The 108,948-nt window shown below is 41.7% G+C and overlaps 6 protein-coding genes across 10 annotated transcripts; 3 read left to right on the top strand and 3 right to left on the bottom strand.

Annotated features, from left to right (window-relative positions):
• Positions 1 to 1,408: 1,408 nt before the first annotated feature.
• nt5dc2 (5'-nucleotidase domain containing 2) lies at positions 1,409 to 15,454 on the bottom strand. The gene is made up of 14 exons (XM_061771177.1): positions 14,983 to 15,454; positions 10,955 to 11,139; positions 10,798 to 10,872; positions 10,655 to 10,710; positions 10,044 to 10,137; positions 8,423 to 8,551; positions 6,687 to 6,747; positions 6,522 to 6,624; positions 6,273 to 6,374; positions 5,226 to 5,307; positions 4,997 to 5,083; positions 3,821 to 3,961; positions 3,682 to 3,746; positions 1,409 to 2,931 (listed from the first exon to the last, which is right to left on the bottom strand). The coding sequence occupies exons 1-14, from the start codon at positions 15,407 to 15,409 to the stop codon at positions 2,670 to 2,672; spliced, it is 1,869 nt and encodes a 622-aa protein (XP_061627161.1). The 5' UTR covers positions 15,410 to 15,454; the 3' UTR covers positions 1,409 to 2,669.
• A 1,702-nt stretch (positions 15,455 to 17,156) lies between these two features.
• zgc:162200 (uncharacterized protein LOC558638 homolog) lies at positions 17,157 to 37,543 on the bottom strand. Of its 4 annotated transcripts, none has more exons than XM_061771191.1 (10): positions 37,324 to 37,536; positions 35,138 to 35,464; positions 33,327 to 33,539; positions 33,092 to 33,244; positions 29,696 to 30,193; positions 26,578 to 27,447; positions 25,743 to 25,922; positions 24,288 to 24,439; positions 22,406 to 22,766; positions 17,157 to 20,337 (listed from the first exon to the last, which is right to left on the bottom strand). In XM_061771191.1, exons 2-10 carry the CDS (start codon positions 35,387 to 35,389, stop codon positions 20,332 to 20,334), a joined length of 2,685 nt encoding a protein of 894 aa, XP_061627175.1. In that variant the 5' UTR covers positions 35,390 to 35,464; positions 37,324 to 37,536; the 3' UTR covers positions 17,157 to 20,331. The 4 variants fall into 4 exon arrangements, with proteins under 4 accessions (XP_061627175.1, XP_061627192.1, XP_061627184.1 ...); XM_061771208.1 differs by lacking the exon at positions 37,324 to 37,536 and adding an exon at positions 37,194 to 37,323; XM_061771200.1 differs by lacking the exon at positions 37,324 to 37,536 and adding an exon at positions 36,714 to 37,055.
• Positions 37,544 to 38,034: 491 nt separating this feature from the next.
• Positions 38,035 to 42,220, top strand: apex2 (APEX nuclease (apurinic/apyrimidinic endonuclease) 2). Its single transcript, XM_061771226.1, has 6 exons — positions 38,035 to 38,398; positions 38,492 to 38,575; positions 38,747 to 38,927; positions 39,031 to 39,174; positions 39,261 to 39,330; positions 40,729 to 42,220. Exons 1-6 carry the CDS (start codon positions 38,284 to 38,286, stop codon positions 41,719 to 41,721), a joined length of 1,587 nt encoding a protein of 528 aa, XP_061627210.1. The 5' UTR covers positions 38,035 to 38,283; the 3' UTR covers positions 41,722 to 42,220.
• Positions 42,221 to 46,074: 3,854 nt separating this feature from the next.
• On the top strand, positions 46,075 to 61,370 carry LOC133477033 (sodium-coupled neutral amino acid transporter 3-like). Its single transcript, XM_061771277.1, has 16 exons — positions 46,075 to 46,220; positions 50,107 to 50,198; positions 51,622 to 51,706; positions 51,797 to 51,912; positions 52,832 to 52,905; positions 53,684 to 53,776; positions 53,851 to 53,932; positions 54,014 to 54,096; positions 54,267 to 54,325; positions 54,409 to 54,546; positions 54,723 to 54,802; positions 55,695 to 55,795; positions 55,952 to 56,076; positions 58,350 to 58,494; positions 58,564 to 58,667; positions 58,748 to 61,370. Exons 2-16 carry the CDS (start codon positions 50,158 to 50,160, stop codon positions 58,850 to 58,852), a joined length of 1,431 nt encoding a protein of 476 aa, XP_061627261.1. The 5' UTR covers positions 46,075 to 46,220; positions 50,107 to 50,157; the 3' UTR covers positions 58,853 to 61,370.
• Positions 61,371 to 61,465: 95 nt separating this feature from the next.
• Positions 61,466 to 72,021, top strand: LOC133477026 (actin nucleation-promoting factor WAS-like). Of its 2 annotated transcripts, none has more exons than XM_061771254.1 (10): positions 61,466 to 61,708; positions 62,940 to 63,080; positions 65,283 to 65,372; positions 65,462 to 65,558; positions 66,635 to 66,670; positions 66,766 to 66,946; positions 69,676 to 69,854; positions 70,570 to 71,102; positions 71,661 to 71,772; positions 71,854 to 72,021. In XM_061771254.1, the coding sequence occupies exons 1-10, from the start codon at positions 61,607 to 61,609 to the stop codon at positions 71,910 to 71,912; spliced, it is 1,530 nt and encodes a 509-aa protein (XP_061627238.1). In that variant the 5' UTR covers positions 61,466 to 61,606; the 3' UTR covers positions 71,913 to 72,021. The 2 variants fall into 2 exon arrangements, with proteins under 2 accessions (XP_061627238.1, XP_061627248.1); XM_061771264.1 differs by having other exon boundaries at positions 61,543 to 61,701.
• Positions 72,022 to 72,089: 68 nt separating this feature from the next.
• LOC133477022 (semaphorin-3F-like) lies at positions 72,090 to 100,653 on the bottom strand. The gene is made up of 18 exons (XM_061771240.1): positions 100,278 to 100,653; positions 96,030 to 96,166; positions 85,953 to 86,113; positions 82,284 to 82,346; positions 82,086 to 82,205; positions 81,791 to 81,884; positions 81,576 to 81,695; positions 81,308 to 81,453; positions 80,499 to 80,613; positions 80,345 to 80,414; positions 79,569 to 79,713; positions 79,263 to 79,485; positions 78,298 to 78,386; positions 78,166 to 78,207; positions 77,927 to 78,084; positions 77,788 to 77,855; positions 76,382 to 76,509; positions 72,090 to 75,170 (listed from the first exon to the last, which is right to left on the bottom strand). Exons 1-18 carry the CDS (start codon positions 100,295 to 100,297, stop codon positions 74,799 to 74,801), a joined length of 2,271 nt encoding a protein of 756 aa, XP_061627224.1. The 5' UTR covers positions 100,298 to 100,653; the 3' UTR covers positions 72,090 to 74,798.
• Positions 100,654 to 108,948: the final 8,295 nt, after the last annotated feature.

A 108,948-nucleotide genomic window follows, 5' to 3' on the forward strand; every position in this document is an offset into this window, starting at 1 on the left:
TTCTTAATTTTTAACAGAGTATAAAGAAAATATGCCTGTGAACTAAGAAAAAAGTTTTTTTTTTTTTTTTTTTACTCTACTGTCAATTTTTTTAAACGCTCTTGTTACTTTTTATGTAATGAGTCTTGTTTTAATTAATTTTGACCAGAACTAAAACAAATATTCTTGGTAAGAGTTTGAATTTTTGCAGTGTAACTCAAATGTTTGCACGCAAGTCAAAGCAACAACATCGGCTGAACAGTGGCTCATGTCTTGAAAAACCCGTAATTCTGGTCACTCGTATCTCAAGGCACCGCTGTATTCTTAGAAAAATGTTAGCGGTAGTAGTATGTGGGTCCACTGAAGGTTTAACAGTATAGTACTCGATGTGCGCCGAAACGGGCCCACTGTTTAACTGTTTATTGATACTGACCCTGTATTGATAGTTGAATTAATAACACACAACAACAAGCACCGTTAGAGTTACAACTGCCGCTGCAAAGCACACATGACACAGGTCAGCATAAAACTGGGACATGTACCACATCCACATCATCACCAATAAACAGATTTTGCAGACCGGAAAATACGCAGCAACGATGGCAATGATGTAAGCGCTCGTTGGCAGAAACAGGTCACACAACTAATTAGTTACTTCATGCGCAGAGATGTGTTCATTATTAATATGGGCCCAAGCCAATTGTGAAAAATTTGCCTCTGAAACTACAGCAGGATTCCTGCACTGTGCACCAATTTCTCCAACCCAAAAACAAAAGCGACATTAAGTAGAGCAGCATGCAGAGTACGCTACCTTTGCTGCTGCTGTCTTCTGCCAGGCGGATGGTGAAGTGAATGAGTTTGTTGTGCACAGTAGAGCGGCGATGGATGCTGCGCTGCTTAGCAACCACGCGACCAATGAGATAAATACAAGAAAAGTGCCCCGGCGTAAACGTCAACCCCACACGCACAACTCCCAAGGAAAGCAAAGCTCACCATGGTCTGTCTAGTACAACTCATGCAGGTATAGTATAAGGTATACAACTTTTTTGTTTTATATTGTAAACTTTATTTTAGTGTGGTTTTATACATTTAATAGTGAATTGAAGTAGTTGGTCCAGTCTGTCTGTTCAAGAATAATAACGAAAGGTTGAGGGAGGTGTGAAGCACTGTTGACTGTTTTGAAAATTTTGAAATTGGACCATGACTCTTCAAAGACCAATGGGAGCGTGTTGCTGTGGGAACTTGTGCAAACATGGTGGGAACACAGACAGTTCTCAGGACTGTTTCGATCTTCCCTCTTGAACAGTTACCACTGTCCTATAAAAAAAATAAAAATAAATAAATACTCATGACATGTACATTAGTTTCAAGACCACCAGTTTCCTTCAGTTACAGTAACACACTTGTAAATCGAAAATCCATGAACGAATGACATGTAGGTTTTTTTTATTATGATTATTTTGCTTTCAAATGTCAAAATGGGCCAAATTTGACACATTTTACAGTACAATCCTGTTATTTTATTGAACCATACATTCATGAGATGCATTGCCACAGAGTACATTTGTATATTCGCATATAAGGTAAGGCTTGTACATTGTAAGTAAACATCTGAACAACCACCATTTGAGACTATTGAGGCAAGGTTAATCCCACAAGCAATGGTGCTCTTTGGTGTGGTCTACAAGAATCCAGTATTTTGCTTTTATTGTATTTTTTGTCTGGAGTTGCTACCTAATCTCTATTGTATTTTCTGACCTAAGCCATGCCAACGTTACATTACAACACACAACTAGTGTCTACTGTAGTAGACATTTGAACTTTGCCACGGGCAAGCCAAACTGGGTTACTTGACCGCATACACATACTGACATGATTATTCACACATATTTTTATTCAATAAAAGAGAAATATGACCTTCCACGCTGAACACTGTTACCACGGTTACCACTGTCCTACAGAAAGCAGAAGGCTCATCAAATTAAGCTCCACGGACTATACTTGCACTCTTATGACTTTTTATCTCAAAAAAAAAAATAACTATTTAAAGAAAAATATCTTAATTGTGAAAGAAACATTTTTTTTTGTAATCCAACTTTGTACTCATAAGATTCCAATTTTATTCTTGTACAGTGGTGCATTGAGAGTTTCTTTCCGTGACCGCACACTTAACTTAAAACACTGACATGAATGGAGATGCAGTGAAATAATCTCTCTCTCTCTCTCTCTGAATCTCACTCATATCTCAAGACAAAAAAAAGGCCCCGTGACCGCTCGTATCTTGAAAACGTCGAAAGTGAAACCACTCATATCTCAAGGCGCCACTGTATTCTTTCTTTAAAGTGTGGCCCGAATACTCCTTTGTAATTTCCCATGTGGTTTCCTCCAGTTAAAAAAAAAAAAAAAAAAAAAAAAAATTTGAAAGCGGTAAACATCTACTTGAAAAAGTGAATTTCACATGCACTATTTACGTATACACGATTTCATTGACACAACTAAATATAAAAAGCTAATTGTGCGTTTTTTGTTTTTCAATGAGTTTTAGCAGCCCAAGCAGCATACTATCCTCAGGCAGTTTTTAATCTACTTCTTCGGCCAAACTTGTCACTCAGTACAGTTTTGTGCCGCCTAACCGTACCCAAACATATCAGCGTCGTGAAAGGCAATAAAGTTTCCAAAAATCTATCCGCTCATCGTATTTGGGCCATCTCCTCCAGAAACGGTGTTTTCATGCATCCGGTGCAGAGCTGGTCCATCCACAGCGGTGCCTCGTGCTGCAAAGGGGTGCGGCGTGGGTAGAAAGTGTGCGAGAGGTCGTAGTTCAAAAGACAACTGAGGGAGGCCATGTAGAGGTCGGAGAAGCGAGACAGCCGTCTGGAGAAGTACGTGGGGTTGTGGCACGTTCTGAAGATGCTGCCGAACTGGGGGTTGAACAGGTTCTTTGTCATCACCCTGGGAAACAACATTTAGGATGAAAGTCAAACAATTACGCAGAATGTTTGAGATTGCTCCTTGCCAATCAATTAAAAAAAAGTAATGCTCAAACATGGCAATGTTATCGTTAGTGTGTAACACAGCGGTACCTCGAATCACGAGTGACCCGACTTGTGAGTTTTTCGAGATACGAGGCGTCGGTCGGTCGATTTATTTATTTTTTTTGCCTTGTGTTATGAGCAATGATTTGAGTTACGGCCGCAAGATGGCGGTAGCAAATTTCAGAACAAGCAGCAGTTTCGCAGAATTAAACAAATTTTAAAAAGAGGCTTCAAATGTTTTAAAATTTTTTTTACGAAAAGTGTTTTTTGGGGCTCTTAAACAACTCAATAGCATTTCCATTCATTTCAAAAGGGGAGACATGATTTGAGGTACAAGGAATTTGAGTTAAAAGCATGTTCACTGATTGAATCAAACTCATAAGTCAAGGCATGACTGCATAAGACAATACAGTACAAATGCCATCCTCACATTCAAAAGTCTTTCCGTGAAGCTGTTGAACTGTCGCTTCAAAACCGATTCATTTCAACCGGAGTGTTACAAGTGAAGGGTCAAGCGTATTGTAATTCTTTATCCTTTGTGTATTTTTGAAGAATGGCAGAGTAGCAAGGTAAACACAAAGTGACAGCTAGACTGGTTAGACCAGCCTAGTGAATAAGAAGATCCTTCAAGCTGCCACTTCAAGGGCGTTTGAGTGACATCATTCACCTGAGTTCTTCTCGCTCCTTCTGCCACTCGTCAAGCACCTGTTTCGAGTTCGGGTCACGGTGCATCTAGAGAATCAAGAAATAGTCAAAAGGTAGCTGAGCACATCTTTACAAGCCCTCTGCTTTTAGATAGACTTTACCTGTAATCGTTCCATCAGGCCGGTGAGGGCCTGGAGCCACGTGAGGCTGAGAGCGTAGCGGTCTGTGCTTACAACTTTGGTTTCATGCTCCAGTTCTGGTACAATGGCGCCTGTACGCCAGCCGTGTCGTAGCATCAGGTCCTGCCGCAAAGAGAAATTATTGTCTGATAGTAGAATGAGTATCTGCTCTATGGCACTAAAAGTTTGCACAAGAAAAGGAAAAAAAAAAAAAAAACCTGAAAAGGAAACAACATACTGTAGCAAACAAAATTCCAACCACACCTACCACATTGTCCAGCAAGCATTGCCCTCTAGTGTTGAATTTTTGCTTTTTCTCATTAATTATAGCTTTCCACTATGCTACAAAGAGAAAAATCTTGGGGCGCATCTTTTAATCCATTACTTAATCGATACAACCTCTTGCTTCTTCATCTTACCAATACCTTTTGGACATTTCTGTGCCATTTGGAGAAGGCCCTTTTCTCTTCTTGGTGCACAATGTAAGGTCCCTAAAGGCAGGGTTTGATGACTTTGGTATAGGAAAAAAACTAAATACTGACCTCAACTCTATCAAAAACCATAGGAGGAACTATCCACAAAACAAAGAGACAAATCACACTTTGTGTATTTAAAATAAACATAGTTTGGCCCTAGAAAAGGCTGCTTAAGCTTATTGCTAAACGCCATTAACGATAATATAAATGCTAAGGATTAGCATCTACTGTATGTGGTGGTATTATAACCCTTTAAGCAATGGATATTTGAACACAAACGTGAAGAAACACTTATAGACAGACAATGTAACAATACTCAGGCATGTATCCTTAATCCTCTAAAAACAAAAAAAACAAAAACAAACTAATATTGCAGCTTACTGAGTCACTTACAGTGGTTGTGAAACTCTTCTTGATTTCTGTCTGCATGACTATATTATATTGCCCCCGGAGGCCAAGTCACACACACCGGACGGCGCCGCAACAAATGAATCATGGAACAAATTAAACTCATACTGTATCCCAAGGCACCACTGTATACATATTTCAACAATCTTGTTTAATAGTGTGCCTTGGCTCCATAAAGGTTTGGAAAAACTGCGCTGAATAAACATGCACTTATTGATGTTGGTTAGCGAACACGGTAACACTCAGCATGGAGCCACTTTATCCTGACACTCACAGCCAAGTCGCTATAAAGATGGTCTCCAAAGTAAAGAACCTTCGATCCTCGCCAGCCCGTCAACCTGAGAAAGTCAAACAAATTTCCCTGCAAGACAAGACAAACACGCCAGTGAGTCTGTGATTGATATGGAAACAACACTTCTGCTCTCCACCTCACCTGATGTCGACCACGCAATGTTTACACACACACACACACACACACACACACACACAGTCAAAGCACTGACCTGTTTGTAGATGTGCCCTTTGTCTAAACTGCTGATCTTTTCCCAGCGAAGGTCCCCATTTCCATCCAGGCGTCTGAAGGGTCTGCAATGCACAGTTTGAAAATTAACACTGCACTTCAATACATTAAAATTGAAAATGTACTTAATGATTCACATAAAATCCATTGCACATCATTTAAATAATGTACCTAAACAAAGGTTTAAAAAATACTTCTTAAAGAATAAATGCTATTTTTTTTTATTTGAAAGTTAAATACAGCTGATTGGTAGTGATTTGTTTCCCCCACATACCGCTAGAGGGAGCCACACTAAGAATCATGAGCGACATTACTGAGCGGCTGTCTTCAAGCACACTACAGCAGCAGTCGCCAACCTTTTTAGCACCACAAACTGCTTTCACGTAAAGCAATTTTTGATTGGCACCTGTAGCGATAAACCCATATTTTAAATAAGATTCCTGATATTGGCGGAATGGTGACCGACTGGTTAGAGCGTCTGCCTCACAGTTCTGAGGACCGGGGTTCAATCCCCGGCCCCGCCTGTGTGGAGTTTGCATGTACTCCCCGTGCCTACGTGGGTTTTCTCCGGGTACTCCGGTTTCCTCCCACATTCCCAAAACATGCATTGTAGGTTAATTGAAGTCTCAAAATTGCCCGTAGGTGTGACTGTGAGTGCGAATGGTTTTTTGTTTATGTGTGCCCTGCGATTGGCTGGCAACCAGTTCAGGGTGTACCCCGCCTCCTGCCCAATCATAGCTGGGTTAGGCTCCAACACTCCCGCGACCCTTGTGAGGGTAAGGGGCTCAGAAAATGGATGGATGGATGGACTCCTGATATTGTCTCTTAAACATAGCCCTCTTTTCCTTGGAAGTTGTATCGTATCGCCATATCACTTGACCAAGCGGTTTAACGTGTACAGCGACACACGTGGGTGTACCCGTTGACTTCTTTCAGACTGTGATAATAAATAAAGGATGTTTCGTTCACTCGCTCCGTGTGGCTTGGTGGTTGGAGACCGCTGCACTACACAGGACACGTTGGTACATACTTGACGCAGTCGGTGAAGAAGTGGGGTTTGTCCGCCTGCACGATGATGACGTCAAAGAAGTCTCTCCACTCTTTTCCCACCATGTGCGTCATGCCTTTGTCCCTACACATGGAAGAGAAACCGTCCCTTAACTCATTCACAACCAGCCTTCCCACTTAACATGGATATTTGACTTCTAAAGCTGTCAATGGCAGTGAATGTGTTAATTAATATTTGTGAGGCCAAAACCTGAGATACTAAAACACTTACACAAAGCTGAAGGGACTGTTGGTGATGAGGAAAAGTTTCTTTCCATGACTGGCGAGTCGGTGCAAAACAGCATCTGTCTCCTCTCCTCTCAGAATGAACTTGTCTAGGCACAAAGAACAGAACTCACAGACAAATGCTTGCGTTGTCCAGACTTGAAAATCTTACCAAGATCTTGCATGATCCACTTGTACATGAAGCCTTTGAGGTGAACCATGCCAATTGCTTCCTGAAAGTGACAACGGGAAAATGTTCTTTAGGTCAGTCACTGCTGGTAAAGCTTTGAAAAAGCTGCATAGACTTAGTTGTGTTTCCCTCCAAGGCGGAAACCCTTGTCAGTCAAGCCCAAGAGTTGTTATTCTTTGCCCAACCAAGTTCTTTCACTCAGCTGATTCCTGTGCTTCCAGCTGAGGAATGTGAAAGCACTGATTTTCTATACCGCGCAGTAGGAGCCAGAGCTCTGCAAACATGAGGTGCGGGAGGCTCAGACCTTGACCCATACCGTGACTATCTGCTTAAGCTAGGACACCCACCGTTGAGGAGGTGCAATGGTGACTCAAAAGACTCGTTTCTCAAATCATATTTCCCCACAGAAATGAATGGAAATGCCATTAATCTGTTACATTAATCTGATATCTGACAAACACAAAAACATTAACCAATCTAGAAAAATAGCACTATGATATTGAAATTCTTAACAACATAATACATAACAGTAATGACGTAAACAAATTGAATGTTAAGAAAATAAAGAGTCTTTGCCACAGTTTTTGCTTCAGTTCAATGGACATTGTGCTGCTCCTTCTGATGTGTCCACCTTGACCACCTGGGGGCAGTTCAATAAAATAGAGGCATACAGGAGTTTCACAATTGACTCAGTGAGGTGGCGTAATATTGGTAATTTTTTAAAGACTATATGCCTGTGAGTATCGTCTACCATTTGTGCTCAAATATCAGTTACTTAAACGGTTATAACACTGCGACACCGATGCTATATGTTGGCCCCTCTGCGGCGTTTTGCATTATTTGTTAGCATTTAACTTAGCAGACTTTACTAAGGCAAAGCTATGTGGTTGTTATAAATACACAAGGTGCAATTCTCTTTTACTTACGTTTGACAGTAAACCTGAACTGACAGTGGCAATAAACAACTTGAAGCCTCTTTTTTTGAAGAATTGTTTACCATCTAACAAACTGCTACTTGCTGTAAAAGTGAGTCGAGTTTACTGCCACCACACAGCAATCATACGTCAAATTTTTGCTCGCAAGTCAAAGCAAAAAAATACAAACTGGACACCGACTACTTTACATTGTAGCTTTTTTATTTCTTCAGTGTTGCCCTATACAAAAGTTAAAATAAAATCGACAAAAAATATGAGGGGTCTACAGTATTCACTTTTGTTAGATACTGTATCATTGAGATCCAATAACTAAAATGACTATGGGTCTAATGACCACTCATCCCGTGTTTCAAACAAACAGAAGCTGCTCAACGATGATTATTGGGTAGCAACAAGAACAAACCTTTGAAACTGCAAGTGATAGTGCACTGACAAAATAATCTATACTGCCTTTCACCCTCTCCCCCCGACCATCTTTGTTCAGATACACTTTCTGGTCCAAAGTTTTACTAAACATCTACAATTGATTCAGCTAAAAGCAAATGCACGTTTTGCTTTATATTTGGTAAAAAATGGCAACGCGATTGAATAGAAATTGTGCCACTGCGAATGGGATGTGGTGCTTTCCTTTCCATCAACTCAGTTTGTTTAAAAAAAAAAAAAAAAAAAAAAAAAAAAATCATATCTGCACATGTAAGCTCATAAAAATGCATCAAGACATAATTCATTTCATAACTTACACAGGTTTACGGTCTATACTTGAATACTAACTGTCGTACTTACTGAGACATCTTTGGAGAGGTGTACTGGATCATAATCAATGTCATTGGTGATGAAAAAATCATTTGCCACAGCCAAGAGAGTCATCTCAGGGATGGAGAAGATGTCCATGAACTGTTTCACCTTAGGGCCCTGTTACAAAGCACAACATTTAGTAAAAGCTTTCAATATTCCCATCAAGATTTAATTGAGACTTATTTTTCATTCTACTGCAAACCGGGGAGGCTGGGCTGAGGACGATGTGAGTGAGGTGGTTTTAAAAAGGATTAGAACATGAAGAGGCTCCTCGAAAGGATTCACATTCCAAACATCCATCAGCGTGAGCTTCCCCCTAATGAGCGAATGGGACAAATAAAGCTTTGTAACGTCCAACAGACTGGACGCAAGGGAGAGAATAAGATGATCGAAAACAACTATTATGTGGACACATCCCTGCTGCTTTATGACGACACCGGTGCAAACGAGATTACAAAATACACCATGATCGCTTATGTAAGCAAATGACATGGACAGTTGGATATTTAATAATATATTTTTTTTTCATCATCACGACATCAGAGTTTGGGATATTGACATTGAAAGGAATGAGAGTTCCATTAATCTGTTCCACAGTAATGGCCTAGTTAAATAGAATATATAGATTGGGATATATATGGAGCCGGTCAAAATTCCTCAGTCAGCCGCAGTAATAGTAGTCACTCTTTGCAGATGATAACGAATATATCGCTCACATCGGGCTGAAACCACCTATCTCTGAATTTGGTCAATTTCATATTTTCTCACAAATCAGCATTATTGCTCAGTCCCAATGTGGGTACAGAATGTAATTTTTCTCCAATTATTGACCATTCTTAAGTGTTGAAAATGTCCTGCTCTCTTTAACGATGCAATGTTAATGGCTCAATAAACATGCCATTTTTCCCATTCATGCCATGCCAGTTTCCTGAAAAGTGATGCTGTTGGAGATACGGGTATTCGCCAGCGAGAACAGAGATATACTGTCTGTCTGCGGGTGTTGTTGCACCGTTTGTGTTCAAATTCTGTATCTGTTGCTCAAATGTCCCATATTTTCCTAAACCAAGTTGTTCTAGTATTTGGGTTGTAATATTGGCTCTATGGTGCCCCAGAAATGTAAAATATAAATGAAAATAGTCCACACTTCCCTTAGTTCCAGACGTTTTTCTTCCAAGGCCTGAAATCATGTCATTGGAATTTCTCGAGCTTATCTACATCACGAGCGAAGATCTCCGTCTACCTCTCCACTCCCAAGCCAGCGCTGTCAGCATAACAAACACGTGTTCTCTCTACACGGGTCTTCTACACGGAGGCACTCAATCAAAGGAAAGGGGGTGGTCTTAGCCAAATATGGTCAAAGCAGACACAAAACTGGGTCAAACAGAAGTAACTGTCAGAGGGGCCCTTTTCTGGACACTTGTATGACAAAATCATGGATGTTTACTATGTACAAAATGGCTGCTTGTTGTCCAATGAGTTGAGTTTACTGTCACCACACAGTACTTGTGTCTCAAATTTTTGCTCACAAGTCAGCGCAAAAATCAACTGAACGACATCTCATATCTTGAAAAACAGGTCACTCATCTCTCAAGGAATGTTCTATTCTAACCTTTCCATAGAATCCACTATCCTGCTGCAGTGGGATATGGTAAGTTCCTCCGTAGAGCTTGAGGACTTCCTCGTCAGGCACTGGCTTGAGACCCCTGTCATTAAATAGGAAAAATGAAAACACAGGGTGTGACATCTTAGGCTCTGCAGTTTTTGTAAGTATATCATTACTTTGCCCATGGCTCGTCAAATGACATTGGAGCAGTGTTGTAAAATTGTCCGATGGCCGTTTCCTTTTTTTGTGGCTCATCAATTGACTAAAGTGTCACCTGACAAGACGTTTTTTTCAGTCCGTGAATGCAGTTCAGAGTCAGTTTGAGAGGCTTTATGGCTGTCACACTGCTCCAACACATTGCACAATTTATGCTATCAATGGCAAGTTTCTCGAAACAGGATCGGTTCTTGACAAACCATGCAGTAGAAGGTCTGTTATACAGTACCACCACTGATGGAGGTGTGAAGGCCATAAAGCCACTCAAACTGGCGTTAAGCTGCAGTCGAGACAGAAAAACTTCTTGTCAGGTGACAATTTTGTCAATTGATGAGCCACAAAAAAAGGAATCGTATAATAACTTTTGGAATACTCTGCAAATATTGGCAATAATTTTTCACCTGTATACTGTTCCTGATTGAATGTAATGGAAGGCATCTATCTTCATCAGGAGACCCTACAGGGGAGAAGTAATTTAACCTAAAGATGCTGCTGCTTTAAGGAAATACAAGAGCTTTTCTTTCAGCAATGTAAGATGATTTACCTTTTGGATATCATAGTGCAGCCCCCGAGCTGCAAAGTTGGGAATGTAATCATAGCTGAGGATTCCCTCGGGGTACTGTGGAGCAGGAGCGCAAAACAAAAATGTGTGTGTTTGTGAGATTATGTTGCCAAAATCTCATCTCCACACTGGCACAAACCTTGAAGTGCTCAATGAGAAAGTCCCTCGCTGTGTTGTAAATCATTGTGTTGAGCGCATTAGAATACAAAGCCAGCGTGTAGTCGTAGTCAAAGCCGTAGATGTCCACTTCGGCCAAGCTGACCTCGTTGTTGGCGTAGATGGCCGACGAGTTGAGGGACTTGCACGCGCCGGGTGGAATTAGCTCTGACGGTGCAAAGTTGGTATTTCAGAAACCTGGCCTACTGAGAGCTGGCCCTTAGCCTGTAACATTTGGTCCAGACAGACATGCTTGCAAGGGAGGTGGAAAATTTCCAGTAAAATTCCCACAGGAATATAAAATGAGGAAGTTTATAAATATTCCAAGCTAGAAACTTTCCATTGGAATTATGGGAACTAACTGGGAACTGAGGGTAATTTGACAGAAAGGTATCGTATTCAAGCATAAATATAAACATTTAGTTTTGTCATAAGCAGACATCCATGCAAAAGTAGATTTCTCTCCTTGCCCACATGCGAGGGCATTACAGTACCTTATTTGCTCCGTTTTTGTTTGTTTGTTTTCACATCAATTGAGTGGCAGCGTGTATGCAGCTTGTTCCTAATGCAAATTGTAGGCTGGCAACACAAAGAAAAATATTTAACTTTAGTGCTTGCGTGACAAGGTACCACCCACCGGATTTCCTTGAAATATGGTTGTTTTCATCAGGATTATGCTTAAATATATTTTGAACGACTATATTTAAGTTCCCTTTAAGAGCTCGCCTTCAATTTTGAAAATGCCTGGTTCATTGCGGTTTATTCCCATTAATTCCAACTGAAAATTTCCAAAAGTGTGAAAGCTATGGAATATTTTTAGAGTCAAATATTCGATCGATTATCCTATTGATTATTGAAGTATTCGGATAAAAAAAATTTATGTGCATTGTTATATCAATTACATGTACATGTGAGGGGCAGGTATTATTTTTGTCCACTTGGGTTAGCCAACCTCACGTTCTACTGTAGTATCTGTGACTTTTGGGTGTGTACAGCTTCAAAAGGCTCGGCCTGGCGGGTGACGTGGGCATCAGCAAACAAGAGTGTAGAGTGCTTGTAAACTGGCTAACCCGTTAGCCAGTTTGGCTGTTGAATTACTCGGTGTGAGTTGTGGCCATTGGCAGCTCGTGAATTAATGTGCTTCTTATGTTTTTTGTTTTCTTACCGTTTGTTCAATTAAGCGATTGAAGTTTCACCGGCAACTGTCTATTTCTGAACAATTGCAGAGGCATTACAATTCATTGTGATGGTAGGCTATTATAAATGAGCTTTTTTTTTTTTTTTTTTTTTTTTTAAATTGAATTATTAGTCACTGAAGACTTGAACTAACACAAGGAGAAAAGCGGCAGCGCATTGAAAACAAGCAGTTTTAACGACACAAAAATGTTGAAACCTCTGAAGGAAATAGGAAGCCAAAATCAGTCTGCGGAGGATCCAAGATGACTTCAATTTGGAGAGCCTGGCAGAATCTCAGGAAGTTGCATAATGTGTACTTCTCAACTGATTTCATCTATGCAATGTCCAGCTAAACAGGATACCAACAGCGTGTTCTAGATATTGTTGTATTTATCACAGAGAGGGGACGCAAAATCCTTCAGATAGACAGTCAGCGTGGGTTTCAATCGCGCTGTTGTATTTGCACAGTAACACAGGAACACAGATTAAATGAAGAGTTTACACACTGCCCATGAGAGATATGATAGTGTGGCTGGGGGGTGCACTGGGGGGAGGCAGCTGGACATGCACCCACCAGCTTTGGCTTCAGTTCCCTGGAGCTACACTACAGTCAAAATGTCAAAGTTTCACTGAGTATTTACATTATCATTGGTACTATAATATCTGTTGATTTATTTAGGTATTTTTCCCCTAATATTGGTTAATTTAAATGTATTTGTTTCTTCATTATGCATTGATTTGATTAAACAATCAGTTCATTGATGTTACTATAAATATTTTTAAAAAAACATTTTACATGTACATTTTAGATTTTTTATTTATTTTATGAAAAAAATTGTTGATTACCAATATTTTTCAAATGTCCTACGAGTACTACTACTACTGCTGCTCGTGACATTATTAAATTCTATCGGTTAACATTTAGTGCTTTACTAGTACTAGTAGTGGGCAAATGTCAACTAGTGCCGTTTTGCCTCATTAGTAACATGCAGAAGTTGTTCTACAGGTGTGCAAAAATGCATACCTGTTACAGAAATAGCCTACTACTTGCATGTACTCACGCATTAGTAGTGGGTGGAAAACCATTAGTGCATTTATCCAATATCCTTTATATTGTGCTTATTTGGAAAATAAATTCTAATCAGACACAGTCATTCTACCAGTACGGACAATGAGAGTACTTACTAGTAACACTATTCAGCACAATAGTTGAAAAACTGTCTTACTAATAACATTTCTCCCCCGTACTGTATAAATTTTGTGCGCACTTGCAACACAACTTTGGCATACTAGTAGGAGAACTACTGTACGTTACCAGTGAGTCAAAACCGTGCACTAGTTGACATCTGCGACTAGTACTACTAGTGAAGAACTACATGTTAACTAATACAAATTTATGCCATGAGTGTTTCCAGTAAGATGCCGTTGTCAACTAGGGCACAGTTTTGCCTCACGAGTAACGTGTGGTTTTCCTATTAGAATGCCAAAGTTGCTCTACTAGTATGCAGAAATATCCCACTAGTTACTAGTGCATGTAGTATCGCACTAATAAAAAGCTGCTTGAGCATTTACTCAATATCCTTGACATACAGCTTAGTGGAGAATGTTACTAGTAAGACAATCATTCTACTATTGTGCTGAACTGTCTTACCAGTAGGGAGAAAGAGTGTACTAGTACTAAGCTAGATTTCAAGGATATTGAATAAATGCTCAAACACCTTTCCATCCACTAGTATGCCCTTTGTCCGTACCAGAGGTGGATAGTAACGCACTACATTTACTCACTTCCATTTACTCAAGTAATATTTTCCATAAACTGTACTTGTCAGAGTACTTTAAATGCGCCGTACTTTTTACTTGAGTATTTATGTGACGAAGGATCGATACTTTTACTCAGTTACAATGATAGGCATGCCGTTCGGTACTTGTATTTATTCATTCTCGCTTGTGCGCGTCTATTTTTAGACTCCATCTTCGACTTCCGCATAGGCTGCCCAATGCGCCAATCAAACGGGATCACTGATGTCACTTGACTCCAACTCACCAATCATACGACACAAGGCAGTCACATGACCGCACATATAGCCTTCGCGAGTCAATTAAAATGAAGTTACTCTTTACTTGAGTAGTTTTTTCATTGAGTACTTTCTTACTCTTACTCAAGTCAATATTTGGATGACTACTTTTTATTTTTACTTGAGTCATATCATTCTAAAATAACAGTACTCTTACTACAATACTTGGCTACTCTACCCACCTCTGGTCCGTCCTGGTAAAACACTTCCGTGCACGAGTGTTTTACTAGTAAAGTTTGTTGCACTTGTATGAGATTTCTGCACAACTTTGGCATACTTGTAAGGCAACTACTGTGTATCTTACTAGCGAGGTTAACCTGTGCACAAGTTATCATCCCCGCGCTAGCGGAATTTTATTTCATGAGTGGTATTACTAACATAATGTTGTCAACTAGCGGTCACCAGCAACATTTTCCTACTTGTTTGCCAAAGTTTTCCAGCTCGTGTGCACAAATTTCACAGTGTAGTGGTAAAATGTTGCTACTAAAACAAGAGTAAGAGTTCAATTAGTGCACTGAATGTTCTTACTAGTGAGGATGATTATCTGGTTATCAAGAACATTTAGTAGGGGGGGGGGGGGGGGACGAGTTCTGAGAAGTAAACTAAACAAACGGTTCTGGCTTTAGGTTTCAGGTTTTAGACACTGAATCCAAACCCCATGCGAGAGCTTTGAGTGGCAAGAGCACAGTAACAGGCGAAGGTTATTTCGAGAGATGATCCACGATTAGAATTATGTCAACTAGTTTGGCATTCTACTGACCGTGGACGAGTCGTCTCAGGTCGGAGTAACGAGCCCACAAGTAGGATTTCTGGTCCACGGGAGCAGTGGCGGTGGTGGACGCCCGTCTCCTCGCGCCAGTCACACCGGGCGCGCCCGCCGGCTCCTCGGCTCGCTGTCCGGCCGCCACGGCGGCGGCGGCGGCGTGGGTGGGGGTGGTGTCCCTGAGGGGCGGCTCGCTGCGCGGCTGCACGTCGCCAACGCTCGCCCCCCCGGAGGAGCCGGAGCAACCACTTCGTTCTTTTGTCCCGTCGTGGCCGCGTAAGGTGACGCAGCACGCGCCGTTGACTTTCGGGGATCGTTTTCGGCTTCCTCCGCTCCAGAGCGTGCGGGTCAGCGACGTGGCCGCGAGCTTCAACGACATTGGTGCGGGCGTAAACAATCGCTTAAGCCGATTGCGCGAGAACATCAACAAGCAACGCACACGTACTGATCCTTGCTTTCAGTACAAGCACGCCCCTTAAATGCAAAACGGGGCGGGGCGTCTGTTCTACCAGCCAATGAGGGATATTTACCCAGAAGCGGGAGTAACCACCTACAAATACTTCGTTACTAGACTGAAGTAGATTTTTCTGTAGTATTTTTCAGAACAGTATCTGTACTCTACTGAGTATTTATTTTCTTACAACTTGTACTCCTTACATTTGACAACAGATACCTGTGCTTTCTACTCCTTTGTCAAAATAGCCGTGTTACTTTTTAAATCTCGTCAGAGGTTGAAAAAATATATGAGTGGTTCTCAAACTTTTTAAAATAAAAACAACCTAAAAAAATTACTTCACTAAGTACCAACATATTTCAACATTAAAATATAGTAACGTAGTAAGCCCAAGGGTTCTTAAAAACAGGAGTTATTGTTGTGAACAATAACACTATGCTCAAGTATAGGAAAATGAAAAAAAAAGCTACTTAAATTATTTAATTAAAAATGTATTGCATATAAAGGTTCAATAGAAAATGTTCTTCGATAAAGTTAAAATGTAAAATGTACTGTACCTGAGAACAGTAAAAATGTACCGTATATGAAAAGTAAAAACGACTGTACTGGATTTAAAAAAATAAATAAATAAAAGCTAAACAGGCTGTATGCATAGTTATAAGCTTCATTCTACGTTTGTAATATGTTTGATTCAATTTCATGTTTTCAATGTTGCAAATTTTATTTAATTCAGTGATATGTTTGTGTAAAAACTAAAGGGGGAGTACCAGTGTCCCACTTGTGGTACTCATACTTCCCTTACTACCCTTTGAGAATCACTACGATATAATTTACTAAATATGCTCAAGTACAGTACAAATACCTTAAAGATATCCATTATTTTAACAGACTACACATAAAGTAATGAGAGGACAGGAGCCCGAAATAAAGCAAAGCAAGCCGAAGCTGCAGCAGCAGGGAGTTGAGGGGGGTGATTTATTTGAAAAGATTTACAATCCATTTAAAATAACAGATTTAACCTATATGTATGTAATTCTTCTTCTCCGTGTTGAAGGAGTTTCCGCTCCCTTGAGCGACTCACTATTGCCACAAAATCAACCATGGCTGACAGCGTCTCTAAAATCTTCGCTCATGGAGAACCTGTGGAAGCGCTACGAAACGCTGTCGGCCATTTAGCAGAAGCATTTTTACAATGTTCAAAATGTAATTCAGGGGCCAGTAGGAGTGTGGGTGAGGGCCGCATATGGCCCGCTGGGCACCAGTTGCCTATCCCTGAGCGTGACAAATGGATAGTAAACATGAATTCCAAGGAGGATACAGACACAATTTCGGTTGTAGATGTGTTTGTTAGTTGTACTCTTGTGCTACTTGGCAACAGTTTGTGACGCTAGCGAACAATTCTTGACCTTCGCTTCTGGGGTCAATCCTACAGTTTTCTTACAGCAGTGGCAGTTTCTGGTATGTGCAACATTTACAGCGACACAGGGCTGCATTTGTATTATATGAAATGGTTTTCTATTGGAATCATGACTTGTATATCATTGGCGATTGTATGGAGAATTTGTGCTCCCTCGTGGAGATGCAAGAGGAGATGGAGGGTGTGGTGGTCGGTAATTTTTGGGGAATGACGGGAAAGTTTGTTATTTATCCTCAACGAGAGGAAAAGGTCAAAATCACCAGGTGCACAATTTCAAAAGGAAAGATGAGGAGAAACAAGCAAATGATATATGTTTATGTATGAAGAAGACTTTCTTCTCAATGACTACAGAATGTTATTTTATGCCACATTTATACAAATAATCCACTTTTTCTACAGTGTTGGTTTCGTTTATTCTGGTTTGCAGAATGAAAGGAACTGGCATACCTATAAATCGTATGCGGGAGTGTGTGCATGACATGTACTTGAGCAATTTATACAGAAAGCAGACCACATAAATACAGTTTTAAAATATGTACACAAACGAAATTAAATTTCACCATTTGAATGAAATAGATGAAGTAATTCATTTCTAACCTTCTAAAGTATGAACATTCTCATCAAATATTTTCACCTTTTAACGACGGACAGCACAGTTTGATACAATTGAGTCCCTCCTTGAAGCAAATATCTTTACATTGGACCTAAAATGCTTCCAATGTCTTTGTTCTTAATTTTGTGCAATCAACCACGATCATAACAGATTAAAAATATATAAATAGAGATAATTAATTTAATCACTCATTGCCTTGACAGCAACAATGCGCCCAAAGCTAAGTGGTGAAAAGTGAAAATATTCAATCCCACTATATTCAGTGACAACGCTCACTGTTTCCAACATCATGGGGATTGGGGTGATGACAAGAGGTGTTGAATAATTACATTGAAGGACGCTAGTCTAAATCTGCAAGTGCAACAATAACAAAGACTGTTGGGTTCATGTGCTTATGTCAGGCAAGGTCATTTACCACCTGCGTAGATGAGTGCTGATGTGACAACAAATGTGGCGAACTTGAACTTGCTTGCTGTTTTGCCACTATATGGACAATCATATCAGCCTAAAAGCTTCCAGAATCTTAATTTGATTATTTTCCCAAGTTATTCAGCCCTAGTGCAATGATGGCAGCGGTGCAGTAGTTTAACAAAAACAAAAAATCCCACTGGTGAAAGTTTTGATATGTACCAATCTTGCCATTCACATAGCAGTTGTTGTATGTTCTTGTGGAGCATGTGGTATTAATTTCACACTGGGTTTAAAAGGAAGAAAGGACACAAAAGATTAATAAACTCCAGTGACACGCTGAAAGAAAACAAAGGAACAAACAGTAGTCTAAAACAGCAGACAAGATCAAAACAAAAGGCACAGAAACACGTTTTCAAACAAATCAAAAGGAGGTGGCCTCTCTGACCATTGCCAGGCCTTACATTTAAGTCCTTGCACTCAATTTTAGTTCTAAAAGCCATTTAAAAAAACCTTCCCATGTGAATAAATGTGATGTCTCATCATCATTTAATGTATGCCTACCTATTGAGTTTTACTGCATTATATCATCCTTTCTATGCGGTACAAGGCTTGTGCTCTTTGAGCTTGAGCCAATAAAGTAACATTTATGTTTTTGTTTTCTTCCATGTATTTACCATTTTAAAAGTAATACAAGCTGTACTACTGCGCTGCACTAAACTTTGGACAAAACTTGCCAGCTTGAGAACTGTCAGCAGCTTGTTCAGCATAATGATGAGAAAATAACGGATGTCGTAATATGGCAAGTGGATTCTATAATTAAAAGCTAAGTTCGACTATCAGGAATCAACAATGTCTTTCTGACTAGTTGTAACGACAAACTGAATACCTAGAATTTTGATTCAAGATTTTCATAAAGTAATTGCGTGGTCGAAATGACAGATAGAAAGATACAGTATCTGTAGTTCAGTTTTGCCTAGTCAAAACTGAAATACAGACATCTGCGACATAATATTGACAAATTATGTCACATTTGACATTCATGTGTTTGGGATTTGTCATTCCAGAGATCTACAATTCAGTTGCAGAGATCTGCTAGCGACATACAGAGATCTGCAACTGAATATCGACTATTTAAAAGTTGATTGGAGATGTCTGAAAAGGGACATGTAAATATGTTGAATTGACATGAATTCAATATTTCTTCAACTAGAATCATGACTAGTCAGAATCAAATTGTAAATATCTGAAACTGGAGTTACAGAAACCTACAATTCTGTTGCAGGTATATGTTATTTTCATATCAAAAAACTTCCTTTTGACTAGGCAAAAATGAATTACAGATACAGTATCTGATATCTGCAACACATATCCTGTCGAGCTGTTAAATGTCAAGAGGGCTTGGCATAGTCATAGCGGATGGAAACGAAGGTGCTAATCCAAGATTGTGACATCACATCTACTTTGAATGCACACAAAAGACATCTTGGCTGCTCAGAGGCGGGAGAAAAGGCAGATGTGAGACTATACAGTCAAATTAGGAGTAGAGAAAAGAGCACATTTGCTCCAATGAGCTGTACGAAGACAGTCAAGAAAGAGGAAGCTTGCACTTGAGACAAGAGAGGAGATACTTCATGACTGCGAGAAACAAGCTTTTACCAGAAACAGTGCATTTTAGATTCCTCCTGAAAAGCAGACTGTCTGTGTAAGATGCACATCTAACATTTTCCTTATCATGTATAACAAATACTGTTGTTGTTGTTTTTACCTGAGGTGGCTAACTTATGGCTCTCTATATTCAAGAATGAGTGTTTGCTGACAACTAGTTAAAAGATGTGTAGGTCAGGCCACAGCTGCGTGACCAAGCACATTTTTAAAATGTGACTGTAACGCTTGTACAGTGAAGGAGCCCCAAGACAAATAACAAGCTAGCAACTTGTAGGAAAACAATAGTGTCAGTAAGGCTGCATTGCTCTGTAAAACACATTAACTGTGGGCAGGGGGGGGGTCACAAGGATGAGCTAAAGGCAAGATTGCAGAGACACAAGTCTCATCAAGAGATTTTGTCTTGCATGGAAGGACAGTAAACACAGTAGATTAATGGAATAAATACTGCCAATGGTAACTCACAACACACAGCCTTAATAAACAAGACCAGATGGAAGTTGGAACCACGTAGGACAAGACACAGTCAATGACTTCACATAATAATAACAATAAGCAGCACATGTTTCTCTTCATCCTTCTCCAGGCTGCATGCAAGCGAGTCGGATGAGAGCTGTATTTTACTTTTTAAAAATCCATCTTTTCGGGTAGACGGTGGAAGAGTGGGGAATGCAGTAGCACATCTGGGATGAACAGGATGTCTCGAGTCAGGTGGGGATGAGGGAACCAGGGAGTCAACATGAAGACGGGTCCTTGTGGAGAAGAGAGGGTTTGGAGTAATGGAGTGTTTCAGCGCTATAGAGACAGGATGAAACACACATAAAAAAAATAAATAAATAAAAACATGGTTAGCAATTAGCCCTTTGTCATAAAATACTCATTTGATTAACTCACATATAGTAATCTAATGAGTAGACCTGTAACCATAGTTGCTAGTTAACCAAAGATAAGGTACAATTCGTATCTCGAATTCTGACCCACGGTTCGATACGCAGTTCGGAGGAGGCTTACTTAAGAAAGGCTTTCTTTTTTTTAATTAACTTAAAGGTCCCATATTTTTGCAATTTAGACCTCCATAGAGAGTCTCTAACGTGGACTTAGTATAAATGTGTCAATTTCATTTTTAAAAAACACCTTGGTTTTGTCATACGAGTGTCCACAAAAGGCCCCTCTCACAACGACTTCTGTTTGACCCAGTTTTGTATCCACTATGTCCATATTTGGCCTTTCTTCTGATTGGTTGCCTCCTTGTAGAAGACCCACTTGTGAGAGCACACGTGTTTGTTATGTTGACAGCGCTGGCTCGGGAGGGAAAGGGAAGGCGGAGATCTTCGCTAGTGACGTAGATAAGCTTGAAAAATTTGAATGACCTGATTTCAGGCCACTCGGCAGAAAACTGTTTGGAAATCAGGAATGCATGGACAATTTTAATCCATATTTCACGTTTACTGAGGCACCAAAGAGATAATATTACATCCAAAATACTAAAAAAAAGTTGGTTTGGCAAAAATATGGCACCTTTAAAATAAGAATAATATTGATCATATTACATTTGGTAGCACAAATTCAATACTACATTAGTAGAGCCCTACTAATGAAGAAGAATACACTGCAATCCAAATTATCATGGAAATTATATTTTCTTTGATTGCTGAGAGCTGAAAATGGTCATGATGGTGGGGGCAGTTCACATCCAAACAGCAACCCGTGAATAGATTTTTTTTTTTTTTTGTATTTGTGCAAATAAATACATAAGTAAATATGACCTCCTAATGTTGTGAATTACATAAATCACCATTTTCAGCTCTTTACAACCTATAAAATGTCTTAAAACTGCATTGAGTGAAATAATTTAGAATAGTGCATTTTAAGTTTTTTATTGTTAAAAAATACTGTTATCATTGGGAGATTTTATTAAAAACATTTGAATTATACTAACCATACCTATCTATTATATAACTTATACTAACAGACTGACATACTATACTAACAGTATACAGTGACTTTTTAAATTATGCTGTCATACACATCGACTATTTAGTAAAATCAGAGAAAAACATAATTTACGCAACCATTTGGAACGCAGTGTGCTTTTCAGTAAGTACAGAGAGATCATTTGATTATTTTAATTTCTAATTCAGATAACTGCTCTAGTACAATTTTACTTGCTGGCTACTTTACGTCATCGCCTGCGAGCTGATCTCGACTGCGAGCTGCGTGCCCTGCCGGAGGGGGGCGCCGCCTCTGCTTTGCTACCAGAGCGCTTACTGGCATTCACATGCAACTCTGACGAACGCCTGGAATCTCTACAGATGCCAGAAATCTTGCTTCTGCCTGCTGGATCGCCAGCATGGAGAGATGTGGCTGTCCGGGTCTCCGGATATTTGGCATTCAAATGAGCCAAAAGCACGTCTGACTGAGAAGCAGCTGATGGATGTGCAGATTTAGACCTTTGAGGCAACGGTTGCTTTTTTCGCACAGAATTATCTAGGTTGGGCTTTTCTTTAGGCAATGCTTCGAGCGTGTTAGGATAAACATGCAAAGCTTTAGGTGGGGTTAGATTCTCCACAGCAAACAATGATGACTTTGGCCTGGAAGAGGATGCGGGTACGACACGAGTTGTGATGAATGTGTCCTGGCGCGCGGGGACAGAAGCTCTCCGGCCTGATGCGGCCTTTCTTGTGTTTGTTTGAACCAGCGATTCACTGCTCATAGAGCTGACGGAGCTCTTACGCCTGCGAGAGTAACCGGCACTTAGCTCCGAATGAGAAACATCACTGACACTCTGACTTCGAACGAATGTGGCGTCGCGAGGGAGGAGACCCTTGCTTGTCTGGATGCAAGGAGTGAGCAGGGTTCTTACGGGGCTTGTGTGGAGGCTTCGTGTGAGAGCTTGCAAGTGGTGCGTGGCCATGGCAGGAACGCTCCTCCTGAGAACGGGACTAGCGCGCGGGCTGCTCCTCACGGGCAGACGCGCCGGACTGTCTCTGGGACTCCGTGTTGCTCGTCCTGACTTGGTGGCCAGCTCCTTGGCTCTGGAACGGCGAGGGCTGCTGTTCAAGCTGTGAGGAGACAGCGGGGCCTCCAGATCCTCCAAGTGCTGAGTGAGAGCCAGTTTCTGCTGGATGGCCATGCGCAGCAAGGAATTGAGTGTCTTCTTCTCATCCTCGGCAGCTGCCAGCTGCCTCTGCATTTCATCCAGCTGGGTGACGTACTGGTCGCACCTGAGAGACGCACACACGATGAAAAGATGCAACATGCACAAGCAGCACAAAGCCTTTTTAGATTAGCCATTTATCTAGCAGTTATTATTCAGTCATTAATTTAAAAAACTGGTTGAATGTTAAAAGGTTAACACAGTAGAACCTACAGTAAGTGATTGTCATCAAGCCGTGTATCATTCATTCAAAAATCATAACATTAAAGTGACTGACTATTTTCTCATCTGTTTTTTTAATCTAACACAACAAAGAAAAAAGTTAGATTTTTCACATTTCCCTTTTTGGCTCAGATCACAAATGCAAAATGGAAAATTAGGCCACTGGAATGAATTCAATTTTAATATTTAATTGGTCAGATTTACGTGATCCAGAAGTTTGGTAACAAGAATTACTGGAGATATGTTAGCTGCCACAGTCATGGACAATTATGAGTTGTCTTTTTTTCAACTGAGAGCTACTTCTTTGCTACTGATTGACGTGAAGGGCTACCAATTTGAAACGCCCTTCTAAAATAACAAATCTGCTCAACAATGATTTAACAAAGTAGGAAACTGATAACTATCAATATGCAACACATTTCTATAAATCTCTGCAAGTGGTTACATTTTTAAATGAATCACTTTACCGCATTTCTAAGAAATCAGAATATCCAATCACTGGCGAGCTATTATTAGAACAGGCTACTACTTATGTGGCCGTGGCACCATGTTGGTGACCCCTGGGTTAAAGGAACAAAACATGATCAGCAGTATTTTTCAAGTATATATTTTTAAGGAAACCTTTTCTGTGAACCTGTATTTTATTTAAAAAAATGTAACCCACTACATTACCTTTTTTTGTTTGTTTTGTTTTTTAGGGTGAACCAACCCCAAAAATACTTATTGACGGTTTGCCCGCAAAAAGCGGGGGTCCACTGTACTGTGGTCTCAGTTAAATGGTAAAATAGCAATAACGCTACCCATTCACAAGAGGGCGCCACAAATCTTTTTAGCAAGCATAAGGCTCGTGCTAAAATGTTGTACTCCATCTGTTTCCAGAGACCTTGACCACCGTTTGTGCTCCACTCCCTCTTAGGTATAATCAAATAGACATTGACATAGACTCATGTAAATTGGGTCCAAGAATGATTGAGGAGATTTACACTTCCCATCTCCACCAATTTATGACAACAACATGCCATTGGATTGCCAGAAGAGATTAGTGATCATATTTTGAAGTATTCTGCTTTTATTGTGGTAACATTCTAACACAGTTCCTCTCTCATAGGAGGTCTCTGCCCCGCAAAAGTGGCCTGGCTCGGAGGGACAACTCTGCACACGGCAGAGCATGTGGTTTGTAATCTTCACATGAACCAGTGGATTGTCCACACACAGGCATAACAAGCATTGTAAGCTTATTACACAAGTGGTGCAAAACGCTGTAACACAACCACAGGACCGTAACTAAGCAAGAAAAACACTAGCGAGGCAGTAACGGCAGATGTAATATTGTTATTAAAGCCTTAATTCAATAAGAGATTCTTACCGACTAGCAAACATGACCCGGAGTGAAGAGAAGGTGGCAGCATCTTCTTTCAATGCTTTTAGTTCATTGCGTAGTTTCATCATGGTTTCTGACACCATGCTCTTCTCTGTCTCATACTTGGTTTTTAAATTGGACAAAGCCAACTCAGCAGTCTATTAGGGGGGAAAAAATGCACAATCATATGTTACCATTGTAATTCCAAAGAACATAGAACAGAAAATAAAAAGTGGCACATATATTAATTGTCGGCACGCTGGGAGACTGGTTAGCACATCTGCCTCACGGTTCTGGGGACTGGGGTTCAAATCCCGGCCCCACCTGTGTGGAGTTTGCATGTTCTCCCCGTGCCTGGGTGTGTTTTTTTCCGGGCACTCTGGTTTCCTCCCACATCCCAAAAACATGCGTGGTAGGTTGATAGAAGACTCTAAATTGCCCATTGGTGTGAATGTGAGTGCGAATGGTTGTTTGTTTCTATGTGCCCTGCGATTGGCTGGGATAGGCTCAAGCAGCCGGCGACCCTAGTGAGGAGAAGCGGTAAAGAAAATGGATGGATGGATATATTAATTGTTTGTTTGGTTATACTGTGCAACGGTAGGACAGGTTGGAACAAATGGAATAAGTTGCCAACAGAAGTGACGTCAGCCCCAAGTGTGTATGTTTTTAGGTCTAGGTTAAAAACTTTTTTCCCTTGCTTTTTAGAGCATTTCCACTTTTAAATGATATTTCTTGCACTGTACGCTATTTTAATTGTATTTATTTATTTATTTTTGTCTTTGTTTTAAATGTTTATAAGCTGTTTTTTCCCCTTTGTTTTTAAATGCTTTTAATCTTGTAAAGCGCATTGAGTTACCTTGTGTATGAAATGTGCTATACAAATAAATTTGCTTTGCTTTGCTTTAGGCTAACTGCCCCTTCAAGATACTCTCTGACATTTTCAGTGGCATTAAGACCGGCATTTTACCTTTCTTCAATGAAGGCTGAAACAACGGCTAGTTGCAAAGTAAATAGTTTTACTTCTGTTTCATCATTTTCATCATACTATGTATGTAGTCGAAGTTTTCAAGCTTAACATGTCCACTCCATCATAGTGAAATATCAACTGATGGAAAAACTCTTCAGAAATTCAGCATATTAACACAGCTCGCTAACTGAATCGTGGTGTGAAACTCCACCATGTGCACATAAACATTAGCCAAAATTGTCCACCCTGTCACCAACCTCACACATTTTAATGTTTGCATGTACATTATCTGCTTGCAGTTATTTTCTAAATAAATAAGTAAATAAACAAATAAAGCACGAGAGCTTGACTAATATGCATTTATAAATTCTACTTAATACCATATATATGACATTCAATGGAAAAAAAAAAATCTGATTTTGGGGGGTGAAATGGCAAAGTCTCAAAGTCACTTTAAAGTAATATTGACTCTGGCTTTGTTTGCTGTGATTTACCTGTTTGTTGGCCTTAAGAACAGTTCTGAGAGTAGCAATCTGTTCGCTCTTGGTGCTAAGAAGGGACTTAAGTTTTAGTACTTCCTCCAGCAGGCTTTCAGCATCCCTCTCCATCTCCACACTGCTACTTAGCCCCGAGTAAGGCATAGCACCGCGCTGACGACAGAGATCCACTGCCACCTGAGGTAATAAGTGCAGAGTGTTCCGAGAGCATTAAAATGAATCTCAGACAACGAACAAATCCCAAACAAAACAAGTGCTGTATGGTTTAACTGTGAAAAACAACAGGTTACTTGTATTTCAAACATTGTTTTGCGGTAATGTTCAATAGCCAGTTGAAGCCGCATCAACGATTAAACCAGGTAAATCCCTTCCATTCAAACTCACGCAGAGCCACGTGTCAACAAGGAATTGGATTTGTGCAGACATGAGCTATTCAGCTCCATTTAACAGTCTGAGCTGAGCATTAGCAGTAGGGCACTTGTGAAGGCGTAACCACTTTCACTCAGAACAAAAGCCCTCCTTTCATTGAGAATGCATGTCAACGCAGAGGGGAGTTTTAAAGGAGAGTTTTATCTTAAAAAAATAAATAAATAAATCATGGCGGTGTACCGGCAATGAGTGTGCCCAGGTGTGTGACAAAAGATTGCTCGTAAGTCACACCTTCTGGCTCTGATTGGTTGATTTTCCTCGAGCGTGGCAGTTACTTGTATATCAAATTAGAGGCACAAGCTGGGGGCAGAGAAGGCTGATGAAAAATTGCAAACACCCCTTTAAGTATCAGCAAAGCAACAGAAGGACTATTTGAAATACTGTGTCTTATGGGCCATCTTACCCTGAGGTGTTTGATCTGGCATCTGATGACTGCTACCAAGTTGCGGACATTGGAGGGGTCCCTGAAATCTAGGTTAGAAGATCCGGGGCAACTCGGAGAGTCTACAGAGGCTCCTGAACTGTCCACCTCCCCCATAAACTGTAAAGCCGCAGCTTTGGAAATGAACGTGTCATTGGCTCGTGGCTTCTTCTGAGAGTTCGGCGGGGTGGAGATATGAAGCGGCCTTCTCGCACCAGTTCCACCGTGTGCCCTGGCGCTTTCACGGTAATAGTCCAGGGTGACACGTTTAGGTGTCAAGTTGTTGCACACACAGATGTGGTGATAGAGGTTGGACAGCTCCTCAGAAAAGGCCACCAGCTCTTCCTGAGCCACACTCAGATGGCCTTCGGAATCGCTGGCCACTTTGCGTGTGGCTCCGATCTCAACCTCCAGTTCACTGATCCGCTCCTGGTCCTGCCTGCTGGACTTGATGCATTGGCGAATCTTGTCAGCCAGTTCCTGGGCCTCCGATCGCCAACGGTCCTTCTCATGCTTGTATCGTTGCTCCAGGCTGTTGTAGCGAGTGCCCGCCTGAGACAGTTCATCCCGTAGCTTCAGAAGCTCTTCATTGGCTGAGCGCATACGTGCCTCCAGCACTTCTTTGCTCTTTATGTCCACCTCGTAGTCGAAGGCAACGTCAGTAGCGTCCACATTTTTGGCCCCCTCCTTGTCTGCCTCATGGTTGTGCTGTTGGGTGCTCTGCACAGCCTCTAGCTGTTGGGTGAGAGATCCAACTTTGTCCTCGTGCTGACTCAGTGCTTGCTTGGACATCACCAGCTGCATCTGCAATTCCTCCACCTTGCTGATGAGACTCGACTTTTCTCTTTCTGCCTGTGTACAGCAAACAAAAAAGGGTAAGCATAAATATCAACAATTTGCTGTATGACCAGTTCAGGACTCATTATTTACTGGTGTACTAATTCCTGTAATTCAAACTGAAATTTATGCCGGAATGAGACTAAAGATGTCCAAATTTGTCATATAAAATGATATAGTGGAAGTATAGAAAATGACTAATTATATAAACAGTACGTATATGTGTTTTGATGACAAATGCACTGAACTTGCACTCCAGCAATTCATTCAAAGCATCAGTTCTAAGCAGAAACCACTACTGGCCGTTAGTCATTTTCAACAGGACAAAAGACGAGGCTTCTGTGTCACACAAATTAACCTCAACCACCTTTTACACTTGCATGCATTTTTAATGTGAAACAGTGGCTGACCCCATTCAGCTCCGCACTCTAAACATCTGCTAGTTTGCCGCTTGTTCACCCAACCCCCAATTGAAGTGCTTCATTAATGATAGATTTCCTTCAAGCTGAGAGGGATGGTAACTCCGGACATTCAAAATATTCTTGAGCATCTGATATTTACTCAGTACAATGGAATTAGGTGGTGTATTATATTATTTCTGGCCACCATAGGAATTACTGCATGTGGTGCCAAATGCCATTTCCAAATAGCGTCTCACTCGCTCACCCTTTTTCACTAACGCACAGCGGATGTGGTCGAAATCAGGAAGTACAATATTGTTGCCACTTTAAAGGCAACATTTAGCAAGACAAGAGATGCCTATTAAATAACTAAAAATAAACTGCACTTTCAGTTCATATTCTGCTTACCTAGGCATTTCGTGTTGGAGGAAACACGCTGTCCTGATAGCATTTACAGTACATGTGGGTAAAAGATTACACTAAGCACTGAGCAGCCACAATATTATGATTATATGCACAATATAATGCTAGCCAGTAAAAGAGTGTCAATCAAGTAAACATTATCTTTTAAAGGTAGAATATTTGATACATCTCTTTTAGTGGACATCATTATACTTTGATCAATGTGTATTACTATTATTATTCCAATTAGTATTTAATCATTTGACCTTTATTTATCCAGGTAAAGCAAATGAGAACAAATTCTCATTTGCAATGCTGACCTAGCAGTACACAGGAGAGTAAAATAATAGAGTAAAATATAGCTAAATAAAGCAGAATAAAAGCAAACACAAATACATCCATCCATCCATTTTCTGTACCATTTTATCCTCACAAGAACCAAGTGTAAAATGTGATATAGTTAAGTATTTACTTAATACATTTCAATACACCATAGTATATTGAATAAAGGGTTCATAACAGGATGAAAATCGGTGCAGTGATTACATATAGTAGCTGTCATTAACTTTTTAAATGATTTTATTGGGATGAATAATGTGAGTTTTATTATTTGTTGCAGTGTTCCAGTCATTAGAAGCATAAAATTGAAAAGGCCAACCAAAAGTAGTGTGGACTTAGGCAACGAAAAGGTTAATAAAACTGCCGGAACGGAGCGTGCAGGTGGTGGTATCCATGGTGAGCAGTAAACGAAGCTGGGGTGGGGTCTTGTCAATGAACATTTTATACATAAACATGGACCAGAGAATTTGTCTGTGTGAGTGGGCCAGTTAACCAGGGAGTACAGTTCACAGTGGTATATGGTGTCTAGCTTGAGAGTTGTTGAAGCTGATCTGTATGGTACATCTCAATAATCTAGGATTGGGAAGACAGCAATTTAGCAGAACATGTTAGTGAAGATTTGTTTCGGTAGAGAGCCTACGCTGCTTTTAACTTTCGAGACAGTTGATGTGTGTTTCAAATGTAAATAACCAGATTCCTATTTGTAGCAAGTGACAAATTGAACAGCAGAAGTGGCAGAATATTGCTGGAGTGCTCGATTTATGGAAGGTTTATGTTGAAGATCCTTCATTTAGTTTTGCTCGTTCAGTGATAACTGTAGTCAGAAAATAGCCTTTTGAATGTCAGTAAAACTCTGAAGCGTAGACAAGGCAGTGTGGAGGGAGGAGGTTGAAGTATAAGTAATTGTGTCGACTCGTCGGCATGCAAATGGGCAAGAGAGTTACCGATAGCATGGGTTACATTGTTGATGTGAACATTGAGAAGTGGGGAATATAAATAATATATGGACATTTAATTAATTACCGCACTGTACAACCACAGCATTAAGCAAATCGGCATCCTGAGCATGAAATGCATCTCAAGGTCATAATAATATGGTTTGGCCATGTCTGTTTCCTTACCTGTAGGAGTTGCTGCTTAAGTTTCTGGCTGTCTGAAAAGTGGAGCTCACTCAAGAGGTCCGACACAAGCCCAGAGGCTGGAGCACGCAGGAATATGTCACTGTTCCGTGGAGTGGAGTAACGTTGCATGACACCATTACTCTTGGAGCCTCCCATGTGAGCAGGGTGAGCCGAATCAGAGGCGTTGCTAACACCACTGTCCTGGTTATTTCCCTGAACGTCACCCTCTCCGGTCCGGCCCTCCTCCTGGCTGTCATCGAGCTGGTCCAAGTGGAGCTCCAGGTTGCCCACAGAGTCAAAGGGGTTCAGGGTCAATGCAGAAAGTTCCCGACGAAGACAGTTTTTTTGCTCCCTCTCCTCTTTCAAGGACTCCAAGACCTCATCCAACTGTCGCTCTGCAATCTCACGCAGCCTGGCGGCCTCCTCCATCTGAGCCCTCAGCTCCTCCTGCTCCTCGTTCTTTTGGTTCAGCTCAAGCTTTAATGATTCAAACTCCACCTGAAACCAAAATAGTGTTTTAACATGTTACAAGAGTATTAAGGTCCCAACATGAAGAACACCATATGGGATTCTGGAACTGTTAATGCTGCACTCTGGGCAATAAGGGACTTTCATGTCTTTTCTGTTCAAACTGTTCGTTACCTTAAAAGAGGACAGACACAGTATTGATGTTGTGCTTTCCTAAAAAGATGAAGAAAATGCATGAATGGATTTTTGAGAATCTTTATTGGAGGATTTACAGTGTTTTTAGGTCTCATTTTAAATCTTATTTAAGTTGTGACTTTTTACACTAAAGATAAGCAGTTTAGCCGGCACGGTGAACGACTGGTTAGCACATCTGCCTCACAGTTCTGGGGAGTGGGGTTCAAATCCCGGCCCCGCCTGTGTGGAGTTTGCATGTTCTCCCCGTGCCTGGGTGGGTTTTCTCCGAGCACTCCGGTTTCCTCCCATATCCCAAAAACATGCATGGTAGGGTAATTGAAGACTCTAAATTGCCCGTAGGTGTGAATGTGGGTGAGAATGGTTGTTTGTTTCAATGTGCGCTGCGATTGGCTGGCGACCGGTTCAGGGTGTATCCCGCCTCCCGCCCGAAGATAGGGATAGGCTCCAGCAGCCCGCGACCCTAGTGAGGATAAGCGGTAAAGAAAATGGATGGATGGATGGATGGATAAGCAGTTTAATGTTTTTGCATTTTGTTACTTTGCTCCACTGAAAATAAACTGAACTGTGACATTTAAACTAAGGTATGTACCAAACTTTGGTTTCTGACATAGTTTTACACCCTTACCAGTTCAGGTAGGTTTTCTTCTTGCGTCATGCTGGACATAATGATAGTATTGTGGTTGTCATAGTGCTCAATAGTGCTAATACTGAAGCTAATTATTTACCCCTTTTGTTCTAACCTGGAAGTAACTTGCAGCGAATAACTGGTCCGGCCGGTGTCCCTAACACACAATGAGCCTTTAGCTGGTTGTGTCGTTTTGTCAACAAACCATGTGCTGTACAGATAGAGAAACATGATATGAGCAAAATATTTTTGCTTTACAATTATGTGGGGCAGCACAACATCACAGTATGAAAGCAACCAATACACAGTATAATGGTGTACATTTAAATTGATATATCTACATGTGTATTAGGGGTGGAACAGTTCACAAAATGCATGGTTTGGTTCGTATCTCGGTTTTGTGATGAGGGTTTTCAGTTCAGGTCAGTACGTTGACTCTTAAGAAAATTAATTGTCTTATATATTTTGTATTATTATTTTGTTTTTATGGCTGCATGGTGGACGACTGGTTAGTGCATCTGCCTCACAGTTCTGAGGACCGGGGTACAATCCCCGGCCCCGCCTGTGTGGAGTTTACATGTTCTCCCCGTCCCTGCGTGGGTTTTCTCCGGGCACTCCGGTTTCCTCCCACATCCCAAAAACACGCGTGGTAGGTTAATTGACAACTCAAAATTGCCCATAGGTGTGGATGTGAGTGCGAAAGGTTGTTTGTTCATATGTGCTCTGCGATTGGCTGGCAACCAGTTCAGGATGTACCCCGCCTCCTGCCCGATGTTAGCTGGGATAGGCTCCAGCATGCCTGCGACCCAAGTGAGGAGAAGCGGCTCAGAAAATGGATGGGATGGATGGATTTTCTTTTTATTAATCAGAAATATATCTTTGTTCGTCTAACTATGACCGCAGCATGTAGTGCAGGCAGAACAATTAAATGCTCTTCCATTGGATGGCAAACGGTAAAATGAAGCTATGTATCCACCCGTTGCTAGTCTTACAACAGAATAAGTTGGCTTCCTGCAAATATATCAGCTTTGTGTTCAACTAAACAAGCCCAGATTTCACAGAGGCTACTTTCACACTGCAGGGCATGATGCCCAATTTTTTTTGTCAAATACGATCTTTTTATGTAGTCGTTCACATTACAAAAACAAAAGCGGCTTCTACTGTGGACGGAACACGTCAGTGACGTTACAAGCATGCGTACAAAACTGAACGTCACATTACGCATGCACACAACTGCGAGGCGGCGTGTTTAAGGATGTAAATTTGGCCCCTTGGCAGAGGTCTCATCATCACGCATTTGTGGTGATTTCAAGGATTTCGTGCAACCGAAGCCAACCTTTTCTTAAATTTATCAGTTCTAAAGCATCTTTATTTCACCATGGTTTGTTTTCTGCTGCTTTGTCCACCGTTGCTGTTTTGTGCCATTTCTGTTTTGTCGAACAACTGTGACATTACCGAACAGTCACTACTTCTCTCAGTGCTTCAGGAAGCTACATTAACATTAGTCTTTTTCGCAGAGGATCAAGAATATATGTCTTCGAGTATTGTGATATTTTATGTTAAGATGTGTTGCTCCACCATTTGTATTCAAATATGCGTTGCTTAAAGGGTTGTAAAACTGCAACACTGACGTGTTATAGTCCTACAGTGTTTCGGATTGTGTGTAAGCATTAAGCTAGCGGGGGCATTCCTAAGGCAAAGTTGTTTAGTTGTTTTAAATACACAATCTGTAAAACATGTATCTTTTTTATGTTTAGAGTGACAGTAAACTTCAATTGTGTCATCAAACATTTTGAAGCCTCTTTTTTGAAATATTGTTCAATATTTGCCAATGCGCTACTTATTGTAAAGTGAGATGAGTTATCTGCCACCATACAGCGCTCTCATCTCAATTTTGCGCTTGCAAGAAAATTGTCTGAACGACAGCTCATATCTCAAAAAAGTTGTAAGTTGGGTCACTTGTATCTCAAGGCACCACCGGACTGTACAATACATTAATAATTGCGTGAGGGAAAAGATTTACACTAAGACAACAAAGTTATATGTACTGTATTTATACAGTACACTGCATGGTGTAAATGGTATATTTACTGTAGGTGATAACTGACCTGGTTTTCCTTGAGCCCAGACACTTGTTTTTGAAGAGATATGTTCTCTTCTTCCAGCTCACCATTGTCCTGCAACTGGCGCAGCTCACGCACTTTAAATTCCTTCATTTCATCTCTCAAGTGCCCTTTCTCTGCCTCCAGACACTCACAGTCCTGTGTAACACAGGCCATACTCAAATCAGTTCCAAGTAGGACTAAGTAATACAAGAGTATTATTCTTATTTGTAAACAGTACCTTCTTTAGCTGAGTTGAGACAACCCCAAGTCTGTCAATCTCTGCGTTAGAATTGCCCAGAGCAAGTCGTGCTTGCTTTAGTTCTCCCTGGACTTCTTCCAAGCGGGTTGCCATGGCAGCCTCCTTAGATGCCGTCTCCTGTAGCAGACATTCCTCTCGGCATTCTCCATCAGCGACTGCACGCTTCTGGCTACTCACAGAATCTGCAAACGCCTTTGAATAAACAATAATGCTATGTTTAAGGGATATTGCAAAGCTAACATTCAACAAGGCAAGTCAAACATGCTTCATCAGGCTGAAGTTGATGGAAGAATTTAAGGAAGCCAAATTTAAAACAAAATCTATACAATCTAAGACCTCTCATTCACTATATATGACAGTCCAAAGTGGGACATACGGGCTCAATATTATATCACAATTGCTTTGTCTTTTACATACACACACATACAATGTGCATATACATACAGTGTGTGTGTGTGTGTGTGTGTGTGTGAGACATATCGATATATTTATAATTCAAACACAGAGCACAAAAAACTAAGAAATAAAAAATTCCCACTAAAAACAAAGAAAGTGGTAAAACATCAAATTTTGGTAAACATTTCGCTCACAAACTGGATGCTGGATCCTGTGGCGGCCAATCATCAGCACCAGCAGGCCTCTCTTATTAATGTTCTCAGCATCATATAACCCCAGTTCCAATGAAGTTGGGACGTTGTGTTAAACATAAATAAAAACAGAATACAATGATTTGCAAATCATGTACAACCTAAATTTGATTGACTACACTACAAAGACAAGATATTTAATGTTCAAACTGATAAACCTTATTGTTTTTCGCAAATAATCATTAACTTAGAATTTTATGGCTGCAACATGTCCCAAAAAAGCTGGGACAGGTGGCGGATGGTCCAGTCGGGGTCATGAACCAAAGGTCCCCCACGGTGGGAGGCAATGATCTTAACCATTGGGCCATGGCTGCCTCTTTTGGAATGTGTTACAGGCATAAAATTTTAAGTTAATGATTATTTTCTAAAAAAGTATCAGTTTGAACATTAAATATCTTTCTTGTGTATTCAATTAAATATAGGTTGAACATGATTTGCAAATCATTGTATTCTGTTTTTATTTATGTTTAACACAACGTTCCAACTTCATTGGAATTGGGGTTATATTTGAAGAGCGAAAATTAATGTTGCTAAGTCGATATGCATCTGTAACAGCGCCTCTTAGCAATGGAGAATTCAACACGTGATTGTGCTGGCTATATTTAAAAACCTAGCAAATCATGAGGCAGGTCCTCGGCCAATTGAGCAACAGCAAATTTCTGTCATCACAAAATGTACATTTTGGACCATAACATACATTGTGACATGTAAATTGATAATAACTGTGGCTGCTAGGGATGTCCCGATCACATTCTTTTTAGGGCATCCAAGTCCGAGTCAATTGATTTTCAGTACCTGCCGAAACCGAGTCACGATACCTCAGCAAAAAGACCACAACTAAACTGTCTCAATTGTCTTAATTTTTGTTTTTAATTTGAAAGAAGATATCCCACGGCTGGCAAAATATGAGTTAAAGACCACCTGCATGTTGCTCAGGATAAGGCTTATAATATATATTTTTTTTCTACAGTGCTTTTTGTTTGCTTTTCCCAGGGTAGAACAGCAGTATATCAAATATCCATCCATCCATTTTCTGAGCCGCTTCTCCTCACTAGGGTCGCGGGTATAACAAATAATGGTGTCTAAAAACAAATCAATTCTCTTTGTAGTGGAAATATAACAAGAGGCCTCAGGCGCTCCTACCTCTTTGAGGTGCTGCAACTCCGCTTTGAGGGCTTCATGCTCCTCTTCTAACTGCTGATTTTTGACCTTGAGAGCCGAACTCTCCTCTAGCACTACTAGGCCGTAGCGGGCGGCCTGCAGCTTCTCCTCTGTGGCCTCCTGGAGCTCCAGAGTCAGACGGACCACCTCTGCTCTCAGGTCTCCGCCCTCCATCCCGGCATCCCCGTCAGGTGCCAGCGCTGCACCTCCCGTGTCCGTATTTGACTCAAGCATGCTTGCCTCGCTTCCGACTTGTCTTCCAGTGTGCTCCTCTGCCCTCCTTTAGAGTCTCGGTCTCATTACTCCACCCTAATAATAAATAAATAAATAAATAAATAAAAATCAGAAGACAAATGTCTGAGTAAACAACTTAGAGCCAATGAACACAAAAGAAAACTGGGTGTCCCCAAAGTCTGGACACAAAGAAAATATTAACTATATTTTCTTACCACCGCATATCAAATATGTAAATGTCACGTCGAGGACTGATTTCAGCAGACCTAATTAAAAATTTTCTGCCAACGCCCCTGCTTTCATTACCAACGTGGCAAGTGGCACCCATCTTTCTAAAGTTTTCTACAAAAACAACAACATGGAATGAGCACTAAAAACGCCTCTGGTGTTCCATTTGCACTGTTTAAGTCAAATGTTTAGGGCAAGTGACTTCGTTTGGAACGTCACGATAATTTTGACACATCGACTTGGAGATTCCCTTGGAATTTCAGCTCGTTCGTGCTTATTGGTGGATATTTTTACTGAAACTTGTCAGCCAATCAGTGATGGGCACAGCAGATGAAATGCAAAAAAATATACTGTATGGTGAGAAATAATGAAGTTATACAGTTTTACTCTAATATGAAGGTGTTTTTTGACCAAATGTTCTGTAGGGAATATCACACAAAAACCTTCCCCAAAAAGGCAAAAAAAAATTTTCACCCTCAGACAAAAAAATTAATTCCTCCAAAACGGAACCAATCATCTTATTATCCAAATTCTTGGTGTGTTGTACTCAGGTTGAAGTGGCCATCCCAACCAGACTTAGCATTTTGACAGACTGTCATTATTGGGAAATCTTGTCACATTGTTATTATAAGAGCCCCGATTACAGTTTACCTTTATTTACGTCGTCTTCTTTTTTTTACAATGTGTTGTCATCTGAGGAGGATCAGAAAAGTCAATTTTGCCTATTTTGCCTAAGTAAGGGATAGAAGTACAGATATCTGTTTTCAAATGTATAAAATCACAAGTAAAAAGTCATTTCGTGGTCACTTTAATGACTTGACGATACCGCATCATTTGCACCGTGGCTGTGCTATCAGTAGCTATTACCACACTACTACCTTAGATTGTGTTTATGTCCTAAATGTTTATTTTGTTACAGTGGCTTGTTCGCTATAGGACTAGGACTTTAACACAGCCAGTAGTAACTCCAGCAAGAGGTTGACCGCCATAGTTTGTAGCACAGTAATAAGCGGTTTTCAGGCCATCACAAAATAATAAGACGTACACGAACGTTTGTGTGCTGCTAGGGTGGGGCAGACGGTCAGCATTTACTCACATCCTGTTTCACCGAACATGGAAAGGCCAGCTGCCGGTTGTCCGGTGCTCGATACCGTCTCGTGTATCCGGTAGCATCTGTTTCCCCCCTCGGCCACTACTCAGCTTATCAAATGGCTGCTACCGTGAGTACAGTACGCAGCGGACCAGACTACTTAGAGCAGTGGACCTTTTTTAGACACACTAAGCCCCGCTGACGGTCCGAATGTCTTCGGACGGGAATAGAAGGTGAAAAGACCGACACTGAACGCACGCGGGTCGGACAGCTAGCAAGTGGAAGTTAGCTTTAGCCATTACGCGACAAAATGAATTCACGCATTCTTCCAAAATACGCTGGTGACATCCATTTCTAAATGTAGAAAAAAACAAATAATAATAATAACGACTCTGGTGGGGGGGGGCGCCCCTACGTCACTCTCATCCCCCTACGACAAGCTAATTAGTTAAGCAGACAACATCAGCCAAACGGGATGTTACAAACCTTCTCGGGGTTTTTTTTTTAATCAAAAGATGTGAGCCGGTCGAAGCCGTGACTGAGCGCTCGCTCTCGGAGAGCTGTCAACGGGAGCGTAGTCTACTCGGAGGCCCGGAGCTACTGTGGGTCCGCTTACCTCCCGCAGTCTTTTTTTCGCCGGGTTGTGGTGGAATCGCCCCGCGAGGTCGAGCAGACAGCCGAGTACTGTTGTGCTCGCTGTGCTCAATGTGCTGTGCACTCGCTGTCCTCCTGTTGTGTCAAATGCGCGCCGAAACGTCAAAGCGCAACTGTGCCCTCTATCGTTCCATCGGGGAAATGCACCTTCCTAGTGATAGGCAAAAAAAAAAAAAGCATGTGTATTGGATTTATTTCTACGGAGTCCGTATTATTTCCTATCTAAGAATCTTAAAACTGATTGATGGCAATATATAGCATCCATGTTTTGAAATATGTGTATTCAGTAAAAGGTCTGATTTAATGCTAAAATTTTCTTGTGTATACTCGATTTCAATATGTTAGTTATTATTTATCTTGCTGGATTGAAAACACGTGTTTTCTTGAAGTTCAGAATGAGTGAAGTGAACTGGTTATTTATTTGCATTTTTATATCCCCATGTTTTGCACTCATTTTGGTTGTGAGATGTATATATTTCGGAATTATTTATAGAATACTAGTCTTACATGTTGAGGTTTTTGTGGGCTTCAGGATTTTCAGATTTCAATTGGGTCCTGACTGCAGGTTCACCATTCAAGTTAGGACCGCCACTGTCTCCAAACAGAAAGAAATGACGTCGCTTTGCCACATCTAATATGGCGGCGATATTTTACGTAGGATTCTGCCCGAGGCGGAGTCTAGATATTTTTTATCGCTATGGTGAGAATGTTAAATATGGTAAAACTTAAAACTATTAATGTATTGAACTTATTTCTTTAACAATATGTAATTATTGGTTCTAAATACCGACAAGAAATACACTTCCGATTGCGGGCCTCTCGACTTCCTCTATACATCCGGGTGTGCGCGAAATGTTTCCACTCGTTTCGCTGCTACTTTCACAAGTTCCGAGTGCGGTGCATATTTTTTTATATTTACACAATGAGGATAGTCACCTGGAATATAAATGGTATACGGACTTTCAGATGTGGAATAAAAAAGACACTCGATTCACTGGACGCGGATATTATATGTGTGCAGGAGACCAAAGTGACAAGTAAGTGGTTTAATGAATGCAGAACACGCGGGCTTGTTAAAATAGGTCATCTCACTTTGTTTTTATTTCAACTCTAACTCGAATCGCCCATAGGAGACCTGCTCGATGAGATGACTGCCATCGTTGACGGCTACAACTCCTATTTCAGTTTCAGTCGAGGACGCAGCGGCTACTCAGGTTTTATTTATTTATTTATTTATTTATTTATTTATTTAAATCCTCACTTTGTCACCGTCTTGTATTGAGTTCTCGGTCAGCAATTTTTGTATGCAAAATAAACAAAATAAGACCCCTGAACTTGACTTATTAGGTGGTCAACCCCACCTTGTAATTGCTATGTATGTATAGGTGTGGCCACTTATTGTAAGGACAGTGCCACACCGTTTGCTGCTGAGGAGGGTCTCACTGGTCTGTTGACCAATCGTGAGGGAGCCATTGGTTGCTATGGTAACCAGTCCGCGTTTACCGATGAGGAGCTGCAGCTTTTGGATAACGAGGGGCGAGCCGTCATCACGCAACACAGAGTCCAGTAAGAAAAGCTCCTCGATTGCACAAACTGGGAATTTATATGTATGTATGTATGTTTCTATTTACTGTCGTCGTTATTTATTTTTATTTTTTTGTCCTTATAGGTGTTCGGACAAAGTACAAACTGTTAATGTCATGAATGTTTACTGTCCACGAGCTGACCCGGAAAAGCCAGAGCGCAAACAGTTCAAACTGCAGTTTTACAAGCTGCTTCAAGGTCGAGCTGAGGCTATGCTGAAGAAGGGGAGGTGAGAGGGCATCTTACATCCATCGGATTAAACTGGCACCAACTCCACATTTTCACATTTCTCATTTCCAGTCCTTTCTTTTCCAGCTCTGTAATTGTTTTAGGGGATGTCAATACCTCTCATCGACCAATCGACCACTGTGACCCAAATGAAATTGTAAGTACGTGGTTTAAATGAAACTGAGCCTTTATTGAGCCAGGGCACACATTTTTCATTAGAAAAATGTCACGCTCATCACTAAACAAAAATGTATAGATGATCTCATCTCAATTTACTCACAGATTTACGTATTGTGAAATCTGGGCCCGTTTTACTGCGCACAAAGCTATTATTCTGTTCTATGAAGGGCAACCATTGAATTCAGAGTTCACTTGTACCTTCTGCTGTATCTGAAGCACATTTAATTCCTCTGCCTGTTACTATAATTAGCTGGCATTGATTAAGGATCAAATATACATTATTTCTACGACATAAATATTTTTGGGGATTAGCTAAATTCCCGCAGTACACCTGATGATTTCTCACAGCACATTGATGGGCAAATGGTTTGGGAATTATTGGTTTAGATATTGACCTTAGTTTCACCATATGTTGTTTATCTGGAAAACTTGAGCATAATATTTCCAAAAATACAAGATTTTCATTTCAGACATTTACAGATTTTATTTTTTCAATAGTAATTATAAATACAGTGTTCCCCATCCTTTGTTATTTGCTGAAAAAAATCATTTGTTATTTGCCCTGCCTTATAGTAGTCCGTGTCCGCCATCTTGTGGCATTTTCAAACCCAAGTGTTTTTTCTTTAGCCCGTTTATGGCGTTTTTCATTGTTCGTTAGCATTAAAGGTGCCATATTTTACCAAACCAAATTTTTCTAGTATTTGTGAAGTAATACTGGCTCAAGGGTGCCTCTGTAAACGTAATATATGAATTAAAATTGTCCACGCATTCCTGAGTTCCAGACGTTTAGCTGCCGAGAGGCCTGAAATCAGGTCATTTGAAGTTCTTGAGCTTAGCTACGTCACTAGCGAAGATCACCTTCCCTTTCCGCTCCTGAGCCAGCGCCGTCCACATAACAAACACGTGTGCTTTCAAAAGTGGGTGTTCTACACGGAGGAAACCAATTAGAGGAAAGGGGGCGGTCTTAGCCAAATATAAATAAAGTGGATAAAAAATTGGGTCAAACAGAAGTAGCTGTCAGAGGGGTCTTTTCTGGACACGTATGACAAAACCAAGGCGTTTTTTTCATTAATTTAGTTATTTAAATCTTTTTTTTTAAATGAAATTGGCACTTATACTAAGTCGATGTTAGAGAGTCACTCTATGGAGATCTAAATAGCCAAAATGTGGGACCTTTAAGCTAAGTAGACTTTGCTAAGACAAAGCTATGTTATTTTCACAACGTAATTGAAAACTTTACAACAACATTAAATAGCTTGGTGTCTTTTTTGAAGACTATTTGCCAAACTGCTCCTTGTTGTGAAGTGAGTTGAGTTCACCGCCACCATACAGTGCTTGTATCTCAAATTTATATTGTATTCCTCTCATTCCACAGGATGACTTTGAGGACAACCCTGGTAGAAAATGGCTGAACGGCTTTTTAAGGGACGAAAAAGCGTCGGCGTCAGCAGATTTCAGCCACAGTGGAAAGTTTGTTGACACATTTCGCTATTTCCACCCGACTCGCGCCTGCGCCTTCACATGTTGGTCCACTCTCACGGGGGCTCGCCGTACCAACTACGGCACACGCATCGACTACATCTTCGCTGACAATCAACTAGCGGAGGAGCAGTTTGTGGCGGCCGACATCATGCCAGAAGTGGAGGGGTCGGATCACTGTCCCGTGTGGGGGGTGCTCCGGTGCTCTCTGCTGCCCAGTTCCAAGCCCCCCCCTCTCGCTACGTGCTACCTGCCAGAGTTTGCTGGCAAGCAGCAGAAACTCTCACGCTTTCTGGTTAAGGTGGACCAAAAGTCATGTCGGACTGAGGAGGCACTACCTGGATCTCAAGAAGAAGGAGAAAGGAGAGAGAATATAAATGTATCAGGTACAAAGCGAACCATGAGTACAGAGTCTGTTCACCAGACAGGCAAAAAGGCCAAGACAATTAAGACTTCTTCAAAGCCACAGGGGAACCTTCTTGCCTTTTTTAAACCTAAAAATGAAAAATCACTTGGCTTCTCACCGAATTCCCTCAAAGGGTCCCCGGTAAAGGGTGAGCCTATTGAGCTTACACCGGCTGTTGCATCACAGCTTTGCAGCACAACGCAAGAACGACAGTGGGAGGCACCGGCTGAACATTTGAGTACCCACCCATCCAACCCACGTGGGGACAAAGGAGCATCTTTACACTTTTGGAAGTCAGTCCTTCACGGGCCGCCCCCGCCGCCCACCTGCAAGCTCCACGGAGAGCCTTGTGTGCTGCGTACTGTCAAGAAGGAGGGACCAAACGTGGGCCGGCAGTTCTTTGTGTGCGCCCGCCCTCAAGGGCATGCTGCCAACCCAGAGGCTCGGTGTAACTTCTTTGCATGGGTTGACAGAGGCAAGTGACCCCCCAAAAAAGACAACACTCTCCAAATGTTTCACTGCTGCTCTACTGTGAAATTGTTTTTATTTGGTTGAATAAAATTGTGTTTTATAACAAGTTAGGTTTCATTGTTCATCAGCAGAGGTGGAAAAAAGTACTCACGCTCTGTACTTGAGTACAAGTAGTCTTGTGTAAATAAATAAAAAAGTGTAGTTGTGAAAGAATTTATCATGTTTAAAGCATATTCACATGTAGAAATTCGCCCACGCAGATTTGTGGATGAGACAAAGATGCTGTCTGGTTCACACTTCCTCAACCCGTCTGGTTCACACTTCCTCAAGCTATGTTGACTATTAAAAAACTGTTTTCCGGTGCACCTGCACATCTCGGTAAAGTTCCACTGTGTTGCATGCTGCTTTGCTTGAAATAAATAGAGGACGAGGGCAGCAGTTCGTTGTCAGTCTTGGTGAGCACACTCAGCCAGTGAGTTGCTCTGCTGTCCCTCGCGAGCAGAAAAGACAATCTTGGTTGGTGTGATTTCATTTCGATACAGTCCTCAGGCTTGTCTCAGTTGTTTTGAAGAAACTTCTCTGACAGTAGTGTCGATACTGTTTCAGTAAAGATTTTCTCAATTTGTGATTTGAAAAGTGGGCGTGATTAAGTTGTGATGTTAATTCATCCCGCAATTTAATTGCTTTTATTGAAATGCTGTGCGAGTTTAGTATTTCTGACATGCTTTCATAAAATAATTGCAATTTATTTTATTTAAAAGTGTTAAATGTTCTGTGGTAATACACTATTAAAAATATTATGCATTGAAAGATATGTTTTCAGTTTGAGAAAATGTTAAGTCTTAATTTATTGAATACAGCGGTTGTGTGCTCATAGTTACAAACTTAGGGAGTAAGAGTCAAAAGTAATAAAAAACATACGTACAAATTTAAAAAAAAAACAACTAATCAAGAGCAGTAACAATTATTTGTACTTAGTTACATCCTACTACTGTTCATCAGAAATCGTGGTGATTATGTTGCTTGTCTTTGGGTGCTAATGCATGCTGTGACACTTCACACTTAAAGCACAGTACGTTTGGTTCAAGTTTAGTAATGACAACTGCCACCTTGAATGATAAAATGACTACAAATAATCCACAAAGTCAAAAATGCCAAAAAGAACATTACAAAAAAAAAGTGACTTGCACAATGAATCATATGAGTAATGTGCTCCTTCCACAATAGAAATTAAACAGAACACCTTGAAATGGTGTGTGAGGGCAGAGGGAAATGTCAGTCAAAAATAAGCATTGTTATCTTTGTAAAGGCATAATTTTACACACAGCTCAATAATGGCCCTCATTAAACTGTGCTTGTGTGCCCAATGAAGTGGCTGGAGAGTTAATGAAAAAGATCCTAAGTATAAGGGACAACTGGATCTTTGATATAATAATGTATTGGGCCAGGAAAGCCTGTTTAAATGGAAGGCTGTTTCCACAAATAATTAAAAAAACCAACAGAAATACACATTTATTTTAATTAATTAAAATAGCTTTCGGTATGTTTTTATTTATTTTTTACTGGCAGAAACGCACTTCCATATAATGTTCATGTTGCCTACAACAGTACTCAGTTTCCTCTAGATGGCACTGTAGTGAGCTGCAGACACAATTTGCCCCAGCACCTTTATTTAGTAAGAAAGGCTCTACCAGCTGCAGCAAGTAATGCATGTCGGAGGAGAGCAGCCAGCAGTGTATCTGCAGTTTGTCACAGTTTTCAGGTTCAATGTCTATGTTTTGCATTGCTTGTATGTAGACTGAAAGGAAAAGTGGATCTAAGCATGCACTAAATTTGATTAAAATCCACAAAACTCCGATTTTCCCCCTTTGAGGTAATCCTCCTGGAATATAATGCACTTTCCCAGCCTTCTCTGCCACACCTTCTTGTACTCCTGGAAGTATTCTTCTGGGATCGTCCGCAACTCCATCGTGACGGCCATCTTAATGTTGTCTAACTGTTTTACAATTTGAGTAGATTGTAATCACTCTATAGGTAGTCAATGACACAGCCGCCAGTGCACTTCCAATCACTTTATTGAACAAAGGCGTAATAATCAAATTTATTCACGAGCTGCCGATGGCCACAACTCACGGCGAGTAACTCGGCACGCAGCCAACTCTACACTCTCATTCGCTGACACCCACGTCACTAGACAAGGCACGCCAGACCTTTTAAAGCCACACACGTTCAAAGTCCCAAATATTGGATTGTAGGACATGAGGCTGGCAAACCCAAATGGACAAAAATACTGCCTGCACCTCGCATGCATATTTTGTATTGGTATTACGCAAAATCAATTTCTATGAGACTTCTCAAATGATTGATGGGGTGATGGCTATAATAATCAATTGTCAAACTATTAGATATTCCCAGCCCTAACGGGAAGTGTTTATACTGTAAGTGTATGGGAGAGGTTAATAAGTGTGTGGCATGGGCCATAAAGCTTTAAAATATACATAGATGATAAAATAAATATATGCTTGCTACATTGCATATTCTCATCTATAATGGGGGGTTCTGGACCACAACCTTTGCTGTAAAGAGGGACAACCGTATATCTTTTGTGACACCAGTCCTGGAATTTGTCTGACATACCTCATTCGTTCTATTTGATTGGAGGCCAAATCCAGTAATAGTTTTCCAGCTTTTTAACTATGCTGTCGCAATATTAGGAAAACAAAAGACAATTGTATGCTCTCATGAACCATAATACGGCATATGTGAGGTTTTGTCTGATATAGAAAAACACTGGTCATCTTACCCTCCATGGGTTTATTAAGTTAATTACATGTACAGGAATAGTTGATGTCGTGTTAAAAAAGGCCAATCTGCCATCAGTGTCTTCTCTCTCAGAATGTTTCCAATTTTATTGACTATGCAAGGGAAAATATTAAATATAGGTTTCATGGTCATAGGTGTTTTAACGGACTTGTTGTGGGTGCACAAGTTCCAGTGAAGGATTAGTGGCATGCTGAGATAAAGAAAGTGGGCGTTTCCTGGGCGTGCAGAAAAAACTCACACATGTCACTATCGTTAAACTATCAGTCAACGGAAATCTCACCGCCGATGAAAGTCATTCTTGCTGAGTCAAATTCTCATGTCCAGACGGCATTGAATACTACAGTGTATCCAAACCTTTCTTGAGTTGAGGCACCTATTTTACATTTGAAAAATCTCATGTCACACCACCAAACAGAAATGTTATATACAGGTATACTGAAATAATGAAGATCTTGTTTCAATGTACTCACAAATGTATTCACTAAGAGAGTGGGTGCCGTGACTTATTCTGTTGTATGAATGGCAACAGGTGGATACACCTTTCAGTAACAAGAACAACTTCCACTGACTTACACTGACGTTTATATGTATTGGAATATACAGCGTTACCGTGAAGGGATTCCATTTATATCATGATATGACTTTTAGGCCACATCACCCAGCCCTCCGTCTCCATTTGAACAGTTAGTCTATGACAAAAATATGAAAAATAACTTTTTTACATCCGATCCTGCATTTATGTACAGTCAACAAGCACATTAGTGCAAAGTTGAAATATTTTTGTTAAAAAAAATACACACAGTATTACATATAATTACATATTTATATATGTACAGGTATGTACAAGCGCTCACATTGATGTGGTGGATATTACTTTATTGAACCACATCTTCAGCAATTATCTTCAAGCCTGTATAATGTTTACCATATTTAGAAACCAATCTTTCAATTCACTTTACAGGGTCTTTAAGTGTTTTGCCTGTCAACATACATTGCAAGCACAGATAGACAAACAAAGATGCATTATTCATAATAAATAAATAGACATTTTTGGGCCAATGCAGTGAGATTGGATAAGTGCCCCCCCCCACACACCTGCTGACCCTTCACAGCACACTGATGCCAAACAGTGGTTTGGAATCATTGGTAGATAAAGTATTTAAATTCTGCCAATCCTCCTTTCGTGTCTGGTCAGGGACTTAAATGACTCGCGCAATGTTTCCACTCGTAAGCACAATCACATGCTCGCGGCCTTAAGAAAAGCACTTATCGACCTTATCGACTTAACCAATATAGCATCGCTGTGACTTCCAATCTCCGTGCGTATCCACTCATGCTGCAACAAAGCAGACCTCAGGTAACACCCGCTTTGCTCCTCCTCTCTGCTTGCATAAGCAGCAATGGCATGGGAATGTGTCTCCACTTTCACTTGTATGTACTGCTTGTCTCTACCTGTGGTTGAGCAAGGGGTTAACTCTCCTTCCTCCCTCACGCCCTCACAGCCCTTAATCTCTCTCCCTCTCTCCTCCCACCACTACCAAGGAGCCGTGGAGGGAGTAAAGCATTGTAATTACACACAGCAATAGCGTGAGAACAGAGTGAAGGAGCATACTGATTCTTTTCAGTCCAATTCCAGGATATTTGCAGTATTTGTGGAGAGAAGGCCAGCCGTGTTCTTTCGCTCCTGGGTAAGTGGCTTCCTATGTGAGAAGTGTGTGTTGTACCTTTTGAAGAAGAGAGTGGAGGTAGTAACTGTCAATAGTGAGCCGCTCTTGCATCAGACAGCACCATGCGGTAAGCGGTGCTGAAAAGAGAAGTTATTCCAAGATTATTCCACTATTTCAATTACTCTTATCCAGATCATTTCGTGTATCTTCCATTTGAAGATTACAAAACGTAAATGTATGCTTGTTGAACTGATCTATTAAGACTTGTTTTTGTAGTTTTTTAAAACACTTTTTATACTGTTTACAGTGCTTAACCCTCCTATCTTTAGGGTCAGTTTGACCCCATTCAAAGTTTAACATCTCTAAATATATGATTAACGTTTTTTTGTTTAATTACCATTATTATGTTTTCAATGTCCTTGGCATGTTGTATGCATTGGTGTTCTTTGGGATAAATTTTTGCTGTAAAGTAAAAAATCAATCAGAAATATCAACAATTTACACACATTTGTTTTCTTTTCTTTTTTTAGGGGGTGATATTGAGGTCACTATTACATACAATTTAATATTATTCAAAAAGCTTTAGGGCCCTAACATAATCAAAACTGTAGTACTGCGAGAACTACTAATAGTTCACAGTGAACGTTGTCCAGATCATCCAAATTCCAAATCATTTCTTTTGCTTTCTCTCTCTGCTGAAAATGACTTCTCAGGAATGTTTTTTATTTTATTGTATTTTTTGTTTGTTTGTTTAAAACAAATGAAGTGCTAACCGTGAAAGTGACATAGAGGAGAATGCGTCTGAATATAAGGCACGCTCCTCTGATGAAAATGATACCCTTAATGTCGACCCCCCCCTCCCGATAGTCTCTTGGCCAACAGCAATCACACTACTTTCCAAAAATGCAAAGTTATTGCACTCTGTCACCCCACTTGAACAGCAGGGTAGACTTATAATGTCATCAAAATGCTTCCAGATATGTGGTCAGCATTGTCCAATACATGAAATCAGCTTTTGAGTTCTTCATAACACCGTCAATTGTAAAAGATTTACTGGCAATGACAAATTTAGAGGGGAGGGGCGAGTGTGGGAACAGTTAGAAAGACTCGGATGTGACCCACTGGCTCATTTTGGCAGGAGTGTACAAATCAAGGGGTGAAGTAACAAGCCGCTAACACTGTAACGGCAATATTTCGTGCGACCATGTCTCCTCGCACATTCCATGTTTTTTCCCTTTGTTGTACACTTTGATGACAGACAAACCACGCCGGGTAAATATCTTACGCATCCACAGCAATCCCTGATACGATGCGAGAATGTACTTTTTCATAAGGTTATACGAGAGTCCCTCATTTATCGTAGGGGTTTACGTTCTTCAAGCACATGCGATCGACCAAAAGCTACAAAGTAGCGACCGCATATTGGTTCCAAATCCATTGCCAAAGGTGAATGGCTTGACAAAACATTTTTACTGTACCAAAAAGTTCCAGACTCCAAAGACTTGTTTTTTGTACTCCTCAGGCTTAATGCCGCGGCCATGCCGCTCTCTCTCTCTGCTCTACGTACAACGGACAATAGATAACCATCGTTACATGGCCACTCATTCAATATGGCCACCTCGTAGGTACGGGAGGATCTTGTATTATTGTATATCTGTGATTCGGAAATACAGTCCCATTGTCTGCCTGCATTGCGCCAGTAAACAACAGCGGCCAATTCTGGAACTAATAGTCTTTAACAACTGCAGTTTAAGTGACAAATGGAAACTATTTTTGGACGCATTGTTCAGTCCCGGCGGTCAGTTTTATCCGATATCCATTATATCAGGGTCCAGTTTATCGGGGTTCCACTGTATATTTCGTAGTTTTATACAGAATAACAATACAAATAATGCATGTGAGGAGCAGGTATTATTTTTGTCCACTTGGAGTTGCCATAATCACCTTCTCCACTGTAGTATCTGTGATTTTGAATGTGTGTGGCTTTAAAAGACGGGGCCTGGCCTGTTGAGTGACGTTGGAGTCAGCAAATGAGAGTGGAGAGTTGGATAGGATAGTGCTACTCCACTGTGGCACAGTAAAACTGTTCCGGCATAAGAGGGATACAGATCCTTCCTCCTGTTTGACCTAACAGCCGAACAAGACTGAAAAAAGAAAAAGAAAAAAGATAGCGCTAGCTATTAAGTTGCTAACCATTAGCTAGTCTAGGTGTTGAGTTACTCAGTGTCTGTTGTACTATAGGGAGCTTGTGAATGACTGTGCTTACTACGCGTTTTTCTTTCTTACCATTCCGTTGCCAGTTCCAAAATCCGCGTTTAATATGAAACCGCAAAAAGTGAACCGCAATACGGTGAGGCGTGACTGTATGTTCCTTTCTGATGTTCTGATGATGTACAGGTTATATTATATTTTGAAAATTGTCTCTAAAGAAAACAATCTATCTTATTACCCAAAGCCTGGATACATTCCAGCAAATGCATATCAGCATATCATCTGTTCTTTTTCATTCAGATGCTCAGCACAGTTCAGTGTATCACTTTTAAAACAAAATACAGTAACTCGGCTGATTTATTATTATTTTTTTTAATGATAAAGCAGCATTCACACAAGAAGCCTTTCAGTGCTTTGGCCCACTTTGAAGCTCATTCTATGTCAGCAGTCCTCTTGTATGACAAGTGTGGGAGTGAGGGGGAAAAGACTGTGGAATGTCAGACAGTGTTGAATGAATGTGTCCTTTGGGGTCACATGTGAGAGTCCCGAGGCCGTCTCGATGACAGGCAGAAAGGGGAAGTATCTCATGACCCGGTGGCACGAGCGCAGACCAAAACTCTTCCTACAAGTCCTCGCACCACCTTTGTCATTTGAGTCAGCAGCACAGTCGGCTCGTTGACAGCGTGCATGTCTCGAGACTGCTCAACTCAAGTCACATCGTTTTTGTTATTTCTCGTGCGCATTTGTTGCCATTTCTTCAAGTAAGTGTAACTCTGCTAATCAGTGTTGCTTTGCTCTGTACAATATATAAAAGTCTACACACCCCTGTTCAAATGCCAGGTTTTTGTGATATAAAAGAAGGAAGACCTAGATAAATCATTTAAAAACTACCCCCCCCCCCCCCCCCCATTATTGTGACCTGTAACCTGTAAAACGCAATTAAATTGAGGGGGAAAAAAATTAAAAGTAAAAATAAACAAACATAAATAATGACGTTGCAAGTTACAAGTTATACACCCTCTTATATGTGTCTGTATTCAGAATTAACCAATCCCATTCAAATGAATTTGAAATGAGAGTCAGCGCACACCTGCCAACACTTAAAGTACCTCTGAAAACCTCCAAATAAATTTCAGATGTTCTAGTAGGCATTTCTTGACATTTGGTTTTGCTTTCTAGCCTGCTCTGGGGCTGTTTTTCTTCAGCTGGATCTGGGGCCTAACACAAGGTTATAAGGAAATACAGTATGAACAGTTCGAAATAACAGTCAGGGTTAGCAATGACATTTCAGGCTTCTGCTTAATCTGCTCGAAAGCAAAAAAAAAAAAAAAAAAAATCCAGTAAAAACCTACTAAAAGTGCTAAACATGCTTCAGGGTAGACATAGCTGAGCAGCCATCGTACTGCGAATAAAAAAAGGTTGGTGTGAACCCTCAACATAACAACAGCCTATGGAACCATTACTGCCATATAAGGGTATTCACAGCCCTAAGCACTTAGCGATACAGTACAGTATTTTCTAAACATTATATGCTTGAAAATGCTTTTGAATGTTCAAATATGTCTACTAAGGGGTTAAAAAAAAAAAAAAGGCAGCATTTTAACCCTAACCCGCCATGCATAGATAATGCCTGTATCTATATGGGATTACAGGAAGTGTTCTAAATTAAATGTGTCTGCTTTTTTCCACTTAACAGCTTGAAGAGGATTTCATCAGTACAGCAAATCCACCGTCTCACTGAATCAAAATGGAGCTTCAGAAGATGAACGGACACAGTCGAGAAGACGGGTGAGACTTACAAGTGATTAAACCTAAGACTTTTTTAAGACACGGTAAAACAATTGGAGAGGTTATTTTGTTTTCTATCCTATCAGGAAATAGCCCCGGACACATGAAACCATTTAAAACAACTCATACGCAACTCTAATACAACAACGAAACGAAAGCAAACTCTTGCTCCAAAAGATAATGATTTTATCAATTCTTCTACAACAAATTCTCTCTATTCTCCACTCCTACTTCTCTTGTTAGAAAATGAAATTCCTCCCCCCAAAAATGAAATGATTTTACTGGTACATCACAGGATAAGATAAAAGCACAATACTTCCTTCCTACTATGGGAAAGAAAAAGATTTGTGGACACGGCCTCAGCCAAACAATCAAGCCTTGGGCGTTTGTGGTCACATGCCGCATGCATTCTTGACAGTTTGGACAAGACTACACCTAAAAGACGGTATTCATCATAATGTCACTCCGGTTTGTTAACTGGAAAATCTTAAGACATTTTATATACACGGGATACGCGGGTTGTTGTTTTTTTCTGCCGTTCAGCGGAAGAGCATGTAATGGTGGTCAGCAAATTTAGCCAATAAAATTAACCAATTCGGCTAGCCGAGCAGCATAAAACAGCAATATTAGCTGGCCAAATAACAATCTCAACTAGACAATCAGGCTAACGGTAGTCAGGTGAGCTAGCCACCCAAGTTGGCTTCCAAACAGAACATTTGAAGCGCATTTTTTTTTTGTCAATTCTCTTTTGATTACAATTTTATACGGTTCACATGTTGATTAACACAACATTTCACCATTCTCACCTATTTATCCCTAAATTACAATTGAAACGTATACCTAAGACTCTTATTAATACAACAGAGATCCTTCCATCTTATTATAATTATACTAAAGCATTTGGCCAGAAATGCCCAAGGCTTAGTAATAATAGTGATTATAAGATAATATATGAACACAATGTAAGAATAATGAAGTAATACTGAGTAACAGCAGAAGTGTGCAAAATTATGGCATCAAAGTTGTACATTATATTTTTTGTTTGTTTGTTAAACTCCATTAAACAATATAGGACCACAACATTTTATTCTCACCACATTTCCTTCCAAATGCCTCACATCATTTGCATAAATCCTGGTGGCTAAATAATTTAATGTAGGAGAGAAGTTATCCGAACATTTTTTTATGGAGGCAACCGGATGTCATTGGTGTGTATTCATCAGATTACTATGACCTGGATGACTGAGAATCAACTAAAGATGTAGAAGGGTAGTTGCTCACAAAGAAAAAGAACAACCCACATCAAACATAACCTCATTGATAAAGGTCATAAAAGCTTTTCCATGGGTCCGCTTACAAGCTGCAGTTTTGTTTAATAGCTCCTATCTTTTCATGAGCGACATGTCCTTTATTTGCATTGTAGCTTTGATGGGCTGGATGCCATGACTGAACATGAGGAATTTCTCCCTCATAAAGCTGGTGCCAAAAAAGAAACCCACTTCACAGATGTGAGTTCTTTTTACTTTCTCACTTGAATACTTTTCACCTTGCATGTCGCTCACTGACTCATCTTTCTTTCTGGTGTCCACTTGCTGCAGTTCGAAGGGAAGACTTCATTCGGGATGTCCGTTTTTAACCTCAGTAACGCCATAATGGGAAGCGGAATTCTGGGATTGGCCTACGCCATGTCCAACACTGGAATCCTTCTTTTTATGTGAGTATGGACAGCAAACAAGCAGTTTGGTCTTTTCTCTTGAGTTTTGTTTGTTACTCTGCACTTTGGTGACGCTTGCGAAGACCATCAACCACTGTCCCCTTTGCTCATCTACTCAGATCTTTAGGGAGTTACTCTATATTAAGGTGTAAATGTGGTTCCCAGTTAACATTAGAAATGAGACGGAGCTTTGAGTTCTAATGAGGTTAGCAGAAAAGATGCACGATGCGTGGGTGTGTTCACACATGCGTAACAAAAGTAGATCTAAATATTTCCATTGATGGTGTAGGTGGACAATATACAAGTTTTGCACCATGTAGCCTGATCGGTCTGGCTGTACCTTCCAACAATTTTGTTGAACAATGAGCTATAATAGACACACACAAACAGACATTCACATTCACATACATACACACTGCTTCCTTAAACCAGGTTTAAGAAGTTAAATATAGCCTGTAGTGATCAGCTCCAAGACACGCCTCCCTGGATCAGTCGTGTGCTATCTCATGGTGAGGAGGGAGGGAGGGAGAGTAATCAGCAAGGATGTATCGTACGCTTGTTGTTGAATAGCAGTGCGCTCTTATTTTACAGTATGTCAACACATTTTCCCACGTGTTTGGTATATTTCGTTTTTGCATGGTGGTGGTAGAATTCATTCTTTTGGGGCTGTTTTTCTTCAGCTGGAGCCTTAGTCGAGGTAGAGGGAATTATGAACATTTCCAAATAGCGGTCAATGTTAATACAAAACAGTCAGGATTCTCCTAAAAAGCGCTTCCTGCCCGATGATAGCTGGGATAGGCTCCAGCACTCCCGTGACCCTTGTGAGGATGAAGCGGTACAGAAAATGGATGGATGGATATCTTCAACATATAAAGAGATATAGGTCACAAATAAAAGTATTTGCTTTTCTGTGTTTCAGAATCCTGCTGGTTTTCATTGCTATTCTGTCTGCATATTCAATCCACCTACTGCTGAGAAGTGCGGGAGTTGTTGGTAAGAGGAGTTACGCTCAGCACATTATTGTACAACAGAGGGGTCCCTGTGGGCCATTTGCGGCCCGCAGTTTTTTAGCACCCCACGGCACACAGTATACTAAAATGAACAACTGACACGGACCATGTCGTTTGCCTGCATTTTACTACTTACTTCCTATACTGGGCGGCAAGGCAGCAGAAGAGAAGAAATTCCTTCTTATCGCTCATTTCCTTGTTTTCCAGCAATAACTGATGAGTAAAATAGGAATGTTTTCATTCATAACGCCCTGAAAAATAATGATAATTCTGTTACAGCAGCAACAATTGTGAATTGTAATTGTTTCTTCCACTTTTTGCCCTGTGTCAAGGTCAGCTTAAGAGAAGACACGTTGCTCTTGTTGTGGTTCTGACTGTCGGGACTGCTCAGTACAGGGGGAATTTATTCTTGTGGGGTACGGTTGCTAAATAGTGGTAGCTAAAGTCACAACAAGCAGCAGATGGTGACTCAGTGTACAGTGCCTCGCTTAAAACTGTTTCGTTTAAAAATTAAACAAAGAGAATTAGTCATGTGCAGTATTTAACCAAAGCACATAACGTACTAAAGTCCGTTAGCTTAATCCTCACGCACAATGCAAAACGCCATAGATGGGCTCACGAAACTAGCATCGGTCTTGCAGTAGTTATCCTTTTTGGTGTAACTACACAGATGTCAAACTCAAGGCCCGCCACATCCTTTTATGTGGCCTGCTTTACAGTCTACTTTCGTGGCTGCATTGTTAAGGTTTGAGTCTTTTCAGGCATCCGAGCGTATGAGCAGCTTGGGAACAGAGCATTCGGTCCACCGGGAAAAATTCTGGCGGGAAGCATCATCACAGTACACAACATTGGAGGTAGAATTCTGTGATTTGTAGTCTTTCAGTTTGAAAAATGAAGGATTGCTCTGAGCATATTTGCTTTTTCTCAGCAATGTCCAGCTATCTCTTCATTGTGAAGTCTGAGCTGCCGCTGGTTATTCAGGCTTTTCTTGGCAAACATGAAAACACGGGGTGAGTGTCAAACATCTTGATTTGAATTCACTGACAGCTTCATAGATTAGTGCACTGATTTTTATTTGTACATGGTCTCAGAGAATGGTTCTTGACTGGAAACTACTTGATCATCATTGTTAGCGCTGCCATCATCCTTCCTCTTGCACTCATGAAACAACTTGGTATGATTTCACATCCTGTCATTGCATCCCCCCCCCCCCCCCCCCCCATTCACTTTCTCACTTGTACATTTGTGGTCAGAACTTGCTCTTGGACATAATGTAGATTTTGTTTGTGATCATCAACATCATCAATGTTGATATTCATTTCTATTTGTGTTTTTCCACTTCAGGTTATCTGGGATATACAAGTGGCTTCTCTCTTTCTTGCATGGTGTTTTTCCTCATTTCGGTGAGTCTGTTGAAAATAAATGACATTTTACACTTCAGTCCAATATCTGACCCAATGAGTGTGCACTCCCCATTCCCCCCCAGGTGATCTATAAGAAATTCAACATCGATTGTCCACTGGAGGACAGTCATCACAACATAAGCCTCATTGCTGACAACTACACAATCACAGAAGATGATGAAGACTTTTGTGATGCCAAGCTCTTCACTATCAACTCACAAGTAAGACCAAAAGGGTTTTCTCATCCATTTGTCTCTCTTCTTCAGTTGTCACTGCAAGTTTTTATTTTCCAGTCAGATTAGCAGACTCTAAGCAAACACAAATCAAAGTAGATGCTGTTATAGAAAAACAGAGTTGGGCTAACCAGTCACTAACCGTTGGCATAATTGGCTTTTAGACGGCATACACCATCCCAATTCTGGCCTTTGCATTTGTCTGCCACCCTGAGGTGCTGCCCATCTACACAGAGCTACGAGAGTAAGTAATGCTTTATATAGTGGAACCTTGGTTTTCGTATGCCCCACTATTCGTATGATTTGGTCATTGTCAATGTTTTTTTTCTGACGTTTTGTCCCAGTTTTCATTCATCCACTCAGTTTTCGGATAAAGTTACGTGCCTACACGAAGCATCCAAGTGTGCGCGTGTAACATTGTGAAGTATTGTTGAGTGAGTGTCACTCTTGCGACCGCTAACTAATCTACCATTTGGCCAAAGGAACTCCCACATATGGAAAATGTTAATTGATATGAAGTAAAGAAAAATAAAACCAGTAACACTGACAAACAAGACGTATTGAGCGACGTCAATCATCAACTATATTACCATAACACATCACATGAGTTAATGTTGGCGTCAACTGCTCTAGTACGAGCTAAGCTAGTTTGTCTCAGCAACTGTCGGAAAGTGGTGAAGACATTTCGTACAGTTGAACCAAAGTTATGACCGCATTTGCCCATCTCAGAGCCGTTTTCTTACCGCTGCAGCTGCGGCAAGTGGGTGAACAGATCTCTTTTTCTACTTTTTATGCTCCAGGTGAAGGCACAGACGTTAAAGAGATGGACATGGTTTTGTTGTTAGCGTTGTTTTTAGCATTATCCTTTCTAGCCGACCAATGCCTGGAAGGCCTTCTTCTTCTTGATTTGTTTTGCCAGTCGGCAAGAGCTTTAAAAGCACACTACCGACACCTACATGACTTCAGCCAAAGACTGTTTTTCAAGTTCACGTAAACACTGGAACAAAATATACACTATTTGAACTGTAAACTTTTGTGCATCATTAATTAGTCGCACCTGTACTTTATGCATCCACCCACAGAGAAAGGCCAAAATAATAATAAAATGCAACTGATTGTTGTCTTGTTTCCACTAGTCCCACCAAGAAGCGTATGCAGAATGTTGCCAACATTTCCATCTTGGCCATGTTCATCATGTACCTGCTAACAGCTCTTTTTGGATACCTCACCTTCTATGGTAAGACTCAAAGATCACCTTGTTCGGTCGGATGCTGTTCAAATGAATGAGCTGCTTGTTGTTCACCTTAAAGCTACTTATACATTTGGCAGTGTGATGAATGAGGGGCATGACTGAGCAGGACGTCAAAGGTTGTTTGCTTTTTTTTCTCTCTAGGTGCCGTGGAGTCTGAACTGTTGCACACCTACAGCCGAGTGGACCCCCTGGACGCGCTGATCCTTTGTGTGCGCCTGGCCGTGCTCGTGGCTGTCACTCTGACTGTGCCCGTGGTTCTCTTCCCAGTAAGAGATGGGTCATCCAATCAAATATCATTAGAAGATAGCATTTTAGTTTGTGAAATTGAAGTGTTCGTCAGAACAATTTCTTCAACTCTAGCGTTTTGGACCATAGACAACACACACAAAACCACACACACAAAAAAGTGTCCCGTCATCTTAAGGAAAAAGTCTGAGCGTGGACTATTGTCCATCCAAATTACAGTTAAACGAAGAGCTGAACTGAGTACAGAGAATACTGAAATTGAGCCATGAGGATGTGGCACACCCAATCCTTCAGTAGGGATTCATGATGATGATCCTGACGCCAACCAGGGGCTTTGAAATACGTATTACGTAGCTCTTTTTCAACCAGTAATCTCTATTTTAATATTGACCACACCACTCTTGATTTGTTTGTCTTACAACCCCCAGTCAGCTTTTTGTTCTAGTGCCCCTCAACACCTTACATTTTTGTGCTGCACACTGTCTCATTGAATTAGTCTTCTAGTTGAGGGAATACCCGTGGAATCAATGTGAGTGGCAACACCTTGTCACGATTCAGGAGCATACAGTAGCAGAGGTGTCTGCTATTAACGTCACTCTCTAAGAATGTTCTTGAAGCAAATCTCCCTCCAGCTAAGGGCCAAATTCTCCCATTCACATGTAAATCCTTTTTGAAACACCTGGGCTTATGCACTTATCATCCCGTCCAGACTTCTGACGAGGCGCAAATCACTGACATTGCAGATGTCCTGGCAACATGTACTTTACTTGAGACTTGTGAAGGTCATTTAAATCCGTTAAAAATATAAAGCAAACATTACATTTGAAAATGTCTTACATCGCAGATGTGTAGCCGGCCACTCGAGCCTCTCCTGCTTCACAGCATGTTTTTTTTTCTTCTTCTAATTCTGTAGGAACTAAATCCAATAAAAGTAAGGGAATAAGAACACTGTGATTATGCCTAAATGCATGTTTGGAGGGCCATCAATTAAAAAAAAACAACAACAACTTTACTATTGTTTATTGAAATGAATTAGGTTGAGCCGGCACGGTGGCCGATTGGTTAGCACACAGTTCTGGGGACCGGCCGCGCCTGTGTGGAGTTTGTATGTTCTCCACGTGCCTGTGTGGGTTTTCTCCGGGCACTCTGGTTTCCTCCCACATCCCAAAAACATGCGTGGTAGGTTGATTGAAGACTCTAAATTGCCCGTAAGTGTGATTGTGAGTGCGAATGGTTCTTTGTTTCTATGTGCCCTGCGATTGGCTGGGTGTACCCCGCCTCCCACCCGAAGATAGCTGGGATAGGCTCCAGCAGCCCGCGACCCTAGTGAGAATAAGCGGTGAAGAAAATGGATGGATGAATTAGGCTGACACTTAAAAAAGCCCCACCACTGGTAAGCCTTGGAGGTGAATGATGTGGCTGGAGAGCTGGTCAACGTTCCAGTGAGCACGGAATAATACGTAAGCGGAAAGCCAATCATACCACCATAAATTTGCCTCGATGAATTTCCGAGCTTATTTGTTCTACTTTCTTTGTATGTATGGATTACTTGGGTAGTTCCCAACATCTGGTGAAATCTTCATGTCAATAGCACCTTTGGAAATATATTTAATGAGAAAAATGGTGACATGTTAAATACTTATTTGAATATGTGTCAATATGTTGTGACTATGTTTGAATGTATTTACAGTTTGCGTGTGCTCTCTGCCTCAATAGCAATGTGGGTTTTTTTTTTACATATCTTCTCCTTGTTAAAGCATTTTGGGAAACACATTCAGTGGCAAACCTAAAGCAGTGTTTCTCTCAAACCAACATATGGGACTGGTGCACCAATGAAACAAACAGACTAAACCAATTACTCAATTTGGGCCAATTAAAAGTTCTGATGTCTGATCTCTGGATGCGTGCAAAATTGGACTCTTTTGTCATAGAGTTGTACAGGGGAGGCAAGGCAACAAGCACATACGTACCTTGAGTCAAAAGTTTCCAACGTGGATAAATCACTGCTTTTAGAACGTACAGTATAAAAAGGGGCTCCATATCTTTGGGAATGTTCAGCACAATTGACATGATTGCCTATCATTGGGTTCCTTTTTTGTCATACACAGAACAATGTGAAAATGATTCTGCTCATGTCTGTTTCTGTCGCCTGTGGGTGACTGAAACTCGTGTGTGTTTTTGCTGTAAATTATCTCTGGACAAGACACCAAGGAAGAACGGTAAAAAAAAAACGCAGCTGAATTGTGCAACCCATCTCATGACATACATTCTCTTTCCTTCCTTTCCGCTGCAGATCCGCCGGGCCATACTACAGATCTTGTGCCCTGACAAGCCTTTCCACTGGGCCAGACACATTGCCATCGCGTTGTTTCTCCTCATTTTGGTCAACGTGCTCGTCATCTTCGTGCCCTCCATCCGTGACATTTTTGGCCTCATCGGTACGTGTTTGCACGCCGTTTTCGCATCTGCTCGGCCTCATTGAATTGCCTCTCCTAATTCCTCTACAGGAGCCACATCAGCCCCCAGCCTCATCTTTATCCTGCCCGGAATCTTCTACATACGAATCATTCCCAGAGAGCAAGAACCTTTTCTTTCCAGACCCAAAATTCAGGTAGCACTCATCTCCACTCTAGGCAATTGCTGTTATGCTCATTTCATGCAGCACGGTTCTCTCCTCTACAACTCCTGCAGGCTGCATGCTTTGCTGCATTGGGATTCATCTTCATGGTCGTGAGTTTGTCATTTATCTGCATCGACTGGGTGAACGGAGAGAAACGAAGCGGCGGTGGACACTAGTTGCTCGCTGAGGCCCCAGCAAAAACAGAATGTGAACTGAAGCCCTCGCCACGATAAATTACCCCATATTGTTCTTCAGCAGTCAGTCAGTACATGCTGGCCTTGAAAAAAATAACCTAAAAAAAAGAAATGTGACACATCAAAGGTCCTGCGATGGAGGAGAGAGAACACAGACACACATTGTGACTGAATTCACCCTTTGCTATGGCCCGAGATATGCTACTTTTCTAATCCCGCAAAGGGAATTAAGAAAAAATAGCAACAGTGTGACTCACATGAGTATGCCATTGAGGGTATTCATGGGTAAGATCTGTGGAAAAACTGTATGTCACTGCCAAAGTTCTCTTTACCTACTTCCCATCTCGGTTTTGCAATATACAGTACAGTGGTGAGTTGAGATACGAGTGACCCGGATTGAGTTTTTCAAGACACAAACCGTCGATACGAAAGTACAATTGTTCCCTTTTTCTTGCCAGCGCAAACTTGAGATAGGTGCGCTGTATGGCCCTCAGCTCAACTCACTTCACAATAAGCAGCAATTTGACAAATAGTTAAAAAAATATCCCAAAAAATGGCTGGAAGCTGTTCAATCCCGCGCCCAGTTGAAGTTTACTGTCAAACTAAACATAAAACGTAGAAAATTACACCTTGTGTTTTTGAAAACAACCAAACAAAGAACGGCCCTGCTAGCTTGATGCTAACATACATTGGAAAACGTTATTGACATGCTAATGATTAGCATTTGTAGTCGAGGTTTTAGAACTCTTTAATACAGATATTTGAACAAAAAATGGTGATGCAAAACCTAGACAGATAATATAGCAATACTCACAGGCATATATCCTTTATATATTTATATAATTATTTATATACTCTTTAAAAATGACTACAGCATCTTACTGAGTAACTGTCAGTAGCTGTGAAACTATTCTTTGTTTTTGTCTACATGCCTGTATTACACTGCCTCCTGGTGGCCAAGGTGGGCACACCAGAAGTAACAACACAATGAATTGCAACATTAAAACATGATGCACGGTGTTTAATTATTATAATTATTTACATTTTATTTAGGTTATTAATCTATGTTTTGAAAGTACTAAAAACACAATACCCATTTTTGGGGGGAGGCACCACTGTCCTGTAAAATGTCCATACTTGGGCAAATCGTTTTCTCGTCATCAAAATGAATTCAACATTTCATTTGGTGTGTTTCCATTTCAGAGTATGGTTTCTTGGTGGTGAAGTATTGTGTGTTGCATGGTTTACTTTCACCTAAAATGGGAAGGATGAGGGCTAGTGCCACGTCAAGGCTTTTAACAAAAATACACATTTTATTGACTTCAACAATACATTTAAAATTTTAGTGACTTACTCTGACAGTTTGTGGAGGTGAGGATATTGTGTTTAAAAAAAAAACAAACCAAATCATGCAACGGAAAATGATGCAATTTGTGGGCTTTTGCTGCTATAAAAGAAGGTCAATTGTATCTGTCGTTGCAAACCAAAGAATGCAGTTACTGTATCTTATTAAGCCATAGGGCAGGGGTGACAAACTCTTTTTAATTTGATCTCAAGTGGACCGGACCAGTATATTTGTGGCCTAATAAGCTATAAATGATGACTATTCCAATTGTTTTCTTATTGTTTTATTTTAGTGCAAAAAAAAAAAAAATTACAAGTACATTGTAAAAATGTTCATATTTATTGATTATTATCTGGTTTCAAATAATCTCATAAGAGCAATCTGAAACAAAAATGAGTGAAATTTCAACAATATAAAAGAGTCTTTTCATTGACACGTGAAACCTATAGCTCAGTGGATCTGTTTACTATACGTATGTATCTTTCATAAAACAACTTAGAATCAACAATCTTGACACTTTTTATTTATATAAATTTCATTATCCATCTGGAAATCTTGACAACAGCAAGTGGCTCGTCGCACTATAAAAACTAAAGTGGCAACTAATGCTGTCTTGTAAATGTATATATAAACATACAAGTTGTGGCAGTGAATGAACAAAACACAAAGATTTCCACCAAACCAACTTCTTTTGAACTGAAGCTGTTGATTGACATTTTGCTATATTCATTGTCTTATGTACTCTATATTTCTACAGTATAGGTATTCATATTCACAGAAATAAATTGCAGCGTCAGTGCTACCGCCTGTGGACAAAATTAGCAACAATAGTTACTTTTATTGAAAAATTGCACTTTGCAGCCAGATTGGACCGCCTGATGGGCCAGTTTTGGCCCACGGGACATACATTTGACCCCCCTGCCATAGACTCTAATACGTAGCTGAGAAGCTCAACCTAATTGTGTTAAGGTATTAGGAGAAACTATTCATCATGACAATCAATGGTATGTGAAACTTAAATTAAGTCTTTTTTTTTTGGTCTGTTTTTAAATTAATGTTGACTAAAAGCTACAGTATGTTTAATTTGTTTATTCTTCCTGTACATTTTTTAATTAATTTGAATTGTGTCTGTCAATAAAATATGTTTCATTTGTACCTCGTCTGAGCTCTGAGAATAGGAGAGAATGAAGTAAAGAAATTGCAAGTGGCACACTCCACCTTGCTGCACGTTTGAGAGAGAAAACAAAGAGAAGTGTATCTGTGCATTTCCTGCTATGAGTTGAAGTGTGTCTAACAGAGAAGAGACTACTTCCTCTCCTGCGGTCGTGCGTCAGCCGGCGCTGAGAAGACGCCATCGCGTTTGGGGCGCACACAAGCGTTTGTGGTGCACCATGAGCCGGGCGTCGACAACCAAGACGGAGAACGTGCGGAGCTCCCTGCTGAGTCTCCAGGAGAGTGAGGCCTTAGAGAACCTGCTTGGCAGAAGGTGTGCTGTAAGTTGCCACTTCGGATCTGTGTGTGTGCGTGTGCGTGTGCGTCTATTCAAGCTATACCTTGTTTATCGAGTTACAGTACATATTTGAGGAAAATACGATATACTAGTATAGTCCTAGAAACCCTAACTTTGCCATCCATAACGTTGAAACACTAACACAGGCTTGAAATCTGTTAACCCTGGCTCTACATCCTACTTTAAAACCGTAACCTAGTCTCAAAACCCTAGCACAGGCTCGAAACTCTCACAAAGGCTTGAAAGTCTACTTTAAGACGCTAACCCTGGCTTAAACCCTATTTTGAAACCCTAACCATGGCTTAAAGCCCACTTTGAAACCCTAAACCAGGTTTAAAACATTAACACAGGCTTCAAAACCTGCTTTGAAACGTTAATTCTGTCTTTTGAATACCCAAGAGAAACCCTAAACCCCAACTCTGGCTTTCAACCTTACTTTGAAACAATAGCTCTGCCTTGAAACCCTAACACTTTAAAAAGCCTAACCCTGCTTGAAATCTCTAATTTGAAGCCCTGACCAAGGCTCAAAACCCTAATACAGGCTTGAACCCCTACTTTGAAACACTAACCCTGGCTTGAAAGCCCACTTTGAAACCCTAACCCAGGTAAAACCCTAACTCAGGCTTGAAACCCTACTTAAAAACCCTAACCCTGGTGTAAATACGCAACTTGAAACTTTATCCTGGACTTGCCCAAATTCGAAACCCTAACCCAGGTTTAAAACCCGCACTCTGACTAAAAAAACATAACCCTGGGGCGAAACCGTTATTTAAAAAAACTGAATTGAAACCATAACCCTGTCTTGAAAACCCCTAATTTGTAACCCAAACCCTTGTTTCTAACCCTTAACCTGGCTTGAAACCTTCATTTGAAACTCTAACCCTCGTTTGAAACCCTCATCGCTTATTTTCTTTATAGTCACATTCTGTATCTCCTGGAGCAAGTTGACGGCAAGCTGCTTGCATGAAATCATCGAAAAGGAGGTAGTTACAACAGGAAATGGCGCCTGAAGCATTTCTTCCTCTGGTGTCAGAATTAGACACAGGCTCTTGTGCTGCTGCAGACGTCTGTTTTTCATCTGTGAAGCGAAGCTTGCACACCACTGTCTCAATGCTGATTAGAAAACCTAGAAAAGCATGAAAGGAAAACAGGAACTCACAAGTAAAAGTATATCTGCAGTCTTCCTTGAATGTTGTGTTTGTGTCTGTGTGCAGTCTATGGCTATTGCAGTTGCACAGTTGTTCATGGCCCTGCCTCACAACCCTTCCACGTGGAGCCTGCAGCACACTGGAGTGGTCTGCCTCATTAAAGACAACCCCCAGCGCTCCTACTTCTTTCGCATGTACGATTTGAAGGTAACAGGAAGTCGCACATCAAGGTCTTGCTGAAGCCACGCAAGAAGCCTCACACCACATGACAATGAAATACAAATGGGACTTAAATCGCCAATTTTAGGACTCGCTTGGCTAAAATGTAAAAGCGACTTGACTTTGACTTGGTATTTATGAGACTCAGCTAGATTTAGACTTGAATTACATGCCAAGTCTTTCCTGTTTACATTTGAAAATCTGCATTGTCAAGATAGCTTGCCGTAGGAGTTGAACAGATTAGTCAACTAATTGACAAGTCTATTTTACTACTCCTTTAGACATTTGAAGCTTGAAGTTGACAAATCACTCATCCCGTGATTTTGGCATCTCGTCTTCCAATAGGCCAGTGTACAGAAAACCCTCGACTTGGACAATAACGCACTGTGGCAATTATAGCAATTGTGTGGGTTAATTAGTTACACCTCAGCGTCACAGTGAAAGTGTTAGATTTGCGTATGATATCTCCGAGTATATAAATACTGAACAGTAGAGGGCCAATTATTGATCCATGTGGAACCCCGCAAGTGACATTATAATACTCAGAGGTCCCGTCTTACAACACGCTACACTATGGAGCACAAGATGAGACCGCCCAGCTTGTTAAAAAGAAACATGCCACTAATTTAAAAACTTACTAACTGGTCAATTGTATTTTTAATCTCCTTTATTTTCTATGCCTGTCTGTCGAAATATGTCTTTATGTGAAACCAGTCCGTGGGGCAAGAAAGGTTCGGGACTGCTGTGTAAAAAAATATCAGTGGCGTGAATTAATTAATCAACTTCAACTAGGCTTTATCATAAAAGACCATAAAACAACCTTTAGCTGTCCAAAACCTAGTGTGCCATTATTTTTGTTTTTGAAATAATTATTATTTTCTGTGTAGTGTGAACAAATCTGGCAACATAGCACTATGCTATGATGCAAATTACAGAACCACCTCACGAAGGTACCTCGACTTACGAGTGACCCAATTTATGAGTTTTTTTTAGCTACAAGTCATCGCTCTACTGATTTTTTTTGTCTTGATTTGCAAGCAACATTTTTTAGTTAGGAGCGCTAACTAGTAGCAGCAAACTTCACAACAAGCGGCAGAGTGAACAATTCTGCAAAAAGTGTCTGAGGGCTTGCTTCAAGCTATTTATTCCCATTTCCAGTTGAGGTATAAACATAAAAGTGACAATTTCAATGGTAACACAATCACAACGCCATAGACAGGCTAACGAAATTGGCATTGATGGTGCGGTAGTTACAAACCTTTCAGCAAAAAAAAACCCCTCAAGCAGCAGATATCTGAACACAAGTATTGCAGCAACATACGTAGACAGACAATATAACAATACTCAAAGGGATATATTCTTTATCCTCTGTTAACAATGACTAATATTACTTCAGCTTACTGAGTCAGTTGTGAAAGTCTTCTGAGTGTATTACAGTTGGGTATGGCTGTATTATACTGCTTCTTGGTGGGCAAGGCAGGCACACCAGATAGAGGAGCACAATGTTAATGGGCATTGAAGCATGAAATCATGATGCGCAACCTGTTACATTATTTACATTGAATTTTTTTGTGTTAGTACTGTATGTTTTTATAAAGTACGATACTCTATAGAGTGCTCTTTGTCATATTAAAAACATGTTGCGAAAGATTTTGTTGTTTTGTTTTGTGGGCAGGGATTAATGGAATGCCATTCATTTCGGTGGGGAAAGATGATTTGAGACACGAGTGCTTCGAGTGTGGCCATGGAATGGATTCCACTTATAAGTCAAGGCGGCACTGTAACATGGAGGGAAATCTGAAGATAATTACATTTTGACTCAAGGATTACGTTTTTTATGACATTCATAAAAGAGAATGCCAAGGTGTACGTAATAATAGTAATAATGCATTACACATACATAGCGCTTTTCTAGACACTCAAAGACGGTTTACAATTGCATACATTATTCAGTCACACATTCAAGGACCATTAAAAACTATTGAATTTTCTAGTGGCGAATTTAATAATCTAATATGTTGTGACTGATCAAGACTGATTTAACTTATGACTTGTTTGAAATAAAGTGGGAATTTGACTTGCTTATTTTTTGCCGCACAAAACTTGGGACTGTCTTGAAACCTGAAGGCTAAGACTTGAGCCTTACTTTTTATGTCTTGCACATAGTGGTATGTGGTTTACTCTCCACAGGCTGGGAGACAGCTGTGGGAGCAAGAACTCTACAACCAAATTGTTTACTCCGCATCGCCACAGTTGTACTTTCACACCTTTGCTGCTGATGTAAGCGTGCCCTCATTTGACATTTCACCACTCTCTGTGCGGTAATGTCGTGTTTCACAAATGTTTGCTATTCCGCCTGACCCGTGCAGGACTGTCAAGTTGGACTGAATTTTGCTCAGCAGCAGGAAGCAGAAGCCTTCAGAAATGCTGTAGTGGGGAAAATCAACCAAAGAAGCAACCGCCAAGGTACTGCTATGATTTCTAGTCATTCAATGAGTTGTTTTTCTATGCTCAATACAAGAGTTGTAGTCAACATTCTAACCCTAACCCCAGACAGAAGAGTAAAACAATGCAAAATAAAAGATAATACAAATAAATACATATACAATCCACTGTACAATGTGATGCACACAAAACTACAAAAAAAACTAAACAATATAATAATAATAATACAGTCATAAATAACCAGACACAATCTTCTCCAATCAAAATATTGATTTCCCTTCACAGAATGTATCTGTGTACAAAAGAAAAAAAAAACGAAAACTTTGCATTCAACTTTGCCAAAATGCGTTCCAAGCAGTTTAACCTGAGTGACTTTTTAAAAGAGCAAAAATATGCTCAACTTCCTCTTCGTGGATTCTGTTTCATGCTGCACTGTAATTGGCCAGTCTGTGTTTGCAGGTAAACAGCACTCCCTGCTGGCTAATGGTATAAATGTGTTGTGCATAATAGTACGCAATATGTACATTACTGTATATAAGTACTAGTCACAAAAGGTTAGTGATGTTGGGTTTTCAGGATGAACCTAAAATGCACTATAACCTTTACATGTATTTGATCCATGAGTGGATCAATACATTTTCTGGAGAAAAAAAAATTTGAATTGAATCTTCATTATAATGTTCCCATTTCGACATGATGAGACCGAGTTGACTCATAACAATTGATCGTTATTACAAGGCTTCAAACTGGAAATGGCCACTGAGCTTAAGTGTATCATCGCCACGTTGCAACAGAGAGACTGGAAGAGTCACAGAAAGACAGACGTGGACGTCCTTGGACTTTTTTCTTGGAACAAACATGAATTTTGCTGTGCAGCTCCTTCCTTATTAGAGAGCAACAACCAATGAAGTTGTCCACCTGTAAAGATTAAAGTGCATTGAGGGGCATCCTGAAATTTCACCCGAAAGTCGAATACGCCTAACCTTTTGTGAGTAGTGTTCACACAATATATACTGTATACAGTTTTTGTTTTGTTTTTTGTTTTTTACAACGTGAACTGTGTTTTGAATCACTTCCGTGTTTACATTTTCATGTAGAAAGAGGGTCCCTTCCTCCTGTCCCACCAGAAAAAAGTACGTAACTTCTTCACCTCTCTACAAGGATTACCTCGATTGATATGGATCAATAAATCATCAGCAACCCTTCATGTACTGTCCTCCAAACGCAGCGTCCAGTAGCCGTAGTTCTTTTCACAAGGCCTCTGTGGATATCCCGAGCCCCGATATCTCTCCACGTTACCGCTTGATGCCCTCAGCTTCCTCACTGCGGACTGGAAAAGGGAAGAAGGACAAGAAAAACAAGAAAAAGGGCCTCTCTAAAGCAGACATCGGCGCCCCCAGTGGATTTAAGTAAGTCAACTTTAGAATGTTTGGCTTTTGGCATTTTATGTAATATTTTTACACAGGCCCTAAATGTACATTTTGCCGGAGATGTCCATCCATCCATTTTCTACCGCTTATCCGGGTCGGGTCGCGGGGGCAGTAGCTTTAGCAGGGACGCCCAGACTTCCCTCTCCCCAGCCACTTCATCCAGCTCTTCCGGGGGGATCCCGAGGCGTTCCCAGGCCAGCCGAAGGATGTAGTCTCTCCAGCGTGTCCTGGGTCGTCCCCGGGGTCTCCTCCCGGTGGGACATGCTCGGAACACCTCACCAGGGAGGCGTCCGGGAGGCATCCGAATCAGATGCCCCAGCCACCTTATCTGGCTCCTCTCGATGTGGAGGAGCAGCGGCTTTACTCTGAGTTCCTCTCGGATGACCGAGCTTCTCACCCTCTCTCTAAGGGAGAGCCCGGACACCCTGCGGAGGAAACTCATTTCGGCCGCTTGTATCCGGGATCTTGTTCTTTCGGTCACGACCCACAGCTCATGACCATAGGTGAGGGTAGGAACGAAGATTGACCAGTAAATTGAGCGCTTCGCCTTTCGGCTTAGCTCTTTCTTTACCACAACGGACCGATACAAAGTCCGCATCACTGCAGACGCTGCACCGATCCGCCTGTCGATCTCCCGTTCCATTCTTCCCTCACTCGTGAACAAGACCCAGAGATACTTGAACTCCTCCACTTGGGGCAGGATCTCATCCCCGACCTGGAGAGGGCATGCCACCCTTTTCCGACTGAGGACCATGGTCTCAGATTTGGAGGTGCTGATTCTCATCCCAGCCGCTTCACACTCGGCTGCGAACTGCTCCAGTGAGAGTTGGAGCTCACGGCTTGATGAAGCCAACAGAACCACATCATCAGCAAAAAGCAGAGATGTAATACTGAGGCCACCAAACCGGACCCCCTCTACGCCTTGGCTGCGCCTAGAAATTCTGTCCATAAAAGTTATGAACAGAATCGGCGACAAAGGGCAGCCTTGGCGGAGTCCAACCCTCACCGGGAACGAGTCCGACTTACTGCCGGATATGCGGACCAAACTCTGACTCCGGTCGTACAGGGACCGAACAGCCCGTATCAGGGGGTTCGGTACCCCATACTCCCGAAGCACCCCCCACATGACTCCCCGAGGGACACAGTCGAACACCTTCTCCAAATCCACAAAACACATGTAGACTGGTTGGGCGAACTCCCATGCACCCTCAAGGACCCTGCCGAGGGTGTAGAGCTGGTCCACTGTTCCACGGCCAGGACGAAAACCACACTGCTCCTCCTGAATCTGAGATTCGACTTCCCGACGGACCCTCCTCTCCAGCAGTGGCTGAGCAGTGTGATCCCACTGTAGTTGGAACACACCCTCCTCCTTAAAAAGGGGGACCACCACCCCAGTCTGCCAATCCAGAGACACTGTCCCCGATGTCCACGCGATGTTGCAGAGGCGTGTCAACCAGGACAGCCCCACAACATCCAGAGCCTTTAGGAACTCCGGGCAAATCTCATCCACCCCCGGGGCCCTGCCACCGAGGAGCTTTTTAACTACCTCGGTGACCTCAAACCCAGAGATAGGAGAGCCCGCCTCAGAGAACCCACACTCTGCTCCCTCATGGGAAGGCGTGTCGGTGGAATTGAGGAGGTCTTCGAAGTATTCTCCCCACCGACTCACAACGTCCCGAGTCGAGGTCAGCAGCGCCCCATCCCCACTATACACAGTGTTGGTGGTGCACTGCTTTCCTCTCCTGAGACGTCGGATGGTGGACCAGAATTTCCTCGAAGCCGTCCGGAAGTCTTTCTCCATGGCCTCACCGAACTCCTCCCATGCCCGGTTTTTGCTTCAGCGACCACCAGAGCTGCATTCCGCTTGGCCAGCCGGTACCCATCAGCTGCCTCAGGAGTCCCACAGGCCAAAAAGGCCCGATAGGACTCCTTCTTCAGCTTGACGGCATCCCTCACCGCTGGTGTCCACCAACGGGTTCGGGGATTGCCGCCACGACAGGCACCGACCACCTTACGGCCACAGCTCCGGTCGGCCGCCTCAGCAATGGAGGCGCGGAACATGGTCCACTCGGACTCGATGTCCCCCGCCTCCCCCGGAACATGAGCAAAGTTGAAACTCCTTCTGACAGGGGATTCTGCCAGACGTTCCTAGCAGACCCTCACAATACGTTTGGGCCTGCCACGTCGGACCGGCATCTTCCCCCACCATCGGAGCCAACTCACCACCAGGTGTTGATCAGTTGACAGCTCCGCCCCTCTCTTCACCCGAGTGTCCAAGACATGCGGTCGCAAGTCCGATGACACGACCACAAAGTCGATCATCGAACTGCGACCTAGGGTGTCCTGGTGCCAAGTGCATGTGTGGACACCCTTATGCTTGAACATGGTGTTCGTTATGGACAATCCGTGACGAGCACAGAAGTCCAACAACAGAAGACCGCTCGGGTTCTGATCGGGGGGGCCGTTCCTCCCAATCACACCCTTCCAGGTCTCACTGTCATTGCCCACGTCATTGAAGTCCCCCAACAGAACAATGGAGTCCCCAGCGGGAGCGCTCTCCAGCACCCCCTCCAAGGACTCCAAAAAGGGTGGGTACTCTGAACTGCTGTTTGGAGAGGTGTTAAAACTTATTTTGTTGAATCGAGTGCCGCAAATAGTTGTCATGTCTTAAAACCTATAACATTTGTTCATTTACTCCTTCCTGCCAGACACATTAGTCATGTTGGGTTTGACCCCAACAATCTGGACCCCGACCTGTGCAACCTTCTCTCCCAAGCCGGCATCGGAGAGGACGAGATGAGGGATGAGCAGACCTCCCAGCTGGTCTATAACATCATCGAGCGCTCAGGAGGCATGGAGGCGGTCAAAAGGGAGGTGAACAGAGGAGGTCAGACATGATCATTGCTCCCTTACAGTTTGTGCTTCAAATGGGACTTTTCATGGCAAATTGAATTTCCAGACGCTGTATGGTGGCAGTTTGGTAGAAAGTAAACAATTCTTGCAAAAAGAGAGCTATTTAATGCCACTCCCAGATAAGGTTTACCTTCAAACTAAACAAAAAAAAAAAACAATTGCATGTGTACATGCATTTAAAACAACCACACAACTTTGTCTTCTACTAGCTTAATGCTAACACTTAGAATTAAGGCCAACAATTTCGATCTTGTTTTAAGGGACAGATATTTGAACACAAACAATGGATCAGCACATGTAGACAGACAATATCACAATGCTCACAGGCATATATTCTTTGTAAACGATTAGTATAAATGCAGCTTACTGAGTCACAGTAGTGAAACTCTTCGTGTCCGCATGACTATTATACTGCGGCCGTAAAACAGCATTGAATGTTTACTTGGGTTCTCTTTGTCTGATATTTCAATTTGTTTGATGATCTTTAATATTAAAATGGGGAAACTAGGCAAAATATAAGAATTTTGAGAATTTTTCACGGTCTGGTGAAAAAAGATATTCCACCATTTCTTTCGGTAGGTTCGGCCGCTCATATGGTCACAGAACCCTATATTCTGTGGGCCGGTCAAAATGTGGAGAACGACCGCCGGTGAACAACTTAACGCGCATGGTGTTGTTCTGTGTTGTAGCTGCTGGGCCTCCACCGCCTCCACCGGGCAGACAGGGGCCTCTGCCTCCGATGCCGGGCTCGGCCAACTCGGTCCCGACACCTCCGCGGGGACGTTCCGGCCCCCTCCCTCCCATTCCGGTGCATTCGCAGCGAGCGGCACGAGGAGCAGTCCCGCCGCCGCCCCCGTCCAACCGAGGCTGCCCGCCGCCTCTGCCGCCGGCTCAAGGCCCGCCGCCGCCATCCCCCAAATCCTCTCCTGTGCAGTCTTCAGGCTCTGCTCACAATGCGCCTCCTCCGCCGCCGCACCATCAACGCACTGCCGGTTTCCTACCTCCGACCGCCCCGTGCCCGCCCAGCAGAGGAGTTTGTGGAGATCCGGCGCCACCTCCGCCACCGTTGCCCCCTCCGCCTCGCCAGCTCTCGTCAGACCCCCGCACACCTCCTCCTGCTCCCTTTGGCAGCCAACCACCACCCGCCGCTTCATCTTTGACTCGAGCAGACACCAGAGGCGCCCTGCTGGATCAGATACGACTGGGGAAGAAGCTCAGAAATGTAAAACCTCATTTTTCTCTTTCATGAATGACGCATTCAAACCCTAATCCTTGTTTACGCCCATAAACAGAGCTCGAAAATTTATATCCTTTACTTTAAAACCTTCATTTGAAAAATTACATCTGGCTTGACTTGAAACCCAACCCTTGTATGAAACCCAAACCCTGCCTTGAAACCCTCATTAGAAACTCTAATGCAGGTTTGAAACACAAATTTTAAACCGTCACTTGCCACCATAACCCTTGCTTGAAACCTTAATTTAAAACCCTGTTTTGACACAGAACCATGGCCTGAAACCCTAACCTTGGCTTCAAATCTCAAATGGAAGCCCTAACACAATGGCTTCAAAACCGTAACTTGAAATCCTAACCCAGGCTTGAAACACCAACTAGAAACCCTAACACAGGCTTACAACCCTAATTTGAAAACCCAACCCTTGTTTGTAAACCTAAACCAGGCTTGAAAACCTTCATCACTATTCCCCTCTCTTGAACTCCTAGAGTAATTACTTTCTAATGCCGTAATGACTGTAGTTTGCACGCGTGTGACGTGCTGCAGGTGTCCGAGTGTCAGGATCAAATGGCGAGCCCACCGGCAGAGTCGTCCGAGGGCATCGTTGGCGCGCTCATGATGGTCATGCACAAGCGGAGTAAAGTCATCCATTCGTCAGGTATACGCATCACTTATCCCAGCCCGGTTTCCACTAAGAGCGGAAAAACAAAGACCGACGTGTGTCGGTGTTCTCTTGCAGATGAAAGTGAAGAAGAGGGTGGAGCTGATGAAGATGACGACGACGAATGGGATGACTGACATTCAGTCGACATTTGTGTGGGTTTACGAGATTGTTTTGAGGCAGAGTTTAGAATTGCACATATCTCAATACTTTTTGGAAAAATAAGAAATAAAAAAATAATCTATACTTTTTGGAATGTCAAGAGTTTCTCTACAATAAACTATGTCTGGACGATCAAGAAACAAAAACAGAGCCGACATCAGTCCACTTTTTATAACAATACACTGTACATTAAAAAAATGTTTAACTTACTGATAACATCTGTGCAAACATCCCACATTTACCACCACCACTGACAAAGTGCATCACCATTCGGCACGTCTTCACCACTCACATACTTGGGGGGAGGGGGGGGGGGGGGGGGGGGGCAGGACAGCACAGCACAGGACTGGAGGGGCAACATCCAGATGACTTACCTTAACAGTATATTAATATTTTACACCTTACAGACATCATTACACAGCAAGGCTGGAGAAGAGCAACAAACGACATCCAGAAGCATGCAAACATTGATGAAATGTCATCGTATCCTCATACAATACAACAGTATTCCACTGGCCATATATATTATATTCACAATCAATATATTACATTTGTTTTCAACATACTCAAAATTAGCACACTCGTGGTTTTGCCGGTTGACACCTTCCTGTGGCACTCGGGTTACATGACAGTCGGCCATGTTGAAAAACATTGATTTTCCTCGCACCACTGGGTTTCAGTGTCAAGCCGTCTGAAGATAAAACTATGGTGCATACTTGGTTATACACTATTCACAAAACGTTAGGGATATTCATTCAGCTTTCTGGTAAAATTACAGGATTAACCTAAAATGCAAACGTATTGGTCCATTTATGGATTAAATATCTGTTGTGAATTTTGCCGTTCAGCTCCTTGTTGAGCAAAAAGTAATGAAACACTCAACAGTGGGAAACGTGCATTTAAAAGTTTAGTTAAGGTAAAATTAAAGGGCGAGTTTAAATTTTATTTCATTTTTTGAAATCACTTCTTTCATAAAGTGTCAGTATGAACGTGACAGTAGTTCACGAGTCAGTGGAAAACATCAGCCCTCTTGTCCTGCAATTATTAGCCATTATCAATGTGACAAGATTTCCTAAAAGTGACATTCTGTCAAAATCTGTCTGGTTGAAATGGCCACGCAGCACGGTGGACGACTGGTTAGTATGTCTGCTTCAGAGTTCTGGGCACCCGGGTTCAAATCCGGCCTCATCTGTGTGGAGTTTGCACGTTCTCCCCCCGGGCCTGCGTGGGTTTTTCTCCGGGTACTCCACCCCAAAAACATGCATGGTAGGTTAATTGAATACTCTAAATTCCCGTAGGTGTGAATGTGAGTGCGGATGGTTGTTCAGGGTGTACCACGCCTCTCGCCCAGGGTGAGCTGGGATAGGCTCCAGCACGCCCGCAACCCTAGCGAGCATAAGCGGTAGGGAAAATGGATGGAATGGCCACTTGAACCAGAGTACCAAGAAATTGGAAAATCGAATGATGGCTTCCGGAGAAACTGGGATTTTTGTATCAGACAGACAAAAAAATGGCTTTTGGAGGAATTTTGTGTGATATCGCATCGAGAAAATGTGGTCAGAAAACACCTTCAAATTAGCTCCACCAATAAGCTCGTACAGGCCGAAATGCCGACGGGTTCTCCAATTCGACGTGTCAAAATTAACTTGACATTTCACCATAAAAAGTCCACTAAAATAGCGCAAATGGAAACGTTTCCTGAATTTATTTTAGAGGCATTCAAAGTGCTCATTCCATGTTTTTTTGGGGGGGAAAACTCCACAAAGATGGCAACCACGTTGCTACTAATACGATTTTTAAGAAACAACTGTGCCCAAGGAAAAACAAGCAGAGAGAGACAAGCCATGACTGACGAGTTGTCAATCATTTGCCATGCAATTGCGGGCACATACATAGTGGGCACATTCCCGCAGCCTGACGCTGACCTCTTAGGGAAGTCCACCCCCAGGTTTGCTCACAACTGCTCATAAGATGAGCAAACAGAAGCAGCGCAAAGGGGCCATTAGCAACATTTCTTCTTGACATTTAAGTCAATCACCTCTATTTGAATTTTAATTGTTTTTACATTCCAAAAAAATACAACTTGAAACGATAACATTTAGTGTTATAAGTAACACTACTATTACGAATAAGTCATGCTACCAAAATAGCATCCGCGGCTAACGTCGGCTTGTTTAGCATTGCTAACGCTGCCATTTTCTCAAAGCTGGATATATGTTCTCTGCGATTATTTATCACGACTATGCACCTTTATACTCGCATGCCATTATGAGTGGCCATGTTTGAGAATCGTGTTCGCGCACGTCAGTGAGAGCCCCCACTTCGGTTGGACTCGAGGGTGTGTGTGGGGGCCGGATTAGTGAAGTGAGGTGACATTCAAATCTTTCTAGAAGTTTTTGAAACTGCAAACTCACCCTTTAAGGTCACCTGTAAAGGTTTAAAAAAAAAAAAAAATAAATAAATAAATGCATTTTAGGTTCATTCTGAAATTTCACAAAAAGCCCAATATCCCTAACCTTTGGTGAGTCATTTATGTCATAGTAGTCATGTGGTTGTGTGAGGGACATACTGTGGTTGGTCTGGAAGGCAAATTAATTAGAAAATAAAATGACTTCAGTTGTGACCATGACCTGAACTTGAAAGCGTAACAAACAACAACTACACTGGAACCATTGGAATGCGCTCATCAGTGGGGTGTGCTATCCACAAAATGTACCCACTAGGTAGAAGACAAAACCACCAGTGTGGTACTTGAATGGCATGACAGCGTTGACTGTCAAACCAATGGAGGAGATGCACAAACATGCATGAAAAACACCAATAAAAGTCCAGGCGGGCAGAATTCAGAGGGCTCGAGCGCCCTATCCGAGCCCTTGCTCGTGGCCCTCCGTGTGCCGCCGGCTGTTGCGCTTGCGCTGTTGTTGCTGTTTCGGACTGGACTGCTCCCAGTAGGACTGGCAGTACTGGTTGATCAGTCTGATCTCAGGTGGGAAAGGTGTGGAAGCAAGGGACGATCGCGCGTTCTGAGTCTTGGGCTCTTCCTCTTCGTCGTCATCTCGAGCGCTGAGAGCCAAAACGATGTCTCGATCGAGGATGCGCAACGCCACACGGGCCACCGTGTGTTTGAAGTTGTTCTCTGTGGCCAGGCAGTGATACAGCCCCGCGTCTGATCCGTTTAGGGACTTGAGAAGGATGCCGTGGTTGGTCTTCAGGACATCTCCGACGCGGCTCAGCTGAAGATCGAAACAGCGAGAAAGAGATGGTCTTAGACAGGCCTGTCCAAACTTTTTCTTCCATACACAGTGGTGCCTTGAGATTCAAGTGACCCGACTTACGAGTTTTCCCAGATACGAGCCGCCGATTTTTTGCATTGACTTGCGAGCGCAAACTTTAGATATGGGCGCTGTAAGGTGGGACTCAATTCAATTCAACTCATTTCACAGTAAGCAGCAGTTTGCCAAATAGTGAACAATTACAGTAAGCACGAAAGAACCTCTATGCGGTTTATTGCCACTCCCATTTCAAGTTTACTGTTAAACTAAACAAAAAGAGAATTACACCCTGTGTATTTAAAGCAATCACATAGCTTAGCCTTTAAGTCTGCTAGCTTAATGCTAATGCTAACACATAATGGCAAACACCATAGAGGTGTTCGCATCAACCATTTAAGCACAGGATATTGGAACACAAATGGTGGAGCAACGCACGTAGACATAGTATACGGCAACAATAGTCACCGGCATATATTCTTTATCCTCTGCGTAGAAAGTCTAATATTACTGCTGAGGAGTTAAGAGGTCTCCTCTGCCTCCATGTATATCCATATGTTTGTATTATACTGCCACCAAGTGGCCAAGACAAAAACAACAGAAGGAGCAGCACAATGGCCACTGAAGTGACAAAAAATAGTTACATTTTTTCATTCTATTTAATTATGTCATTACTCTATGTTTTTATACAGTAATGTATATACAGTAAAATGCATAATATTTTAGAGTGCTATTTTTGGGGATATACCGTATATGAAGGAAGGAATCAATTATGACGAAGACATATGCCAACACGTTGGAAGTCGGACAGGTTTACGCACCTGACACTTGATCAGAGTATATGTATATGTACATGTATGGTATAACCGGAGTGTGAGTGTCACCGTAGGCAGTAGAAAGTGTGTGTTGCGGTCATGAGAAAAGGTGACGCAATTCACGGAGTGAATGACGAACGCCATGCAAAAAAAGCCGCAAGACGTTCAACTGGAGCCATGCGGTGATCCAGCGTCGCCCACGGCGCGTTTCTGAGTGGAAAAAGGTGGAACTCTTCTTTGAAAACAGCTGGAGTGAAAGTTTATATAGGCGATTACTCGCCGTTTTTCGCTATTTGCTGCAGAGCTCTGTCCCGGTCCCAAGCAATGAGGGAAGTATTCATTTAAACGCAAGTTCCTCACCACTTTCCTTTTGCCATCCCTCTGGAAAAGCCACTTGATGGTTGCCTGAGGAGAGCGAGGCTGACACTCCAAAAAGGTGCTGCTCCCTTTCACCCCGAACTGCACAGTTTCTCGCAGACGTTTCTCCACTGTAAGCGCACACAAACAGCATCAGTAACCGGAAATGCTTTCTTCAAGATAGAGGTATTTTTGGATTCTTTGATATTATTATTCTTATGTTATAACAGGCATGTTTTTGGACTGTGGGAGGAAGCCAGAGTAACTGGGGAAAACCCATGCAAGCACGGCTAGGATGAAAATTTTATTTTAAAAATTAAAATGTCCTAACATAACATTCAACTTTTGTATTTATTTTTATTTTTTTCTTGTACTGTTCAATTTAAAACAAAAATAATAAATAGGAATGTGATATGTTTTATGATCTTTTCTTCCAATTTTAAATTACAAATCTGACAAATTTGCAGTTTATTTTTGAAAATAATTAAAAAGTGCAATATCATGCAACATTCAACTTTGTATTTTTTAATTCTCTTTTTTAAAATAAAAATAGCCAATATCTTGTAAAATTCAACTTTCAAAAACTATTTTATTAAAAACTAAAGTCATATATGTCTTGTAACATTTACAACATATATAGTTTTCTTTATTGAAAAAAAATGCATATCACATTCAACTTTTCCATTTTAAAAAAATAAAAACAGCCAAAATCCTGTAGCATTCAACTTTAAAAAATGTTTTATAAAAAGTTGTGTGATCTTGTAACGTGATTGTTTTTCTGATTTTAAATAACAATATAGTTGATAAATTTGCATTAAACTGTTTTAGGAGGGAAATATTAAATTCTAATTATTAAATGTATTATTTCATAAATAATTCAAGTGTAATATATTATAGCACTCAACTTTGAAAAAAAATTAAATACAAACTAATGTGATATATGTTGTAACATTCAACTTTTGTATTTTTATTCTTTTTTCAATAATAAAAAAAAAAAACAGTCAAAGCAAAACATTCAATAAAAGCTAACATATCTTAACATTCAAAATCTTGTAACGTTCAACTTTTGCATTTTGTATTCTCTTTTCTTAATGGATTCAACTTTAAAAGTAGTGTGATAACATAATTCATAATCCCCCCCCCCCCCCCGAATATGTATAAAAAGTAGTGCAACAAATTTTCTTTAAACTCTAAAATAATTACATTTAAGTGTAATATCATGTAACATCCAGTTTTGTCTTTACATTTTTTATTTAAAAAAAAGTGTGATATCTTTTAACTTTTTTTTAATGTGGGCCATGCTTTTAATTTATTATGAAATACTGTTCAAAAATTGCCATTGAACTTTCACCTTCGATGTATTTAATACCAAAAAAAACCCAACAACAACAAAAAAAACTGCAGCCAACCTTTGGCGTTAAAGCCTCGACACTGCCTGAGAGGATCGCCATGCTTCACGTCCTGTCTTCTGCTCCTCCTGCGACAAAAGAGACGACAAAACCGCCGTAAGTTTGGTTGTCGCGATTTTGTCAGCAATGTGCACGGCACCTCTTGGTGGAGGGAGTGAAGGCCGAGCAGCTCTCCCCGTCCCAGGCGCAGTAAGGGTCCCGGGCCAGGCAGCAGTCGGAGCAGGCCCTGCCGTACACGCCGCAGCGGTGCAGCGAAACCTGGGTCAAGCCCGCGTCGGACGACACGTACAGCTGTTGCTGCAAGACGTGAGCGAAAACATCCAAGAGGTGAGTCGCAATGTGCGCGCAGAGATGTGAAGCACTGTGACGCTTGCTTACTCTTTTCGATGAGATCTTCATCGTTTTGACAGGGGCTCTGCTCTGTGTAAGATTTTTAAAAAGACATTCGAACAAAGCATAAACATTAAGGTTGACTTGCGCTTGTGACAAAAAGGGTAAGAAAAGACATACCCGGAAAACCTCCACTTCCTCGAGTGTTAGCTCCTCCATGCTGGTGGGGTCTTTGGGCAAAACTATGACTTTCTGGATGGTGCCGCGATCTGAGGCAAGTCAAGAGTCGTGGTCAGAATAACAGCAGCGTGTGAAGCTCCTAACCCTTAGACAATGGTGCTTGCGATACGACTTTAATTTGTTCCGTGACCACGCTTCTAAGTCAAAACACTCTCATCTGAAATCATGAATAATCATCTAATGCAAAGCTCCAGTATGTGGTTGATTGAAATACAAAAAGGTGTCATTCTCTCTGTTTAGTTTGACAGTAAACTTGAACTGGAAGGTGCATTAAACAGCTTGAAGCCTCTTTTTCTTTTTTTCCTTCACTAACTGCCAAACTGCTCCTTATTGTGAAAAGAGTACGCGTTCATTGCCAGCACTCAGATAGCCTGCTTGACTTACTTGACGTCACATCCACTTTCCCAATTGAAAGTAATCAAAATACTACTAAAATACTATGAATCCATTTCTGACCGTCACAATGTTTCTGTTATGCGTTTTGAATTAAGAAAAATACGGTAACCCTCTTTTGCACGAGCCGAGGGTTATCATACCCAAAATGTTAAGCAACATGCCTGTGAATGCTTTCAATCATCCAGGTCATTTCACTGTTCATTACGCTAACTAAGCCTTGTTGCATGAACTGATGAAGCCTGCTCGGATGAGAGGCGAAACGTCTTCTAAGACCAACAGAACAGTCCAGTTGCGGTCGATTCAATGCCCTGAGAAAGCTTAGTAGCGGTGCAATCGGAGAATGGTTGGGCTTCTGCCACCCCGAACGACATGCGACATCATGGTGAAAAGATGACTAAATGTCCATTACTTAGTAGAAAACTGAATGTTGTACAGCTTCCTGAAATGTATTGTGCTGCAGTGCTACCGTGTCTTCCCATCAGGCAAAAGTGTGTCAGTCGCAGCCTCACCTGTGCCCAGAAAGAGCACCTCGTAGCGTCCATCCACTGCATCCACCTGATCCACCACCAGGGCTGTGAAGCGGTAGTCCACGCCGGTCCTCACCACCAGGGGGCGACGGTGGATGGGATACACAGGGTGGAACATGAGGGGATGGGCCCGGATGAAATTGACAGCCTCGTCAGAGAAGCTCTTGGAGGAGTGGATACCAGGGGTGAAGGTTCCTCCTGGGCACTGCGAGGCAAAGAAGAGGTGCGTATGAGTCCTTTGTTTTTGCGTCCGTGTACCTCAGAGGAGCCAAGGTGGCTGAGACGCACCGTTCCCGGTCTTGGATACGGAATCTTGCCGTTGTACTCTGTCCATTGGTAATTGTGACCGTGCTTGTGGGCGAACGGCCCGTTAAAGACGTTGCGGATGTCGGCCATGGAGTAGACACAGACGGCCGAGCCCTTGAACACAGAGCTGAACGCAATACACATAATGGACAGTAGGTAAAACGAGTCTGCTTAATCGGAATTAGAAAAATATATGTATACATTTTAAACAGGCAGTACAAAAAATAAACAACAAAATTTAAAAAAATAAAACTACAATATAAACAATCCATACTAAAACACTATGTACTGCTGGTCAGAAGAGGAGGAGGCGAAGGTTTAAAAAAAAATTAAAATACATTTAATCCGACCCCTTTAACATTAACCAATATCAAATATCCACCAAGAATTGCAATCTGAAATACATCCATACAGAAATACAGCACTTAATCTCTGGGAACAATTGAGATGAAAGACACAGGACCTTTTGACCCATTTTTGAAAAGTTGAATAGAATAAAGAAAATGCATTGTTTAAAAAAAAAAAAAAAAAAACAGCCTTTGAAAACAAACTATGCATTTCAGATTCCAAGATAAAAGGAGATACCAAATTGGGATACACTACGCGCCTACAGCCGCAGGTTTTAAGTTTTGACTACCAAATGAAAAAGGAAACAACGAAATGATACACAGATTCTACATACATCTGAAATGAAAAGCGAAATCAAGCACAACACTGCTGTCGGAATGTAAAAAATGTGAATTTATGAGGCTGCTGACCCTGCGGTAGTGAAGAGAGCGAACACCATCGGGTTCCTTTCGTCCTGCGTCGGCTGAATGAATACATCACCTGCGAGGCCAAGCGTGCACAAATCAATAATAGAGAAGTTGCCGTTAAAACGCAATCACGCTTCGGTCGTCGTCTCCGCCTCACGTAGTTCATCAAATCGCGTCTCCACTCCGTCGTCGCCGATCACCGAGCAGATAAGACGAGCTTTAAGGAACGTCGTCCAGCGGTTCACCAGAGATTTTTGACCCCCTTCGTCATTCTAGACACAAAAGAAATGAGGCCGTAGTTCATTGTGTCCAGTAACGCATTTCAGGTTACAAGATTAAGAGCATACAGTGGTGCCTTGACTTAAGAGCGTGGTCACGGAATTAATGAAACTCAAGAATCGTAATCGCAAATATCTTTCCCCATTCAAATGAATGAAAATGCTGGTAATCCGTTCCAGCCCCACAAAAAAACAGCACAAAAGTTTGCTGTAACACATTTTTAATAAGCACAATAGCGCTCTGCAGTATTGTACTTTATAAAAATAGACAGTAATAACATCCTAAAATATAAAGAATTAAACAGTTTATGCATCAATGCCCATTGACATTGTGCTGATCCTTCTGGTATGCACACCTTGCCCACTAGAAGGCACTATAATAGAAACATACAAAATGCACAAAGAAGACTGTCGCAACTAAGCTCAGTAAGCTGCAATAATATTCGTTGTTCTTCGCGGAGGATAAAGAATATGCTTGTAAGTATTTTCATAGTCAATCTAAATGTGTTGCTGTATTGATTGTTAAAATATTAATTGTTTAAAAAAATAATAGAACTACCGTGACATTCACGCTAGTAACTCCAATGTTTGCTCGCAACTCAAGACGTGACAGCTCGTATCTCAAAAAATGCTGTATGTCCGCTCACTCGTAAGTCGAGGCAGCGCCGTATTTGTACTCTTGACTCACCAGACACACTCTCCCCACCCTGGCTAAGACATTGGGGCTTGCGCCACCGCTCGAGTCTAAACTCTTCTCGCGGAAAAAGAAATAGAGCTTGTCGTCGTTCCTCTCCGCACTGTCAGGGATCTGCTGGATCTGAACAAACACCGGCTCTGGAGGAGGAAAAATCAGGTAAGCAGGGAGAACGATTGAGACGAGCACCTGTTGAGTAACGAGACAGGAAGCACAACCTGTAATTGACAACATTTACGTCCACACACCCTCCATTACTCACCGTTGAGCCACCTGGAATCGTATTGCTCCGTCCGGATGGCGCTTCTCCCGCCCATGGTCCTAAATAGAGCTGCATCTGTGCTCATGAAGTCAATATGGACCCCTGCATACAGGTTACCATCTACAGTGGGACATATATAGAAGAAGAAAAAAAACATTAAAAAAAAACATATTTTGCCTTATTTTTTTATGGTGTTGACCATGAAAGGATCGTACTAATAAGAACTGCAACGTTCTCCTCTTTGGGATCATAGGAACATTTTCCCTTGCCGGAGTCCACATACCCGGGTACCAGCCGAAACAGGTAGTCCTGCGGAGACAGATTACAGTAGGCCTAAAAATAGATAGCTTTAACGTCACAAGGGAGCACAGGAAAATCATAAACAAATCAGTGTCCCAGTTTGGACTCTTGAAATATTTAGCAGCGGGACAACGTTTCCAGGTCCGCTGCTCACAGATTTTATCCACGGATGCCGTTCGAGGATTAAAGGGGGGCTGTAAATGTGCTCACCTCTGCCCTCCAGCCTCTGTTGATGAATGTGCAGATGGGTTGGTAAGCCCCCGTTCCACAAGTGTAGAGGTGGGTGCGGTTCCACGGCTCGATCAAGCGCACAAAGTTGGCGCATTCGCCCTGGACAGCGAGGAATTCAACCATGGTCTTTACGCGCTCTCGATTTTGAAAGCAAAGAATGTAAATACATGATCTCACCTGTCTTCCCTTTCCTGTCATCTGGCATTCCCCTTTTCTCTTTGGAGATGCTGGCCAATGGATCTGGTTTGAACACACATACTGACTTATTAGAGAGTGGGCATATATTATCATTTCTTGCATGGTGTTGGGAAGAAAAAAAAAACTGAATAAACCAACAACGAAATTGGATGTCAAATCACAATCACAATATTAGGGGGGGAAAAAATGCAATTGGACTATTTTACTACAGCAATTAATGTTAAAGCTACCAGGACTACTTCCAGTTTGAGTAACATCGGATCAATGCGAAAGCTTTCATGATGCCTGGGCAAAGAAAGGAGGAAAAAAAAAAAAAAGAAAAAAAAAGAAAATGTGTTTTTGTTTGGAACATCTGGTTTCCGTTTTTCCACATTGCTCACTGAATTGTTCTTCGTTTCTTTTTGCGTACATTTATTTTGTTTGTTTTTGGGCTTGAGCCCCCATTACATAACTGCCATGATCTCATAGTAATTATGACAGCACACAATCCACGTTTTAACTATAAATGAGATCAGTTTGGGTCACTTGTGAAAAGAAGTCATGTAGCAACACTGAAAAAGAATGTTAAAGTGTTAAGTTCTGCTTTTGGAACAAAAACACTTTGCGGAGGAAGGAATGCAGTTTGCACATGAACACCAACAATGAACAATTTCATACCCAAATAATGAACTGTAATCGTGACTATAGGGTGGTTTTGTATGGTGTCAAAGAATTTGTTTCTATCTTGAATGGAAATGAAACCATTGTAGGAGCTTTAAACATTATCCATTTGATCTTAAAAGTGCCTGAAGCCACACACATTTAAGGGACTACACTGCTGCCAAAATAATAATAATAATAATTTAGTAATTTAGTTTAGTTTATATAAGCGGTACAGAAAATGGAGGGATGGATGGAGTTTAGTCTCATCTCCCTGTAGCCTCACTATCCCCCCTCTGCCCCTCAGTCATGCACATATATTCTGTTTTACTTCGGCCAATCTTCATTCCTCTCCTTTCAAGTGCATGCCTCCACTTTTCTAACAGTTCCTCCACCTGCTCTCTGCTTTCACTGCAGATCACATGTCATCGGCGAATATCATGGTCTACGGGGACTCCAGTCTAACCTCATCTGGCAGCCTATCCATCACCACTGCAAACAGGAAGGGGCTCAGGGCTGATCCCTGATGCAGTCCCACCTCAACCTTAAACTCCTCCACCACACCTACAGCAAACCGCAACGCTGTTCCGCTGCCATCATCCATGTCCTGCACTATTCTAACATACTTCTCTGCTACTCCAGACTTCTGCATGTTTAAAAAAAAATCCTGCTCCCTCCCTCTCCCACTGAGATTGATCCCACTCACGAGTGTTAAAATAAAAATCTAATCCTGAGTGTTAAAAAAAAAAAAAAAAAAAAAAAAAACATCCCTACAAATCCTGAGTCTTTTAAAAATAAAAAATATATCAGACCAATCCCCAGTGTTTCCATAAGATCCCACTTGCACAGAGATTGATCTTAAAAGAAATATGCAGTACATTTCTGCCTAGTCACTATAATAAATACATTGCATTACCGGAATGATCAAGAAACAAACAAAATTAACAAAAAACGGATTAGTCCCTTAGTTTAGCAATGTTTAGCTTGATGCTGAGGGCAAATGTTTAAATATCAATTTGATTAAAATAAAATAACATAACTGCATTATGATTTCACTCCTGTCATGGACCCACAGGACCCGGTGGGAATCCCGAAAAATGTCAGCCTCTACTGCGTTGGCCTTTTCTCCCCTTTTTTAGTGTCCAACCTAACATACATGTCATCATATGCCTCGTTTGGCCTTTGCCACCTCTACCTTCCCCCTACACTGCATCCCTGTATTCCTTTCTCCTCTCCTTAGTCCTTTCAGAGTCCCACTTCTTCTTAGCTAACCTCTTTCCTTGTATGATTTCCTTGTACTTTGTGGTTCCACCACCAAGTCTCCTACCCTTTCCTACCAGAAGATACACCAAGTACTCCACTGCCTGTCTCTCTGCTCATCTTGGCTGTAGTGGTCCAGTCTTCTGGATGCCCCCTCCTGTCCACCAAGAGCCTGTCTCACCTCTTCTTGAAAAGCCACACAACACTGGTTCTTTCTCAGCTTTCACCACATGGTTCTCTGCTCTGCCTTTGTCTTCCTAATCTTCCTCCCCACCACTAGAGTCATCTTACACATCACCATCCTTTGCTGTCTAGCCACACTCTCCCCTACCTTACAGTCAGTAACCTCCTTCAGATTACATCGTCTGCACAAGATGTTATCCACCTGCGTTCTTCTACCTCCACTCTTGTAGGCCACCCTATGTCCCTGCCTCTTCCGGAAGAAAGTTTTCACTACAGCCATTTCCATCTTTTTTGCAAAGTCTACCACCATCTGTCCCTCCAAGTTCTTTTCCTGGATGCTGAATTTACCCATCACTTCTTCATCACCCCCCGTTTCCTTCACCAACATGTCCATTACAATCTGCACCAATCACGACACTCTCTCTGTCTGGAATGTTCAGAGCTACTTCCAGAATTTCCCTTTCACCTCTCAGTCACATCCTACCTGTGGGGCATAGCCACTAAATACATTATACACTCTCAATTTCAAGTTTCAGCCTCATTGCTCAATCTGACACTCATTTCCCCACCAAGACATTCTTAGCTAACTCTTCCTTTAAAATAACCCCTACTCCAGTTCTCTTCCCATCCACACCTTGGTAAAATTATTTAAACCCTGCCCCTAAACTTCTAGACTTAAGCCTTTCCACCTGCTCTCCTGGACACACAATATATCAACCTTTCTGCTAATCATTATGTCAGCCAACTCCTGAGCTTTTCCTGTCATAGTCCCAACATTCAAAGTCTCCACATTCAGTTCTATGCTTTCCTCCTCTCATTCTGCCTAAGAAGAACCCGCTTTACACATCTCCTTCATCTTCGACCCATAGTAGCTGAATTTACACCGGTAATTTACACATGTAGGTTAACGGCGCTGGTATTGGACGTTTTTAACCCAGGCCACGACCAATCAGTTATTGACTTCTTTGGATGATATTTAATAAGGAAATTAGCATACTATAATATTGTAATTCATAAAACCATATTGTAAGAACTTGATTAAATTGTGCATCAGGATTTATTCATTGTCTCCTTCTAGTGTGTGTGAAACGGCCACCAGAGGGCAGTATACTACAGTCATACAGATACAATCGAAGAAGAGTTTCGCAACTACTGTAAACGACTCAGTAAACTGTAGTAATTTTAGTTGTTTTTCGCAGAGGACAAAAAAATATATGCCTGTGAGTACTGTGATATTTTCTGTCTACATGTGTGGCTCCACCTTTTGAAAATACTCAGAACGACTCCTCTTAGCTAAAAAAAAAAACTCAGACCACGGCTCACTCGTATCTCAAGACGCCACTTTACTTAAGAGATGTCGCAGTTCAACTTAAATCTAGAAGCTTTAAAACTGTTTCCAACTGTCAAAAAAATTAAGTGGTTGGGGGTGGGGGGGGGGGCAATCTCACATCACCATACAGGGCGCTATTCAGTGTAGGACCACCACTGACGCTGAACATACAATAATAAATCAATCAATTGAATCTGTGTGTGTGTGTGTGTGTTTGTGCGTGCGCGTATGCGTACTATTAGTGGCTCCTTGTTGACGTTGTGCATATCCAGAGCCACCAGGTACTCCCTGCTGCCCAGGTACAGGCGCCCCTGGTCCTGATCCATCAGGAGGATTCGGTAGTCACTGGTGTTGAAGGAGAAACTGAAGGGTCGTGCTGCCCTAGTGTCCATCAGCTCTGTGAAAGAAGTGTTGCCGTTACTTGCTTCTACTTCATTTAAAAATACATTATCGACATTAAAATTTGTCATTTTATTTCTTTAGCTCAACTTACAGCTGTAAAGTGTAGCTTATTTTAACCTTACTGTTATACGTTGTGTTTTGTACACTAACGGTAGTTCATGGGTCAGTGTGACCCACTGTAAGTATAAACCATTCAAAAATATAATAAAATAACAAATAATGTATTTTTTCTATCCATCCATCCATTTTCTACCGCTTATCCGAGGCCGGGTCGCAGGGGCAGTAGCTTTAGAAGGGACGGCCAGAATTCCCTCTCGCCAGCCACTTCATCCAGCTTTTCCAGGGGGTTCCCAGCGTTCCCAGGCCAGCCGAGAGACGTACTAGTCTCTCTAGCGTGTCCTGGGTCGTCCCCGGGGTCTCCTTCCGGTGGGACGGTTAACGGTTAACCCTAACCCTCACCAGGGAGGCGTCCGGGAGGCATCCGAATCAGATGCCCCAGCCACCTCATCTGGCTTCTCTCATTGCGGAGGAGCAGCGGCTCTACTCTGAGATCCTCCCGGATGACCGAGCTTCTCACCCTATCTCTAAGGGAGAGCCCGGACACCCTGCGGAGGAAACTCATTTCGGCCACTTGTATCCGGGATTTTGTTCTTTCGGTCACAACCCACAGCTCGCGACCATAGGTTGAGGGTCGGAACGTAGATCGACCGGTAAATCGAGAGCTTCGCCTTTCGGCTTAGCTCCTTCTTTACCACAACGGATCGATACCAAGTCCGCATCACTGCAGACGCTGCACCGATCCGCCTGTCGATCTCCCGTTCCGTTCTTCCCTCACGTGTGAACAAGACCCCAAGATACTTGAACACCTCCACTTGGGGTAGGATCTCATCCCCGACCTGGAGAGGGCACGCCACCCTTTTCGAACTGAGGATCATGGTCTTAGATTTGGAGGTGCTGATTCTCATCCCAGCCGCTTCACACGCGGCTGCAAACCGCTCCAGTGAGAATTGGAGATCGCCAATTGTCCCCAATTAAATAGAAATTCTGTCCATAAAAGTTATGATCAGATTCGGTGACAAAGAGCAGCCTTGGCGGAGTCCAACCCTCACCAGAAACGAGTCCGACTTACTGCCGGCAATGCGGACCAAACTCTGACACCGGTCGTACAGGACCGAACAGCCCGTATTATATGTATTTTTTCCATTATCTAAAAAAAATAAAAAATAAGGACAGCAAAAGATATTTAATACAAATGTGATACTGCATTTTTTTTCTATTTAAAAAAAATTATACAGGAGGGTCAACCTTCAATGTGGTACATACAAAATGGCACTATTAGATGAGAGGCAAATTTTCATGTGTCCTCTGTAGCTTGAATGACTAGGGGCGGCTAAAAATATCGACCGATTGAGCCATCGCAATGCACCCCCCCCCCCCCCCCCACATTCAATATCGGACGGAGATCGACCGAACAACAACAAAAAAGTGATTAAAGAAAGCAGCAGCAGTGTGATGCCAGCACCTTCAAACTTAGAATTTGGTCTTTCGCATCAATTTGGACTCATGTGTAATTCCTCAACACTGGTAATACACAAATTTGTCGTCTTTTGTAAGCTGTTGCAGGCATAAATGTTTGTTTCAATTTCTTCATATACATAAACAAGTTATTACTGTGTAAAAAAAAAAAAAAGTCAGATGTTTTATTGTACAAAACTGTGAGGTGACATACCACATGAAAATTAATCTGTGAAAACTGTCAACAGGTCTTAAGCAGTACTCTTTGTGTAGTTCTACTTCTTACTGAATCGACATCAAAGCAATTAACTCAATATAGATTCAGATCACAAGCTGAAGAATCAAAATCAAATTCAATCGCAACGTAAAGAATCGATATTGAATCGAATCAAGGCGTTCTTAACAAAACCCGGCCCTATGAATGACGTCAACGTAGAGCGAGCGGGAAAAAGAGCGGTTGAGGAGCACTAAGTTCTAAAATTTTGATTAACACAGTTATTTCAGTTACGAAGCTGGTATTATTTCACGTATAAGCAAAAATTATCATCATTACCCTATCTATTATGCTAACTTTGGTGCTACGTTAGCCAAGCGAGTGCTAGGATTTATGTCCATAAGTCGGACACATGTTGCGTTATTGTGTCCGCGCTTAAGTTGTATGGTGGCAGAAACAGGTCACAACAATTGCAATTGCCACAAACGCCACAACATTGTGTTGTGTTGTGTTGTGTTGTGCCATTTCCATTTTCGTTCTGAGTTTAATGTCGTGTTGTGGTTTGTGTTTGCAATTGTCGTGTCCTGTCTCGGCCGGCGTAAAGTTGTGTCTGATAACGTACTTTATGTATCCTGGTTAATGTGCCTGATGCAGCTGCTGAATGTAACACGGTAATTAGTAACCTAAGTTAGTTTGAAAATCAAGTGGTGTAATCAGTACAGTCACTAGGTGACTTTTTAAAGGAGTTTTTAGCAATCAGGTTACTTTTGAGGTAACCGTGGCAACACTGACTACGCATAAATCCGAAAAGTAATGTTAGTGCTAATGTAATATGAGAGGTGCCCTATTATACACCACTTCAGTGGGTGGTCTGGTGTCACCATAGCAACGACAAGAGACAATTGTCTTCTTTTTACAAGTTGATGTACCATCGAAATGATTTTCCAAGTATTATTTTAATAGCTTTAAGCAAAGGTTGCTGAAATATTCCTAATGCCCCTGAAACAACAGCCTTCCCACTTGTTCTCCTGAAAATGCATGCAGGTGATTAAATATAACTCAACTTCGAGCGTTTTAAGAAACATATTTGCTTTTAGGATGTGAATATTTTATGTGTCCTGACTGTGTGATTGAGGTGAAGGCACCAAAACGCCCGCTGGTGTTAGCCGGGGAAAAAAATGCAAGTCCCTTAAGAAACGCCGGTCAGCGAGGCAAATTCTTAAGATCAGGATTGTGTTCAGCCGAGCGGAACCTGTAAAGACACGCTGCTGGAAAATGCACTCTGCATTTTTTTTTTCTTCTCCTGAAAGCTCTGATTGAGCAATTTTCATCTGCTGGGAAAAAATGTACTCTGCCACACTGTGTCATTTGGTTGCACGCTTACATCAGACAATTCATTGTGATAGTTGCAATTCAATTTAAAAAGGAACCCAGAAAATATACATTACTGTACATCTCACATTTACTGTATATTGACTAATGACTAATTAGACTGTTGAGTATGTTTTGGGTTGGGGGGGAATGGTTCCTGTTTGATCAAATCTAATACTGAGAAAATTGGCACTTATTCTATAGTTCTGAACTTAAAAAGCATGTCTGCAGAAAAAGATGCCAGCAAATAGACTCTGTAGTAATTTTAGGCTTGACATATTTGATTTTCAGCTAGATTTTGGCCCGCCCATATTGAGGTTAAAACCCATGTGACTGACTCATCACCATGCTGACATCAGCAACAGAAGACGACCACAATTGGTTCTAATAACACGTGTTCTTGGTTGCCTCACAAATCAATACTATTGGTCTGTCCCCACTTTGTCTGTTATTTTGATGCAATATTAACAATTTAAAGTGGTGAAAATAGCTTGAGAACAAATCCTCTTGAACATTCAAAATGTCTGAGGTGTTGTAAAACTCCACCTACTTCCTCGTTCTGCCGAAGCAAGCTTTGTGGCGTAATTGTCGCCTATGTTAAAAGTATGTTTTTTTTAGACAATAACTAGTGAAAATAGTGGCTTTGGATACATTTGAGTAGGTTTGTTTTGTTAAACTCGATCACGTGATCGTGCTTCGTTACAGAAGGAAGTCGCATGAGCCACACGGAGGTAGGTGCGTGCAGATATATTTCCGCCTAATGCACGGGATTCAGCGCATCGTTTTCTTCATTGAATCACTCATGGCTCGAAGACCTTTGAAATGTGTTTGGGAAGATGATGTAACAGGTGTTTGCTTTTGTTCAGTATTTTGAAGGCTTCTTGTACATTTGGGTGGTTGGTGTGAGCGAAGCTGGTGAAGAGGACGGCTGGCCGTTTTACCATTTTAATCAATGACAGCGTAATAAATTACCGATTATTATTATTTTTTTTTTAGCATATTAAATTAGCGATTGAACATAATGGTATTGCACCAACCTGAACAAAGCGGTGTTTGGAAACTTTTTTTTTTTTTTTTTTATTTCGTGACAGCGATGATATATAAAATATGAGTAAATACTGCCACTTCATAGTGGTGAACAGGGGTGTGTAGACTTTTTACATCCAATGTCTGTATGTACTTCGAATAGCAGTTCTTGATGAATAATTTATATTAGATAAAGGTGGAGGGGTCCGAGGAAGGGAAGTTTTAACTTCTCCGACTCTCTTTTGGACTGGCAGTACACAATGTTTTCGTATGGGATATACATATTGTAGAATTTTAATTTCTTTGTTTTCCTGTACTGCATGTTCAAAGCTCTATCAGTCAAGCAATCTTTCATCTTATCCAGGTCTCTTCGATACCATTCAAGTAATTTTAACTCTAACACACACACACACACCTGTGGTCCGTGTTTAATATCCCCTCCATATGTGCGCATCATATCAGGCCCTGTTAAAGACAGCCAGCTTATGTCACGACAAATGGTCACAAATAACCCTCAGAAGCTGGCTTACGGGGATTGAGGAACGCGCAATCTTTATTTACATCAAAGTGGGCAACTTCTTCCTTTGCGGGGGTCAACGTTAAACAGGATATAGTCAAGGTGCGACAAAAATAGTCCGTGCAATCGGATCTCCGGCCGACGCGGGAGGCGGGTCGACGTCCGCCACTTTTGTGAGGTAAACACAGGATGAATGGTCTAGATTCATTCAAAGGCCTAAATGTGGACATGCCACACCCCTATACACGTCTCCCAAAATAGCCAACAATGTATTGCCATCATCGGGTAAACATCCAGAGAAGCCCTGACAACATTCTGACACTGATAGGGAAACACTGGGAAGGACATACGATTCAAGTATGACGCTACAACTGGGTCACTCCCAGCTCTCGGGTTACAACATACTGCCACTAATGATGGGTTCAGACACAGGTCTCCAACTTCCATTACATGGCACGTTTCGCCGACTAATTCCACGCTGCCTGCCTCCCGTTCAAGAGCGAATAACAGAGGCAAGCGAGGGAACAATACGACATCGCGGGCCTTTAGACCCCGAGGGTGTCACTCAGGCCAGCTCAAAGGAGTCACATGGGCCCTCGGCGGCAATGCAACCTCCTCCGCAGGCGCCTCCGAGAACAAAGAGACTCGCTGTGGCAAACAATGAACAATAAATCCTTGGAGTCGCGGGAAACATTTGGACTGAATCCAACTTTTGGCCTTTTCTGTTTGGTATTAGGGGGAAGGGTCAGTGCGGTTTGGGAGTGCGGCTACCAAAGCAACAAGCCAATAAGTGAACACCTCCCAGCTGTTGTGGACGTGCCCCCTCGTGTGTGTTATGCAGGGGCCGACTTACCATTTGGAAAACACACCCTGCCTGGAGCCCGAAAATGTCTCATAAAAACTGATGAATAAAGTTTTCTTTCAATCAAAGCAGTTGTTTTTGTTTTAGTCTTGTGTCACACGCATGATCACGCATCGTCCTCTTCCACACAGAGATGTGTTTAAAGGGAATGAGAGGAGCTGCTTTGATTGGCTTTAAGTGGATTTTTTTTTCGCAGCTCAAACGGATTTGTGTGTAGGCATAAGATTTTAAGGACTTCATCTAGCTAGCACACGATATAGGAGAATTTTCTCAAATTCACACTTTTTAGTTGACGCTAAAAAGCATTAACATTCAAAATCTTTGCAGTACATTAATGTAGAGGGCCCCACAACTGACTTTGCCTTGGGCGCCCAAATGACCAAATCTGCCCATGGTATTAAGAGCTCTTGTACAAATGGGGACTTCCTGCACAGAGGAACGTGCTAAAGAGCACACTTAAGGATTTGCGAAGTTCTACTGAAAACACATTGGCATGCACATATAAGCTGTTTACAGAGAGGGAATTAGCCTCTGAGGTCATAACAAGAATCGAGCATGCAGACAACTGTTTACCTTCTCATCAAAAAGGCAGAATTCAAAACAAGTCTACAGCTGCCAATTGTCAAACACATCTTACGAACCACTCTAATCTTAATTCCACTTTAAAGATCAAAACCGCTCACTCACTGACCTGTCAAAACTTGAGACAAAAATGTGTTAAATGCGGAAGAATGTCATAAATCTCATTCCTCTGATTCTTTTTTACTTTTACGAGGTGACGCGATATGGACAGCAAAAATCTTCCAACACTCTTTTGATTCTAGCCATGCTCATATTTTAACAGTAAAGCACCATAATGCGCTAATCATACCAGCAACATAATCATGTGGATGGCACACTTGCTTGTAATAAGCAGAATTGTGTTTCTTCTTGTTGCTACGGTGACGTCATATCCCATACTCTCTTGGTCAATAATGTTGGTGGACCAGCCAGAACACATCTGATATCAAGTTAGCACAAGAAGTGAGAATCACAGAGCAACTCACGATACTAGACCAGGCTTGAAACCTTAATTTGAAACCCAAACTCTGGCTGGGAAAAAATAAAGCTCATTTGAAATCCCAACCCAGGACTGACACCCTGATTTGAAACCCTATCCCTGGCTTGAACCCTAACATTTGCTCGAAACCGTAACCCTGTCTTGAAACCCTTATGTGAAACTAAACCTGTTTTGAAACACTCATTTGAAACCCTTAACATGGCTTGAAACCCTAACCTTGTCTTGAAACGCTAATTTGAACCCCAAATAATGTATTGAAACCATAATTCAATGATGTGCAGTGCTTGTCTACACCAAAATCAAAATAGTTGATTTCAAGGCATGAAAGCATTACTTTCATTTCCTGCAGCTTTTGGCTATTTAACAGATAACTTGGACAATTATTCAGCGATGAACTGCTAATATACCGTCTAAAAGCTGAAGTCCTGTGTGAGGAGTGTCTTTACTTGTCCCGAGAAAACAAAATTACAGTGGTGCCTAGTTGAATTCGTTCTGTGACTCATAACCCAGAACACTGTCTCAAATGCCAATAATCTGTTCCAAAAACACTATTAAAAAAAATTCAATGTATAAATAAAAAATATCAATCTATAGTATTGTACATCAACCATAGCATAAATAGAATGTAAACAGGCAAAACAAATGAGCCACGTAGGGGACCAGCACATTCCGCCTACTGTTCCCATCTTCAGGCACGGGTGTTGTGGTGGTTCTTCTCTTGGACGATTTTTGACAAAGGCCCTGCCGAAGACAGAAACAGGAGGCGGAATGTGCTGGTCCTCTACGTTGTTGGTTTATCAGAAAAACTCAGAAGGATTTTCTCCGGCCATAACATCCCAATGCATTTCAAACCCACTAACACACTCAGACAGAAGCTGGTTCACCCCAAGGACAAAATCCAGAGAAGAACATTCAGCAATGTTGTTTACGCAGTGTAGTGAATTGAGGAGTGCAACCACCTCTACAATGGAGAGACTAAGCAGCCGCTGCACAGGCGCATGGCACACCATCGACGGGTGGCTTTTTCAGGTCCAGAATCAGCAATACATCTGCATCTCAAGAAGAAGGGACATTCCTTTGAGACCAAATTCTGGATAGGGAGGACTGCTGGTTTGAAAGCGGTGTAAAAGAAGCCATCTATGTTCAACTGGAAAATCGGTCTATAAACAGAGGAGGAGGTTTGAGGCATCGCCCGTAATCTCTCTCCTCAAAGATCTCCTCTTCAATGGGAAGAGTGGTCCCAATGCCCTGTTTTGGCACGAGGCGAGTGAACGACTTATGTAGAACGGTCGTTTCACTAAGTACACTGGGCAACCAAAATACCCTATTGTTGACCACAGCCAGGGGACACACCCACTGAGGCATAAATAGAGGGACTACACACTGGAAATTCAGAAGTCAAGGAGCGTTTTGATTAAAGGTGAAACGTCTTCAACAAACAAGACCAGTCCAGATGCCTTTATTCAACTTTTGCGGATTACTAAAGAAATCTACTAAAAAAGATAGAAACAAACTTTCTGCTGTTTCTTTTCGGTTTGGTGCTTATGTTATACATATTATATAATACTCTAAAATGGCTGGCAAGATGGGGAACTCTGCTTTAAACTCGGCTACCAGTGAATGAGATTAAATACACAACATGTAATTTTTGGTTTTATGTTTAGTTTGACAGTTCAACTTCAACTGGGAGGGACGATCGACAGCTTGAAGCAAGCACTTGACCAACTGTTCACTATGTGCCAAACTGCTGCTTGTTCTGAAGTGAGTTGCTTTGAGTTCACTGCCACGATCTAATGCTCAGAACCAAAACAATTCCTTGCAGCTCAAGACAAAATAAAAAAATTGGGCAAGTGGCTCGTATCTTGAAAAAACCCGTAAGCCGAGGTAGCACTCTACAGTATTTTTAACTTCTCTCTCGGCCTGTCGTAATAATTACTATATCGACTTATCGTTCGATAAATAAAATGGGCAACAATAGTTTTTCCGGACTCAATACATGGTCATTGTTGTGGTGATCCGGTGTGCAGTCCATAGATTCACACAACAGAGATCCTTAAGGGAAAGTTAACTGTTTTTATGTACATTAGCCCGGTCACAAGCTAACGAGCTAGCCTGCAGCGAGTTAAGGAGCAAAACAGCTCGCTCCACTGCGGCGAAGTTGTAAAACGTCAGTTCCTCTCCGAGTTGTATTGTGTGTTTGTCCCCAATTAAATCAAACACGGTAAAGTTAACTGTTTATTAAGCAATAACCTCAGTGGTACACGTTATTCAGCAAGTAGTTGACTACAGCGAACCAACCACACAGTAGCCAGGTTTACATGGAGACTTTTTTTGTCATTCCAATTGAAATCATTTCGATTGAAGATCTATGGTCAACTGTTTACGTGACGTGATCTATTCCGATCAGGTGTGTACATGATGCGCACGACATTTAATCGGAACAGCCACGTGACGTTATTTATCATCAGGAGGAATATTCCGCCCCTATGAAACCGAATGAAATTCCATTTGGCCTGTTTATTCCGATTGAGGTGTTTATGTGGAGCATTTTCATTGGGTTTGGGCTTCTAAACCGATTATAATCGGAATATAAGGCTCCATGTAAATCAGGTTAGTCTTGCAGCTCTTTATTTTTTATTTCAGACCAACGGGGATCCATATCACAATAAAGAAAAAACGTTTAATAGAGAAACAAGAAAGGAAATACAAATAATAACAACAATAACAACAAAGATAATGATTTAAAAGCAAAAAATAAAATAATAAAAAATAAGGGTGGGTCTTATTTTTCATGATCTCAGCGGCATTAAAAAACAACAATATTATCGTTTATATTTATTTATATTATTATGTTTTTCTATGTTTTTGGGGGAAATATATTGCCTTAGAAAAATTGTTATCGTGACAGGCCTACTTCTTGCCTTTAACTTGATGAGTAGGGAAGGCAGATTTGCGGGAAAAACCTCAAATGCCTTGAACACATTTTGAAACCGTGGCGTTATCTAGCTCGACCTTGATCCTATATTGCTGAATTGGTGTCATTGCCTCACACGTCAAAGCGGTGAAGAAATGACGAGTGTGACTGCAGTGCCTGTGAGTTTCAGGGTGTGGACGTATTCATGAAGGGTCCTGCCAGTAAAAAAAAAAACACGTAATATCCACCTTTTGTTTCCAATGTGGCACCCTTTTGACATGTGGCAGGAAACACGCTCTTTATATACCGTACGCATGAAGAGGAAGCCGAGCCTGACGCGCGCAGGCCCGTGCAAGTGTGACTGAAGAAGAAGAAAAAGAAAAAAAAAAAAAAAAAAAAAAAGAGAAATGGCCGAGCGTTTCAGCTCCTCACCTTTGAAGGAGAGGCGAACCCGCGGCGCCGACTGCTGCAGGCCCAGGCCTCTGTAAACACACAAGGCCACCAGGAGGAGTTGGGCTCCAGATGTTGTCATGGTAACAGTCATACAGGTAGCCCACAGAGATCTAAATCTGGACACAAAAAAAAAAAAAAAAAAGAAAAACGACATTATTATAGCGTGCCCCATGAGGAATAAGACAGAAAAAGACGCTCTCTCTGTGCTCTCTTTGAAGTCTCTGATCAGAGGTTCGGCCTGCAGCTGTCCAATAAGGCAACTCGTACGCTACAGTCCAAATCTTCACACCTGCGCTGGAAAATATGACAGCCCCATTATTTATTTAAAGAGTAAATGTAGTGAGGTGTGTGTCAAGACTGTATAATTGTGTCTCCAAGCAAAGATCGGTGGAAAATGCGAACTGAGTAGAGGTACAACTAATCGATTATGAAATTAATCAACAAGTATTTGGCAATCGGTTAATCATTTCGAGACCTTGTTTAACTTAAATTTGTATAAATCCTCAGAATTTCAGCCTCTCAACAGTAAATATTCTCTGATTTCTGTTGTCCTCCGTGACATCAGACCAACAGATTATCTTTGTGTTTATAATCAAAAGAAGACATTTGCAAACATTGCGTTTTACTTTGGAAAACAATGACCAACGATTTTACGAAGCCCAGTAAGCTGCAGTAATATGAGTCATTTTTCACAGATGATGAAGAATATACAGTAAATGGCTGTAAGTATTGTGCTATTGTCTGTCTACATGTGTTGCTCCACCATTTATGGTCAAATATCAGTTGCCTCAAGGGTTATAACACCATGACTATCGATGCTAAGTGTTAGACCGTCAATGGCTTTTTCCATTATGTGTTAGTCTTAAGCTAGTGGGGGCACTCTTAAGGCAAAGTTTTTTGGTCATTTCAAAAACTCAACATGTAATTCTCTTTTATATATATATATATATATATATATATATATATATATATATTTAGTTTGACGGTACACTTCAACCAGAAGCGCCGTTAAACAGCTTCAAGCACCGAACTCAAGTAGGGTCACTCGTATCTCAAGGCACCACTGTGTATGGATGTTTGTCACGCGCAGAACATGAAACAAGACGGCCACCGGCTATTCTCTTTGCCTCGCCGCGGTTGTGACTCATCAGTGCAGACAGCTGGAAGCTGACGAGGCAGAGAGTTGACAGTTCAAAGACGCAGGGAGCCCTCGCACCAACTATTTCTGACACTTTCGGGGTGTTGAAACCAAGACCTTAACTCAAGCATTCATTATGCAGCTGCACTTTGCCGGAGAGTATCCCATATAAATTATGAATACTAAAAGCTGAGTCCATTAAATTGTCTCCCTGTTTGCTCGGCCGATAAGCCATCCCGCGGGCATCTCTCGCTCTCGTGACATCCTGGGGACCGAGGCCCGCCGAGGCGCGGTGCGCACTGCTTTTCGGGAACGTTTGACAACAGTTAGAATCTTACAAATAAAATTCAAACGATCCACGCAAGTATACCTATTCAAGGGGGTTAGGGACCCAAACCCTGACACAAATAGGAAAAATCTGCAAGTAAATGACAACATTAATAGTTTAAACAGTGACTGCACCATAAAGTATAATCCCAGCACACTTTAATATCATTTCAAATTTATTTTACAACCCTACCCTTAAATGACTGACAGATTATTTGATTTTGGAAAAAATGGACCAGAACGCCTTCACAAAACTATTTTGAAGATTTTTCATTTTCTGCAAATAAAAGACAATATTGGTATTTGGGAATTTAGGAGTTTCAGTATGTTTTAAATAGTTCATAAAATTAGACCAAAAAAAGTTTATTTTACTAAAACATACATTACATTTAATTTGTTCCACAACCACACTCTTATCTTTAAACATCTCTCAAATCATCTTTCCGCATTGAAACGAATGGAAATGTCTTTAAACCGTTCCAGCTCCCCAAAAAACACCAACTAACATTTTTGCAATGTGTTTTTAATGAGCAAGATAGCCCACTACAGTACATTTTTGTACTTCAGAAAAACATAGTCATAACAATTCAATAAAATATAAAGAATCAAACCGTTTGTGCTTCATGATAATTCAAGGGGCATTGTGTCGGTCACGCTGGTGTATGCATCTTGGCCACCAGGGGGCCGTATAGTACATAGTACATAGATTTGATGAAAAAGACTGTCAACTAAACTGCAAGTGGTTTTAAGCTGAGGATAGACAATATATGTCTGTGAGTATTGTTGTCTGCTCCGTCTACATATGTTGCTACGGTTTGTGTTCAAATTGAGCTGTTTAAAGGTTTATAATTTCCACAACACTAACGCTAGTATTGTTTTGCTTTGTGTGTTAGCATCAAGCTAGCAGACTTTCAAAAGAAAAAGTTAACAGGGTTTGGTTAAATACACAACGCATATTTCTCTTTGATTTCTGTTTACTTGAAAAGTCAACTTCAACTGAGAGTGGCTATAAACAGCTTGAAGACTCTTTTTTGAAGAATTGTTCACTATCTGCCAAACGACTGCTTGCACTGAAGTTCACTGCCACCATCAAGTTCTCATAACTAAAATTTTTGAAAAACCAGTCGAGCGACGGCTATCTCCAAAAACTCATAAGGTCGAGGTACTTCTGTACCTCTAATATCAAAGATCAAATAAACTGATCATTTTGCAGCTGTCTCTTATTTTCTTCCAGTGCTGTATATCTCAAACGACTCCATCTTCCGCCACAGCCATAAACGACTTGGACTTTTCTCAGAATCATCTTGACAAGCCGGCACGTTATCAACAAGCTACTCCTCCGCTAACATTGCGCCTTGGCGGCATTTTTCGGTGTTACAGAAGGAGCGCAAAAAAATACGCCGATTGGCACAAATTGACACTCACAAGCAGACTCTGTGACATCACAGAGCAGCCCACTAGTCCCCCATCTCTTAAAGACTCAAGCATCTACTGCAGTGATTCTCAACCAGTGTGCCGTGAGCGCTCTTCAGGAGTGCCGTGGGAAATTATAAAACGTTACGTAATTGCTCGAAAAATTATTTATTTACAAGAAATAATGGATCTTTGTTCATCTATTTATGCCAGTGAGGCACAGTGACAGACAGAACAAATAAATGCTCTTCTATTAGACGGCAGGAAGTACATTCAGTAATAAATGTATCCGCTTTTTGTGACATTTTTGTTTGTTGGCCTGTCGTGAGATTTTTCAATTGTAAAATAGGTGCCTATGCTCCATAAAGGTGTGCTCCATGTAGCACCTCTAATCGTACCCCAGGCGATGTGACGTCAAAAACCACAGAACAGTAGAGGTGTCAAACTCAAGGCCCGGGGGGCCAGATCAGGCCCGCCGGATCATTTAATGTGGCCCGCAAGAGCAAATCATGTGTGTGGACGTTATGTATCTTGCTAAAATACCAAAACTGCAAAAATTGTCTTCACTTTTAATAACATTAAGCTATTGCAAGCATTTTTCTTGTTACCGATCCCCCTTTTAAAATACATGGATTAATAGTAGAACAAGCAACGTTTTACTTTTTCTGATTTCAAAACCAGTTATCCATCAATTCGTAGTGTATGTGTAATAATATGAGGCCATCATATAGTTATATGGGTTCACAGACGTAATGGCCCTCCGAGGGAAACCATAACTACAATGTGGCCCTTGACAAAAAATGAGCTTGACACCGCTGCTTTAAAATAAATTCCCACTTCAAAAGGACCTCCATGAAATACAACTATAAATAAAAAGACAAATAATCCGTCACGACGCATTTGAAGTCGGACGCCTAAAGCAGTGTGTTAATGTACAAACGCAGCTTTTGTTTTTAGAACACTTCATGGAGAAAATATCAAGTGAGTCGCCATCGCGTGCGTGTGTGTGTGTGTGTGTGTGTGTGTGTGTGTGTGTGTGCGTGTATTTGCTGTGGTTTTGACAGCTGGGTGTTAACTACAGGCCAGATTGGGGGCCATGTCTTGTAATCATATACTTTAGTGAGGTTTCGAGTCCAATCAAATAATTAAAGGACGAGCTCTGACCGCATGCCGGGTGCAGTGTACCTGTGAAGTCAAACCATCCAGAAATAGAGAAATATGAAGCCGATCGAGCAAAAAAAAAAAAAAAAAAAATTTCAGTCACACACACACACACACACACACACACACACACACACACACACAGTAACCAAACGCCGGTTAAAAGTTAAACCCAAAAAAAGTCTTACCTTTGAAGTCCACGATCCATAAAGTTGCCACATTCCCTCACGAGTCGTTCCAAGAAAGAAAAAAAAAAAAAACGTTTTTGTTTGAATTATTATTCCCCCCAAAAAATAATACCTCTGGAGAAGAAAAGAGTGCTCTCTTCGCCCTTCGCTATTAGACGACTTTTGGTTCACATGAGGGGAACAAAATCCTTTTGGCAAACTTTAGGAAGGCATCCGCGTGGACGAGATCCCTCCGCCCGCCTGACGCTTTTTGGAAGAGAAGAAGAAGTGAGTGGAAATGGAGCGACCAGGTGCAGGTGTGCGTGGTGAGTCCCCCCGCTGTCCCTTCTGCTCTGCTCCCCGCCAGCCTCAGCCTCAGACTTCCCTCTCCTGTTGGACCCAACCTCCTGCTGCAGCATATGGGATATCGGATTAACCCCGTCCCTGCTGCACTTGAACGCATCAGTAGCCGTGCCTGCTGCAAACAAAAACCAAAAAAAAAATTTTTTTTTTAAATGTCACCTCAACATTTGTCTATTGGAAAAGTTAATAATTTAGCGAGGCTGCTGTTTTATATGAATGTGCAGCTGTTCTGTGGTGCACTTCTTGGTCACCATTATTACTTTTGCAAGCCAGGTCGGGCAAAATAAATAAATAAATCAAATCAAATCAAATACCCAGGATTCCACAGTGGCTGATTCCAGCGTGCATGGCAACGGTGACAAAAGAAGCAAGAAGGCTGGGTGGCATGAAGACTGGATGTCCATCCTTGTCTAAAGAGTCTTTGCAGCCTGGATTTAAAAGCAGACGTTATAGGTCACTGGTTCTTACACGTTGTAGGCTACGACAAATACCGACTCAGAAAATAGCATAGGAGAACAAAGTCAACAACAAGGTAGAGGTTTTAATGACCAAAAATATATTAGTTCAGATTTTTTTGTTAGCCACTATAACATTATACACAGTTTGAATAATAACACTGCTTAAATCTAGGGGGGGGGGTAAGCTGTACTTAATGATTCAATTAAAATATATTGTATATTGTCGGGCAGAACATCCAAATATGGTCAATTTAACAATTTTACAAATCAATACTATTGGTCAAACTCCACGTCATGTTATTTTTACACATAAGGTCCCTGTAAAGTGAAATAAATGTCTTGTAAGTTTGACACAACACGAAGAAGAGTGTTGTTATCAATGCTGCCAAATTTGAATGCTTAAAAAGAAAAAAAAAAATCACCAAGTGTATAAAACGAGGCATCAAAATTGTGAAAAATCCAGCCGTTGTCTCCAGTCCCCAATGCTGAATGTGCTGAAACCGTGCCCCACTCAACTGTCAATCAAATACCACTTCTACGACCTGGAAAAATGGAAGCTACGTCCTTGCGCTGGCATCTTTCTTATGCCTACAAATAACTACATGTTTGAGCTGCGAAAATATATCCGCTTAAGCTTCCAGTGGCTGGAATATATCTCACCGAGGGCTTTTCCGCACACCGTGACAACGAGGCACTCTAAAGAGACCACATCAACCTGAAGCTGCGGTCCATACAGTGGCTGTCAGATCCCCACTCACTCTTCCGCCTTCTCTCCATGACCTATGATAGCAACACAAGGTTCAACACCAACCTGAACGATGCCGTGGTTGGTTAGTCAAACAAGATGACATTTTGGGGGGATTTCCTGACAAGTGGTGGTGCTGCTTTCACCGAAACACAGAACACATTTTATTAGGATACCTGAGAACTGGTTTCATTTGTGGAAAATGGCAAAAGACGATGGCATCCATTTTTATGGCAGTGTAGAGCACACAGAGAGTAAAGCCATGAGGCAATGAGGTGTGTCGGTGTGGAAAAGGTCAATAAGGCAAATGGGCAGTTCCTGCAAGCAAAACAAAAACAAAACTTGGACTTGAACTTTTTATATCCGCACCCCTTGATGATCTTGATTAATATGCACACAGAGTATGTAAGCAGTGGCCACGTCTCCTGTTGGGTTCCGGTCACATGTGAATACACGCAGTCAAAACGGGCCCAAGATCTTTGCTTCATCCCTGTCGGAGGCATTGCTCCTTTTCCAGCAGAGGAAATGAGTCACGGATGTGTGCTGACTTCAGGTTTCCTCTCAACTTTGGCTCCCACTGCCTCTCGTGTGATTGTGCCAGCCTCGGACTATCGACCCTGTAAAATGAATTCAAAATGTTTCTAAATACAGTATACGTTTGAAGATAATTGCTGAAAATAGATGCAAAGACTGAGAACGATGTCATACTCAATTCTGCAGTTTTAAACTGTTTTTCAACATTGCAGTTTTCCTGATTTTTGGGCTGTGGCTAAAACAGGTCCCAGTGATGCACTTTGGTGTCCGCAACAAGTTGCCCCTTGCCCATGATATAAGAACTTGAGCGCCTTTTCGCATCAGCGGTTATCCGCCATAATGGCAACGTGGAGTTAGCTAGCTAGCTACTTGTGTGCCTGCACCCCAAAAATGCATCTTCCCTTCGGAGAGTCTGCTGGCGCGGCCGCTTTAGAGCGCCTCGTTGTCGATTGTGAGTGCAGGCATGTTACATGGAGAAAGACTGACGAGTGGAGGGTGGGGTAAAATGAAAACAGAACATCTGAATTGACAGTGTTGACCGGGGCTACGGGCTGGCGTACGGGCCGGCGTGGCTGCTTTAGAGCACCTCGTTGTAGCGCCATGAGTGCGCGCATGTCATGCAGAGAAAGGCGGAAAAGAGTGAGGGCTTCGGGCTGGAGCTTGATTTTTAACAATTTTGAAGCCTCATTTTTTTACACTTGCCGATTGTTTTTAATAAGACAACCACGGCACGGTGGTTTACAACACTGTTCTCTGTGGTGTGCCACCTTTACAAGACATTTTTATTTTCATTTTACAGGGACTTTCTAGGTTTGTGCAGGTGAGGAGTGAAGACTGGCCTGAAATGTCCCACATGATGGATGGAGTTTGCTTTTTGTTATTTATCCCTGTAGGCCGACTGCAAGCTGCAGCTGGATCCCGCGCCACCAGACCCATCAATCACAAGAGGCACACTATTATCCCCTTAAGGGGGAGGGGGGTGGGGGGGACGTAACCTGCTGACAGTCAATTCTTTATTGACAAATTGCAAAGTGTCTGCACATGCCCCATGGAGCAGAGAGGCAACAAGTGCACAGATGCACGTTGGGAAAGTGGGGTGACCCCGAGAGAAAATCACAGGCTAGAGAAAATATACTGGCCTCTTTTCTATCACAACAAACATGACGCAGCTCTTCCTTTGCCTCTAATTATTATCTTTCATGTGTGAGAAAACATACAAATGAAAAATAAAAGAGCAGGTGCTCGGTGATGTCCCTGAACTTCGCACACTAGCAATTATGGAAGTAGGGCAACAGTTTTAACATGCGGATGACGGGCGCATACGTGACACACATTCTTGGTCACTCTCCTCACGTCGTACGCTGGAGCCGAGGTGATTCTTTTTGCAGAAAAAAGAATGCATATTCCCCCCCCGAGATGAAGCAGCGTTTGAGGCTCCTTATGTCCGCTGGGACGGCCGCCATCTGTCTTCGAGACGAGACTGGCACTCTCCCGCTCTGTAAAAATGATTCCAGAAGAAACAACAGCTGTTGAAGAGTTCCTTTCAAATAATGACGGGTTGGAGAGGGGCTGCTTACTGTACATGAAAAGGAGGATACAGAGGATGTGAGCTGGCCTCGAAGAAAAGTAAATCTGTCAGCACTCTTGGAAAAGTGTGCCACTCCAAGGGCACGCTAGGCCACAGGTGTCAAACATGCATTATTGTCAGACACTGTGGCATTATGCACAGTTTGAACATTAGCACTGCGCTTAACTATAAGAATTCAACTCAATCAAAATGTATTGCACACAAGTTAAAAATTGTACTTCAATAAATATTTTAAAAGAGTTCTAAAAGATTCAATGCAAATGTATTGTACTCCGGTGAAATACAACCAAACTGTGTTTAACAAATGTTCAGTACTGGATTAAAAAAATAAATAAAAGGCTTACACCACTGTAAAATTATGCAGTTTAAAAAGTTAATTTAGTGATTCTTTTTCATTGCACTAAAAGGAGCCCGTGTACTAGTACCACACTTTGAGAACCACCGCCCTAGGGAATTCCAATAACATATATTACCATATTCTCCCATTTTTTATTTATTTTATTTTTTTTATGCACATGGCTTGTACACCTTCAAGGTACACACATTCTCCCGTCCATAAGCAGCTCATGCGTGCCCAGTGACCCGAGAGGTGTGACCCGTAAAAGTCTAAGTCTCTGTGTACTGGAGTGTGGAGTTTTCCAAGTCATGTCAATGACACAGAAATCCATTTGGAAAATATGTAACTCTTTAAATGTGAAATTAACTTCCGTAGCAAATACGGACATTCGTCGCCAGTGAGAAGTACGCACTGCTGACGTGCCCACCGCTCTAACACACTTTGTAGGAGAGCATGTTTTTTGATTCTGTATGAAATAAATCCAATAGAAGTAATTTAATCAGAATACTGTGCTTATGACTGAACGAATGTTTGGCGATCCATCAATAAAAAAGTTGCCTGGCTCTAACATTCTTTTGATAATTAATATATGTCATGTCGATGTTCGGCCAGCGGCGTAATGTGGTAGGAACACATTACGGCCTTTGGGCAGTCGGTGTGCGTATGTGTGCCAGGTGTGTCCCACACCATCAGAGCAGGTCACGAGTCAGCACGAGGGCCATCACCTGACATCGGTGCAGGAAACTGAATACAAACATGCAATATGATGTTTCACCTGCACGGGGCGCTAGACTTAGAACAGCCTCTGGAGTACGGAAGAGGGAAAAGTGCTTAAGTCAACGAGAGAATCGGCGCGCGCTACACGCAGGTACTAATTTAACAGAGAACGCCCACATTTTGTGCTGCTGGACCCAGTGTGCGTATCTGGCTTGTGGGTGCGTAAACGACAGATTTGACTTGACCCGAGAATGCGCAGAGCCCAAAAAGTACGCAGCTATGTATCATTTTTTTTACTTATGCACATAGGAGAATATGGTCCTTAATCTGTATCTAACCTCTGTACTTGTGCTGATTGAAAAAAAAACCAACATGTTTTGCTGGGATGGGGGTGTGGGTGGGAGTGCAAGTGACTCTTGCTCCAAATCTGTGCGATGACATGCATGAGTGCAATGTGTGCAAGGCAGACATGTTTGCATCTGGTGCTTCCATTAAAATGAGAATATCTCTCGCTCTCTCTCTGTCCACTACGACACAGTGGTCAAACACAAATCCCACGGGCCAAATCTGGCCCTCCGTGTCTCTTCATGCAGGCCGCGACAGGTTGCAACAATTTTTCCTTGACTCCTGTTCAAATGAAGTTATCATTATCAATCGTGAAAATAAACATTAAATCCAGGGTCAGTTATGTAATATGATGGTGTGTTTATTAGGGTTCAGGAGCACTCAATTTTTCACACATTATATTATTCCAAAATAGGTTAAAGGAAAATTTTACACACAACACCACATTTATGACATGAATAACTTTTTTTTGCTTTTAGATTATTGCACATTTACTAATAAAAATTAAAAAAATATATATATTACGTCTATTTAGTGAATGCAAAAAGCCTTCACAACCTTGTTCAAATGCCAGGATTTTGTGATATAAACGAATGAGACGAAGATGAATCATTCGAAAATGTTTCAGACCATTAACGTGACCTATAACCTCTATTTGAGAGTAAAAAAAAAAACTGATTTATATAGGCTGCACACCCACTTAACTGGGGGTGTGGCTGTGTTCAGAATGAACCAATCACATTCAAACTCATGTTAAATCGTAGCTACCATTTTAAAGTGCTTCTGATTAACTCCAAATAAAGTTCAGATGTTCTAGTGGGCTTTTTCTGACTTTTTTTTTTTTTTTTTTTGCTTTCTAGCAAAAGCCTGAAGGTGTACTAACACTGAGTGTAATTTGGAACTGTTCATCATTCCCTCCACCTTGAGTAAGGCCACAGTTCCAGCTAAAGAAACCACCATGCTTCAACTGTAGGTATGCTGTTCTTTTGGTGATGAGCAGTGTTGGAATTATGGCCAAAAAGGTCAACCGTGGTTTCATTGGACCATGACTAGATTTTCACACATGCGTTTGGGAGAATTCAAGTGTGCATAATTTGAAAACAAAGGTTGAACTTTTTCAAAATTCCTGGAATTTACCAACCCGAGTGAGTGACTTTCTCAGAGACCTGCTCAATATGGGAAGATAACCTGTGGCGAATTGGCGCTATACAAACGAAATTGACTTGAGCAAAGAAAAGGCTTAAGGGAAGGCTTGAATGCCTCAAAAACACATGAAATATTAAAATACACCTATGCATGTGTAGACTGTGCCGAGGTGAAATTCAATGGATGTGGGATAGGAGGGCTAAAGGTAACACTAGTGTTGCAATCTGTTCATTCAACTGTGTGTACTCACGTGTGTGTGATTGGCGGGGGGGCTGGGCAGGGGGAGCCATTCATCTGTCTGGTGTGATCGTCTGTAACTGGGCCCAAGCGCGAGCATGCACTCTGCGATCTCCCAGATAAGAGTCATCCATCTGCTGTGTGTACGAGATGGCTCCTCTTATCACTGCACTCGTCCATTTCCCTCTATCTTACCCCACCCCACCCCAACCCCAACCCCCCTACCTCTTTCATCACCACCCCATCACCCAGCCTGCAATGCTGCTCTTTATCTTGATTAGATGACAACCACACAATCAAGAAAACCTATGGTACGTGCCGAAAATCTGTAACTACGTATGGAGAAAAGATGCTCACATGCAACCAGGGAAGGGGCCCCCCCTGAGAGAAGGACGATGGCCCATATCAATGACAAAACAGTGGCACGGCTGCAACGACATGTCGGGAAACCCCCACTTAGAGTCCCTTACTAGCAGCTGGTGGTTGGTGGCTTGTAGGGATGGTCTTGAGAGACGACTCAGATTGGTCATTATTAATGACACAACTGGCCCAAGTCAGCATGTGAGTAAGCTAGCAACCAATGCTAGCAAACCTACCTTCAAAGTTGCAGAGGTATGAAGAGACGTAAAACTTGAAATAGTAACTCCAGCACACAGCGAGTAAATGCTGCTTGATGTGTTTTTGTTTTGAACTTTATGGAATCACCAAAGTGCTATGTGCATGCCTGCTAAGCAGGGATGTCACGTCGGTGAGCTTGTTGCGCCCCAACTTGGCGCTACCCTATTGCAGTAGAGAAGCGCAACTGCGCATGTCAAACTTTAAACGAGTCAATGGGGAAAGATATGTGCGCCTCATACTGGAAGTATGTCACTAATCAGACTACGCACGAGCGAAACAATTTTACCCAGCATTAACTATATACTATTGATAATGATCATCTAAAAATAGATGTACATATATTTAGAAATATTTTTACTTTAGTGTCAATATTTTACATTTTGTGTCTGTGTAAGTAATGTGGTAACGACTGTGCGGGGTTGGGGCGACACCCTAGCGCCCTCTATTGACCAGCAGCCACTGTTAAATTGTTATAAATCACATGTAAAAATTATTTTATAAAATATGGGCCTCCATGGCTCAGGCTTATTAGTATTCAGGCGTTCTACTATGAGCGTATCCGCTACAACAGAGCCTCAGTGAGCAGCACCTTCCGGGAGAAGACCAGCTCGCCGTCATCTTTCACACAGATGCGCTGCTGTGCGTTATCTTTCCATTTTTCAGACTTCACTGAACGGCAGGGAGCACATGAAAGCAGCCGTGACAAGATGAGTTGTGTACAGTAGCGGCACCAGCATAGCTCAGGGGAATGTAGTTCTTATTCAGGGATCCGTTTAGGCTAGGGGTGTCCAAACCTTTTATTTCATGAAACTTTGGCATTCCTCAAAGCCACACCCCTCACTAACATGCAAGAGCACCACAGGGGTGTGCCCACTACATGTGCCCACAAGTGTATGAGAAATGTTTGAGATCTCATCTGTCTGTGATTGGTTGTTGTTCCTCAGGTGTGGTCATTTCTTAAGTACAATTAGAGGCACAAGATGGAGTCAGAGAGAGCAGACTTTTTTTTTTTTTCCACAGATCATTTTAGTCATGTGCTACTGTCAGGTCATAACGAGAATGACTTTTTGTTGTTGTTTGATTATTAAATTGCAATTTCCCTGTTTAAGTAGCTCTAATATCAGAAATTGGCTTTTGATATAATCCCTCGTTTGTCACGGGGATAGTTCCGGACCACCCCTGCAACAGGTGAAATGCACAAAGTACCGACCACATTTATTTGAAGAATCTATACATATATTCAAGCTGTATGACACCCTGCACTCCACCAACTCTTATTAATCTTGATACTTGTATTTTTACTCAAGTATCGCTTTCAGGAACTTTGTTCAAGACTGATGCCGCGGGCCCTTAAAAACAGATGGCGGGCCAAAAATGCCCCCCTGGCTACAGTTTTGCCAACATTGATTCAGGCTGTTACCCCCCTCTCCAAACAGCCCACAAAAGTCATCTGTGCAAACTTTATCACAATTGGTATTGGGAGGGAACAGAGCCGGACTGGAATTCATGATCATGAAATGTGTCCGCAAGCAAAATGCCTCGTTTCACATGGCATCATTTCACGTGGTGTAATGAGTTTCCAACATTAGTATTAATAGTGTGTG

This window comes from Phyllopteryx taeniolatus, chromosome 1 (genome assembly GCF_024500385.1).
Source record: "Phyllopteryx taeniolatus isolate TA_2022b chromosome 1, UOR_Ptae_1.2, whole genome shotgun sequence".
Lineage (NCBI taxonomy): Eukaryota > Metazoa > Chordata > Actinopteri > Syngnathiformes > Syngnathidae > Phyllopteryx > Phyllopteryx taeniolatus.

Bases quoted from the DNA above. Each gene is read 5' to 3' on its own strand.
- nt5dc2 (XM_061771177.1), bottom strand. From the start codon at position 15,409: ATGTTCTCGCGCAATCGGCTTAAGCGATTGTTTACGCCCGCACCAATG. The intron at 10,873-10,954 runs GTTTGTGCCAGT...CCTGCTCCACAG, and splicing joins TTCTCATTGAGCACTTCAAG to TACCCCGAGGGAATCCTCAG. The intron at 10,138-10,654 runs GTGAAAAATTAT...ATTTAATGACAG, and splicing joins CAATCAGGAACAGTATACAG to GGGTCTCAAGCCAGTGCCTG.
- zgc:162200 (XM_061771191.1), bottom strand. From the start codon at position 35,389: ATGCTTGAGTCAAATACGGACACGGGAGGTGCAGCGCTGGCACCTGAC. The intron at 27,448-29,695 runs GTAAGGAAACAG...TGCTGTACACAG, and splicing joins TTAAGCAGCAACTCCTACAG to GCAGAAAGAGAAAAGTCGAG. The intron at 22,767-24,287 runs GTAAGAATCTCT...TGCGTCTCTCAG, and splicing joins CGGGTCATGTTTGCTAGTCG to GTGCGACCAGTACGTCACCC.
- apex2 (XM_061771226.1), top strand. From the start codon at position 38,284: ATGAGGATAGTCACCTGGAATATAAATGGTATACGGACTTTCAGATGT. The intron at 39,175-39,260 runs GTGAGAGGGCAT...TTTCTTTTCCAG, and splicing joins GCTATGCTGAAGAAGGGGAG to CTCTGTAATTGTTTTAGGGG. The intron at 39,331-40,728 runs GTAAGTACGTGG...CTCATTCCACAG, and splicing joins ACTGTGACCCAAATGAAATT to GATGACTTTGAGGACAACCC.
- LOC133477033 (XM_061771277.1), top strand. From the start codon at position 50,158: ATGGAGCTTCAGAAGATGAACGGACACAGTCGAGAAGACGG. The intron at 55,796-55,951 runs GTAAGACTCAAA...TTTTCTCTCTAG, and splicing joins TGGATACCTCACCTTCTATG to GTGCCGTGGAGTCTGAACTG. The intron at 58,668-58,747 runs GTAGCACTCATC...CAACTCCTGCAG, and splicing joins TTTCCAGACCCAAAATTCAG to GCTGCATGCTTTGCTGCATT.
- LOC133477026 (XM_061771254.1), top strand. From the start codon at position 61,607: ATGAGCCGGGCGTCGACAACCAAGACGGAGAACGTGCGGAGCTCCCTG. The intron at 66,947-69,675 runs GTAAGTCAACTT...CCTTCCTGCCAG, and splicing joins GGCGCCCCCAGTGGATTTAA to ACACATTAGTCATGTTGGGT. The intron at 71,773-71,853 runs GTATACGCATCA...GTTCTCTTGCAG, and splicing joins TAAAGTCATCCATTCGTCAG to ATGAAAGTGAAGAAGAGGGT.
- LOC133477022 (XM_061771240.1), bottom strand. From the start codon at position 100,297: ATGGATCGTGGACTTCAAAG. The intron at 96,167-100,277 runs GTAAGACTTTTT...TTTTGTGTCCAG, and splicing joins ATGGATCGTGGACTTCAAAG to ATTTAGATCTCTGTGGGCTA. The intron at 80,415-80,498 runs GTGAGGCGGAGA...TTGGCCTCGCAG, and splicing joins GACGCGATTTGATGAACTAC to GTGATGTATTCATTCAGCCG.